At 37.4% G+C, this 144,179-nt stretch overlaps 4 protein-coding genes across 11 annotated transcripts; 2 read left to right on the top strand and 2 right to left on the bottom strand.

The window, feature by feature from the left end:
* The first annotated feature begins 11,963 nt into the window (after positions 1–11,963).
* Positions 11,964–74,783, top strand: rock2a (rho-associated, coiled-coil containing protein kinase 2a). Of its 5 annotated transcripts, none has more exons than XM_034017012.3 (33): positions 11,964–12,941; positions 34,262–34,343; positions 36,104–36,204; positions 37,432–37,569; positions 37,810–38,070; positions 39,258–39,402; positions 40,044–40,182; positions 50,176–50,267; positions 52,182–52,341; positions 53,543–53,606; positions 54,187–54,275; positions 54,976–55,024; positions 55,738–55,873; positions 56,316–56,407; positions 56,870–57,116; positions 57,741–57,847; positions 58,176–58,335; positions 58,739–58,899; positions 59,592–59,776; positions 60,486–60,555; positions 61,255–61,358; positions 61,484–61,670; positions 62,000–62,093; positions 62,222–62,316; positions 63,046–63,240; positions 64,141–64,306; positions 64,614–64,802; positions 67,172–67,331; positions 67,491–67,569; positions 68,050–68,317; positions 69,538–69,751; positions 70,276–70,340; positions 73,361–74,783. In XM_034017012.3, the coding sequence occupies exons 1-32, from the start codon at positions 12,843–12,845 to the stop codon at positions 70,307–70,309; spliced, it is 4,362 nt and encodes a 1,453-aa protein (XP_033872903.1). In that variant the 5' UTR covers positions 11,964–12,842; the 3' UTR covers positions 70,310–70,340; positions 73,361–74,783. The 5 variants fall into 5 exon arrangements, with proteins under 5 accessions (XP_033872903.1, XP_033872901.1, XP_033872902.1 ...); XM_034017010.3 differs by lacking the exon at positions 70,276–70,340 and adding an exon at positions 70,694–70,783; XM_034017011.3 differs by lacking the exon at positions 70,276–70,340 and having other exon boundaries at positions 72,491–74,783.
* Positions 74,784–74,937: 154 nt separating this feature from the next.
* Positions 74,938–83,006, bottom strand: slc66a3 (solute carrier family 66 member 3). Of its 2 annotated transcripts, XM_034017019.3 has the most exons (8): positions 82,666–82,833; positions 81,601–81,626; positions 78,964–79,046; positions 78,085–78,154; positions 77,049–77,106; positions 76,277–76,397; positions 75,912–75,953; positions 74,938–75,554 (listed from the first exon to the last, which is right to left on the bottom strand). In XM_034017019.3, the coding sequence occupies exons 1-8, from the start codon at positions 82,714–82,716 to the stop codon at positions 75,463–75,465; spliced, it is 543 nt and encodes a 180-aa protein (XP_033872910.3). In that variant the 5' UTR covers positions 82,717–82,833; the 3' UTR covers positions 74,938–75,462. The 2 variants fall into 2 exon arrangements, with proteins under 2 accessions (XP_033872910.3, XP_033872908.1); XM_034017017.3 differs by lacking the exons at positions 81,601–81,626; positions 82,666–82,833 and adding an exon at positions 82,855–83,006.
* An 11,707-nt stretch (positions 83,007–94,713) lies between these two features.
* c6h2orf50 (chromosome 6 C2orf50 homolog) lies at positions 94,714–103,252 on the bottom strand. Of its 3 annotated transcripts, none has more exons than XM_059025794.1 (4): positions 103,104–103,252; positions 96,536–96,679; positions 95,362–95,401; positions 94,714–95,151 (listed from the first exon to the last, which is right to left on the bottom strand). In XM_059025794.1, the coding sequence occupies exons 1-4, from the start codon at positions 103,151–103,153 to the stop codon at positions 94,960–94,962; spliced, it is 426 nt and encodes a 141-aa protein (XP_058881777.1). In that variant the 5' UTR covers positions 103,154–103,252; the 3' UTR covers positions 94,714–94,959. The 3 variants fall into 3 exon arrangements, with proteins under 3 accessions (XP_058881777.1, XP_058881776.1, XP_033872836.3); XM_059025793.1 differs by having other exon boundaries at positions 96,536–96,682; XM_034016945.3 differs by lacking the exon at positions 103,104–103,252 and having other exon boundaries at positions 96,536–97,023.
* si:dkey-90m5.4 (leucine-rich alpha-2-glycoprotein) lies at positions 99,000–100,841 on the top strand. Its single transcript, XM_034921540.2, has 2 exons — positions 99,000–99,123; positions 99,501–100,841. Exons 1-2 carry the CDS (start codon positions 99,117–99,119, stop codon positions 100,511–100,513), a joined length of 1,020 nt encoding a protein of 339 aa, XP_034777431.2. The 5' UTR covers positions 99,000–99,116; the 3' UTR covers positions 100,514–100,841.
* Positions 103,253–144,179: the final 40,927 nt, after the last annotated feature.

Here is a 144,179-nt window from a genome sequence, read left to right on the forward strand (position 1 = left end):
GCTCAAGTTACCATTAAAAACTTTTAAGCATCTTTCTATACAGGTTAACCTTCATTACTCCACACACACCCCACCACTAAATAAGCTGGTGACAAAGGTTCACTCAACATAAAGCTTATCTGGGACTATAGAAGCAATGTGGTTCAAAGATTTTGCCAGCTTAAACACACATTCATTGGCACATAGAATAGCATCTCTTAGATTTACACACGGAGGGCATGTAGAAAACCAGGTATAGTTTTGAATTAAAGTTAAAGTTTTAAAGAAGGTAGATTACCTCCTGTTGTTCACTGCCAGATAGTAGAACCTTCAGCAACAAGCACATTTCCTTAATTAATTGACAAGCCAAATAATGTATTACAGAAAGTAATCAGGCACCTTTGTATTCAGTGAACCATGTGAAAAAAAAAAGAATACAGATAGACTAGTCAGACTGTCTTGACCCATTTGCAGCCATAAGCCATTTGCAATTGGCCTGGTCTGCCAGACAAATCAATAACCCCTTTCTTCAACACCTCACGCAAACATCTAAAACACATGTGCTTCGTGCAGATACAGTAACACGTCAAGCATGAAACCCTGAATGTAATTTGTAGTTTGAGTGGTCCATGCAGGTCCATGTGAAGCCATCCTGGAGGCAGTGGAATGCAATTTAAAAGTTTAAAAAAGTGGTCAAAATGTAAAAATAAATTTAAATTAATAGCTAGTTAATGCACCTTTAACAATAATAACCTCTTTTAAATGATTAGGATATTTGTCAATGAGCTTACGGCATGATTTTTGACCATTCTTCAACGCAAAATTGTTCCAGTTCATTCAAATTCCGAGGGCTTCTCTTGTGCACAGCCTTCTTTAACTCATACCAAAGATTCTCAATCAGATTTAGATCGGGACTTTGACCAGGCCAATCCAGAACCTTGATTTTATTCTTCTTTAACCATTCTGAAGTAGATTTTGATGTGTGCTTTGGATCGTTGTTGTGTTGGAAAGTCCAGTTGCGCTTTAATCCAAGTTTTGTAGCAGAGGGTTTCAGATGATTGGCCAATATCTTTTGGTATGCCATGGAATCCATTTTACTACGTATTGGAACTAAATGTCCTGTGCATAAGAACAACAGCCCCATAGAGGGATATTACCACCTCTATACTTGACAGGAGGTATGGCGTTCTTTTCTTTGTACGCCTCATCAGACTTTCTCCAAACATAACAACTGTCAGCGTGACCAAATTGCTCGATTTTTGTTTCACCACTCCACAAAACCTTTGACCAGAACTCACATCTATCATTCAAATGCCATTTTGCAAACGTTAGCGATTGTCCTTGTGACGTTTTCCTAAGAATGGCTTTTTCCTTGGCTGCGACCATTGAGACCTTCACCACAGCGTGTGGGAGCGACAGCGTGGAGAAGTACAGTCCTGGAGAAGTACAGTCCTGGAGAAGTACAGTCCTGGAGAAGTACAGAGCAGTTAGAAGCTGTAAGGAGAAATTACATCTTTAATTGCTTTAATCAGAAAAACACAGTTAAATTCTAATAGCTGGGTGTCTTTTTCTGATAACAAGCTGAAGCTGAGAGCCACTGATTCATTGGCTGGGTTCTGAGACAAGGGGGAGGAGCGGTGCCAACAGCACAACTGATACATACAAAAGCCAGGCAGTCTTGACAGCGTGGAGAAGTACAGAGCAGTTAGAAGCAGTTTACTTTTTCCCATATTGGCTTATTGTTAATGACAGCAATCATTCTATGCCCAACCCTTTTATACTCTGTAAGAATGTTCACCTACAGTACAATCCAGCATTTTTTGACTTTTCTAGAATTAGGTTCTGCATTATCATATTTAAATTTCTAGCACCTTGTAGACAGTACTAGCATAGCAACAAAGGGTATGAATACTTTCTTGTAACTTTCTTGTAACATTCCAAAGGGTTGCTAAACAAAAACCTGCAGATGCACTCCAGAAACGCATAATGAACGAAGCATTCTAAACTGAATTCGTTAAACTAAGCAACAATAGATATTGTATAATGAAAATGAATTGTAAATAGTCACCAAACCTTTTTTTTTTTGCGTGTGTATAACTAAAAGTTTCAGTGTACGCCTAACAACACTGTGCTTACACACTACTATACTAACCAATTCTACTGAACATTGCAAAAATGAGAAATACAGTATGCGTGTATTTTAATTAAAATCACTGGTCTTTAGCATCTACAAAATATACAAAAAAAAAAGCTGAAAATGTACAGGTGAATAAGCGTTAGGTACACCGTACGTTTATTTTATGTGCTAAGAAATTACTTTAATAAAGACCTGCAAAATACAATCATTGCGAATCGGCACGCAAACATTAAAAGTCGACAGTTTTATTTCATTCTTTAGGAGATGAAAAAAAAAACTATACAAACATTATTGTGGTCGTTAGCTTTACTTCTACTAACTGTGTATATCGTTCTGGCACAACAGCCCAGGGGATACTTTGCACTACTTAATACCAAACTGGGATTTAATCGATTGAATGAACGGGCGTGTAAAAACAGCATCTTACCTCGGCATCAGTTGGCTCTATTCTGGTTGCACGGAAATATCCAGTGGTTTAGTACGTATATTACTTAAACTGTCTTTGAGATGCACCACGGTGGTGTTAGCTCTACGCTCTGGTGTACTGAGAGAAGTATCAAGCAGTGTCTTAAACTTTCGAATGCACAGCCACTTCCCCCCCCACCCTGCGCTGTAAGTAGTATCACCCTCATTAATCAAACCTGATGGCAGACCACTGTCATGAAGGTAGGGACTGTTCAATATACAGTAACAACATACATTTGCACTGAATTTGTATCTTTGTAGTAAAAATACAAATCTATATAGAAGGATGATTCTATGATGTACTTCCATTCCTTGAGAATTATTTGCATAGCACTTAACAATCTCACAGTACAGTATTTACTGTACCATAGTAAATGCATAGTAAAGTGTAGTAAAACCCAGTAAAGCATGTTAAAAGACAGAGAAAGTATGGAAGTACATTTAATAGAAAATAATGAAAGAAAACATGTAAATACACACATTTAGTCTACACTAGCCATTAATTAATACTACAAAGCCCAAAATACACAATTTCTTGTAGTTTAACAAATAATCTTTATAAATATAACAAAAGCACTTACGCAATTTCAATTAGTTGTTGAAGACAAAAGTATTGGCACCTTTACGTTAAAAGTATGTAAAAATGTAACAGAACAAATTAAAATAAATTAATTGATTGAACACCATTACAAGGCAACTAAGCTGCATTATAAACTCAATAGCCATAATTTCCAGCATCTGTTCAAAACAAAGGAGTTCGATTCACATTTGAGAAAAGCACAAAAAAAAATTTAAAAATGGCTACAGAACAGTATTAAAGAAATCTGAGCAGGAATCTGAAGAATTCAACAAAATTCTCTGCTCCGATGAATCGAAAATATAACATTTCCCCCAAAATGGACCATGGTATGTTTGGAGAAAAAGGGAAAGCCTTCAATGAAGAAAACCTTGTAGCTACAGTTAAACATGGTGGTGGTTTGATCATGATATGGGGGTGTTTAAATAGTTCAGGGACTGGAGACATTCATGTGATTGAAGATTGAATGAATGCAGCATGCATCAAAACATTCTACACAGTACAATGATACCATCTGCTTGTAGGCTGAACAAATATTGAAATTGTTTAAGTGCTTTTTTTGTATAAAGATTGTTTAACTACCAGAAATTGTGTATGTTTGTCTTTGTCATTAATTAGTGTCTAATGTTCACTAAATGTGGTTTCTTGAATTATCTTATGTTACGTGCAGGGTTCCAATATATTAACAGTTACTAGTAATATCACAAAATACAGTTTATGTGATTTATAATAAGTATTGGTCAGCTGATATCCCTTTGACTGGACTTGTTATTCCTCTTGTCCAGAGATGTATTTCCCACAACAAACAGTACATGCTGTCCAGATCCACTGAGTACACTCTGTACATAGAATGTTGTGTTCTGGGCCTTGTGGTGCCCTCTTCTGGTAATAGTGTTTTAAATGACATCCTGCTGCCCATTATGAACTAAGTAGAAATATCTGATGAGATAAGGAAATGGTGCAAATGAACTGAGCCATATTCCTATACAGTGTAGGAGTAGTTTCCAATCCTGAATTTTTAAATTCGGTGAGATTGAGGACTTACTATGAAAACCCACACACCAGACATAAGGAAAGTTTATTGAATACAGAAATATTAAAGAACAGAAATGTCAAAAGTCAGAAATTAATCTTAAACATGTAGTATGCAGCATTAATTAATAGTATCAAACCTTCAATCTAAATATACTTGTCTACAGATAGCGGGCCCGGTATTCAAAAAGAATAATTTGTGTGCCTAAATGCACCTAAAAATAAGTGTCATCAGTGATAATCATCAGTGATGTGGCTGATGGTTTGCATCTCATTGCATGAGCAGCTTGGTGACATGAGTTTTTATGACATGGGTTTACAACAAACATCTAAGTGCCACACCACAGTGTTGTTTTATGGTAGTTAAGAAGGGCAAAGCTAATATTTCTGATGCCACTCATTATAAGAAACGTACTATGAATTAAATGTGCATTGCATTAAAGTGGGTGTTTAGAAGCTCTTTGTAAGATGTTAGAATGATATTACAATAATGTTCTAATTTTACTTATCGTGAGCACTTGGGTTTGTGGTCCAGATGTAACAGATGTAACTGTATCTAGACATCCAGGGTAATTATTTCATAAATATGTAAATGTCAAACAAACATTACAATTGTCAGCACCTTGGTCTTCAAAATAATATCAAGTTGTATCTATCTAAATTGTTTCATTACACAATTGCAAAAAAATCTTCATCAGAGTACAATCTGCCTAATCTGAGCCGGTTGGGAGCAGTCCTTATAACAGTTCACTGTGGTAATTGTGCAGTTTTCCCATGGTTATACTATGAATTTATTATAGTTTACCATGGTTTGCCATATTTTTAAATATGCTTTACCATACCTCCCTGGGCTTTATAATGCTTTTACTATGCGTTACTACACTTTGCTATGCTTTTATAACAGGAACATTTCAGAAGGGAGATCCTGTTCAGATTAGTCATTTGTTTGGAATACAGACCATAATCTGTACCATGCTAAAAATGCCTGATCTAGGATTTGTTTTGGATAGTTAGATTGAATCATGAATCAGTAATAACCCATCGAGTGCAACACAAACTCATCACAGGATAATGATGTTAAGGTTGGTTTTCTACACCCACTTGCAGCATGCATTTCATTATGATAGCATGGTAGGTGAATTCAGACTAGCGTTGTTAACATTAGTGAGAGTCTACTGTGTTGTACTAATACATACTAATGTATCACACAACATAAGTGTGATTCTGTATTACAGTATACAGTCAGCACTCGGATATCCGTTACCAGGATACACGTCAGTCGCGTTTTACCGCCTTTATATTAAGAATAAAATCAATCCTCATTATATATACTGTATGTAACAAATGAATGCACTTACCTGTCACATGCGATTTCCGACTCCGTCACCAATTTTCTGATCTCTTCAATGTTACAATGTAATTGAAAAAATAGGAGCACGCTAAAAAAACAATGTTCTTGTATTGACGATGTGCTGTAGGCTCAAGTAAATATACAGAATGTCGTAAAAAGTCAAGCACTTACCAGGTATCTGCTGTTAAGCTTATATATGTATTATAACATCATTATAAAAAAAACAATGAAGCGAATTCATGCAGACGCGTTGCGGCCACTGGCTGCACGAAGGCCAGTGGCCGCAACGCGTCTGCATGAATTCGCTTCATTGTTTTTTTATAATAATAAATATATAAGCTTAACAACAGATACCTGGTGAGTGCTTGACTTTTTACGACATTCCAATGTTACAATGTACTTGTTTATCTGTCAAAGCCTGCAGTTTTTTTCCCCCGTTTCGTTTCTCCCATGTCGAATCTGCATGTCAAATTTCACATGATGAAGATGCAGCAAAAACAAAGCGAGACAAGCTATGGTATGGTAATGTAAAAGTTAATCATTAAACAGTTTTAGATACTGTGATGCATTTTTTTTAAAAAAATCTGTTATCTTTAGTTGCTTTTGTGCATTTTCATTTGCAAGTGAACTGTGACATTAGGGCCTGTGAACAGGATGGCTCGGGGTGACGTCAGACCAGAAAGAGACAGACAAGTGATGCGCGCTTTAATAGTAAATAAAAGGTTTAAACAAACAAAACAAAACACTGTACGGAAAAGAAAACGGCACAATGGCCAAAACAACTACTCAAACCGAGACACACAAACAAACAAGTATCGTGCTGGTTTAAAGCCAGCACCAGTAGCAATTGTTAAATTTCTTTAGTTCTTACTGTGAAGCTCTCTCGTTCCACCTCTGAACACCAAACCTTGTTCAACCAAAGCTGCTGTTTTTTATACATGTGACTGATTAGTAGATTAGTAACAGGTTTAGCATGGATTTTAACCCCATCTATGCTGTAAAATGATTAACAATAAAACATAGTGTTTTTACACACTAAACCATACATTTTAAATAATTATAATACAAAAAAATACACACGGGCGGGGTGTACCCCGTCACAGGGTCTTATCGAGCACTATATTCTGCAATTTTGAATACTGACTTTGATACTGTTTTAATTCTGGAAACTGGTGTTTTTTTTTGTTTTTGTTTTTTAAATCTTTTGCTACATTGCATTGTATGAAAGTATGGTTTGCAGTGTTCAGGTGATTAGGTGAAACAGGTGCTCCAACAAGGACAGACACAAAGTTACGGTTCTAAACAGTTGGATTTAAAAGTATGTACTGTATTACAGTCCACGTGTCCACAGTCGTCTCTTTTGGCAAGTGATATTTTCAGAATCATATCGTTCTGAATTAAAATACTTTTTCTATTGAAAATATAGTACTGTACCAACAAAACCAATACAGTACATCTAAATGGAAGCTTATTTTGATATTGTATCTTTTTTGTGTTCCCCGAAGAAACGGACAAGGGATGGAACGGGCCAAAATGAAATAATCAGATATGCATCACACTCATTTAACCGTCACTGAAGTGAAACTGTTATAGGGTCGGATATGTGAGTGCTGACTGTATTAAGATTTACAGTATGAAATATAGGTACACAAAACCCCCCTATGATAATTCATATTCATCCCACAACACACAAGACAAGGCAAACTTTTTAAAGCAAATGTGTGGAGCAATATGGTGTACAGTGAACTGTGGTGCATTTAAGCCTAGAGACTATTGGACTAAGAACATAGTAAATCCTTGACTGCATAACAAAGTGGGGGTAAGTACCATGTGATGACTGCATGAATTGATTGTTGACATGATACATACAGGTATATTCTAAAGCAGGATGATGTTGAGATACCATTATTTATAGAGTATCTTCTACTACCACACTCTGCATTGAGCTTTATAACCAACCTGGGTTATTCTGTTCATTGTTGTGATTTATATAGGTTGTCTATCCTTGGCAAAACTCCAAATTATAATTTGCTAATTACCTCTGGTAGTTCTTATAATCTTAGATCTCAGACTGTTCTAACTTTCTCAGTTCCTAAAGTTTGTATGGAATTTGGAAAATAAGGCATTCTGTTTTCTATCTCCATGGTCTTGGAATAAACTTCAGGAAGAACTGAAACTTACTGTCTTGAGACCTTTAAAGGAGTTCAAACAAAAAATTGACATTCATGTAGCCCAGATGTGTTTTTGTTTTGGCTGGTGCTCCTAAATTGTTTCTTGTAATTTGATTAACTTGTTTGTATTTTTCAAGGTCTCATATGCTGCCTTCCAACAATCATTGGGAAAATATTATATCATACGGCTACTGAGGGTGCTGTCCCAATATTTATTGAAGGGTTGTATATAAGAAATATATTGAATATAAATTTATTGTTTTCAGAACAAAAAATGAGCAAATGACACTGAAGTAAAAGACACACCACAGTGTATGTTTGGGTTACAGAAATTATATATATTTTTTTATTTATTTCTTAGCAGACGCCCTTATCCAGGGCAACTTACAATTGTTACAAGATATCACATTATTTTTACATACAATTAAATTATTGTTATTTTTACATACAATTACCCATTTATACAGTTGGGTTTTTACTGGAGCAATCTAGATAAAGTACCTTGCTCAAAGGTACAGCAGCAGTGTCCCCCACCTGGGATTGAACCCACAACCCTCCGGTCAAGAGTCCAGAGCCCTAACCACTACTACACACTGCTGCCCATAAACTTATTGTTGTCTGCTATGAATATTGTGATGAAAACAAAATCCTGTTGAGATGCTCAAATCTGTACTATACTTTATTTGAATATTTGAGGTCCATCAAATTTCCCAGGGTAAATCTGGTAACCTAGCCTGACATTTTGTGTTAACATTATGCAACCACTGTGCAGGACAGCAGCTGCGGCAGCTCATGACCTGCAAAGCAGGTGCAAGCCATTGAGACTAAATGCTATAGATATCACAGATTGTTTTTCCAGTGTAGACCCTAGCATGCTGCTGTGGTAAAACGGAAGACAGCTCTCTTTTCTCTGTGAACTGGAAAAAATGGTTGGTTAACAACAAATACTAAAAAAAAACACCTTTTTTATTCCCAAATACATTCAAAATGCAGCTTCACTGTGTACATTTAAGTATTTGATTAATAATTAACTAATCATTGATGAAAGAAAAACGTGTGTGAAAATCTACTTTGTTTCCTGGGTCTCTCTTGAAAAACAAGCTGGATGTGTCATCTTAATGAGATTTTCCTGGTGTGTATGTGTATATTTTTTAATTAAATAAAAAATATATATATATTTTAATAAACATTTCATGTTTTCTGTATTACATTACACTACTTATATTATCTGCACCCAATTCATAAACTTCAGTTGCCATTGTTTTTCTGTCACTAAAGTTCTCAGCATTTTTCATTGATAAAGCATACTGGGTTGGATTTTACACTTCCCCTTGTTAAGTTAAGTCCAGTTACTGACCCTAAGCAGCTCTTCACAACCTGTGAAAAGTCTTGGAGTTTTGTTGGATTCCACCCTTAGCTTCCAGCCTCATGTCTCAGCTGTAGTCTGCTTATTGCCATCTGCAGAACATTGCTCAAGTCCATTCGTATCTTGCTGAATCTGATGCTGAAATTTGAATTAATGTTTCATCCCGTTTTGCACTATTGTATGCCCTCCTGGCTGGACTGTCCTGTAAGCCTATCAATCACTTGCAGCATGTACAGAATGCAGCAGCACGTATTCTGACAGGAACAAAAAGATCTGAACACATTACACCAGTTCTTGCCCGGTTACATTGGCTTCCAGTAAAATATAGAGTCATCTTCAAAATATTGTTAATGACATTTAGGGCCGTTTCTGGAAATGGCCCTGCTTACATAAACGACATGTCCCTGGACGCCAGTTGAGACCAGCATGTACTGGACTTCTGGTGTCTACAGTGGTTAAGCGTCGTTCTCTTGGTGGACGAGCCTTCAGTCATTATGCACCCGGATTGTGGAATACTCTCCCTTTCAAAATTCATAGTGTTTATTCATTAATTACATTTCAATCTAAACTTAAAACGCATTTTTACACAAAGGCCTATTTGTAGACTGGGATGTTCTATTGGAGTGTTTTGTGTATAAGACTGTTTACATGTATATTGTTGTGTCTGATTGTTTTTCATATGAAATGTTTTTTTTGTTAAGTACTTATTTGGAATGTTTAAGTTTTAATGTTTTTAGTTTTATATTGTATACTTGTTTTTACTGTGAAGCGCTTTGGGATGCCTTGGCATGAAAGGTGCTATATAAAATAAATGTGATTGATTGATTGAAGTTGTTTGAAAATGCCCCTTCGTGTTTTCTTGTTTGCATCCACAGTCTACAGGGCCTAAGCTACTGAGGAATGGACTCCCAAATCCTCTAGAGATGTTTTATATCTGGCAGTTTTAGATTGATCACTTCTGTCTGCACTTATATTGCTTCAACATAATGATAGGATATACCGTTGAAGTCAAAAGTTTACATACCCTAATGGAAATTTATATTTTCTAGAAAATTCTCCAAAATAAATAATTATAGGAAAAATCTTTTGTAGCAAAAGTTTTGCTTTTGTGGATGAGGAAAAAAAGTTACATGTCTACAATTATTTATTTCAGCAATTTTTTTTTGCAAAACTCAAAAAATGCTAATTCAAAAGTATTCATGCCCTGACAAGGAAAATTAAATTAATATCTAGTTGAGGCACCTTTAGCAATAATAACCTCTTTTAAATGATTAGGATATTTGTCAATGAGCTTTTGGCATGATTCTTTAGTGATTTTTGACCATTCTTCAACACAAAATTGTTCCAATTCCAAGGACTTCTCTTGTGCACAGCCTTCTTCAACTCATACCAAAGATTCTCAAATCGGATTTAGATCGGGACTTTGACTAAGCCATTCCAGAACCTTGATTTTATTATTCTCTAACCATTCTTAAGTAGATTTTTATTGTTGTTGTGTTGGAACATCCAGTTGCGCTTTAAACCAAGTTTTGTAGCAGAGGGTTTCAGATGATTGGCCAATATCTTTTGGTATGCTATGGAATCCATTTTACCATGTATTGGAACTAAATTCCCTGATCCATTGGAGGGAAAACAGCCCCATAGAAGGATATTACCACCTCCATGCTTGAGAGTAGGTATAGTGTTCTTTTCTTTGTACACCTCACCAGACTTTCTCCAAACGTGACCAAATAGTTTGATTTTTGTTTCACCATTCCGCAAAACCTTTGACCAGAACTCGTATCCATCATTCAAATTCTGTTTTGCAAACTTTAAGCGACTGTCCTTGTGACGTTTTCCTATGAGTGGCTTTTTCCTTGGCCTGCGACCATTGAGACCTTCACCATGCAATACTCGACCTGTGGTTGAAATGGAAACCCCAGTCCCACTTGCATCCAGTTCACGTTGAATATTTATGGCAGTCAATCTCAGATTGTTATTAACCTTCCTCACAATTTTTCTACTTGTTCTTGGTGAAAGAACCTTCTTTCTTCCAGACCGAGGGAGCGTTGTGACAGTACCATGAGTCTTGTACTTCTTGATAATAGAAACAATAGTTGAAATTGGGATACTCAAATGCTTGGAAATCTTCTTGTATCCTTTTCCAGTTTTAATACATTATTTTTTGCCAAAGGTTCTGTATTATCATATTAAAATTTCTAGCATCTTGTAGACAATACTATCATAGCATAAAAGGGTATGAATACTTTTGAATTAGCATTTTTTGAGTTTTGCAAATAAAATTGCTGAAATAAATAATTGTAGACATCTGTTTCTTGTAACTTTTTTAGCTCATCCACAAAAGCAAAACTTTTGCTACAAAAGATTTTCCCTAAAATTCTTTGTTTTGCGAGAAATTTTGAGAAATTATACATTTCCATTGGGGTATATACACTTTTGACTACAACTGTATCTTCACAGATATTCTCAATTGCTTTAAAAGCAAAACAATTTTAATACAGTACCAAGTTCCATTACAATTGTATAAGTGGTTCAACAGATATATGCAAAAATGTAAATGTGACACTACAGCACAGATGGACAGACATCTCCAGATAATACCACATGTGGTGATCAACAATACTCAAAAAGCAGACAGGAAACCGCAGGTTATAGATAAAATGCTAGATACAGCATCTGACTCATCTAGCCTATCAGAATAGGTGTACGGTGTTACTGCCAGTTCGGGTCAAAACTTTTCTTTGGTGAGTATTACTACACACACAAGAGTTGTCTTGCAATCCTTATATTAGAATAGAACTTCACGTCACACGCTGTGCAGGCAGGTCCATTTCAAGCACTTTAGTGGACGCACAGGCTAAATATACATAGTGACAGCTGAATCAAAATGCGAGCATGTCCTGTACTGTACTGCTAGTAAATATCCTGCAGCAGCGTCAATAGCTCCGTCACTCAGTAAAGTTTAGTGAATGAGTAAGGCCAATGCTATTCTTCGTGAGCAGAATACCTTCTGTTTAGCAGAGGAGGCTGTTGGACCCATGGAAAGAAGAGGGTTGTGGGTAAAGGAGGTTGTGTTTGTGTGTTGATGTCAGAAGAATGAGAGAGTTGGAGAAAAGTATGGAGGACAAGAGGAGGTAACACATACCAACTGACATCATGTGGAAACAAATTACACTGAAAAGTTGAGAGGAAAAAAAAGAGGACTTTTCCTGCAGAGGAACACCCGTCAGTGTGTGAAGAGATCTGTTTGAATTAAAACGACTGCTTCTCGTGTCCCAGCAGGAATGTGGTTTGGGTTTACATTTCGTTTGGTGAAAAAGAAAGAAGAATGTTTTTTTGATTTTCAGGCTTGAAAAGAAGACATTTGAAATTGACTGGAGAGGCAGTCCGGTCCGCCCAAATTGGGAGAGCGAAGAAAACGCCCTGTTGCTTGCAGAGAGCTAATTAAAACACTTTACGCCGGTGAAACACACTGGACTTTTTAAAAATGCTAGGGGAACTTTTATGTTTGTTAGCGTTAAGGGCTTTCCCATAGACTCGGTGTCGTTTCGCGCTCTGTTTAATTTTTGTTAAGTTTATTTTTCTTTTTTTTTTCCCCACCCTGAGACCAGAGACAGTCTGAAGTCAGTTTCCCAGGGCGGCCTCTCTGAGGCTCGTTTTTTAGGCCCAGAGGCACTGACTGACAACAAAGAAAGAGTTTACAGAGAAAATCCTCCGGATTTTGATAAAGGAAAGGGTTACACTATTTGGACAGACTTGTTAAAATGTCGGCCTCGGCGGAGAAATGTGTAGAAACCCGGCAGAGAAAACTGGAAGTTATGATCAAGGACCCCAGGTCTCCGATCAACTTTGAAAGTTTACTGGTAAGTTTTCACTATTAAGATTAATATTTAAACACTCCCATGTTTTCTTTTCATTTTCTTTTACTTTAGCGCTGCAGCTAATCGTCGCAACATAAACTGAACAGAGTAAGGTTTATAGTTTTCAATTCTTAGCCCTCTGTCTTGCAATAAAAATAGGAATGACACACCTCATTTAGAAATGTACGAACAGGAGTGCTGTGTTTTTTTTTCCTTTTTTAAAAATGAATGTCCCCATTCATGTGACAGAAACAATTGTGCATTGACGTGAGTGCATAGCATTAGGCTGGTTGATGTCGTAAATACAGGGACTGTTTTTTTGTGGCTAAATAAACAAAACCAAAGAAATAACGCAATTGGTACTGTAGCTACATCACCATAAAACATACTTCGTTGTATACAGCGTTTTAAAATCTCATTTTTTATATTTGGAAGGGTATCTTGAAGTTGTCGTTTAAAACTTAACCAAGTTAATAATATTTAATACCAATATTATTTCCTAAATTGTGTTAAATGTTTTGGACGTATGCACAATATAGTAAAATAAATACATTACCGGTATCTGAATAAAGAAAATATTATAAAGTTACGAGTAGCCCCCAAATGAAAATTAAAAAAACATACTGTTTTTGTAGTGTAGTACTTTATATGAATAAAAATACTGCACGCATTTGGCAGTTCCATAAGTATACTGTGTGTGTGTTACAGTGAAAGTGTGAAATCCAGAGATGTAGAATCCCTAGCGATTCTATACAATCACTGGCCAGTTTAGTGAATGTATGAAACTGAACTCTGTTGTACACAATTGTTAGTGATTCTATAAAATCACTAGTGATTGTACACATTCACTGTCACAAGTTAGTGAAAGTGTGAAAAATGTATAAAATCATACAAAATAACAATTAAAACGAAAATAGATTGGTATTAAAAGGAGTTGCTGTAGTATTTTACATTAGCACTCATAATTTAATCTAAATCAATGATATTGTTGTTTTTAAAATGAGTCTTGTAAGCTAGTACAGCCAGAATATAGGCAAAATACAAGAGACTTGTATTATTAAATTATTTATTAATCAAAATGAACAAACATATGGCGAACAACTTAAATGGACGCAAAGAAAAAGCAAACATTATAATAGTTACAAAAATTGAGTATGCAGTTTAAACTATAAATGCATTTAAAATGTTTATCAAATTTATAAACTTAAATAAAAAATACATCTACCCATACGCAACCAGTGATTCTATACAATCACTGATGTCACACTTTCACTGTAACATATGAACTTTGTCTGTGCAATGGTATACGTATCACCGATTGAGAAAGATGACCGTTTAATACCTAAACAAATCTTTGTCTACAGTGACTTACTGTCGACTTTATTGTAATATGACAAAGTAAGGTACATTCCGGTATATCTGGGATGGCTTAGGAAAACAAACCGAACCAGGGGGGATATGCTTCTCCAGTAGTTTTACTTTCACTGGCTGATGTACTGTAGTTCCCCATGGCATTTTCTGTCTGATATTCAAATTGCAACATTGTATTTAAGAGGGTGACTTTAAGTACAGCCTATTATATTAGCTACAGTGTGTAAACACTGGTAAACTTATTGGGAAATACTTACTGTAGCAGAGCACGTCAATAAATATAAATCATTTTACATTTTTTTGTTTTATCATGTTAATCGTACTGGTAATCCACATTAAATTACGAATTTTCATTTGTCTTGAACAGTTCATTAAAAATTACACAATATGCATGAACATCATGACATATTAGACCGGATCTGAAGTTTTACTGTTACCTAAATATTGTCTGTGTGCTTATAGGCCATGGCAAGCAAATTGTGATGGAATGGAAGGGGTAAGAACTGCTGGTCTTGTAATACTGTAAAGGGCAGAGACTCTAAAGGTAGCTATTGGATGTATTAAACTTAACATTTTTCATACTTTGTTTTCTGTTGAATAAAAAGGACTTCATTAATTGTTTGACTGATTGAAGTTTGAATATATAGAAAGCCTATTGAGCCGGGTTTGTGAATACTGTCCTGCCAGCTGGTACAGGTCTTTCCTTTTAGAAGAACTGTAATGGATGCTGACCTAGTTGAGAACGCTGTCACTTTAAAATCAGTTTTATTATACATTAATGTAGTTTACCCAGTTTTGTATTTTATGTCAAGAGGCATCTTAGCAGGCCAATAAAAGAAGACACTTGTAAAGGAAGGAAAAATAGAAAGGAAAAATAGCACTGCTTACACTGTCTTAACTTGGTAAAAATAAGTAAATGTACATTTGTTCTACAATATTTCAGTACTTTTCCCATGTACAAGATGACCCCAGTTAAGCACAACTAGAAAGGGGTTTGCCTAACACAGTACAGTAAATACAGTATCACCAATGTGTGTTCTCAAATGAATATTCTCATACAGTAAATCTATTAATTTATAATGTGTGTTAGACCGATTGGGTTTGATGGCTCCTTGCTCTGTTAACACAATTGTACTAACAGGGTGCTTTATTGCTTCTTGCTCTCTTAACAAAAACAGTTGCCTTATAGATCCCCAACTGCAGTGCTTGATTTGGACCCTGTTGTTGGCAGCCAGCATATGCTACATTAAAATTCCTGTCGAATCACATTCAACTGACAAGTGTTGAACACAAGAGTTAAGGGACTAAACATGGTTTTGAGTCAATTGCCACATTGTGTGTCAGCTTCCTGAACTCTTCATACTGTATCCCGTTGTTTAAGTTAGAAAATGTAGGTGAATAGAGAAATGTCAGCAGAGACGAAACACAGCAGATTGTGCAAGGCATAGGAATGCAAGCGCTCTGGGTCTCCCTCCTGCATCTCTGTCACTTGTTCCATTCGCCACTAAATTTCAATTAAATCTTTCGGCATATTCCAGCCATAGTAATTTGAGAAGATATGCATACAGTACCTCATGGTCATTTGTGTGGACATGAACAAGATATAGGGTGTGTGGGTTTTTTAAGAATGCATTTTATAGAGCACCTACCCCCCCTGTCCAGGTTATAGAGGAACTTGTTAAATACAAGTTTCAAAATCATACAAAATCCAGTTATTGTTAAACAGCTTTTCAATTGATCTTTATAGTTTTGCACATGATGTCCGCTGGATACTGTAGGAATGCAAAATAGCTGCTATGGTAGGTTATGGAGGCAGTAGAAGATGTACATTTGAGGCATACGCCCTCTTAGGGAACATAAAAAAAAAAAAATCCTTTTAAAGTAAGGTTCTTTCACCTAAAAAGACTACTCTGATTTCTAGTCGATTTTGTTAAAAGGGATTGAGCCTGTTCTAGGGGTAAAGTTAAGTGTTTCTGGCCACTTAAATGTGTGCTTTTTAAATTAACTGTCAATGCAGTGCTTACAAGTCATGTAATAGGTTATTCATTACTTTTTAGTTTTATAATAATGTAGTTGTTAAGTTCTTTATTTTACCAAGTGATATTGTGCAGGTTTAGAAACTTGAACTACAGTAGTCTTACATCCAGTCCTATTTAAATAATCAGAAGCCAGGGGTTTAACAGTCAGACTCCTGTTAAATAAACTGTTCATCTGCTTTTGCTGAATGAAATCCTCATTTAGTGAACCTACAGACAGGTGAGGCTTATTCAAGGTGTGATGAGTGCAGTCAGTTCAGAGCTGTTTGAGCAGGGGCCTGATTACATTCCTGGTACCTGGTCATTTCAGTAATATAACTAAACAAAAGGAGTTGTGAAAATCAGGACTGGTTGCAGGGTACAAACCTAGCAACATTGTAAGAAATAATTAACGGGTTGCTTTATCATAATCGGTAGGTTCAGCTTTAATGTCCTTGCCATGTCATTAGAACGTTTCTATGCATCCTCATGACATGCTGTCACAGACCCCATCCAGCCTTGTAGGTAATGTAATGTACAGGCGACAGTACTACAGAGTTCAGACTAATTGCATTCCCTGTTTCACATCAATCTCTGCAAGTGTGACAAGCTGAATGACAATACACCGTCTTTGTTTTGGTTCTTTGAACAAGAAAAAAAACATTGCACCTTTTGCAGATTCCAAGAATACTTCAATCGGTGATGTTGTCTTTTCTCCACCTTTTATTCTAAATGGGCTGGAGTCAGCACCGTGAATCTAAATTGCAATCTATTCCATAAATTACTGCTGGCAAAAGGAAGAAATTGCTGACTACTGGCAATTTAACAGCATTTACTTAGTAGGCATATAATGGAGTCTATGTTTTCTATTTAGATTTATTAAAGTAGCTTTGACTTTTTAATGAATTGCAAAATCAATTGGTACACTACAGGGCACAGTCATGCCATGATTATAGGTATTTGGGGAGTACATCTTTTTCAGTATTCTCAAAAGCTTCTGAAATTAGCACTTAACATCAAGAGTTATCCCACTCTACACATATCTTTTAAAGACTGTATTGATCAACAAACTAATAGTACAGTGTTTGTTTTTATAAATTTGTGCCAGTGAAAGCCTGATTTGTTCCGTCATTGTCTTCCTAACTCATAAATGTTGTGTGTGTTGACCGTTTTAATCAACTACTTCGTCTGAAGATTTATAATGATAATTTTAATGTTAATAGATAAAAAAAAAAAAGTGTTAATTGTGAGCAGACCATATCTGGAAATTGAAGCTTTGAATTCAATGTCAGTTTATGGTTGAAAGTAGGCAGAAAGAAATTCCAATTGGTAATATTATTTTTAACAGTTAGAGGGGCAATTGCAGCAATATCAAGAACTTCTTGTGAAGAAATGTGTCTGAAGATTGAAGTAGCAAGTGATGCTGAGGACTGCGGACTGTGGAGATGCATAGCAGCAGGGTGGGTTGAACGAGGAGCTGCAGGAAGCTCAGAATCTTGTGTCAGCTGTTGCATCAGTCTCTGTTTCTAGGATTCCTATTTTGAGTTGCATCCCATTCCAGGGCATGTCCTGAAGTGGAAGCGTAGCTTACAAAGATAGAAAAAAAGTTTGCTGGAACCTCATGCTAAGAAAGAGGCACTAGTGAACACATTTTATCTAAAGAACTGCAGTGTAGTGTCAGAATCGTTGCCTACTGTACACAGAGGTCATGTATGTCCTTCTGTCACACTTGCATGTATACTGTACATAGAGAAGCGTGTATCCAGAACCCAGGGGTATACTGGTATGTACTGTAATGTTGCAGCTTTACTTGTGCATTCTGTGGGTGTACTGTGCAAATCATGTCTAAATGTCTATCAGAATGTCAGGTTATAAAAAATCAGACACACCTGGCTTTCAGATTACCCTTTTTTTGTTACTCAATAAACTTTAGCATCAGCATACTGTATTTAATGTATTGGATGATGTAACTTGCCTTTTTGTACATTTTGGCTCATCTGCTTTGTCTAGGAGCTCTCTACAGTAGTTTTGTACTTAAGACGTCATTGTGGTCATAAAGGTCTGTTAATCGCAGATAAAATGTCAAGTCCTGGAGTGTGAACATTACATTTTACAGTGCAGAGCTACAGTACAGGAGATGTTTGAAGTATAAACCAAAACTATTTATGATCATTTTATGTTAATCACACTCTGTCTTCCTATAGATCAATGACTAAATTAATTCTTGAGAGCTCCATATGGATAAGACCAGAAATCAGCTGTTTTTCCGTAGTAAAAGGCATGCAGTAAATACAGTATGTCTCCTAATATTGTTTGAATCCAGAGTTGGGTCATTCGGTTTGAAATCTTGCAAGGCAGCATGCAGTTTTTTTGAGTCTCCGACTAGGGTTCCAGGGATATGAGGCTTAATCATTTTAGCCAAAAATACAATTAACTTTTCATGAACAACTTTTGGTCTTTTTAAATTGTTTATTACACTGTGGTACAGTACCTCACTAGAATTGAGCATATACTGTCGTTAGTCCCTTTATGATAAGACAAGTTGTTCTAAAAACACAAAATAAAAAACTAATTCTACTGCTTCAGTTACCGAGAATTTGTTTCCCGTTTCAAGAATTTCACTGTCTCTGTGGAATGTTTGGGAATTGATCATTCCGAAATGCCATGTTTCAGAAAGTCAGTGCTTACATCTGTTCTTTAGAGTTGAATGAAGAACTGACCCTAGCTGAAAACTAGTTTTTATATGACTGCTTTAGGAACCCTTAACCCATGAAGTGCCATTCTCCTCATTTGAGGACAGGCTACTTTGTAATTTTTTGCAGCATTTTTAACTGGCATCTACCTGTTTTTCATTTTATTTTTAACTTTTGTTATGATAATTTACTCTAATTTTGTTAACTGCAAAAACGTTGTCTAAATATATAAAATTACATACACACAGCATGTGTTGTGATTATTTCAAAGAAAATGTATATTGGCATGTAAATGTTCAAAACTGTGTATTGCTAAACCCAGCATGTAGGCCTATTTTGACAAACTGTATGTCATTTACCTGTTAAATTGCAGTACCATTACATCCTTCTAGCCATAATCAATCAATTTAGAGGTTGATCCAATTATATTGAAATACACTGTAAAAGCTGCATCACCGTTGGGTCCTGATGAACATGGATCTTTCTTAATTTGAAATTAAAAGTATACTGTAACTTTCAGTTCTGGACCAGATGTGCACCTTCCAGGGTGAATGTACAGAAGCAAGAGGGTAACATCTTTCAGTTGATTAGTTCAGGGTGATCTAATCAACTGGGTTGAAGTTAATTTACAATATTTAGTGGCATACCATTTGAAAGTGTTAGGAAAGAGCTTTAAAATGAGCACAGCATGTAGCTTAAGTAAAGCAAAGGTTATGAATGCAAGTTTGCATTTGTTGGTCAAAACGATTTGACCTCTCATCAGGGAAGTGAAGGTCACATTGGTCAAAAAAAAACAAAAAACAGTTTGTCAATTTCTGAATGCTGTATCATCAGTAAGTACGCTGACATTTGTTTAATTATCAGTACGTGATGCTTTGGCCATGTGTTGATCTCCCATGGAATGACAAAGCAGTATTAATGCAACTGCTGTAATATGAGAGTAATGAAGTCATGTAAAAAATAAAGCATCCCAGTTAATGCACTCTGCAAGGGCTTGACTTTAAATGCACTTAAGTTGACTGCAGCGTATAATATTCTGATGGAGACCCGTGCAGCCAAGACTAAAACATTTGTTTACATCTTGGATTTAACCTTCAAGAGGTGAAAGATCAAGTGCATTATCAAGGGTTGTCTAAGACCACTCAAGAGTAGTTTAATTTGTACAGCATTTATATTTTAAAAGGCTTTTAAAAAGCAGAATTCTGTATTCTTTAAATTTGGTTTAGGTTCCTATTTTTGGAGGCAGTATTATTGGTATACTTGTAGTAAATATAATTCCAAAAATCGATAATGGGACAAATCACATTTATAGGATGGCGCCATCGTAAAACCAAGTTAGGAAACCCTGAATGAGTTATCTTCTTGCTCCTCATTACTTGCCTAATTCTTAACAGTATCTAAAAAAAATACAGCAACATTTACCATGCACTGTATGCCTTTAGGCTGGTTCTGCAGTATATTTTGGGCTTAAGAGAGTGATCTGTCTAAGTAGAAAGTATATTTATTCAAGGGAGCAAGTAAAGTTGAGTGGAAAGTCAGAAAGAGAGCAACATGTACTCAGTAATATGTCATGCCTATTTTTCTTTTTTAATAATTTGGAATCGCCAATTATTTCAGATTTTCTCCCCAATTTGAAATGCCCAATTATTTTCATTTCAACCTGGCCCGTCTCTGCCACCCCCGTGCTGACTGGGGAGAGATGAAGACGGACACACGCGTCCTCTGAAACGTGCGCCATCCTCAGAGTTGGTCAAAAGTGGAGTACGTCTAGTAACCTCCCAGACATGGATTGGTTTTCATTAAGAAGTCGGTAAATTCAAAATGAAATGCGATGTTGTGGCCAGAGAAGGCACTTTTGTCCATGATTTGTAAACGGTGAACCGGGTGTAAATAACACATTTTGTTGTACCACCTTTTCCAAAGGCTAGAATAACCATTTTGTCCCTTGAGTGGTATTTCCATACATACCTTCAAATGCACAGTTCAAAGCATTCATTTAAGAGTTGCCGATTTATGTTTTGTATTTTCCCATGATCCCCAATTTGGTTATGCCCAGTCGTTGCGTTTTACTGAACTGTAGAATCTCGGGACAGATCCTACCAATTTTAATATTGTATTATGGTTTATTGTAAAGTCTGGTATTTGCTTTGAGTCGAATTCCCCACGGAAATGCTGTATCAATTCTAACATAACACTGACATGGTTGATTCACACAGGAGTAAAAAGACACCGGACGTCTGAGTTTGACATTTTACAGAAGGTCCAAATGTCCTGTAAAAAAATCGCAACACCTCTGCGAATTATCGGGGATAAAAAGAAATGGATGGTCCTCCCTGGGTTAAATTTCACAGATGTCGGAAAAAATTCTAAAATCACCTGTTTATGTGGTGATTTTTAGTCCCGTGTGAATAGGGCTTCAGTCTTCATTTGTCTTCAGATATTCATTGTAAACTGCCAAAATAGTTAAGCTTTATGTTTTTGTTGTAGCCTTTTTAATGCAAATGTGTGAGGCTATGATTATTCAAAAGCTTTAATTGTTAAATTTATATTTTAAATACAAATGCTTGCTGTTAAGAGTTTACTAGATGGGTTCCCAACCTTTTTCAATGTAGAGACCACTTTGGTGTTTGGATTTTTTCCATGGACCACTTGCCATTTTTTCCAAGGACTCCCCACTCCCGTCCACGGTCGTCAGTGGCATAGCTTGTATTCGAAACGGCGATATCCAAGCTATAGGGCGCACTCGGCAGCCAAAAGTAAAGTATTTATATAACTTACCTAACGTGAGATCCCTGGCTTGAATCTTCGCTAGCAGTTCATCAATGCGAGGTGTCTTTGAAGTAAGTCTCAAATTGTGTATCCAAATCAGTAACTTGAGTTGCCAAAACAGCTTTAATGTTGGACAATCCAGTCTCAGAATTACTGAGAAATATTAAAGATAAAGATATCGGCTAAATATGCAAGTTTTGCAAGAAACATTAGGTCTTTAAATTGGCTTGCATGGCTGTAGTTTGTGTTTGACAAGAATTCCTCCAGCTCCAATACCCATTGCAAGATTCGTCCACGAGACAGCCAGCCGGCCCTCGGTGTGCAGCAAGAGTTGGATGGGATCAGCTCCCATCTCCTTGCAAAGTGCAGCAAAAATGCGAGAATTAAGTGGCCTTGCTTTAACAAAGTTTTACAGTTTTCACTGTATCTGTCAGAACACTGTTTTGTTCTGGCTCCAAATGATGAGCTATGCTTCTCAGTGTACAATGCAGTGGGTTGCTCATACTGCTGGGGATACTTGTTTTACCTGCGGAGTTACGCCTTTGTGTACCCCTGCCATCTGTGCATATCCCAATACAATCAGAAAAGTTTAAACAATGTCAAGATATGAAAGTATCGAGAACTTTTAATCATGTCTTCACCCTAGTTTTCCAGCGATTTGCAGAAAAGAAAACCTTCAGTGCTTTCTCCATCCCAATGATACTGCACATAAACCATTAATTGAGCTAAACCAGCAATGTCTGTGGATTCATCAAGTTGAATGGCGAACCTCTGGCCTCAAAGACATTGAACAAGTTGCTCTTCTATATCGAGTGACATGTATTGAATGCGACGACAAACTGTATTGCTTGAAATGGGAACAGTTAGTTTTTTGGGTTTTTTTACTGCTTCAGTCAAACAAACATTCACATATATCCCTTACACATGGCATCACAAGATCCTCTCCACCAACTGTGTTTTTTTTTGTTTTTTGTTTTTTGTTTTTGAATTTGCGATCCTAAGAGAAACCAGGAAAGACGCTTTCAAACCACTATCAAGCAGTGTTGTCATTTTGCGCATTGAAAGATGCTGATGGCAAAGTTCCCATTTTTTTTGTTTGTTTAAAGTACAGTTTTTTTTTTTTTTTTGCATTCCGGATGCTTTGTTGATAAATGGTGTCTCAATTTTGCAGGTTTAAGAGCTTTGTTTGACAAAACCTCCTGACAAATAACGCACTGGGTCTTTGGGTCGTCCTCAGATCCAGTAAATATAAATCCCAGTGCTGAATATTCTAGATTGCATTTACGACACAGTGGGTTTCTTTTCTTCGAAGGTGGCATTGCTTGTTTCACGTTCCATTGCCAGCCCTAGATTATAAATTAATTTATAAACACACCGTAATGAAAGAAAACATAGAGAATGACAAAATGCAGCTATATTTAATAAGACTTGTATGGATTGTGGTTAAAGCCGTTTGTTGTGTTGGTTAGTAAAATGTATATTTTAAATACAAATACAAGCACAATGTGTGATTGTGTAGAAATTCTAGGAGATGTAAAACTTTTGGCCATAGCTATATACTAACAGCATGGCTTATAAGAATGTTCTGAACTCTCTATATGCAACTATTTGAAACCAACTATTAAACTTTATTCTTGGATTTCTCTTTCTGTGAAATGGTTGTTTACTATAGGCTAATTTGGTACGTGATTCATGCTTTGTTAATCTTTATTGGAGTCAGCTGAAGAACCACCATGCACTGTGTGAGGGGTTTATGACCCCATAAACTTTATGTTGGATAATAAAGTTTGTAAAGATGTGTACAGAGTCTGTTTTTTGAGATGTGCTAGGCATTACAGTACATGGGGAGACTGTGTATACCTACTGTATCTTACTGTATGTTGTACTGTAATCTGAATTGGCCATGTGTATAATGCATAAAGGGCTGTTGCATTATACTGTAGGTCTACAAGTCCAGTGACCATACTTCCTAAGGACTCGGTTATTGTTCTCTGGGTACAGTATAGGAGGCTTTTTATGTAGCATAAGATTTTTGCATATTTAGAAAACTGCTTGCCCAATTAAGAATTTGTTATCGATAGTGCTAATTTTGAATTTTTAACCATGGCAAGGGAGAATGTCACTAACATAGAGTACTTTGTGTAAATATTTGCTAACCTGATATGTAAACTGCTAAGGAAACAATTGAAAGATTAAGCTTTAATACACTTCAAAAACTTGGACATGAACATGTGACCTGTTTATTATGAGCATAAACTAGTGCTGGGACGAACACAGGATTGTCATGTTCGGCTATTCGCTCATAACTGAAATATTCATTCGCTTTTTAAAAAGTAATAATAGCCACAGGGTTCTCCCCAGGCCTTTTCAGCCGGGCGGTGCGGGGCGGGGCGGGGCGGGGCGGGGCGCTCTGGCTGAAAAAACCTGATCCGTCCGTCTTGCAGATGCTACTGTCTAGATCAGTTTCGCGTTGCTGAGTGAAAAAAATCTTGGAACCACATAACAGCTGTGTTACGTCTTAACACAACATTTAACCAATCAGAGTTGAAGCGGCAGGTTTTCTGTGTTAAGCACTTGGAGGCTAAAACGTTAAAAATGACTGCTAAAAAAATAGCCAATTATTTTCAAAGCAAAAATAGTGACAATGAATGCAGGTGGTCAAAATAAGCCAGAGATCGGTGCAATCCACCGCGTAATGTATTTGCGCCGGCTACTTCATTAAAAAAATATTACGTTTATTTTCGGGTATTATCAGTCAGTCCGTTTTTTGTCGTATTATTGTACTGTAAGGTGATATGTAGTACATAATAGCTATACATATGCACCAAAAAAACAAACAAAAAAACATTGGAGGTTCATTTATAGAGGCTGTACACCTTTAAGAAGAAAGGCGTAATGGGATCAGCTGCTGTCAGCTGACATGCAAATGCTTAAGTGCAGAGGTGCTGGATTATTACACTGCGGTTTCATGCAACAGTTATGATGGTGACCAAACGTGTGTGAGTACTGTTAAAAAAATAATAATAATCTTTAAAATGAACAGTTGCATTCCAAAAATGTATAATAGCGAAAAACAAAAAGATGTACATTAACAAAAAGCCCTGAAAACTTAACATAAAGAAAACAATTTAAATGAAGCAATAAGCTCAATAATTAAGCTAAAAAGTAAGTGAAAAGTCAACGAAAGACAACACATTATTAGAATTCTTTGTCGTATTATATATTTAAGGTAAGGCAAGTTTATTTTCCGATAAGTGCGCCCGGCTATAATGTTCTGCCGCCCGGCTGTACAGAATTCCTGGGGAGCCTGAGTCATTCAATTGCTCTGAACAGGCAGAGACAGCGTAGCAGCAGGGGGCGTGGCCGTGGCACCTGTGTGTGTGCCTTTATTTTACAGCAAGACCTTACAATATGTAGCACTTCAAAATAGAAACATATCTCAGGAGTGAAGAATAAGTTGGGTAGGACTTACTTTACCCCAGTGAATTAACCACAAAACAAATGATGCCAAATAGCAGCTCAAGTTAGACGTTTTGTTTATTCCCAAAATAAATAGTACATAAAGTTGATAGCACATTTTATTTATGTATTTATTTATTTTCATTCATTCCTTGACATTGCCGTTTCTTCACAGTAAACAGTGGCCATTGACACGTTTTCATAAAGTAATAACATACTTGTGCCTTTTTGTAGCTGAACAAGCAAACGAAAACTGAAATTTGACTTTAAACACTTCAAATAAAACAAACATGGAAATGGTGTTTATAAAGTGAAGGGGGAAAAAACTCACTGTTTTGGTTCACATTTATTACGTTCCACATAACAAAGTTGCAACAAAATATATACAGTATATAAAAATCACTACACAACATTTTCATGAAGTTGGGTACTGTCAGTGAGGCAGAATGAAGTGCTTGCCTTTTTTCTGTCCCATGAGATTCTGGTGCGCTCTAAAGCAGCACAGCGCATTTTTGTTCCAGATGGCTTTCCATAGAGATCGCTATGCGTGTGCACGCACATAATCTGGTTTGTTTACTTTTTGCTGTCTAAAACTTTTAAATAAAGGCTCAAGAGCTGCTGTGTTGATTGTGTTTCTTTTATATCTATATTAATCTCACATATCACACACAGCTCTTTTTCATTTGCCGGTAAATAAGTGCACTGCATTTTTGTAATTTGTAGCGAATACGAACATCTGAATACATGTAAAAAAAATGTGTTTGAATATTCTGATATTTGTCCCAGCACTAGTATAAACCCTACGCAAATGACTGTATTACTGTTAGGCAATAAAAATATGTATATAAACTGTATTTCAGAAGGGTGGTGCGTGCAATTACATTTTTTCTATTTGCAGATTTTCTCACTGTGTTTACATGTTACATATAGTATTCCCTAGTTTTATAAACAGGTTTTGAGCTAAATTTTGAACAGGGGCAGTGTACGCTTTTTGATAAATACATTATTTAATTTACATTTTTATATAGTTTGGAATGTTCACATGCCTTCATTTATAGAGCTGTAACCACCAGAGATGTCATCGTTGTCGCAGCTCATGATATTTTAGTTTTGGTTGCGAAAAAGGATCCTCTAATGTTGGCACACGTTTCCGTTCCAGCGATCGAGAAAGCATAGCACTGAAATGTCAGCAAGCTCCGGTTATTTTTCCTCGTAAGTTTAAAACTTTTGTTTGAATGACAAATGGCACAGAAAGACAGCACAGCACAATTAAATTAATTAAATACAATTCATTGTTAAATGGCAGAAGAGATATGTTTTTATTTGTTACTGTATTCCCCCAGTTTGCAAATACTTCCACAATTAATTCAAACACAATGATATGTCTAAAATCTGTTTCTCATACACTGCACTGTACCGTACAAAAAAGAAAGACCATTTTGAGATGGTGACTACATTTGAATGCATGCTTTTGTAATTGTGTTACAGTAGCAACCATGATATTGATCAGTGACCTAATATGGCTGCCATATTTAGTTCATCTGATTTACTGTAACTTGTTGGGACAGAATACTTTGTTATTGTCTTGATGATGATTTTGTTCACCAAAAGAAACCATATTTTTGTATAAAATGTCTTGCTGTAATTGGCTCAACCGTGACCAATGTGAAGAATGTTAGTCATGTTCTTTATTTAAGAACAGTTATTTTTTAATCTGATGTATTTTCATATTTGCAAGCATTTTTAATGTGGAAAATACTGCATGACCACCTCAGTACGGTATGTTGTTGATTTACTGTTTAACTGCTCTCCTGTTGGTAATCTTGCTGCAGTACAAATGTGACTGCTAGAATGGCTTTGCAGTACAGAAGAAAGCAAAAATGGTATTGGGATCCATTTATTTAAATGCAGCACATACAGTAAATATTTCATTGTCAAGCCATTGTTGCAGGAAGACTGAGTAGATTGAAGTGCATTTTAGATCAAGAATTTCATCGACCCCACCCATAGGAAATCCTGCTCTGTTGTCTAGCCATTGTCAGTTAGTCTGTACTGTAGTGCTGCAGTTCATGGCCTTCACACCAGACTTGTAATCCTATTAAACTTCAGTAAGAATCTTATTGTCCACTTCACAGTACTGTCTCATACACAATTGACAAAGTCTGTACTGTAATTGCTCATACTGTATTCTCGTTTTTGTTCCTTAAAAGGAAGCTGTTCAGTGGATTACAGTCCAGGAGTAGCCTATTATTTTTGCTCCGAGAGTTGCAGCATCACTGTTTTTTCATTGGGAATTATGATTAGAGTATGTTACGGGCATTTTGTGGGGGATTTTAATTATTGTAGTCCTGATTTATCTTTTAATGTTCCATCCAAAAAGTACCTTTTTTTGGAAAGTATACTTTTGAAAGCAGAGAGATACAAAACAATAGACAACATTTTTTTTTATTTTTATCTATCTGTTTATCTAGCTATTTGTCTTACATTTTTTTCAAATCGTGTTCATCAGCTGGCTTCCAAATACTGTGCATACTGTAACATTCTAGTTACTATTAATAACCGCCCTGCATAATAAACTGAAACCAAAGTAATTGCCTTGGCAAAAAACCACACTTTGTTTTCCAAGTGCTTCAAGTATTTTATACCCAAAATGTTGGAAAGCTGACTTCTCAGCGAATAACCGTCTTAAAAATAATTTTGCTGTAGCACCATACCATACAGGTTTCATCTATATAGCGTCCAACATTTGCAAGCATACCGGGGCGCTTTCCAAGATTAAACAGCAAGCCAGAAGAGCACCAAACTACTCGCTAGTAAAGGGACAAATCCAAGAAACAAGTTTGGAACTTAGATTTAAAAATACTAACTCAGAATTCCGGATACAATTTGGAAGTGAGTTCCAAAGTGAAGGTGTTGCTTGATAGCTTATTAACTAAAAATCTTCTAATAAAACAATAATCATATACAAAAATATAAAATGCAAAATTGTTAATCGTGGGAGAAGGAAAGGGATGTCCTCCACATACAGGGGTGTGCAATTCATATCGCCCAACACCCTGGACAACAAGATTTGTGTGAGGGACAACAAGTTTTGCTGTTATACTTTGCCTGTCGGACAAGTAGTTTTTATTTTTCCTGTGTTCATTATGTAGCTAGAAAGACACTCCGGGTATATTTATAGAGAGCCACGCAAGTTTCTGAAAACTTAATTGCGGAAGTCAAGCACCAACACACAAACATTTTTAAAAGCGTTTACGTCCCACTCCTATCACTTCTAATTGACTAGCTTTAGGGAAAGCTGATCTTCTGTTGGTTAAGAAGCCCAGAAATGGCAAGAGAGCCTCAAGCAACGCAAATGCTAATCTTTTAAACTTAAGGTATTTATTTACATTTTTTGTAAATTAGCAAATAAGTGATGCTGTTTTCTTAATGCATGAACCTGACAGTTAAATGCAGCAATCTAGTAAAGCTACGACGACAAAAAAACACCATAATCGCAAAGGTATTAGCAGATTAGAAAAAATTGTGTTGTGTAATTTTATAAAATTATTTTTGAGTCGAGTGTGTACAGTACTTGTTGGATGTTTTAAAAAAAAAAAAAAAAAAAAAGTAAGTTTACTGTTTAGAAGCATTTCAAGACAAACTTTTCCTGGCAAAACCATTTTATGATTTTTCTTTTTCTTTTTTTCTAACCTTGTTTGCTATTTACCATATTTACATTTGTTTTTTTTAAACACTACATTAAAAATGTTTTTTTTTTTTTTTACTAGATTTGAACAGAAGCGATATTAGGTAAAATGTCTAACAGATACAACTGGCAAAATCATAGACGAAGAGAAAAAAATAGCAAATATAGTAAATGATTACTTTTCACAAGTTTTTACAAAGGAGGATACAGACAACTTGCCCCACATGTTGACCTGTTCCTATCCAGTCTTAAATAACTTTAGCATGACAGAGGCTGAAGTGTTAAAGGGACTAGGAGCTCTTAAAATAAATAAATCCCCTGGGCCGGATGAGATCCTCCCAATAGTACTCAAAGAAATGAAAGAAGTTATTTACAAGCCGCTAACCAAGATCATGCAACAGTCTCTTGACATGGAACAGTCTCTTGACATGGGTTGTACCAACAGACTGGAGAATTGCAAACGCAATACCGATCCACAAAAAGGGAGACAAAACCGAACCAGGGAACTACAGACCAATAAGCCTGACTTCTATTATATGGAAACTTATAGAAACTATAATAAGATCCAAAATGGAAAATTACCTATATGGTAACAGTATCCTGGGAGACAGTCAGCATAGTTTTAGGAAAGGGAGATCGTGTCTAACTAACCTGCTTGATTTTTTTTTTGAGGATGCAACATTGACAATGGATAATTGCAAAGCATATGACATGGTTTATTTAGATTTCCAGAAAGCTTTTGACAAAGTCCTGCATAAAAGATTAATTCTCAAACTGAACGCAGTAGGGATTCAAGGAAATGCATGCACATGGATTAGGGAGTGGTTAACATGTAGAAAATAGAAAGTATTGATTGGAGGAGAAACCTAAAAATTGAGCGAGGTAACCAGTGAAGTACCACAGGGATCAGTATTAGGTCCTCTGCTATTCCTAATCTACATTAATGACTTAGATTCTGGTATAGTAAACAAACTTGTTAAATTTGCAGACAACACAAAAATAGGAGGAGTGGCAAACACTGTTGCAGCAGCAAAGGTCATTCAAGATGATCTAGACAGCATTCACAACTGGGCAGACACATTGCAAATGAGACATTTAGTAGAGAAAAGTGTAAGGTACTGCACGCAGGCAATAAAAATGTGCATAATAAATACCATATGGGAGATACTGAAATTTAAGAAGGAATCTATGAAAGACCTAGGAGTTTGTTGACTCAGAAATGTCTTCATCTAGACAATGTGGGGAAGCTATAAAAGCATTGTCAAGCATTGTGGGAGTCTGAAACCAACTCCCCAGTAATGTTGTTGAAGCTGGCACCCAGGGATCCCCCCCCCCCAGTAGTTGGATTCAGCTTAGAGGCAGAACCTATTTTTATATTTGAGTAATTCCCAAGTATTTCTTATTATAGCTGTACTCTTAGTACTTAAATTTACTAGCAAATGTGTTCCAAACTGCACTGAAAGGAACTGCACGGTTAATCACTAATTGATTAATTGTGTTCACAAAAAACAAAATCCTACAAGTTATTTTTTTATTTTTTTTGTGTGTGTGTTTTGTGCGACGTGGAGGGAGCAAATAGATTTTTAAGAAGAACAAGTAGATTTTTCTAGCATTTGTCCCTTGGACAACAGGTTTTTTTTTTTGGTTTTTTTTTCAAAAAATTGCACACCATTGACATACAATACAGTATGTAATCTTAAAGGTTTTAAAATAATTGTATAATGCTCACTTGTAAGGGCCTAAACGGTTGTATTTGTTAATTATATTTATTTAACAGTGATAAAAAGGGTGAAACAGTTTATTTACAAAAATCCAAATTCAGTTAAATAAATATTTCTTGATACTTCTCTGACTTCTAGTAAAACCAACAAATCAGACATTTGAGTTTGGTATTTTACAGATGCATGTTTACAAGTTTGACAAGGACAAGTTTCCCAAGAAGTTCTAACCTATTTGCATTCTTTACCGAAGAAAGTTTCAAAATATTTAGGCCAAACAACTTCTGGCAGCCTCTGATGTCACCTCAAGCCACAAACCAACTAAAACTGGGCAGCGGTGGAAGAACCATTGTCTTTTTCCTTCTTGGGGTATTTTGTAAATGAGTGAGCTGAAGGTGAAGCAACATGCTTAAACCACAAACAAATTTGGTTTCAACAGCCATTCTTCATCCACTAGTACAGAGATAACTTATTCTACAGTACCTTATGAGGAATTATTCTATTCATCTCTTTGTGTTAGTTAACACATCAGTAAGTGGTTTTTAATTTTAGGAATTTTGGACTATTTTGCCCATAAATGTAACCCTTTCTACAATTGCAGGTGTCCATGTTATTGTTTAAGTAGTAGGATCTTGGTACCTAAATATTTGTTGCTCAGATTACCTACCCCCCCACCCCTTTCAATAAGATGTTTTTTTTTTTGTTTGTTTTTTAAACCTGTAAGTGTTCAAACTCCTCCAGAAGGTGCAGAACAAATTCCTAGTTAGGAGAATTTTCACTATTGTCAAAAATTACTATTTGTTTTAAAGATGCTATTTTGAACCCTATGATGGGTGTTGGAACGCTGGCACTTAATAGAGAAAGGAAGTGAACAGTGAAATTGGTACAACAACACATTTCCTGGCTGTAATGAATTATCTGCAATGCTCTAGACAGCATGTGTCATTTCCTGGATTACTGAACTATGACACTGAAGTTTTGTAACTATTCACCACCTACTGTATGTAGCAAGGTTGGTGTTATACAGTAGGAGTGCGGATCTACTGTACTGTAAGGAGTTGGGAGGTGGGGGAATCTTGTGTTTGGAGCACAGTGGCCCCGGGAAATAGCTTTCTCTCAACTATGTGGCTAGTATTTCTACATACTTGCAATAAAACCCGATAAAATGATGACCCCATAAAATGAGAATTTTAGATTTTGGTAATGCGACTGTACAGTACTTTTACGTAAGTAGGCGGTTTTAGATTCCTGACATTCTAACGTTAGAATGGATCACTTTGTGAAAAATAAAACAGGGCTACCTTGCATAAGGAATTTTCCCAAATTACAGAAGTAGAGTGCAGCAGTGTGGAGTAGTGGTTAGGGCTCTGGACTCTTGACCGGAGGGTCGTGGGTTCAATCCCCAGTGGGGGACACTGCTGTTGTACCCTTGAGCAAGGTACTTTACCTAGATTGCTCCAGTAAAAACTCAACTGTATAAATGGGTAATTGTATGTAAAAATAATGTGATATCTGTATAATGTGAAATAATGTATAATGTGATACCTTGTAACAATTGTAAGTCGCCCTGGATAAGGGCGTCTGCTAAGAAATAAATAATAATAATAATAAGCACTGATTTTATTGTGGTCCTTTCTATTTGGAGTTGGTGAATGAAAGGGATCAAATAAGCTGGCATTAAGACACCAGGCTGGCTTGGACTCATTACATTTGTCAAAATTAAAACTATTCTAATTAATTATATATTTAAAAATAATATTTTTTTTTGCAATATCAGAAGTCCCTGTTCCTTGCCCCTAATTTTTCCTTTGCTCTAGAACATGCTCTTGATTAATCTTGAATGTATAGACATGAAGATAATAAAATATTATGTTAAGTAAGGATTTTCTGTTCTTCTGTGTTTGAAAGTTTGGTTGCTTGAGCTGAGATGCAATATTATTAAGGTTCCCTGAATTCCCCTCGATTTATAGGCTGATCTGCTGAGTGAAAAATAAAAATCCTAAACCATTTAAAAGCTCTTCATGAGTTACAGTAAGAGGGGTTGTGAATATCGTTCTCTCTAAGGCTAAAATGCGCAAATTTTTTGCAATAACTGGCAACAGCCTTCGCACTCAGTTTACTAACTTTCACATGTTATCATAAATATGAACCTCAGTCAAGATTCCAAAATCGAAGTAAACATTTTGAGAGCATTCTTGCAAAGCATTAACATAAGAATATTTGCATCTGTCGACTCTTGCAGCCCATTTCCCTCTGTAAAAATGCACATCACATTTGTACAGTGCTCACTATTGGCCGCGTAGATCAGCCTATAATCTCTGAGTCCGCATGAACGTAACCTGCAGGGCAACATCATTGCAGGATTCTAGTGACAATACTAGCGATGCTTCACTTGCTGTTGCTAGCCAAGAATGTTGGAGAAGTTTTGATAAAACATCTGACAACCCTCCTTCCACAAATACCATACGGTCTGATAAGCTAGTAATAAATTATAATGGTTAGCCTGTGTGGGGTTAAGTTACATCATCATAGTTCTATAGCACAGCCTTTTTTCTTATTTAAGTGTGGTATAATAATATATCCAACTATGTAATAATATATCCAACTAAAACAGATTTTAGTTGGATATATTACACTGTTGAGTATACTATTGGGTGGTTTTATTGGATTTGTGTGCTTTTTAGTCAGAACTTAAGGTTAAGTTTCTCAAGGTGGTTGAAGGCAGTGCCAGTGTTTTTATACAATCGTGTGAAGCAATGCTATACAGACCACTAGTTAAGCATGCAGTGTATGTATATATATATATATATATATATATATATATATATATATATATATATATATATGATGCAGTTATGCTAGGATCTCGGACTTCATAAAGGTAAATATATGCTTCATAAAAATTCTAAATTTATTATACATAATCAGAGGATGATTGAGAATCGGAGGCAGAGCCAGAATAAATGTCTTGTATATGTTAAACTGTAATGCAAATTCTAAAATTGTTGAGATACTTGTTTTGGAATATTGTTTCAAAATTGTATAAGGCAATAAAAAAATATATAAATTAAAAAAAAAAAAGAAAATAATTGATGCGAGTCAAAGTTCCTCACTGATAATTTATGCTTTCTCAGTCAAAAAAAAGTTTCTCAATATCTAAAAAGCTCAGAGGAAACGCTGGTTGTGAACCCTTCCACAAGGTGATCTGTGCCCATATTGCAGTCAGTACTGCAAATACACACGTGCAGTAGTTGTAAATTGTGGTCAGAGTGTAATTTACTTTCTGGGAAAAGTCAGGAAATTAAACTTGATTATATGATTTAGGGAATTTGTAATAACCATTTTTGTCTTGGGTACACTGGCACCATCTCCAATTTTAAAACAGCAGTAATATTCCTAGTATTTATGCCACCTGAAATTCTTTAATATGTTCATAATAGATTTCCTAGGAGACATCTCATGGTCACAGTAAACGTTTAGTACAGAACAGTAAAGACCATGCATAAAGTTATTGTGAATGTTGGCCTGTTAGAACATGTTTTCCTGTAAACAGTCTGCTTCTGCTATTTAGCCTAATGTGTCCCTTTTTTCTTTCTTTTTTCTTCTCCAGGATTGCATGAATGCCTTTGTTTTAGATTTGGACTTCCCTGCACTTAGGAAAAACAAAAACATAGAAACATTTATATTGAGATGTAAGTGATTTTTTTTTTTATTTACTTTGTTCATATTGATCTATTTGTTGATATATTAAATAGTTACCATACTTCATTTACGAAAGGGCGCTAAACTTTATGGTGCACGATAATTGCAATTACTGTGCATGTTAATGATTTCCATATTTACTATTGCAATTGTATTCATGATCGCTCGAAATAGTGTGGATATTATGGGGCGCACTAATTTTATTGTGCCACACTGTGGTAATCAGAATGAATATGTGATTTGTATGGTAATGCATGATAATGTATGTAAATGAGGCACCCCGCTCTGAATAATGAGATGAGCTTCATTCACATGGTATTTAGTAAAGGACGTTCATTTTAGTGCGTGCATTAAAGTGATCATGTATTGGAGCGTATGGGAACCAGGCTTTAACCACTGATAGGCACGCTATTTGTCTGTCCAGAAAACCAGTGATGAGCAGTTCAATTATTTTTACTGACTCGATTTGTTTGTTTGATTTCATTCAGTTTAGTGAATCAATTCAACAGATTTGTCCATTTGATTCACTAACGTGAAATAAATACTTCTTGCTGAATTACTTTGGTTATTAATTTGTTTGAACAGAAAAATCTGGAATCAAGGGCTATTTAAGTTAAGATTGTTCACTTGGTGGGCCGCACCGTAAAAAAAATAAATATAATTAAAATATATATATATATATATATATATATACAGACGTGCTCAAATTTGTTGGTACCCCTCCACAAAAAATGAAGAATGCACAATTTTCTCTGAAATAACTTGAAACTGACAAAAGTAATTGGCATCCACCATTGTTTATTCCATATTTAACAGAAATCAGACTTTGCTTTTGATTTTTTATTCAACATAATATTGTAAATAATAAAACAAATGAAAATGGCATGGACAAAAATGATGGGACCGCTAACCTAATATTATGTTGCACAACCTTTAGAGGCAATCACTGCAATCAAACGTTTTCTGTAGCTCTCAATGAGACTTCTGCACCTGTTAACAGGTAGTTTGGCCCACTCTTCCTGAGCAAACTGCTCCAGCTGTCTCAGGTTTGATGGGTGCCTTCTCCAGACTGCAAGTTTCAGCTCTTTCCATAGATGTTCGATAGGATTCAGATCAGGACTCGTAGAAGGCCACTTCAGAATAGTCCAATGTTTTGTTCTTATCCATTCTTGGGTGCTTTTAGCTGTGTGTTTTGGGTCATTATCCTGTTGGAGGACCCATGACCTGCGACTGAGACAGAGCTTTCTGACACTGAGCAGTACGTTTCGCTCCAGAATGCCTTGATAGTCTTGAGATTTCATTGTGCCCTGCACAGATTCAAGGCACCCTGTGCCAGGCGCAGCAAAGCAGCCCCAAAACATAACCGAGCCTCCTCCATGTTTCACTGTAGGTATGGTGTTCTTTTCTTTGAAAGCTCCATTTTTTCGTCTGTGAACATAAAGCTGATGTGACTTGCGAAAAAGCTCCAATTTTGACTCCTCTGTCCAAAGGACATTCTCCCAGAAGGATTGTGGCTTATAAGACTCTCAAGACTTTTCACAGCTTGCGAAGAATGAATTTTTATCCTCCAAAAGACACAAGTTGATGTTGGGAGGTTAATTAGGACCACAACCAGGAGAGTACTGTGCCAGTAATGCCAATAGTTTTCTCAAGGCAATCAAGAAGAATTGTGTGATCAATGGTGTCAAATGCAGCAGTAATATTCTGCATAAGAAACATTTTCTTATATGTGCCATTTCTTTTTTTCTAGATGAAAAATTCATGGGAAAGATCCGGGAGCTTCAAATGAAAGTGGAGGACTATGATGTGGTGAAAGTGATTGGAAGAGGGGCTTTTGGAGAGGTCCAGCTGGTAAGAAATGTTAAACACTGAAGGCAAGGTTTTTTTTTTTTTTTTTGGCTACCTTTATTCTGGATGAACCTCCAGAGTAATACACCCTCCCCTCGTTATATCGCCCCTCGCTATACTGGGGATTTGGATTGCCTATATCGCGGTCCTGGAGTTGGCTCTCCATTTTTAAAGCCTAACTGCGCATGCCTTAGCTGCAATTTACATAGGCAAATTAATTTCGAATTACTATTTGTTTTATTTCGTACTGCACATCACAAACCAAAAAAAAATATATACAAAACAATTAAAGCATTAATATTGTACTTTTGTCATTTACACGCATTGCACAATAACACAAAGCAAATTCAATATCCTACTTGCTGAAGCGTTTTTTATTTTAGCCAACGAGGTGTTCACTTGGGGCAGCAATGCGCTAGCAAAAGTCAGAGGGCAGCGACGTCCGCTCCCTAGCAACAGGCTTCCTATGTTGGGAATGGATTCTTTCAATGCAGCGGTTTTGTGCATTTGAGAAAGAAGAGTAAAACTCATGAAATTAATTAAAATTAATCTGTCAGTAAAGTTTGACCCCCCCCCCCCCCTAACAAAGAGGACAGTATATTATCAATGATCACTTTGTTGCTGCACGTCAAACAAAGTAGTCCCTCAGGACCATCGCATATCACGGTAATGATTTAAAACATAGTTTAGAATAATTAAACAGCAGTGGTGTGGAATATCCCTCGCTAGGTAATATGTTGTGTCGTCGTCGCCGTCATCCGTCCTGTCGCGTCCCCTCCCCCCCTCCAAAAAGAAAAATATTTTAGTGTCTTTCAAAAATACATTTTTTGCAGAACACAAGGGTAAGTGTTATGCTGTTTTGTGACGACTACTGCTGCTTGTTAAATCATTAAAATAGACCTCTGTGTGACTTAGTGATATTTTCTGCCCTGAGTTAGTGGCCTCCTAGGTTCTGCTGTTTTGGTAATGTTTTAAATCCCAGAAATGCTTTTGAAAACATTTGGGCCCGCTAGTAGTCCGTGCAGACCCTTGCATTTTCTAGATTTTAATTTATTAAGGAATTTCTACTATCGGCATGCCTTTGCCACAGGGTCCTTCCTTACTATTTAATACTTACCATGGTGGAGTAAATAATTGTAGTTGCTTCCATATTGTCTTTTACAGTTTTGTGGCACTTTTTTCAGGTGCTAATGTTTAATTTGTTAAAATAGTCCATTCTTTTCATTATAGGTGCGGCATAAAGCATCCCAAAAGGTTTATGCGATGAAGCTCCTTAGTAAATTTGAAATGCTCAAGAGGTCTGATTCAGCTTTTTTCTGGGAGGAAAGAGATATCATGGCTTTTGCCAACAGTCCTTGGGTTGTACAGGTAAGATAATTTTAAACCATTGATACAGTAGGAAAATCATAGATTGATACAACGTCCATGTAGTAAAGCTGTTAGTCTGGACGTCGAACTGAAACGCAGTCAGTAATTGTGCTACAGAACACAATTCGGTGTTATATTGTTCTTTTTTTCCGTTCAGTAACTCTTACAAGGTATTTAAGGTATAGTTGTTTTAAATGTTTTACTGCTTGGCATGATTGTTGTTTTTTCATATTTTACCAGCTATGTTGTGCCTTTCAAGATGACCGGTATCTCTACATGTTAATGGAATACATGCCTGGGGGTGACTTGGTGAATCTCACAAGCACCTATGATGTGCCAGAAAAATGGGCCAAATTCTACACAGCTGAAGTGGTGTTGGCTCTTGATGCTATTCACTCCATGGGCTTTATACACAGAGATGTAAAGCCTGACAACATGCTGCTAGACAAATATGGACACTTAAAGTTGGCAGACTTTGGCACGTGCATGAAGATGGATAAAGTAAGTATGATTCATATTGTTTCAGAAACCCTGTAGCCTTTAGGGTAACATATTTTTAATCTGAATGCAAAAGGATAATCTTGGAGGTTTTCAGTATTGGTGTAGAGAGAACACCGCACAGTAACTATTTTTGTTTTGTAACATCTCTTCTGTCAAATCACTTTTGAAAAATCTTCACATTTGTTGTACTTAAACACTGCCACGCCTCTCTCTGGACTGTGCTCTTGAAAACTAAGGATCTGACATGTTGATGAATTCCAGCACTGTTATTGGTGTCGTTTTTTATTAGATATTTACAAATTAAACACATTATGTATTGTTCATTTAAACAAAACTGAATAATATAAATTAAGACTTGGCATAAACATTCTTTTTTCCTTTATCAGTGCTTTTTTACCCATATAAATACAGAATGTTTTGTTTTACAAAACAGTTTTAAATCTGTTATGAAGTTTGTTCAATATTATATTGAGTTTCTTTTTTATATAATGCTAGTTTGAGATTCATTTTAGATGTAAAATATGGTGAACATGCTATATTATTATTATTATTATTATTATTATTATTATTATTATTATTGTTATTATTATTATTGTTATTATTTTTTAGATTGTTTAAGTTAACAATCAGTTAAAAGGGAACCCCAATTTATTATGTTTAGATCAGACAAAAATTGTTAAAGTTTTCAACGTATTGCAAAAAAAATGATAACCCCTCACTCAAGCCACTCCTTATACCTGTGCCTCATTCCCATCTTGCTTTGAAACAGAAGATCCTAAATGAGCTGTCTTGGGCAATATTAAGCTGAATTTCAGTGTGCTCATAGTTTTGCTAATATTAGGCGAGAATAGAGTTTATGTTATAGCACCACCTTGTGGAAACTACTTTACAGTACCTTCATTCCTTTAACTGGAACTGCAGGTCTTATGATGAGCTATGTTTTTACAATTTTAAATTTTTGCTGAAAAGTTCCTTTTAGTTGAGAACAAATTATTGCATCAATATTACTGAATTACCTTGGTGATAAATTATGTCCATGTGATCTCCTAGTATTTTATGTCTGTTGGATGTGCTGGATTTCTTAGGTCACTATGCAATCTTCAGATCTACCTTTTACGTGTTTTACGCAGTTGGCAAGCACATCTTTGTTATTCCTGCTTTAAGAGAATATATTACTCCTTGTGTAGACCGGGATGGTTAGGTGCGACACCGCGGTGGGGACCCCTGATTACATATCTCCGGAGGTGCTGAAATCCCAAGGAGGGGATGGTTACTACGGCCGGGAGTGTGACTGGTGGTCCGTAGGGGTCTTTATTTTTGAAATGCTGGTTGGTAAGTAGAAGTAAATTGGACTTGCATAACAGTTAAATCAACATTTTTAGTTTCCTTGTTGAGTGAGGAAATATTTCATAAACCTATTTAATGTATTTATTGAGATTACACTCACCATGAGAATGTGGCACATTAATTCGACATTTAGCAAACGCTTTTATCCGAAGTGACTTATAGAGACTAGGGGGTGAACTATGCATCAACAACTGTTGCTGCAGAGTCCCTTCCAATAGGACCTCGGTTATTTGTCTCAATTTTACACGTGCTGCTTAATGTTGTAACTTTTAGCTTGTATTTAACTTCTGATCAGCTGCATTGAAAACCATCTCGACTGAGTCTGCTGAGGTGAACAACGCTGAGGAAACACAATTTGGATGTCATATTTTACATAATCCCTTCTTGGCACAGTTCTCCAAAAGAACCTAATGTAGGGGGTGTGTGTTTTAGGAGCAAATCAGAGTTTTTTTTATATGGCTAGATCATTGTGGGTCTTTCTGATTCTCTGTAAGCAAGTTAGACATGACCCCCCCCCCCCCCCCCCCACTCCTTATTGGAGAATTGGATTTTGTGCACTCAAATATAAATTGAAAGGTTCAAGCCCTACAGTACTTGTGTGTCATTTTTATTTATTTATTTTCTAGGCGACACTCCTTTTTATGCCGATTCTTTGGTGGGAACATACAGTAAAATTATGGATCACAAGAACTCTCTGAACTTTCCAGATGATATTGAAATCTCTAAACATGCCAAAAGCCTCATCTGTGCCTTCTTAACAGATAGGTAAGTCTTTCATAACATTTAATGGTTGTGCACATTAAAGGACAGTGTAGGGTTGTTTTCATAGTTTAATCATCTACTTTTTTAGTGTTTTGAATGTGCATGTACTGCATGTTTTTTTTTTTTATGAGTTTTTATCTTGCATACCCCTACAATTCTAGTTGGGTTTATATCTTTAATACAAAATGGTTAAATATAATGCGAAACAGAGAGACTGTGTGAGCATTATTGTGGGTTGTATCTTACACAGCACTGTTTTGAAACAAACATTTATTTCTTTATTTGTTTATTGTAAAAATGTAAAATGACATGCAGAATACACGCAATTTTTTGGTTACAAAAATTAAAAGATTCAGGGGGAAAAGAAAGTAAATATGATGTCGAATAAAATGATAACATTGTATATCTAGAAGTTTGAAATGGAAAAGGGAGAAGTGCAAACGATAATAGTAAATATGACCCTGAGTGTTTTGTAAAGAAAGTTGGGAGCTTACCTTTAAGGACCATGATCTTGTAAACACGATAAACCACCATGCTTTGCAATACTGATTGTTAACGCATATCATTAGATAGGGGAGGGATTGCATTTCACTGCTGTTTTTTTTTTTTTTTTTGGGGGGGGGGGGGGGGGGGGGGGGGAGGTGTTGACGTCACAGACAGGCATTTAAGTTTTAAATTAGTGGATATACACAGATAATGTACTGAATTTAAACAATTTATGAGGTATGTTTTTTTTGTTTGTTTTTTACTTACCTTGTCTGATGAACTCCACAGAGTGAACTCCCGGTCTCCATTTTGCTTGGGTCAGGAGAACAAACACATCTCTATCCCAGATATCATTACAATATAGTCCTCTTTGGCGCCAAAATAAGGACATAAGAACATAAGAAAGTTTACAAATGAGTGGAGGCCATCTTGCTCATTTGGTTGTTAGTAGCTTATTGATCCCAGAATCTCATCAAGCAGCTTCTTGAAGGATCCCAGGGTGTCAGCTTCAACAACATTACTGGGGAGTTGGTTCCAGACCCTCACAATTCTCTGTGTAAAAAAGTGCCTCCTATTTTCTGTTCTGAATGCCCCTTTATCTAATCTCCATTTGTGACCCCTGGTCCTTGTTTCTTTTTTCAGGTCGAAAAAGTCCCCTGGGTTGACATTGTCAATACCTTTTAGAATTTTGAATGCTTGAATCAGATCACCGCGTAGTCTTCTTTGTTCAAGACTGAACAGATTCAGTTATTTGAGCCTGTCTGCATATGACATGCCTTTTAATCAGTACTGAACACAGTATTCTAGGTGAGGTCTTACTAATGCATTGTAAAGTTTTAACATTACTTCCCTTGATTTAAATTCAACACTTTTCACAATATATGCGAGCATCTTGTTGACCTTTTTTATAGCTTCCCCACATTTGTCTAGATGAAGACATTTCTGAGTCAACATAAACTCCCAGGTCTTTTTCACAGATTCCTTCTTCAATTTCAGTATCTCCCATATGATATTTATAATGCACATTATTATTGCCTGCGTGCAGCGTCTTACACCTTTCTCTATTAAATGTCATTTGCCATGTGTCTGCCCACTTCTGAATGCTGTCTAGATCATTTTGAATGACCTTTGCTGCTGCAACAGTGTTTGACACTCCTATTTTTGTGTCATCTGCAAATTTAACAAGTTTGCTTACTATACTATAATCTAAATCATTAATGTGGTTTAGGAATCGTAGAGGACCTAATACTGATCCCTGTGGTACTCCACTGGTTACCTCACTCCATTTTGAGGTTTCTCCTCTAATCAGTACTTTCTGTTTTCTACATGTTAACCACTCCCTAATCCATGTGCATTTATTTCCTTGAATCCCTACTGCGTTCAGTTTGAGAATTAATCTTTTATGCTGGACTTTGTCAAAAGCTTTCTGGAAATCATATGCTTGGCAATTATCCATTGTCGATGTTGCATCCTCAAAACAATCAAGCGGGTTAGTTAGACACGATCTCCCTTTCGTAAAACCATGCTGACTGTCTCCCAGGATACTGTTACCATATAGCTAATTATCCATTTTGGATCGTATTATAGTTTCCATAAGTTTACATATAATAGAAGTCAGGCTTATTGGTCTGTAGTTACCTGGTTCGGTTTTGTCTCCCTTTTTGTGGATCGGTATTACGTTTGCATTTCTCCAGTCTGTCAGTACAATCCCTGTGTCAAGAGACTGTTGCATGATCTTGGTTAGCGGTTTGTAAATAACTTCTTTCATTTCTTTGAGTACTATTGGGAGGATCTCATCTGGCCCTGGGGATTTGTTTATTTTAAGAGCTCCTTGTCCCTTTAACACTTCTACCTCTGTTATGCTAGAAATAGGTAGAAATAGGTATCCTTCCCCCATAAAACCCCCCTACAATTGAGCATTGTTGTCCAAATTTCTCCTGCGATTGCTTGGGTATGGACTCAGAAATGGCGTTTTGAAAGGAAAAGAAAAAGTAATAGTCATGCTGCTTCCTTTTCGTTGGCTGTCATAGCTAGTGATATATATTTTTTTCTCTCTTTTAAAATAAATGAATAAATAAATCTTCACCAATATATACAAATGCTGATGCTGTTTTGAGGAGCATTTCATCATTTCAATATAAATATCCAGACCCTACAAAGGAGGAGGATTTCCATTGATGCAAGGGACAAAAAAGCCTCCCCTTTCATGAAGCAGACTGGAAGCCCATCGAGGCTATAAGGGAGAGATCTGCATCTGCTAGAGCATGCCTCCAAAGGGTAGATAAATTCTAGAGTGCCAGCAGGACATAAAGACCATCTGGTCAGACCACCTATGCTTGATGCTAGGGGTGTGCCGATTCATCGATTCACACGGTGAACCGTGTTTTTTTTTTTTCTTGATGATACGATTGATACAGTAACCCCTGTATTGATACATTAATTGTCTGCTAACATGAACATGAGCGTCCTTTAATTTGTGTCTACACTGATAATTGGAGAATATTATTTATTATCATGTACTCTAGCAGCCACCCCTACCATTCACTGTGTTTAGGGTGCTTTTGTCAAGTCCGCCGGTAGCGGAGCGAAACGGAAACTGAGCGGAGACGGGTTATTAATGTTGATCTCATCAGGGCGACGGCGAAATTCGACCTGCTCTGGCCTGTTTAAAATCCATTGTGGACTCGCATCATGTTCTAGAAGAGTCATGCTGTGTGTAAAAATGTGTAAGGCTCGAAATTGCAGGGCTCCAGACTGGGAATGCGGCAAAAAAAAAAAAAAATGGAAACCGTATTTTCCGGGTTAGGTGCATTGGTGCCTGTAACACAAAAATGCTGTCTCTCCCTTTTAAAAGCATGTGTCAATATTTATGAATGCACTATGACGTTAGTTTGTAAGGGGAGAAAAAAACACATATCGCGTGTTTTAATAAACTGAAATGCGAGAAGGAAGGTAACAAATATATTAATAACAATTTCATCAAATACAAATGCTTGTAAACCCAGATAGGTGCTGTACTGTATTAACACCAGCAGAATACGGTAACCCCAGTTTCAAGCAACAGTTGTGACGGTGACCAAACGTGTTTTGAGTGTTGTGTAAACATTTAGTATTTAATGTTGCGAACAGCAGAACTAACTCACTGGAATTTAAACTTGTTTTTACTGAAAAATAAACTGTAACATGTAATCCATAAGAGCTGTTCAACAGGAAGGAGAGGTGCAGCATTTAGGAGAGGCTCTTTCGATAGACAGATGTCTTTTAAACATAAGCCACAGCATTCCTGATTTGGGAAACAACTCCCAAAAGGAACAAGGCCGTATAGACCCTCACGTGACCATTTCAAAGGAGGTAAGCCCTCTGCTACTTCCTGACGCTTCTTATCATCCAGTGCCTTCCCCCCCCTTATCTCTGCCAGTAGGCGGGAGGGTTTGTAATTTTTTTTAACAAGATGGCAAAACATAACATCTGATCCATGGATCCTCGGGATCATACAATACGGTTACAAAATACCATCATCAAAACACTGATGGACTCGTCACGGCCAAAAGGAGACTTCCTACAACAGGTCAAATCCACTCTCCTTTCCCGTGCCACAGAACAGGTCCCCTCTTCTCAAAAGCAGGGCCATTACTCAAAATACTTTTAATTCAGAAAAAGAATGGGAAGGTGGCTCCCGAGTGGCGCATCCAGTAAAAGCACTCGCTAGAGTGCAGGATGCACTTTATAGCCTGGACGTCGCCGGACGTCCAGGCTATTTCACAGCCGACCATTGACGGGAGCTCCCAGGGGGCGGCGCTCAATTGGCTGAGCGTCGTCCGGGGGGAGGGAGGGTTAGGTCGGCCAGGGTGTCCTCGGCTCACCATGCACCAGCGACCCCTGTAGTCTGGCCGGGCGCCTGCGGGCTTGCCTGTAAGCTGCCCAGAGCTGCGTTGTCCTCCGACGCTGTAGCTCTGAGGCGGCTGCATGGTGAGTCTTCAGAGTGTAAAGAAGCGGGCGGCTGACGGCACACGCGTCAGAGGACAGCGTGTGTTCATCCTCGCCCCGCAGCGGTGGTAGCGGTGAGCTGAGCCTAATAATAATTGGGCATTTCAAATTGGGGAGAAAATAATAAAAACTAATTGGCAACGACTAAATTATAAAAAAAAAAAAGGAAATTCAGACCTATTCTAGACCTCAAAGGTCTTTTTAGCACTGAGACACTTCAGCCCAGTTTTAAGAGGAGGGGAGAAAGATTTTTACCAACAACACACGGCTGTAAAATACATCAACCACCAAGGGGGCACAAATTATTGGGAGCTTTGCCTCCTAGCCATGAAGATCTGGAATTGGTGCAGAACACAGGACATTACTATCCATGCAAACTATTTACCCGGATGTGAAAACAATATCGCAGTTTCTTCAGCAGGGACATGACCCCCCACGAGTGGCAGATCTACCCAAAGGTAATAGACTGGGTGTTCAATACACTAGGCCACTTTTCTGCTCCCAATGTTATCAGAAGGCAGCCATAGCAACAGACGGTCTGTCCATTTCATGGTCAAGAGACCTAGTGTATGCATACCCACCCCTGCCACTAGTCAATACTCAGGAAGGTAAGAAAAGACAAGGCTCTCATCCTATCCCCAAGGAAACACATTGTTTCGCAATGAAGCTTCAGCCTAATACTTAAACTCATGAGACCACCAATGGTCACCCAAAACCTCACAAATCTAAGGAAGAGGCCAGACTTCATCTGATTTGATTTTTACATCAGGGCAACTATTTATCTATTTTAACTCGCAAACCCAGGGCAAACCAGTTTCTAAACAAACAATTTCAAACTGGATTACTTCTTGCATTTTATTCTGATACAACCTTGATAACAGATCAGCCCCAGGATCCATCAAAGCCCACTCAGTGAGGGGGAGTGGCTACTACTTGGGCAAAACAAAGGTTGGTGCCAGTACAGGATATCTGCATTGCTGTGACCTGGACCTGTACATGCTTTGGTATAGTTAATTCTGTGTGGAGTTCATCAGACGGGGTAAGAAGACGAAGATTACCTGCAATATGGTTTCTTCGTATGATGATGAACTCCAAATGTGAGTATCGTTGGCATAGCGGTGAAAATTAATGCCGTACTTGCAAAAAATCTGACCCAATGGAAGCATATATGTGCTAAACAGAATCAGCACCAGAACTGACCCCTGAGGAACACCTGATACGACTGCGGTTTTTGGCGATGAACATTTTTACATATTGCTCCTGTCTGGTCAAGTAAGATTTAAACCAAAAGAGTGCAGAACCTGTAACACCTATACCCTTTTCCAGTCTACTTGGCAAAATAGTGCTGTTGATGGTATCAAAGGCAGCACTAAGATCTAACAGGACAAGAATGGAAACAAAGCCTGAGTTGGCATTCAGCAGTAGACCATTGACTACCCTGACAAGTGCTGTCTCCATGATGTACATAGATCTAAAACCAGACTGGAAAGGTTCGTAAACATTGTTATTGGCTAAATGACTTTGTAGCTGATAGGCAACAGCTCATTCCAAGATCTTACAGATATGGTAAATGAGAAACAGGCCTATAATTACAGGGCAAGCTAGGATCTAAGTTGTGCTTTTTTAACAAGGGGATAATGACAGCACATTTAAATGCAGAAGGTACCATACCAGAGCAAAGTGAGTCGTTAGTAATGTGAGTTACAGCAGAGCACAAAACTGGAAAACCTAGCTTAAGAATGGATGTAGGAATGGGGTCTAAGCAACCTGTGGTAGTTTTTGTTTTTGAGACAATCTTAGAGACCGTCTTAGGGCCCTTCGATTGTGTCACTGAGCATAAGCTGACATCTGATGTTTTCAATTTTCTTGTTAAAGTACTGAGCCATTTTGTTACTTTCAGCACTAAGTTCTTTTAATTCAGCACTACCAGCTGGATTCAGTAAACGGTGAACAGTAGGAAAAAGACACCTAGGATTACTCTTGCCTTACTCTAAGATTTTCCAAAGAAGGAAAATCTGGCGGAGTTCAAAGCATCTTTATAATCTACCAGATGTTGTTTAAAAGCTGAGAGATACAGTCAGGCCAGTATCTCTTCATCTCCGTTCCAACTTGCATCCTAATGATTTCATAGAACACAGCTGCTTATTGTGCTATGTAGAACTTTGGGGGGAAAAAGTGACACTTCTTGGTTTTATTAGGGCTAAATGGTTTAAAATGTTAGAGATGGTTGAGTTATATATATCAATTAAGGTCTCAGGATTATATAGATCAACCTTTCCCAGATTGTGCAAATTTATCAATGTTAATTGCTTTGAGATTATGGATGTCATAGTACGCTGATGATTTTGGATAGCTAATGGCAATTCCATATCAAAAAGCACAGCCTGGTGGTCAGAAATGTCCCACTCTTGAACCTGCAGGTTTTTTAACTGTTAAACTGGTGGAAATAACAAGATCAAGTATATGGCCCTTATGTGTGGGAACATTAACATGTTGAATAACACAAAAAAAAATCCAATAGGGAGAGAAATTCTACTGAGAAGGGACAGTGCTGTGAGTCAACATGGATATTAAGAACATAAGAACATAAAGTTTACAAACGAGAGGAGGCCATTCAGCCCATCTTGCTTGTTTGGTTGTTAGTAGCTTATTGATCCCAGAATCTCATCAAGCAGCTTCTTGAAGGATCCCAGGGTGTCAGCTTCAACAACATTACTGGGGAGTTGGTTCCAGACCCTCACAATTCTCTGTGTAAAAAAGTGCCTCCTATTTTCTGTTCTGAATGCCCCTTTATCTAATCTCCATTTGTGACCCCTGGTCCTTGTTTCTTTTTTCAGGTCGAAAAAGTCCCCTGGGTTGACATTGTCAATACCTTTTAGAATTTTGAATGCTTGAATCAGATCACCGCGTAGTCTTCTTTGTTCAAGACTGAACAGATTCAGTTATTTGAGCCTGTCTGCATATGACATGCCTTTTAATCAGTACTGAACACAGTATTCTAGGTGAGGTCTTACTAATGCATTGTAAAGTTTTAACATTACTTCCCTTGATTTAAATTCAACACTTCTCACAACATATCCAAGCATCTTGTTGGCCTTTTTTATAGCTGTTGTTCTGAGTCACCATGAACTCCTAGGTCTTTTTCATAGTTCCCTTCTTCAATTTCAGTGTCTCCCATATGATATTTATAATGCACATTTTTATTGCCTGCATGCAATGCCCAAAATTAAAATCCTACTAAAATCCAAAATCAAAGAAGGTAAAAGGAGGGAAACTCATCCAACAAGGAATTTCCCTGCTTCGGTGGGCGATTAGATGAGCACTCCTGCTAATGGCTGAGAAGAAAGTACCGTAAAAGCCAGGCATTCAAATGACATGAAATCAGTAACAGGAAGGGGTTTCAGGGCAACATTGATGGGATCTATAACTGACAACCTTCCACCCCGACCATGTGCACGTGACCTTTCCAGTCGGTAGTACCTGATTTAGTACAGAAACCCAGACCCAGCCGGTAGTACCTGATTTAGTACAGAAACCCAGACCCAGCCGGTAGTACCTGATTTAGTACAGAGTTATCATTTTGCAGGTGCCATGTTTTAGTTAAAAACAAAAAATCAAGATTTAATCTGTCCACATTTTTAATAAAGGTAAAGGTCTTATTGCGGCTGTCCTGCATAGTAATACTTAAAAAATCAATAGAATCAAAAAAAATAAGCCCAATGGGAATTTGATCATTTTAAAATAATTTTTATTATTATTATTATTATTCTAGTAAATGTAACAGATTTTCACAGAACAGTTCTTTTGGGCCACTGTCAGTCACATACCTGAAAACACAAGACAGCTGTACTTGTACAGTCAGCCAACTGCAATTTAGCTGTTATTGATGATGATAATAATAATAATCATGCATGTTTTTCATGTTCTCGAATTCAGTGGTTTATTAAGCCGGACTCTACACTTAACAGGTAAAGCGTGCTGCTTTACCAGCCATTGGTACAGCTACAGCTGAGCAGCGTAGTGCTAGTCAGACTGTGACAAAATAATAAAAGAAAGTCCAAAGCACACTGTTTTGAACCTTTAACTCTGGGTCACAGAACCTTCCCGAACATGGTTACAGCAGACCCAGGGTCATTACAATAATAGCTTGTTGTAAATGTTGTATGCGGGACAATGTGGTGAGATGCAATTGCAGCAGGAGCTGATTTACTAAACTCAGGCGGAGCAGCGCAAATGCAACAATGACTAATGTCTGTACAGACAGTACCGCTTTGTCTTGGCCCGTGTCAGTGTATATGGCATAATTATAATAAAGCCAGACGTAATACATGTGCTAAGTCATTATTCAATTGTCATTTCATACTTGTGACAGTTTTGCTATTATGCTTAAAGAACACGCTTGCTGCAAATCATTTGGCCAATTTATAACTTATGATCTAGCTGCTGGAATATAAAGTGCAACACTGTACTTATGTTTTCGTATTGGGCTGTTCATGGTGAACTGCATATTCCTGAGGAAATGCCATTCGTGAAAGAGCTCCCTGTAGTACAGAGCAAGAACCCTGGAGCCCAAGTGGAGATTGGAGAGAGGGAGGAGATATTTGAGAAGAGCGGAGCTCAGTTAACGTGGGGCGGGAGCACTTCTTCCACGTGTGGAGGTCTTCCTGTTTACATTAACTTTAGATCTCTAGGGATTCATTTAAAACAGATGCTCTTTTTACATATACAAGTTAGCCATTCAGGCACTTAATGTGACAGGAAGGAGTAAGCTACTGTGTTTTTATTTAAAGTAGTGACCGTCCCATACCTGTACTATGTTACTATCAATTTATTAAAAAATAAATAAACACAGCATTTGTAATTATGCTCAATAGAGTATAATCTTGTTCGCTTTTTATTTGATAATTAGGCTGATGTGTGATGTCATGGTTTTAGTGAAGTACACAATAGGGTTATTCATTGTGACTGCTTTGAAAGTTTATTTATTTTTTTGTTACAACATGACCTCTTGGATAACAGTAATTTATATAATTGAGCAAATCTACTGAATGTTCATTTTCTCTGCTACCCCCTAACCTGAGCCCTACAGCACTCGTATGGTGTGGACATTTTTTTTTTTTTTTTAACATTTGCAGCTGATTCCTTGGCTTGCATGCAAGTGCTCCCTCCCCGTCTGAATTTAAATTGAAATATGGTTTGCACCACACGTGGCAGGCTGCAGAGCCCGTCCATTTTGCTACTTGCTGAAAAGGCTGGGTTACTTTGAAAAACACTAGGACGGGGGGGCAGTCCTTCGAGATCCTTTAGTGCTTTTCTTCACAAGCAGATTTTTATTTAAATCTGGGTTTATTTTTAGTTATTAATAATAGTAATAATAATAAACCTCTAGTTAAAAATAACAAACCATTTAAAAACAATCATCTTGCTGTTTAACCAGAGGAAAACATTTTCTGTAACAGATTTTCATTATGAGAGAATGTTTTGTAGATGTGTACCCTAAACTGGACTAATTGCTATGTACAGGGATGTGCGGCTTGGGAGGAACGGAGTGGAAGAGATAAAATGTCACCCTTTCTTCAAGAACGATCAGTGGACGTTTGACACCATACGTGAGAGTAAGTTATTGCATTACTTATTATTTTTATTTAATGTTTTGTAAATGTTTGTATCTTAAGTCATGTGTGAGCTATGTACAGTATGGTGGAAAGAAAACAGTAAAAGTAACAGTAAGATTGTTCATTAATATAGTGTGGTTTTTTTAAGACATATGTTTTGTTTGCTTCTGTTTAGTCCTTACATTTCTTCGATATATATTTGTCTCCATCTGGTGCTGTGTGGGCTATCTGGTGTACATTTTAAAGACCCATGCAGTATATCCTCAAAGCCCTGTTGAAAAGATAAAAGTTAATGTACGCAGTGTAGGACGTGCAGTTTCACTTTAATGGGTACATGTTGTAGATGATCTATAATGACTGGGTTGCTGAGAAAGATTGCTGGGTATAAACATTGTAATCTGTGTTCTGAGCAGTTTGGAACTTGTACCCAGCCCATGCTGAATGTCAAAAATGTGTTGTGTTTTTTTTTTTGGTTTTGTTTTTAAGTGCAAGCTGTATATGTAATGTATGTATTGAGGTGGAACTGTTATAAATGTTCTTATTTATAACATTATTATAAAAAAAATATAAATCATTGTTATACGTGGTTAAACATACTATAGCTTTATTTTCTCACTGCTTGTTAGAACTTAAAGTAGCGGGGGTCTGTTTCAAAGCTCTTCAAAGTGGCCGCTCTAGTGCACTGATGTGTAAGGATTATTGCCCACATTGTCAAACAGGTAACACAGCAATAACAATCCATGATGTGGTACAGAACTGAAAAGCCAGAGCTCTTATGTTTTTAATCCCTGTTCCTGCAGTGATTTAGAGGACAGATCTCAAACACCAGTGCACTAGAGCGGCCATTTTGAAAATTGCTTTAGAAGTGTAAAAAGTTGGTCGGATGTTAACAATGAAAAGAAAGATTACAGGTACATTAATTGAACACATCGGGACGTATAACGCTATATTTTTCGGAACCCTGTTACTTGCTCTCTAAGTGCATTTTGAACATGGTATTCTGCATAAAACGTTCATGACATAGAAACATGTTTAGACCCCAGAAAGAATTGTTGCTTATGAAAACCAGCCTCCAAAGTTAAAATGGCAATATGCATGGGTGGAGCTTCCAAGGTAAATAGTGCTCACCTGACACCACAAGAGCTGGAACTATGTGGCAAATAATAAGCTGTTTAAATCCAGCTCAAATTCTGGTCATGAGGTTAATGGGATTGACATAGCTGAACTCTGTTAAATGGGACAAAAATTGAACATTTATTTCTGTATTGCTCTAGGCCAGGGGTGTCAAACTCAGTTCCTGGAGGGCCGCAGTGTCTTCTGGCTTTCGTTCCCCCCGAGCTCTCAGTTACTTAATTGGTCTAATTATTTGATTAACTGGACACATTTAACACTTCTCTTCAGGCCTCAAAATGTTTCATAGGTAGTGTACCTTGAATCAAATGCATTTTTAAAACCATCAACTAAAAGACCTTGAAAAATATTAACTGTCAAACTCAACAAATAATTAGATCAATTATGTTAATTGAGAGCTTACGTTGGAATGAAAACCAGAAGACCCTGTGGCCCTCGAGGACTGGGGTTTGACACCCCTGCTCTAGGCTGACCTTTCAAGAATATCAATAACATCACTTGGTTTAAATACACTGAAGACCAACATACTGTAGGGACACACTTCAGAGTGTTCTCTAGTGTGCTGGCAATGAGTATGGTGGCAGTCTGTAACCATCCAAACTTTGTTTTTACTAATGTAGCCGGTGAAGTAAATCATACATGTAGTTATATATTTTATTTTTTTTAATTACATACTGCCAGTTTTTAAGTGTAAGAAAAAAAAAAAAAACATTTTTCAAAGATTTGTTCTCGAGGTCACCATTCTCTTGAAGGATTTATGACAAGAGTTTTCTGTGTCCACAGCTGCAGCTCCTGTAGTGGCAGAATTAAGTAGTGACATAGACACAAGTAACTTTGATGAAATTGAAGATGACAAGGGAGATGTTGAAACTTTCCCTGTCCCCAAAGCCTTCGTTGGAAACCAGCTGCCTTTTGTAGGATTTACCTACTTCAGGGATAATCAGTAAGTGCATTTTTAGAACTGGCACCTAAGCATCGTTCATTCTCATTTTTTTTGTTGTTTTGCATGCGAAACAGAAACTTGTACATGTTAAATAAGGCTGCCTGAGCGCTGTTATAAATGGGTAATTGTATGTAAAAATAATGTGATATCTTTTAACAACTGTAAGTTGCCCTGGATAGGAGCGTCGGCCAAGAAATAAATAATAATAATACACCTAGGACTATGCATGTTGATTAGAAGCATTAAGCATTGTTTGCGCATACCCTTTTTTTAAAGGTTTCGGAATGTTTCCAGTAATCTTCAAAGCTGTCAGTAGCGCACTGAGATGTTGTAGAAAAACTTCAATACTCAGACTACAGAGGACTTTTAAAAAATCTGGAACCGAGTACCCTCTGAAAAATACCTGGGTATTTCAAACCAGCATCTGGCAGCATAGCATTAAATTATTCACTTAAAAGGCACCCTCTAGATCTGTTATGTGTTTTACTGCTTTCCTAACCTCTCTAGTAGGCAAATTGGAAACTGTGAGAAGTGCAGAAATGTAAAACCTGAAAGAGGACAATTCCGGCACAACAGGCTGCTAAAGCATTTGGTTGATAACCGGATCTGATTTGTGTACCAGGTACCCTTGCCTATCTGTAATTAAGAAAGAGAACCCCTAATTAACCCCTAATCAATTTGCAAACTTTCAGAACTGAATATTTCATGCATTATATTTCCGCATGGAATAGTTATGCAGAAGGGATCAACATCAATTACTTGCCAAATACATCTTGAATCCTCAAGGTGCAGCATCAATTGCAAAGGTTTGTGTATTACATACATGTTGGGTATTGACATGTAAGTCTTGCAGCCTCAATAAGCAAGCTCTTCTGAACTGCACTGGTGGAATAAACATGCATATATAAAGTGTCATTGTTGTTTGAGTGAGTTAAATAAAGCATTTCATGTTTTGTGTGGTTGTTTCATTTAAAGAAAGAAAACGTTTAAGTAAAGATTAGCAAGATTGAAATTCAGAAAAAAGTTTGAACATGCCTATCAGCCAAGCAGGATTTTGTAAGTGAATAAAAAGTTGGCTGATTTTATTTAAAAAAAAAAAAAAAAAAAAAAGCTTATACAAAAAGGTTAGTGGAGATTTAGATCAGATAGGCATCTGGCACAGTTATTGAGATTTTAAATAAGAGCTGTTTCTTTTCTGCAGGTTGCTAAGTGACTTAAAGCCATCCTCTGTAGAAAATGAGTGCACAACTTCAGATAAAGGAGAGGTGGGTGTCTAGAGATTTATTATAATATAGTTTGTAATTACTTTATTGACATACTGTAGATATGTTTGTATTGCATGTAAACTTTGCCATGCATAATTATTTTGGTTATATACAAATGCATAGAGTAAAATGGGTCAAACTTTATTATGTTTGTGTTTTAGAAATTAACTGTTTGTTTTGTAGTAGGTTTACTTTTTCATATGCAGAAAAGAGGCTGGCTTTGTCATTCCCAGATAGCTTTTATTAGCCATGGTTTATTATAAAGGCAATGCTTTACTGCAACCTTTTAAAATGTGAGAGGACTTCTTTGTAGTCGGACATTCTAGAAGTGGTAGTCTTCTAAGGCTACAATACAGCAGTAGACTGTTTTAGTCAAAGTAACTGTTCATATTTAATATGATTAAGCACTGGTAATTTTTAGTTAGTTTTTTTTTTCAATTTACAGGTCAGTGTAGCGGGAAGTGACCTTTATACTGGTGTTTTCTTTTTTCTTTAAATCTGTTCCTTGTCTACATACTGTATTTTTATGTACATTAATTCTCACAAAATTAAGCTTTACACATCATTCACTGTCTGACAGTCTGCACAGCTGCAGAAGAAGCTGCATCAGATAGAAGAGAAGCTCAACAATGAAATGCAAGCCAAAGATGAGCTGGAGCAGAAATGCAGGTACATGTGTGATGTGTTTGTTTGTTTTAATGCTGTATTATGTGATAAAAAATTGAATCTGCCTTGAAGTGAGAACGCTCTGTTACATTGTGTTACTAATCAATGAAGAAAAGGGCTGTCTCTACTGGAAAAAGCTGCAGAAAAAACATTTCTGTGTTCTGAATTCTTAGAAAATAGTTTCTTACATCAACAATAAAAAAAAAAAAATAAAAAAAATTAAGCTCTGTTTTGTGGTGCTTAAAGGTCCCCTGAAACGAGATTGCCACAGGAAATGTACGTACCAATCGGTTGTCTTTTTATATAAATCCTATCTGAGTTATCGCTTTCTGAACCCACAATCTCAATCAACAGGTTTCTCTTAAAACAGAAGAGTAATGCTAAATAATACTAAGTTAACTCAAAATTGTGTTACAAAATGAACATATTCCTGTCAACAAATACTTTAGACAGCAATCAAGTTAGATTTCTATTGAATTTATATGTATACTGATCTTGTCAGATGTTACAAAGTTCTGAGATCAATCGGCTACTAGGAACCAGACCTGCTTAGATGGGCCAAATGGCGGCCTCCTCGTTTGTAAATGTTCTCATGTTACCGAATCTCGTGTCTAATGGTCTAAACCAAATAATTAAATTGTAATTAAACTGCTCGGAATGAATAGTTGGTGTATTCATCTTTTTTTCTTGATTCCTCTCCTAGAGCTGTTGGTAACCGTCTTGAAAAAACATCTAAAGAGCTGGATGAAGAGGTGATGTTTTTTGTATTCCATCAAACCAATAACAAAATGTATATTATAGATTGCATGTGAATACAGTATGTGGGTTTTATTTATTTTATTTATTTTTTTTTTTTTTTAATAACTTGAATGGTATTATCTTTTAAAAGATATAAACTTTAGTTTAATTTATGAAAAATGTTTGATAATCATTTGAAAATCTAAAAAAGTAGGTAATGCAGGATTTAAATTTTTGGTTTAAGTGGGTCTAGATGTTGTAGAGAATAGGGCTATATCCTATATTTACAATAACCACAAGAAGTTTTAATCTTATCAAGTCCTTTCCTGCAAAATGATCACATTAATAGGTAAATAACCTCTCTAGTCATACCCGACACACCAAGTATGACCAGCCCCAGGGACATTAGAGAGCTTCCAAAGCACGTTTCGGAATCCGTATTGATTTCTATGGTCATGCCTTTGTGTGGCTATCTGAGTAAATGTACCTACAAGGCAGTGATTTGATTGCAGTTGTGGGTTGGGGATGAAGAATGAAGAATCTGGAAAACTAAGTTACCTGCTTTTGTAAATTTCTTTAAGGTTTTATTTGTCATTCATCGTTTGCCATAACCTGGTCTGGAAACTAATTTTACAAGGTCTTATACAGTACAGTAAGAAATAGAAAAATACATTGATAATCTGATTTTCTTGTCCATAGTAGATTCATTTGTGTGTTAACATTCCAGATTAGCTCCAGGAAAAATCTTGAATCAAATCTAAGGCAATTGGAAAGGGAAAAAGCGTTGCTGCAGCACAAGAATGTAGAGTATCAAAGGAAGGCTGAAAACGAGGCAGACAAAAAACGCTGCCTTGAAAATGACGGTATGTGGATTGGCATTTGTTTTTAAATGGTGTGTGTGTGTGTGTGTGTATATATATATATATATATATATATATATATATATATATATATAGATATAGATATATATATAGATATAGATATATATATAGATATATAGATATATTTATATATATGTGTGTGTGTGTGTGTGTGTGTATATATATATATATATATAAGATGATTTCCATTACACAAGAGTAGATGTTAAAACTTCATGCTGATTTGAACTCGGCTCTCGCCAAGATAAGCACCAACTAAGACGATGTAGATATCCTATATATATATATATATATATATATATATATATATATATATATATATATATATATATATATATATATAGTAATGTCAAACATGTTGCAAGTCATTGATTTAAATTGTATTTATAAAAATAAATAAATAATGCATAAAATACTTTTACAGTTAACAGCCTAAAGGATCAACTAGACGATTTGAAGAGGCGGAATCAGAGTTCTCAAATATCGAATGATATGAATGTACAATTACAAAGACAGGTGTGTGTGTGATCACAAAGTGTTTCTTTCAGTGCCACACCATAGACTGATGTAAAGTGGGGAATTAAATACTGATGTGTGTAAAAACCATATTTGATTGCATGTGTTTAACCCAAATTACAATTGATTTAATATCATGCATTTCAAGACCACCATCTTAATCTCGTTTTTACTGCATTTAAAAAAGAAAGGACGGGTATAGAAACCAAATATCTGTTAGCAACCACATCTCTTTCTATGTCTGATTGACCATTCAGAATGAATTTTGGCAGAAGGTGCACATGGTAGCATTTTTTCATTCAACTTGGGCTTTTCAGTTTTCTTAAAGCACTTTTTTTTTTTTTTTTTTTTTTTTTATTTGTTTGTAGTTTTAAGCCCCATGTCAGTTCCAGCACTACTAAAGCCCATGTAGGTCACTGTTCATGTTGCTAATCATTTTATTTTACTCATGTGGCTCATTAGCTGGATGAAGCAAATTCCTTGTTGCGCACAGAGTCTGATACAGCAGCCAGGCTGAGGAAGAACCAGACAGAGATGACAAAACAATTACAACAGCTGGAGTCAAACAATCGGGAACTGCAGGACAAATGCTGCATGTTGGAAAACGCCAAACTCAAACTCGAAAAGGACTTCTTCAGCCTGCAGTCAGCCTTGGAGTCAGAAAAGCGAGATCGAAGCCAAGGCTCGGAGATCATAAGCGATTTACAAGGTATTTGACGCTGCTGCCTTAGTCTGGTCAAGCTTTGTTTTAATAGCATTATTTTTTCAGTAATTAAAATTGTCTCAATACTGTTACTATACAGTTGCAGTTTTGCCTCAGCACTGCTTAAAACAGCGTAACAGACACATCTTATACTAAATTCCAGCCAGTTTTCTGTCTCATTCTGCTGTTTATGCAGTTCTAGAAGGGATTACACCCTGAGTGTTTACCACAAATCTAACCTGACATGTTTCTGGATACAGGATTTAGTAATTTTTGGGGTGTGTTCTGCAATGTTATAGCAGTTCATAGCTATTTCCTGTTAGCAAATGGTTTTACGGTTATGAAGCATAGTCAGTCATTGTTTAATACTGGGCTTAGTTATATTGTTGGCTCCAAAAACTTTGATTGTTCCTGTGCTCTGTTAGCCAAGCCTGCCAGTTATCTACTGATAACAAGAAGCAGTTTTTTTTGTTATGTTTTGTGAGGCAGTAATATTGGACTGAATATAAAAACTAGGTAGCTCTGGCTATATATATATATATATATATATATATATATATATATATATATATATATATATATATATATATAATATGGCAGCTTTATTACCACTTTCTTAATATTTTTTAGGACGAATCTCTGGTCTGGAGGTGGAGCTCAGAAATGTTAAAGGTTCAGTATCCAAAGCTGAAATGGACAAAAGGCAACTTCATGAGAAGCTGACAGACATTCAAAAGGTGAGCTATGATAGATCTTAGAAAAGCATAAGCAAGGCACTTTTTTTTTTCTGAATACTGTGAAGTAGAAGTACAATTATAAATTGGCTTACAAGTATTTAAACCTTCCATTCTGTTACTTCTGGCTAACAATTGGAAACATTCAGCTTTTTCTTTTGTACTCTACTTTATGCAAGTTGGAGGTTAATGTAGATTACTGAGTTGTGTATCAGTGTAAATCACAGTTCTGATGGAACGTGTTTACTGGTTTAAATTGGCGAGTCTGAGTCGTATGTATACCATCATTCTCTCTGTTCTAATCTATTTTATATTCTTGTCCCCCATACAGGAGAAGAATAACATTGAAATAGACATGACTTACCAATTGAAAGTGCTGCAGCAGAGCCTGGAGCAGGAGGAAGCCGAGCATAAAGCTACAAAAGCACGGCTAGCAGACAAAAACAAGATCTATGAATCCATTGAGGGAGCAAAGTCAGAGGCCACGAAAGGTAAGTGAATTGGAGGCTTGAAACAAAAACATATGCTGTTAACATTGCCTTCTCAGAAAAGGTGATATGAAATCTCAATTGTTAATACAAAAAAATAATTGTGACGATGATATGAAAGATAAAAATGTTATTTAAAAAAATAATGGACAACCAATTGTACATAAGGATTTTCATTGAGGTGTTCTGATGAAGAGATAATTATTTGATTCTTGGGGATTTGAGTATACAAAAGTTTACATTAGAGGCACATTATAATGATTTCTCCAGGCACCATTTATATTGTATATATTAGCCTCAAATGTATTGCTGTGGCTTCACTGTGATGTAAAAACCGCAGCCTGATCATGTGCTGGGATTGTTGTTTATAACAATATTCCACTGAAAAGGTTTGTTTTTGCCACAGAGATGGAAAAGAAGCTTCAGGAGGAAAGAACATCAAAAATGAAGGTGGAAAACTTGTTGCTGGAGGTTGAGAAGCAGTGCTCTATGCTAGACTGTGATCTCAAACAGTCACATCAGAAGTTGGAAGAGGTATATAGGCAGAAGGAAAAACTAACAGAAGAGGTATGCCCTGAATCCATAATAACTATTATTTATTTTACTTTCATCCTGGTAGTGTGGCACCCAAATATGGATCCCAAATTATAGTGAAAAAAAGTGTATATTTTTAGATATTCACAACTCTCAGCTATTTAATATGTCAAACACATTTTGCACATTTTTTTTTTTAATAAGAAAACCAGGAGGTCAGTTTATGGACTAAAGCTGTAACAAGTTTTGTATCATTAACCTTGATCAATCTGTGACATTACATACACATGATTATATTTTTGAACCTCTGGTCAGTTGGGGATACTCATAGATTTGATCAACACTGTCACAAATAAATCTGAACATTTTAGTGTTATTAGCAAGCATATAGGTTTGAAATACAGTTTAATACTAGATTACTTGCATTGATCTGCATAGGTCAGCAGTAGACACTGCAGGCAAGTAAATCAGCAGTATAACATATTAGTTTGCTGCATTGTTGAATGCTGCCTCAGTCTCATGCATTTTGAGATTGTTTCTATGTATGGCGTGCCCTGTTCTGCCATGAGGGAAACACATGAGATTCTTTGAGATGCTGGTTTTAATTATTTGGAAAAGGCAGTTAAAATGATTAAAGTATCAGCCTAATAAAAAGCATATAAAAATCTGTGTTCCTTTGGCACATTAAGGCTGTCTGTGTCCTGACCAGAAATGCGTTCTTTCAGGTGAAGAATCTGACGTTGAAAACAGAGCAGGAGACACAGAAGCGCAGTCTGACGCAGAACGACCTGAAGATGCAGAGCCAGCAAGTGAACTTGCTGAAAGTGTCAGAGAAGCAGCTCAAGCAGGAGATCAATCACCTCTTGGAGATCAAATCGACCCTGGAGAAACAGAACAGTGAGCTGCGCAAGTAAGAAAATGAATTGCCTCCCAAGTGCAGTAAAATTTAGATGGCTTTGCACATGTTACATTGCCACGAAAAAAAATCATCATTGATAAAGCAGAAACAATAGTCTTAGTTTAAATTAATACATTTATAACTGTGAAAGGTCAATAGTAATTGTTGTTACAGTACTGTTTAGTTGCAATCAATACATTTTCTACTAGTAATATTTTCATTGGTGAAAATGTGAAAGGCCTTATGTATGTCCATAGCACAGTTTACGGCTATCAAATTTTCACCCGACAGTGCTGATGGATTTTTTTGTTCTGAAAGAACACCACATGACATCTGATTTTATTTTACTAGTTGTGTTTATTTTATGTAGTAAAAGATAAACTAGAAGTTGTAATTTCTTCAGTGACATTGAGAGAATTTTAGTGAAACGTTTATGAAAAGGTTTTACCAAATGTCTTTGTTGTTCTACAATATGTATTCTACCAGTTAAATGTGTTTATTTTATACAAAAAAATTGATGATTCTACGGTAAAACTTTGTGCTGTGCCTTTATCATCAGACATAAAGGACACTGAAAACGTTGTCTCCTAAATGAGTTTGTTAGTTGAATTGTTAGGTTTTCCAAGGTGTGTGTGCGTGTGTGTGCGCGCGTGTGTGGTTATTTATAACGAGCGCTGCAGCTCATCTATTTTTCCTGAGAGGTGTCTGGTTTTGTTTTAAGGGAGCGCCAGGACGCAGATGGGCAGATGAAAGAACTTCAGGATCAGTTTGAAGCTGAGCAGTACTTCTCGGTATACTTTTTAAATTGTTTAATGTACAACAGGCTTTCTTGTGACTGCATGTTAGGTAGCAATGTGAAACACTTTAAGTCCTGCTTTTTGACCTGATGGTTTTAAATGCAGATAGACAGATAAATAGATAGTATATATATTTCTAAAATATTGTATGCTTAAATATACCAATTAAATTATCAACACTGCTGGGCAGCAATTTCTCGTTAACATGGGGTTTAAACCATAAATTCCATTTTCGATGGCACTGCCTTAAACACTAGGCTAAACTACACACATAATAATAAATGCTAACTACCACTATACTCCTACTACCAGTATACACTTCTGCAAACAATTAGGGTTTATTTACATACTCATCGACACACTCGTTGCCAGTACTGCAATAAATGCCAGACCCATATTGGTGTCCTTGGTGATGACCCACCATTTTGAAGTGTGGGTGGCAACAGGTATGAAGGCTATTTGAATATTCTCACTTGACACCTCACTTGATATCTGCTTTTCATTAGCATGAATATAGAAGTGTTTGGGATTATTGAATCTATGACTACACCTCATTGTTTGGAGCAGGATATATTTGTACATGTTTGTACAGAAAAATGATTTATCATAAATCTGTGCTCTACCAGATATACCTATTGTCAAATGTAGTTGGACAGGGTAGCATACATTAACTCTTGATTAATATAATTGCAGACCCTGTATAAGACCCAGGTTCGAGAACTGAAAGAAGACTGTGAAGAAAAGAACAAGCTGTGCAAAGAAATGCAACAGAAGCTCCAGGAGCTGCAAGATGAGAGGTAGCATTCTGTTCATTGCGGGAATTTTATTACTTTGTTCATGTCAGAAAGCAGTTGTACTTCAAGAAAGTTAGATTTTAACCTTTCCAATCCTCGTGTGTGTGTGTGTGTATGCGCTTTTGCAGAGATTCCCTGGCAGCACAGCTGGAGATCACTCTGACCAAGGCAGACTCTGAGCAGCTGGCTCGCTCCATTGCTGAGGAGCAGTACTCTGACCTGGAGAAAGAGAAGATCATGAAAGAGCTGGAGATCAAAGAGATGATGGCCAGGCATAGACAGGAGTTGGCGGAAAAGGACTCTACAATAGGATCGGTCAGTTGGACCCAAATTCTGTGCCTTAAATTACCAAGATTGTATTTTTATATTTGTGTGATTGACCATTACAAAGTAATGACACATAATCAAAACATTAAAAGTGCTTATTTCTATAGTACCTGTCACATTCATTCAATCAATCCTAAAATAACCTGTGTTTGACCAGTTTTCGAATGACTAGCTGAAGATATATACATACGTACAGGTGCCTCCAACAGTTTTTTTCAAATTGAAAGACTTTCTGTCAATACTGTGTTTTTCATTATAATCCCTAAAAAGAATTAGCAACATTTCTGATTTTTAATAAACCTTGTATTTTTTTTCAGCTGGAGGAAGCTAATAGAACATTAACCAGCGATGTGGCAAACCTAGCAAATGAGAAGGAAGAGTTGAACAACAAATTAAAAGAAACTCATGAACGTAAGTAAAATATATTGGGCTTTGTTTTTCTGTCTAATTAAATCAAAAGGCCAGCCCTCTGGAGTCTACAAGCTCTCCTTGTGTAGCCATGAATGTTTTTTGACCTGAATATGTACTGCTTAAAACAGAACTGCAGAAGGTGATAGAAGAAGAACAAGCCATGGCAATGACCAAGTTGCAGTTTGAGAAACAATTGCAGTCTGAAAGAACACTGAAAACACAGGTAAGAATATCAGTTTATCATTATATTTAATCTGAATTCTGAGCAAATTTTGCTGCGTGGGAAGTATTGCATTTTATTCAACATTTAATTATGCAATGCAAAGCTAGACCATATCGTGTTATCGGTTAGCATGCATGACACTTTTTTTTTTTAATATATAATTTAAACCTAACATTTTGCTATAACATTATTAATGACACCTTTAAAATGTGTAGTATTTTCTTTCTTTCTTGGTCCTTGTGAAAAGCACAGTCATAAAAGCCATATTAACAAATTTGCTATCTGAATTATTTGAGAAAGTTCAGACTTATTTAAATTCTCAGTGCAGGCGTATCTGACACGGTTACATTTAGTTTTCATACTGAGAACAGTGTTTTCATTGGTACGTGATGGCATGTAGGAACTTTAAATAGTAGCATTCCAAATGTGGTATTTTCAAGCCGAAATTTGATTTATTTGTTTATTTATATGGGGGGGGGGGGGGGTGGCAGTACTTGGAACTAGTGATTTTCACTAGCTCATTCCTTTAATCTGTGCATTTACCTGTTTTCACGCTATCCTATGTAAGTATGCGGTTAAGATTAAGAGCTATACTTCTCCTTAATGTAATATATCTTATCTTATTTATATATATATATATATACACACACACAGTATATTCTTCATTTTTAATTGCGGGCGTGGTACTGTCGAATTCCAATTGTAAAAACGCTCGGTGTGTGTCGGCAGGCTGTCAACAAGCTGGCGGAGATCATGAACCGCAAGGAAGTGCGGGTGGGAGCGGGCAGCAAGCGAGGGAACGACACCGACGTGCGCAGGAAAGAGAAGGAGAACAGGAAGCTGCAGCTGGAGCTCCGGTCTGAGAAGGAGAAACTAAACAGCACGCTGATCAAGTACCAGAAAGAGATCAATGAGATGCAAGCGGTAAGGTTGTTTTTAATGAGTTTGAGCACGTTTTCGTTGGCCTAACCTTGATGGACACACATGCTAGAAGAGAACAGATTGAAATGTCTTCATCTACCAACCATCTACCACCGTTAACATTTTATGTGGTGTGGAGGGTTGCTTTTAGATGTTCTTTCTTTTGTAATGCACAAGATTATTGAAGAGGACTAATCATATTGGCTTAAGGGTTAAAATTGGGGAGGTATGGTGTGTGGTTTTTATATATATATATATATATATATATATATATATATATATATATATATATATATATATATACACACACAGTACCAGTCAAAAGTTTGAGTACACTTGCTGGAAACTAGTTTTTTTTCATAATTGCAATGTTTTACGTCGTATACATTTCTGTAAATACTTGAAAATGAAAACACATGTTACAATATACAAAACAAAACATAAGGAGTATCAAAGCAATGTTCAAGAAAATTGAAAATTGTCTCTAAATCTTGGATTCCTCAAAATAGCCACCCTTTGCCTTAATAACAGCCTCACAAACACGAGGCATTCGGTTAACAAGTTTCAGCAGGAAATCACCCGACATGTCTTCCCAGCTCTTCTGCGGCAATTCCCAGAGATGTAGGGCACTTGTGGGTAGCTTTGCTTTGTCTCTTCTGTCCAGTTCGTCCCATACAAATTCTATGGGATTGCATGTCGGCATGGTTCCATGTTTTCCAAGCAAAGCACCGTTACATAAGTACATTTTACATCTATACAAATTGTTAGTAACAATGAGAAAAGGGTCCCATTGTTTGTCAAGTTAGCTTAAAGAAGTCATTTAAGCAGTGCTTGTGTGTTATTTAATTTTATATAATAATAAACAGTTTGGTTAATATTACATTTCTATGTTTGTTTTTATAGCTCATAACTGATGAAAGCCAGGTGCGAATTGAGCTGCAGATGGCACTGGACAGCAAAGACAGCGATATTGAGCAGCTCCGCTGTCATCTGGCCTCTCTAAATATTCATAGTTTGGAAACAAGTATTGGCAGTGGACCAGATTTCGACACAGATGATGCATACCCTGGTACTAAATCAGTGGATTTGTTTATTAATGTGATTGTTTATTGTAAACGGTAGCATGTTCCATGAATTCAGAATGCTAATGTAGGGTAGGTGTGTTTTTCAATAATGTCCTCTTGTTAGAAAATACATTTAAAGACCAACATATAAGGCCACTTTGTACACAAAGCCAGTGTCATGTCACTTTTACATTTATTCTTTCTTCTGCTTTTGTCGTTTAATGTATTAATAGAAGTTCTCAGTTGCTTCTATACATTACTTTTCCCCTTTCTTTTCTTTTCTGTTGGTGTTTTCCCTGCTCTGGATTTTAGTTCGTATCACTCATTCCCACACTTCGGAGGCCATGTCTTTCACCTACCAGCATTCATCTACCTCTGTCAGCATTGACACTAAGCCTTCTCGAGCCTGTATGCTTTTGGACTCTGATTCTGACTTAGAGGAAGAGCCTGAACCTCAACCTGAACCTTTCCCTCACAATCCATCAGAACCTGAGAACACAGGTGACCTGCATGGAGAGTCTGCACAGCACACTGTTTCCCTACTGCACTTCTCTTTTCACTGACATGCTTATTCTTCTACCCACTGTGTTTCTGTATGGCTTAAAGTGATTTAACAACAGAAGTGCAGAATAGGATCTGTTTTTGCATGTGGTGTGTTTTTATTTATTTTTTTATTAAAGGCCTCTACTGATATTTTAAACTTTCCCCTTTTTCTGAGCTGCATGTTTTTACTTGTATTTTCCCCAAAGTACAATAGATAGCAAAGTGACAGAATATTTTGCTAAGTTTTTCCCATTTTGGGGTTCCCGAGTGGCTCATCCAGTTAAAGCTGGGAGCGCAGGATGAGTCACACAGCTTGGACGGCACCAGTTCGTGTCTGGGCTGTGCAAAGAGGCCGAAGCGGGCGTCACATTGGTTCTGACGCTCCTGGGGTGGAGGATGGGAAACCGGCAGGGACTCATTCTCCTCATCTCGCAACAGCAAACCCTACTGCCCAGACACCGAGCACATTCAGCGTGCATAAAAAGCAGGGCTGATCTCTGTTCTCTGGGATCGGTAGCCCCCCCACCTCTGCTCTGGATTGCTCGGCATAAAAGCGTTTCTCGTTTTAGGCTTGTGAGATCGGAGGATGCTCACATGCCCTCAGAACGTCTGTGCTGTGTGGGAACTTGCTGCGGTGAGGAGAAAAAACATAACTGGACATTCCAAATTGGGAGAAAATAAATTAAAAAATAAATTTAATTAATTAATTGGTCACTCTAAATTAAAAAAAAAAAAAAAAAAGAATGTTTTTCCAATTGAATTATTTTGCACATCAGCTGTTGGCTAATCTTGTATTGCTTAACACAAACACATACAGTTACCAATTTATCAGTGGTACACACACAAGGATGTAGCCAAGCTAGTCTCAACCTCTTACCAAGATAAATATTCTATTGGATAATGTTAGACTTGGACATATTTAGAACTTAGTGCAGAAAGAAGACAATACGATTCGCAGGTTTAATATTTTAGTGTTTGTTTTTTAAAGTGTAACTATGCATGCTTTTTATTAGCTGAAAGGCTGAAATATATATTTAGAAGCATCTGGATATTGTATATGAAATCTGTTTACAAAACAAATGATCTTTTCACAACTGTTGGCAAACATTGTTCTACACTTCATATATTGAGTTCTGACAGAACAAAGATTCCCGTTATTGCCTTGTTCCCACAACCATGCTGTACACAGTCAGACCAGTTTTGCTTTCGATGGAGTGCATTTTTCTATGTCTGATTTGTGCTTCACTACCATGACTGCTTGGTGTGTGTCCAAGTGTTTTGACTGCACTTAAATTAATCAAATCGTTGATATGCTGGTGACCTCCATTTGTATCGGTTAAGTAAAGCAGAGATAGATGGTGGTTCATTCACAACCAATAAACAGCCATAATCCCATAGAGGTGGAGACAGCGCTGGAGAGAAGGCTTTGGGTCTGGGAGTAACGTATCCTCTAATTTTAAGAGTAAAATGTATTTTCAGGGAGTAAAATGCAACATTACCTTGAAATCATGAATAATCTTGATAAATACTACAATCTAAAGGTAATGGGGTAGGCATTAAAAAAGAGCCTTCCATTTTAACTGCAATGTTACTTTGAACTCCTGTACAACCACGCGTGTGTTCTACAAGGTTCTTTATCAGGTCAGAGCGTTTTTTTTTAGGCATCACACCGACTGCAAATTAATTAATGCTACTTGTATTTTAACATAAAATTCAGCGAACATTTTAAAACTTCAATATAAAGCCCGACATAAATAAAATGAGGAAATGCATTAATAAGTTATAAAACAGTTTGTTTAATATAGGAACCGTTTTGTAGCTGTTGCCTCTGACGATGGTTCCAGTTGGATTTGTAGCTGGACTACGGTGTTTGTGTTTCAACCTGTGAAGCTTCGACTTGTTCCTATTCTTACTGTGATTGGCTGCAAAGACAGCAGGGCTAGCCAGAGACTGGATAATGTGTGTTGGGTTGTTTTTTTGTGTACAGTTTCCTAGTAACTGAAGCCATTGTGTTCTGGGAGACGTAGTTTTTAGTAGAAGTTTTAGGGGGGGCGGGAGGGGGAGACAGACAAGCTGTGCAGCAAAATTGCTATTGTAGTGGGTATTTCAGATTTGTTAATGCTTAAAAATGGCAGGTACGCAGCTTATCTGGATACACTGAGTGGAGGCATACATGTCACACTTCAGATTTTCATATAAACAGAATCAGGAGGGACAGTTATTCAATTGTTAGCCTATTTTCATGATGCTGATCATTTTGTATTTACAGTGGTGTTTGTATGCTACCAATATACATGGTACAGATATTTATTTTTCTTTTTATATAGAATCAAGATTGGAAGGGTGGCTCTCCTTACCATTTAGGAACAATACTAAGAAGTTTGCATGGGAGAAAAAGTATGTTGTCGTGAGTAGCAAGAAAATTCTGTTCTACAACAGCGAGCAAGACAAAGAACTATCCAATCCTTACATGGTTTTAGATATCACGTAAGTGTTCAAACTTCATTATGCTAATTCATTTAATTGAAATGCACATTTTATAGGCATCTTAAAACTTAAGTTGTCAGAATCTGAGTGTGTTGTGTTAACATTTACCCAAAAGAGATAAGCAAAGACATTTTATTTGATCTTGATTCTTTTTTTCAGCAAACTGTTCCATGTCCGACCAGTAACGCAGACGGATGTATACAGAGCAGATGTCAAAGAGATCCCAAGAATTTTCCAGGTAAAACTTGAGCTGTTTACTTGACTTCCTATGTGCAAAGACCCACTATGGGCTTTTTTTGCCTTATTATCGTGGCTTATTCTGTGGCAATACCAAAATTCAGCACTTTACATCGGCTAGGTAAGCCACAGCATGTGTAGATGTACCAGAGATAACTTTGTACCATCACTGATCATTTTTGTTGTTGAATAGGTATTAGGTTTCATAAGTGTGATTGATTATTTTTGTTGAATTTAGGACTTTTTTTTTCTTTTTATGACCTGAATGTATTATTCTGCACTTCTATTGGGTATGACAATGTACTATGACCACTGTACTGTAGTTCACATGCAATTATATGTAAAACTGCTCATGTACATGAATGGAGTTTAAATATAAATATATATATATATATATATATATATATATATATATATATATATATATATATATATATATATATATATATATATATATATATATATACATTTTCTATTTTAGATCCTGTATGCCAATGAGGGAGAGAGCAAAAAAGAACAAGAGTTCCCTGTAGAACCACTGCCTATTGGAGAGAAGTCAAGCTACATTTGCCATAAAGGACATGAATTTATTCCAACACTATATCACTTCCCCACTAACTGTGAGGCTTGCACAAAACCTTTGTGGAACATGTTTAAACCCCCACCTGCCTTGGAGTGCCGTCGCTGTCACATCAAATGTCACAAGGATCATATGGACAAAAAAGAGGAGGTTATTGCTCCTTGTAGGGGTAAGTGAATCTAATGTGACCATTTAGCTGCCAGGTGTTTAATCTCTGTTACAGCTTCCTCATGATGTGTTTGTTTTTCAGCTAAGTTCACCTACAAGAAGTTACTGAAGAAATGGTCACAGAGTTCTGTAATACTGCCTAGCAAACTACTTTGAGCTAAATACAGTGCAGTCCACTTGGCAGGGGGAATCTTTAAAAGGGGCTCGGCGGGTTTGAAGGACATTGTTACTCGCTGAAGGTTAAACGTGGGCTTAATGGACTCATAATGCCTCCATTTGAGCCCATGCATTCAGCTGCTGAAATATTTATCACTCAAAGCGGCTTTCTTGCTTGCTATTACTTCCGCATAGCGGGTGAATGAGATGCAGGCATTTTCCATTGCAAAAGCCTGCTTAATTTTTACAGAAGACAGGACAAATGTTATGCTCCATACCAATCCTGCCTTTTTGCCAAAGACAATCTCTGCCATGTCAATCCATGTCAACCAGTCTGTGGAATTGGAGGCTTTCCATCCACCTCCTTTCCAGTCTGACAGGGAGCGACCGCTCCATACCCTCTCTGCCCTGTGTGGGCACTAGCTTATTATGTTGACAGGACAAGTTGGAGACAGTCTAAACAATTTGTCTGCTATGCGGCTAAATCCGATGGTCAAGCCCTGTCTAAGCAGAGGCTGTCCAAATGGATAACAGACACAGTCAAAACTGCCTTTGAGCTGGCCAACTTTTCCCCTCCAGAGAATCTCACTGCCCATTCCAATTTTTTAATCCTAGCTTCTTGTTACTGGGGTTCTGAATGGTAACGCACAAGGCAGTCTCGGCTTAGCCTTGTAGCATTCTGGTCGTTCTGCAAACTTGCCCCTGGTTCCCTAAAATAGAAATGCAACAATTAACCTTCAAGGTCGCTGCGTCCATGATTGCAGCAGGCTTGAAGGAAAAACGACGCCGAGATCTGTGCGCACAGTCCTTTTGTGCCCTCAGGGGGGAGCCATAACTGCGTCACAGGCTTTAATATATCTTATTCAGGTTTCCAGGTCTTTAGGAGGTAAGTTCCCATTTGGTAATGTTTTCGGTGTATAGCTTGTAACTTGGAAAACGCAATTACTGTTTTCAAGAAACATAAGTAGTTTACTGTTCCTTTAACTAGTTTCCACATCAATTTTCTATACATAAACACAAGTGTTTTCTCATTGCATCTTATACCCATATTTCCTTTTATTTTAGTGAACTACGACATTTCAACAGCAAAAAATCTGCTGTTGCTCGCAAATTCACAAGAAGAGCAGCAGAAGTGGGTAAGTCGGCTGGTAAAAAAGATTCCAAAGAAGCCACCTGTGCCAGATCCTTTCGCCAGATCTTCTCCTAGAGCGTCCATGAAGGTACAACCCAACCAATCCATTCGCCGACCGAGCCGGCAGCTTCCACCAAACAAACCAAGGTAACAGAAAAAAGAGATGTCACTGCTGCTCTAAACTGTAGTAGAGGTTATACATAACATGTGACAAAAATATTAACCTTATGCTTGCTACACATAGTTTTTTTTTTTTAGATAATCGTAAAACATGTTGCGCCACACAAAATATAATACGCATTTTATTGTGTTTTTATTTATTTATTTTTTTTAAGTAAAATTAAAATTATACCAGTTTATGGAACATACTGTCGAACGCTGAATTTATCTCGCTGGCTATTCATTAACCCATCCACTGTTACATCTTGTTTATTACTAATCTTTGCAACATGTTACATTTAGGGCTCCAACATGTATGTACATTGTTTATTGCTAGAACAGTCTTTTCTTTTAGAACAAAGTAGATCAGGCCCAAAGTGCTAAAATATTCTGTTATTATAAGGATTACATATTCTTCATAGGGCACATGTCAAGAAAGACCAGGTCTGAATATCTTTCTGATAAACTAACAATATTCCCATATTTTTCATTTTTATTGCTAACGTTTGTAGCTCTGGCCCCATGCTTCGAATCATCCTCCATTGAATGTATATATATGTTTGTTCCCATATAGACAGTAAGTAATAGGGAGCTCTGGTTGCATTGTCATGGCATGTAATCATTACTAACAACAGCCATCGTGGTCTATTTGCTCTGCACGCTGTATCTTCCTACACTGCCTTCACAGACAAATAACGTGTACTGCATTGGTGCATGTGTAAATGTACTTCAGTCATGTAGCCGTTATTGTCTGAGAAAGCAGCAGTGTAGTGCAGTCTGACAGGATTAGTTTTTTTTCTCTTGAGTTAGAGACAGATGTAAAAGCACATTGCAGTAATTGCATCTATATTGCCCATGGTTCATTAATACTTATACTGGTTTCAAGAAGAATCTCTGTATCAGTCTCTCAGATCAGGCTTCCCTTTACAGATTGCTTGATTTGGCCTTTAAAGACTGGGATTGGTCATTTGATGATGTTGATGATGACGATGTTTTTGATTTCTGAAGAAATAAGAAAGGGTAACATTGGTGCCTTAGAGTGTGTTGATTTAGTTTTTGCAGTGATTTGAGATGATGCATGCTTTCTTTTCTGAATAATAGAAGTTGACACAAAGTTGACATGCTTATATTTTTTTTTGTTTGTTTTTTTCCTCCATGCATATAACTGTCCTGAATAGGTTCAATTAATTTAAATACTACCATTATTATTTAAAGAGCGAGTATCATAATTTAACCTTCATAGTGTTATACGTGCATTATTTTTCAATTATAAACAATTTGACCTGAAAACTTTCATGCTGTCTTTTACCGTTCTCTTGTTTTCTCATTTTGGAAAGACTGGTCACATGTTGGGTTACCTGAGCGAATCCTTTGTTTGTTTTCGGTTTAGGTCCCAGAAAAAAAAAAAAAAAAAATCCAGCCAACAATGTTATTTAAAAATAACACTGGCATGTTTTCAACAGACTGCAGGAATTCAGATTTACCTGTTTACCACAATACAGCAACCCGTCATTCGAATATTGCCATCTTGTCATTGGAGGAGAACAACACAGTCAGGTTAACTTATTTCTAAAATGACTAGTAATGATGCAAGTTCTTAGAATCAGGTTTTACGATAAACATTTGCAAATTAAGTATTAAGAGAAGTGTTTCCAAGACCTGTGGCCCTAACCACAGTTAAGAAAAGGATACATATAGGCAAAATAGAATATAAAAGGTCATGTTTTCATGGTGTCTAAAAATAAAACATGTCTAAGACCGATAGGCCATTGAGTTCATTCATCCCAGATGACACTGCTGCACGTAACACCAGACAAACCGTATCATGGAAACCTGTGCAGCTTCTGTAAAAGTTAGCTCGGAGGAACTCGATTTGAGAATAAGAGGTGCATCTGCTACTACCTAACCAGACAGAATGAAGACGCTAATTCCAAGACAGAAGCCAAAAAATATAAACATACCACCAAGATTAGGGATAGATTTCCAGAAGCCATTCATAATGCCAAAAAAAAGTGATCCGGAAAGACAGGAGACAGCAAGGTCAAATACTTATTACAGGTATTATTATAACTTTTATTAATGTGATACTGCCTCTTTTACTACAAAATATATAAGGCTGTTCCTCTGAACACAGTCGGCACTTTTCTCATAAAACCAGACGTAGTAGACAAATAGTTTTGTTGGATTTTAGTGTTCAGTTTGTAAAATGTAAACATTACAATACGGTAGGATGAATATCAAGGAAAACGCTTTTTCACATGTTGAAGTCTTCATTGACAACGTAAAACATGAAAAGTGTAACAGCTGGTTTCACATATCCCAATTACCACTGATACTGGTTTAAGATTAGGTAGTACAGGATTAATGCTGACCAGGCTCTGTGAAGTCAGCTATATGACTTCATCTGTTTGTTTTTTGCAGGCATTTGGGCTTGCAAATAGGCCTGGTCTTAAACGTTTACAACATTTTTATAGGTTGTTGTTTCTATTAGTTCTGCTAGAATATTTGCATTTAGATTTATCAAAATGTTTCTATACCATAGTAAGTTTATTTAGAGATTTGTGCTTGTCCTTTTTATATGGGGAGTTGGCAAATCTCTCTAAATTTACCACAGTCACCTGCAGATGAAACAACTTCCTCATGTCATTTCCAAGAAGGTCAAGGCTCAAATTGTCACACTGTGCATCAGACATTGATTTCATGTCCTTTTTTTTGTGCTTGCAACAGCCCTCCCAGGCCTGGCCCTCCACGGATTAAAAGGGAAGAATCAAGCATCGGAAATGCTGCTAAAATTTAAATCTGAACAAAGATTATTTTATTTGTTTATTCTATCAGCAAATTGTATTTTAGAAATGTTATTATAATGTTAATTATAATATTTTCTATTTTAAATGTGAAAGTGTGCAATGAATGATGCAACACTGTGGACCTATTCTGGATAGTTTCACAGAAAAGTTTTTTTTTTTTTTTTTTGGTCTGTGCCTGGATTTGTTTGTTTATTTTTCCTTAAGCATGTACTTCGTGCCCTTTGCAAAATATAGACTACAAACTGAACCTGGTGTGTTTAACAATGCGAGATTATTTGCAGGATTGTGTGTGAATGTAAATGCTTGTATGTGTTTTAGATGATGTTTACAAGTGTAGCAGGTTCTACTTCTTAGGAAATGCAATTCTATAGATTCTATCCTAGAGAATAGAAAAAACATTTTTTTTTTGTAGTATGTACGTACAGGATAGTGGCTCTTTCATTTGATATCGTATTTTAATGCAAAATAATAACTTATTTAATCAAGTTCTTTTTTTTTTAGTCATTTTTGTAAGGGATTGTGACTACATTTTGGGTCTGTTGACAGTATCTACAAAATGTTGGAGTGAGGGGGGTAAACACATTTTTTAAAGAATGTAGAACTACAGAAATGATTTAGGTGGGTGTTGGAGCAAGAATGCATATTTGAATTTAGCTAGGACTGGTATGAAAAAAAGGGCCTGCACAGAAGAGTGTTTTCCATCTTTTTTGTTTCTTATTAAATACAATTCTTTAGGTATGTCTGGAAAACAATCTTTAACTGACACCATCTTTTCTTTTTGTCTTCCCAGCTAACTGCCTTTTATTGGGATGCAGTCACTCTTCAAGGTGATGGGTTTCTTCCTAACACAAAAGAGACTGAAAAACATATATGGCGTACCAAAAATGCTACATATTTTTTAGAAAGACTTATCTATGTATCACCATGGTTTACAACACTGCTAAAATGTAGAATACTAATCCTGGGGGTAATAGATAGGGTTCTTGGGAAACTAACCAGGTTACTGGGTCTCTGTCTTATGTGCACACTTCTTCTGCAAAACTCACGGCACTACCTGCTGAATCACACTTATCATACTTGCGTAACTACTGCATCACCCCCAACAGAATGTCATGAAGTTTGCTTTGTTTGGGGTTGCAAAGACTGAACACTACAAAGACATTTTGGAGGATATTTGCTGGATACAAAATGGAATGGATTTTTTAAATATCATACACAGTACATGCTAAGAAGCTGCAAAAAAAACTATTAATAATTTGGATTGTCACCCACTCTATTATAATATTTAAAGAACACATTTATTTATTTTTCTTCACATTTGCAGCTATGCATTTGTATAAAGCCTTTGTGGTTATTAGGTTATATGCTTACAAGATCATATGGATATCATGCTGCATGTGAATGTTTATCAGCTGTGATACTGATAGTTTCAGAATGTTACTTTTACTAGAATATACTTAGTGACAACTGGTTCACTTTCTGTAAAAATATTGCCTTAATTTATAATTGTTTGCCAATTCCTAGAAAGTGAGGTTTACTTCCTGTTAGATAATTGATGTTAAACCAAGTTAGTAGTGCACTATTTGTATGCATAACTATTCAGTGTATTCCTATCTTTGAATATATACCTGAACAAAAAGGATTAGAAATATAATTTGAGCAATGTAAGGAAACTGTACATTTCATATCTAAATTAATATAAACGAGTGACCTTATTACCCAAAGAGTATGTTGAACTCTATTGTGTATTGTTTTCATATCTTCCTCACTAAGTGCTGACATTTTGTATTTATCTTTGGTTTGTGTATTCTAGATGTGTTTTATTATTCCAAAAAAAAAATAAAAAAATAGCGCATCTGTGACTATTATCTCTACTAAAATCTCACAGCACATATATACAATTCACAATCTTTAAAATATTTAACTACAGCATACTGTAGATATATTTTAAAGTTTCTGTAAAGAGTTCTCTTAACACATAGTGATAGCTACAGGGCTTCCGGTAATGTGTTGAGAATTCTCATAGCTGGGAAGAGAAACATTAAAAATGGCCCTGAAATATATATTTATATAAATATTATTTTACATGCCAACTTACAAAAAAAATATAATTTATATGGGCCTGTCCACTTTATTTAAAATGCTACATTGAAAATGCATGTTTTATACAGCTACATTATGTTAAAAAAGTAAATAAAATAATGTAAAATGTATTTGACAAAAAATGTTGTGTTTATTTAATTTGTTATTCCTTCACTGGGAAATTCCTGAACTTTCGAGGGTATTACTGGTTGCAAAGAGGGGTAATTATTTTTCCCTAAGGGTTTCCGTGGAATTGGATATTTCAAATAAATATCAGCGGCAACCTTTTTTTTTGCATGAGATCTGAGATTTATTGAGCTAATGCATGTTATAACCATTTGCGCACACTTTATGATGATAAACCGACATACCTCACTAACTTTGAACACTACTGTTTTAAATACTTAAAAAAAAGTGTGAATAATGGAGACAGATATTGAGACATAAATAAAATAAATCGGCACCCATATTGAGATATTGGACAGTTTCAAGCACTGCTATATTAAAAGCAAAGACTTGTGCACATCAATTCTAAAAAGTGCATTTTTTTAATGCAATATATATATAAAAAAAAATCAAATTACTTTATATGTAGGATACCCAATTATTTGTTATAATAGCATTATCCCAATGTGCAATACAATTATGCAAGTTAACACAAGAAATAACATACAGACAACCCACATGTTCAATGACCTTGCTTCTAAAATAATGTTTAGGTAAACAAGGTGACAAGTACAAATTGGTGTAGAGTAAATGGTTATTAATGCCGTCTTGATCCATGATGAATGACAGTGTACAGGGCTGGATTTACTCCTGCTTCTTTCCTCCTCTCCTGTAGTAAACTATGGTGGCTGTAACCCAGCCATTGAGAAGTAGCATAATGATGAACCTTGCAAGGACTGAAACAAAATCAAAGAAAACAAAATGTTATGGCTGACTGGTATACTTTGAGACTAAAGTTCCTTCTTAGAATCTAATTGACTAACTATTATAGAGCAGGTCGAGCTAACTGAATAATCAAAGAATTGGCAATTAGACAGTTAATTTGATTGTCAACATTGAATTAAGATGCAAGATCTAAAAATAATTATCTGGGGAAGAAAAAAACAATGGACCCATTATTAAAATGGAGACATTTCTAACATCAAATTCCAACTCAAACTTCTTTCTCAGTACTGATGTCGATAACTGCTTTGGGTGATACTGATGTAATGCTTCTTAAGAACATATAACAAGTTGCATATTTCTTTACTTACCCTGAAAGTCCCCTGTTGTCATTAACGTAGTCACAATCCTTGCTGCGGAAGTAACAAATATCAATATGTGGTACAAGGTCTGTACAGTAAGTCATACTTTTGTTTTAACTTTAGACTGGAAATAAACAAGTTAGCCCATCTTGTGTTAACCTCGCTCTTTTTCACTTTACAGTATTTGTATATTTCATCTTTACAAAGCTGATCTTTGTCAGTTTTTTGTATTTAGTGAGTTTAACCAGGATAGGACTTCACTTAATTCCTTACAGGATTTTGGAAAATTGCACTTAAAATAATAATAATAAAAAAAGCTTGTGTACTACATGCATATGTAGCAGTTATTAATAAGAGCACAGGCTCTGACTTACTTAAACTGGTGTATAAAGCCATGCCCCATGTCAGGGCACTAACTTGCCCGGCATCTCTGGTTTCCCACAAACACTGTAGCTGTGCAAATTTACTAGCAGCGCTGATGAAGGTACACAGGCTCTAGAAAACAAAATGGATGCATTCAATTATCTGAAGTGCTAACCGGCACTTTGCTGAATATAAGGACTACATCTTCTCAATACAGGGAGTTGTCAATTATGCTGGGGTCATTTTTTTTTTTCTTTTTTTTGTAAATAATTTAGTCGTTGCCAATTCGTTTTTATTATTTTCTCCCCAATTTGAAATGCCCAATTATTTTTAGGCTCAGCTCACCGCTACCACCCCTGCGCTGACTCGGTAGGGGCGAAGATGAACACACGCTGTCCTCCGAAGCGTGTGCCGTCAGCCGCCCGCTTCTTCACACTGCGAACTCACCGTGCAGCCGCCTCAGAGCTACAGCGTCGGAGGACAACGCAGCTCTGGGCAGCTTGCAGGCGCCCGGCCAGACTACAGGGGTCGAGAACACCCTGGCCGACCTAACCCTCCCTCTCCCCGGGCGACGCTCGGCCAATTGAGCGCTGCCCCCTGGGAGCTCCCGTCCACGGTCGGCTGTGGAATAGCCTGGACTCGAACCGGCGACCGAGTGCTCTTACTGGATGCGCCCCTCGGGAGCCCCGGGGTCGATTTTAATACTTGTTTTATTGTTGGTATATACTGGATTCTATTGATGAAAAAACACTTTAATGCCTTCCAGTAAGCACTCTTACTTACCATAGCCAAATCAATAATCCACTTCTGAACAGTTAGAAGATGCCATCCAGCAACAAATCTTGACATTTTTTTGTAAAGGTTAATACAAATGGTTAAGATTTGACTAGTGTTGTCTGAATAAAACCTACTGTTATGATACATGCTACATAGTATTGAACCAGTATTTATCTCTATACTTTAAAGGTAAACCTTAAATAGTATTATTTTTAATTAACAAATGCCTTGGAGGACTAATTAAAAATGAACATCAGACTACTGTAACTATACTGACTACTGTATAGAAAAGAAGCAGTCACTCACACCAGAGGGCGCATGACACCTGTTCAAAGTGCTTTTATTTTTTATCCTTTTCCATACAGCCTTGATCTGAATTTAATTTATTTAAAAGTATAAAAAGCCTGGTTTAAAATAGAATGACCCAATTCATAGAAATATAAAAAATTCTATTTAGTGCCATTATTATTATTATTTATTTCTTAGCAGATGCCCTTATCCAGGGCGACTTACAATTATTACAAGAGATCACATTATTTTGACGTACAATTACATTATTTTTTACACATTATTTTTACATACAATTACCCATTTATACAGCTGGGTTTTTACTGGAGCAATCTAGGTAAAGTACCTTGCTCAAGGGTACAGCAGCAGTGTCCCTCACCTGGGATTGAACCCACAACCCTCTGGTCAAAAGTCCAGAGCCCTAACCACTACTCCACACTGCTGTGCCATGAGATAATCACCTGACCCCTAATGCAAACACAGGCATTTCATTTTGATTTGGCACTTCCTGATGACACAAACGCAAGCTGTTTCTTTTTGTACAAACAAAGAAAATAGCAGAGCCTTGGCAGTATTACTGGTATATGTGAGTCTGCAAAATAATGGTAAAGGTCTGGGAACAACAGTCATTAAGTTCTTGTTTCAGCGTTATGAATAAACAGCTTTTTGGTGATCACCCTGTTCACTTGAAAAACTATAGTATAGAGTGGGCAAGTTCAGCACTGTCTTCTTCCAAAAATACAGTAAAGGATACAGAACTGCAGCAAGCAGACAGTGGCTCAGATTTCCATTATAGTAGAAAACCAGCAACAGAAGAATCGCATCTGAAAACCAAACAAACAGAACAAATCTAATTCCTCACATAATGCAATATTATACTGAATATTAACAACTGATAAGAAAACTAAATGCCTTATTTATTTATTTAAATTGTGGACCGGTTTATAGCTATAGGAAATGTTCAATTCAGCAATGGTGCCGACTGTAACTGAAGATTGCAGGATTATAGGATGCTATTAAAGAGCGAGTAACTTCAGATTACATTTTCATATATTTTATTACATTCATTCACCTCAATCATTCTTATTGGTTCTAATAGCAATTACTCAAATGCTTTTTTTTGTTTGTTCAAAAGATGATCTTCAGTTCTAGTCCCCTGCCATTATGTAACATTGGCTACATCGGACAAAGTGTTTTTATAAAAGTAAGAGCCAACTTCTAGCTACTTCGGGTCAAGTACTATGGCTAGTTTGAAGTTACGTACTTTTTAATCGTAACAGGATGCAAGGTATATTTTAAAATATGACTTTAAATAAACAGAGTTAAATCAACAAGCGTCACGATAATCACAAACTGTTGATGGAATTAATTATGTATGGGTCAGCACCAAAAGCTTTTTCAGCAAAGTGTGAAGAGTGCAGATTCTGTTGTATGACTGAAACATGAAGAGAAAGAGAAGGCCTACAGCATTGTCAGTGTTTTCACAAATCAGACTGAGAATCATTTACCAGTGCGGCAATTAAGATTCTAGAAAGACATTTTACCAGCATTTGGGAGTGATGGTTCATTATGCACCTCAGTTTGAATTTCTACTTGTCAGTTGTACATATATGCTATAGAGTTGAGAAGTTACCTTGAGCAATAAGGATGGGATACTCCAGGTAAGTTGGCAATGGGTATTCGTAGTAACTCTGGTATGAGAGAAACACAATGAACCTACAACAAAAATACAGTAATAATCAATTGCAAAGATTTGCCTACTGCACAGTACATTGTAAAAAAAAAAAAAAAACTTGATGCATGACACATTAAATTAATTTAAAAAAGACAAAAAGTAAACAATCTTTCAACTCTAGAACACTGATGTCAAGCATGACCTCATTCAGCTTCTTAACTCTCAACATATACAGCTCTGGAAAAAATTAAGAGACCACTGCAAAATTATCAGTTTCTCTGGTTTTACTATTTATAGGTATGTGTTTGGGTAAAATGAACATTTTTGTTTTATTCTATAAACTACTGACAACATTTCTCCCAAATTCCAAATAAAAATATTGTCATTTAGAGCATTTATTTGCAGAAAATGACAACTGGTCAAAATAACACAAAAGATGCAGTGTTGTCAGACCTCAAATAATGCAAAGAAAATAAGTTCATATTCATTTTTAAACAACACAATACTAATGTTTTAACTTAGGAAGAGTTCAGAAATCAATATTTGGTGGAATAACCCTGATTTTCAAGCACAGCTTTCATGCGTCTTGGCATGCTCTCCACCAGTCTTTCACAATGATGTTGGGTGACTTTATGCCACTCCTGGCGCAAAAATTCAAGCAGCTCGGCTTTGTTTGATGGCTTGTGACCATCCATCTTCCTCTTGATCACATTCCAGAGGTTTTCAATGGGGTTCAAGTCTGGAGATTGGGCTGGCCATGACAGGGTCCTCCATCCACACCTTAATTGACCTGGCTGTGTGGCATGGAGCATTGTCCTGCTGGAAAAACCAATCCTCAGAGTTGGGGAACATTGTCAGAGCAGAAGGAAGCAAGTTTTCTTCCAGGACAACCTTGGGGGGTGCTTCAGCAAGGCTGGAATCAGGCAGATTTGTCTTTGTGAAGGACGCATGAATCAAGCCAAGTACAAGGTTGTCCTGGAAGAAAACTTGCTTCCTTCTGCTCTGACAATGTTCCCCAACTCTGAGGATTGGTTTTTCCAGCAGGACAATGCTCCATGCCACACAGCCAGGTCAATCAAGGTGTGGATGGAGGACCACCAGATCAAGACCCTGTCATGGCCAGCCCAATCTCCAGACCTGAACCCCATTGAAAACCTCTGGAATGTGATCAAGAGGAAGATGGATGGTCACAAGCCATCAAACAAAGCCGAGCTGTTTGAATTTTTGCGCCAGGAGTGGCATAAAGTCACCCAACATCAATGTGAAAGACTGGTGGAGAGCATGCCAAGACGCATGAAAGCTGTGCTTGAAAATCAGGGTTATTCCACCAAATATTGATTTCTGAACTCTTCCTAAGTTAAAACATTAGTATTGTGTTGTTTAAAAATGAATATGAACTTATTTTCTTTGCATTATTTGAGGTCTGACAACACTGCATCTTTTGTGTTATTCTGACCAGTTGTCATTTTCTGCAAATAAATGCTCTAAATGACAATATTTTTATTTGGAATTTGGGAGAAATGTTGTCAGTAGTTTATAGAATAAAACAAAAATGTTCATTTTACCCAAACACATACCTATAAATAGTAAAACCAGAGAAACTGATAATTTTGCAGTGGTTTCTTAATTTTTTCCAGAGCTGTATATAGCCTCCTCGTGTTAATAGAAAGTTCATAATACAAACCCTGCTCCATTATTTAAATTACAGTTCTTATACTGACAGGACTTTAGTTAACATTGTGCAGTGCATTTTAGATCTTTTGGTGAAGAAAAATACAGCTTGCTGGATTAAATGTTAAGTGAATTATAAAGGCATCAAGAATAGCAAATGTTATGTCGCGCATGCAGTGGCTAATGGTTAGAGTTTTAAAAGCCATGGTAAAGATGAGTTGTTACCTCCTTCCATTATCATGTATTATCTTACTATACATTTACATGCACACTGTAAACTCCAAAGATTTATTCAGTATTAGACAATATTATCTTTTCTGGGGATGCATTCAATAGATGAATTATTGATATTTTTTTTAAAAAACTCTAAGCTTTAGCTCAGCAGCACTTGAAAACCTAGAATAAAACTAATGAAAAGGTGCAAGAGCTCTTGTAGTGGTTATGGAATTGCCTACCAAAAAATACTGTTCAAATACTGTAGTATGTCTAAAATAGTATCCATAAAGTGAAAGATAAAAAGCAACCATGCGTGTGCTTGTGTAAATATTTACTGAAAAATAATCCTGTTGCAAAAGCAATGGTTTGAAATGCAACTGCTAAAGTCTCAGGCATTTATTGTAAGAAAGCAAATGGTTGCACAGCATTGTAAACATCACTCTGGCATACGATTCACCAAGACTGTGAGAAGAATTACTTATCCAGGACATGCAGTCACAGCATATGGCTTGTTTAATGTATTGCTAAAAATAAAAACAAATTTAAAAAAACACACACATGGGTGCTCCCTTTGAATACAGAGCCAGCCTTAATCAGGAGAACGTTTTGGGGGAAAAAATCATCAGAAGTACATGCATTCCAGCCAGTGTGAGTGATGTAGTAACAGCTTCTCACTCCAAAAACCAACCTACTGTCCGTTTTACATACTTGCAGTCAAAGTTTCTGTTTGCCTGCTTCATTTAAAGAAAAAGAAAATAAAAAAAATCAGCCTTCTGTGATGCTGCATTATTGAACAAAACATACTCACCAGCCATACAACATTTACATTGATCACATATAATTGATTTCAGTGTGATTACAAGTAATTTATCCAAGTGAAGGACAACACAAACTACCAAATCAATAATAATAATGCTAATAATACCAACCCTTTGAACCTGTACTTAACGTCTTGGCACACCACTGTTACAGTACTATCACACTAGTATTGCGAGCAACATTTACAGGGTGTAATGTTGATATTAAAAGCTTCAATGATAATGCTTATTTTTTAATTACTTAAATATTGGGTTTGATTCTAATTTTTAAATAATCTGTGTAAAGGTCCAGCTATTCAGTTGTAGTCGCTGTGCATTACCACAGACATGTGTAGCACAGGCTAGAGCAGCAAAGTCGGTCTAAGCACCATCTACTGTGATAAACGACACTAGTTGTTGGTATACATGTTTATGGTGAAAGAGAATCTGACAACTAATGCAGAGGAGCCGTTCCTGAACTGTGTGTGTGTGTATACAAAGTATGAAAATATAATTTGCAGCAACAGTACACTTTAAGATCAGTATTGCAGACTAAATAAGTGTAAAAAAAATTAAATAAAAAATAAAATGCGTTATTATGGAAACAGTAACTTCGGTAGTCCTTGACTATACCACACGGTGTCAGTACCGTTGTAGTGTTATAAAGTGATACATCGTCACAATGTGGCACACCTTTCCTATTGTCAAACAGAGGTACATTTACTAATAATTATACTTTTTTTGCAAACCATTAATTATACTTTTTTCTTTTTTTGGAAACTTAAACTGGAAATAGACACTCAATTTCTCTAAAAAGAAAAAACAAATCACGACGAACAAGACAAAATGAGAAGTCCATCGCAAAGCTGCAGAAGTAAATCTACAAGACCCAATGTATTGCATATGGCAAACATTTGCAAACTATTTTCTTAATGGCAAAATATGATCAATTCAGTTTAAAAACAGCACAACGTACCAGATTTGAATGGGCACGGCTGTGCTTTCTAAGCGTAAGTCGTTTAGACATGCGCGAGCCTGCAGCGCCTAAACATTCAACAATGCATTTTCACTTAGTTAATTTACTCGCAAACAATTTAAATTTATAACAACTGCGTCTAGTACTAGTATAATCCAGCGCATGGCTTTACAAAATAAAATGTCTTACCCCGTCAATTCTAGCAGTAAACTTTTCAAGCTAATGCCTCTGGATGATTTAGCTGAAATGAGAGCAAATATCTGTGGGAATTTGAGCACCAAGCACACAAATAAGGTGCTAAAATTGGCAAAATGTAACACTTGATCAGCACTCATCGTCATGTCTTTATTGTTAACCTAGGCGTGTAGTATTGAAACTGTATCTGGTGACTGGACGACTTCCCTCGCCCTGCCTATAGCCTGCAGGAGGAGGAGACAGAACATTACGTCATTTTAATTTTTAAACGCCATCTTGTCTGGGGGAAGTAGAGAGTTTGTGAATGTGAGGTATTTTAAATGCTGTTGTTTTTGCAATACTGTGTGATGTTAACTAAAGCGAAGATTATTTTTTAGGGAAACGTTAAACATTTATTTTTTCTTAAGACGATAAGGGATTTTTTTTCTGGGATTCGTAGTTAGTCATTCATTTATAGTCATTTTCATTCATAATAATACGTATTTTAGATAATTAATTGTACTTCTGTCTAAACACATTTTAAAGTAACGTTTTATTTTCTTTGAGAACAGCTGAGAATCGCTCTAAGTAGATTACTGTATTTAGTACAATAACTTAGTGTTAAGTCTTAATTACTGAAGTGGTTTTCTGTCATGTTTTCAAGAATGCATTATAGTTAATAATAATTGTATTTGTATGTGCAGTTGCTGTATCACCGGTCATGCCTGCCACTTGTGTTGCAATTAACTGTTCAGAGGAGAGGAGTAAAGACACGGCAAAGAGGGGGATCACTTTCCATAGGTAACAGACATAAACGTTTTTATTTGGCCATAATGGTAACATTTACAAATTTAAACAGAGATGAGACGTATAAATTCAGTATTTAACATCTAATTCCTGGAATTCACATAAAATATGTAATTGTTACATGGTGTATTAACTTCATCTTGATATACTGTGTGTGTCTGTGTGTATATATATACAGTCACCTCCAAAATTATTGGCACCCTTGATAAAGATGAGCAAAAAAGACTGTATAAAATAAATAATACCAGTACTGAGCTATATTGTAATTTTCCAACATGTGGAGTATATTTGACTTTATTAATGATTCAATGGAATCAACCAAAATTACACATTTCTCAAATTGTAAATTTATTTCCAAAAATAATGAAGTGTCACAATTATTGGCACTCTTGTTTTCAGTACTTTGTGCACCCTCCCCTTGCAAGGATAACGGCACTGAGTCTTTCTCTATAATGTTTAATGAGATTGGAGAACACATTGGGAGGGATCTTAGACCATTCCTCCATACAGAATCTTTCCAGATCCTTGATATCCTTCGGTCTGCACTTATGGACTGCCCTCTTCAATTGAAACCACAGGTTTTCAATGGGGTTCAAGTCCGGAGACTGAGATGGCCATTGCAAAATGTTGATTTTGTGGTCAATTAACCATTTCTTTGTGGATTTTGATGTGTGCTTGGGGTCATTGTCCACTTGCAGCCAAGTTTCAGCCTCCTGGCAGAGGCAACTAGGTTTTTGGCTAAAATGTCCTGGTACTGGGTAGAGTTCATGATGCCGTTGATCTTAACAAGGGCCCCAGGACCAGTGGAAGCAAAACAGCCCCATAACATCAAAGATCCACCACTATATATTACAGTAGGTATGACGTTCTTTTCTGCACGCGCATCCTTCTTTCGACGTCAAACCCACCTTTGGTGTGCGTGGCCAAAGAGCTCTATTTTTGTCTCATCTGACCATAGCACCTGGTTCCAGTCGAAGTGCCAATGCCGTTTAACAAACTCCAGGCGCTTACGTTTGTTGGTTGCTCTGAATAAAGGCTTTTTTCTGGCAACCCTTCCAAATAGTTTATTGGCATGGAGGTGGCGTCTAATTGTAGATTTGGAGACTTGGTAACCCCAAGATGCAACCAAGTTCTGTAATTCTCCAACTGTGGCCCTTGGATTTCCCTTTGCCTCCCGAACCATCTGCCTCACTGTGCATGGGGGCAAGATACACTTGCGTCCTCTACCAGGCAAGTTTACCACTGTTCCAGTGGTTTTGAACTTCTTAATTATTGCCCTAATAGTGGTAAGTGGTATATTTAGTTTTTTAGCTATTGTTTTGTACCCATTGCCTGATTTATGAAGGTCAACAACCATTTGTCTCTTTTCATTTGTGAGTTCTTTGCCTTTCCCCAGTGTGATGGATGACACATGGATTTCATATGCGTGTTACCTCATTTTTATACCACCAGTGAAACAGGAAGCCATGGAAGGCATACAGTTCTTTTTAAGACTGAGATGAACTTAAAGAAGTTGAATGTTAATGCAGATTTAATTTTGTTTGATTTTATTTATAAGAATCTTTAGGGGTGGCAATAATTCTGACACCTATCTTTTTGAGAAATGTTATTACTTAATAAAAAAACTTATTCTCTGAGCAATTGTATTAGAATAAAAGAATATGTGTTTATTTTATACAGCCTTTTTTGCTTATCTTTATCAAGGGTCCTGATAATTTTGGAGGTGACTCTGTGTGTGTGTGTGTGTATGTGTGATATATATAATGTAAAATGTTTTATTCTTAGTTTTCCAAAGGATCCATTGAGAAGAAAACTATGGAGGGCAGCTGTTCGCCGACGGACACCAGACAAAAAACTATGGGAGCCCGGTAAAAACAGCTTTTTATGCAGCAGACATTTCAAACCAGAAACGTTTGACAGGACTGGGCAAACAGTTCGACTGCGAGACCATGCTGTTCCCACAGAATTCAACTTTACAGTTAAACGGGAGGTATTTAGAGATTACTGAAAATATTATTTAATGCTGATACGTACGTGCGCAGAGTACTCTCTTCATTACAAACAAGAGCAAGTCTATTTTTCTAGTCTTATCTCATAGACATGGTGGTCGTCTGAGTAACATTTAGCAGCCATAGCACCCTGAGGAAGTGAGGAGTTTCAGTCCTATCTATTGTTTTTGTATTGTTATTTCAGTCTATGATGCCACTGCAAGTCAATTTTGTACAACGCGTTTTTTATCACAGACTATTTAGTCCTTTCCTGCTGCTGTACTACAGTATTTTGTACTCTTCTCAGGAAAGTATGCAGTTTATCTTTGTAATGTCTTGTGCTGTGGTTAACTGCACCGCAGAGTACAATGAAGAGTCTTGTAAGATGTTTTTATTTATTTATTTATTTTTTAAAACAATATAATATCCAGTTACCATAGCACCAGCACCAGCACCACCCGGCAGCTAGTGGACTAATACCAGAGGGCAACATTCTTGTTGCAGACCCCACCTTTTTGTTGATAAGACTCTTATCTATCAATCTACAGTTGGAGACAAAGCAGGAAATCACCAAGCCTTAAATGACCCTGCTTCTCCATTAGCGGATCACATTTCTTGGGTACACCAGATTTGTCTGTAGAGCTTTTGAAATCCACACCTAAGTTCTTAGTGCAGTATATAATCTGAGGGTGAGCTGCAGATGCAGGTCCTAGGGCTGTAAAACATTAGGCAACTATTACATTTTATAGCAATTAACATAGTTGCTTCAACGGAGTCTGTAACATACAGTGCCCTCCATAAGTATTGGGACAGTGAAGTCAAAATTGCTATTTTTGCGTACACTCAAGCAATATGAAAATACGAGTAACAGAATGTCACCTTTTATTTCTGGTGGCTTCAAGACATACGTGTTTTACCAACTAAGAGTAACAGCACTTTTATATGAGCATAAGTATTGAGACAATTCAACTTAAAGCAAAATATAAGTATAAAAGCTGGTATTTAGTCGCAAATCCCTTGCATGCAATAACAGCAGTGACTCTGCGACCAATTGACATCACCAAACTCTTGGTATCTTTCCTTTGAGATGCTTTGCCAAGCCTTTACTGCAGCCATTTTCAGCTGTTGCTTGTTTTCGGGAGTTTCTGACTTCAGTCTCCTCTTCAGTAAGTGAAATGCATGTTCAATCGGATTTAAACCAGGAGATTGACTTGGCCAGTCTAAAATGTTCCACGTTTTCCCCCTGATGAACTCCTTGGTTGCGTTGGCAGTGTGTTTTGGGTCATTGTCCTGTTGCATTGTGAAGCGCCGCCCAATGAGTTTGGTGGCATTTTCTTGTACATTGGTAGCCAAGATGCTTCTGTACACTTCTGAAGTCATTCTGCTGCTGCCATCATTCATTAGATCATCAATAAAGATGAGTGAGCCTGTTCCAGAGGCAGCCATGCATGCCTATGCCATGACACTACCTCCACCATGCTTCACAGATGGTATGCTTTGGATCATCTGCAGTTCCTTTTTTTCTCCACACTTTTGCCTTCCCATCACTTTGATATAGGTTCATCGTTGTCTCATCTGTCCATAAAACTCTGTTCCAAAACTCTACTGGCTCATCTCTGTACTTTTTAGCAAATTCTAATCTGGCCTTTCTGTTTTTGGTGCTGATCAGAGGTTTGCATCTTGCAGTGCAGCCTTTGTAATTCTGCTGCCGAAGTCTTCTGCGAACAGTAGATTGTGACTCTTTCACCCCAGCATTCTGGAGGTTGTTGGTGATTTCACTGACACTTATTTTAGGGTTGTTTTTCACAGCTCTGGTCATTTTTCTGTCGTCAACTGCTGTTGTTTCCCTTGGCCGACCTGGTCATTGCCAATTGCTGAAGACACCAGTGGTTTCTTTGTTTTTCAGGACATTCCAAACTGTTGATTTGGCTTTGCCCAACTTTTGTGCTATGGTTCTTATTGAGTTACTCTTTTCTTTTAGCATCCAAATCGCAAGTTTTTCTTTCAAGTCTTCATGTTGGATTAAGCCTACTGACACCAAAAGCAAAGGATAGAACTGAGACTACACATTCACAGCTCTTTTATGTGTGAACAATCAATGCAACAGGAAACACCTGATCAATTAGAAACACCTGTGAGCCAAATGTCCCAATACTTACAAATAAACAAATAACTTATGCTCACATAAAATGTGGGGATGGAACTCTGAAAGTGCTATTATTTTTAGTTGGTAAAACATAAATGTGTTGAAACTGCCAGAAATAAAAGGTGACATTCTGTACTTTTGCCTCTTATTCATCTTTTAATCATATTTTCATATTGCTTGAGTGTACAGCAAAAATAGCAATTTTGACTTCACTGTCCCAATACTTATGGAGGGCACTGTATCTTTATTTACCAGGAGCTGTTAGCCCTACCATCCCATTACTAGGTCTTTAAAACTAGGAAATCGTGGATTAATATCCTCATGTTGAGCTGTTGAGGCCTACTTTCATATAAGAAATAGGAAAAAAAAAGTCACTCTGGCAAGCCCAAGACTTATTTTGATCAGACATGAATGTATTAATTTATGCTAACTGTATGACAACTGGCAATGATTTCACCCTTACATATGGGGCTTAGAGAGTCTCTAGGAACTACAGTCCCAGTAATGAACTACAGTGTTGATGTGCTGGAAATACTGACACCCTGCTAAATCTAGGATACTTACCTCTGTTCAAATGCAGATTTCCCCTCTGCAATAAGGCAGCTTTGGAGCAATGGTGGGCTTTGAGAAGGTGAACAACTGATGGGAAACTGAACACCAACTAAAAAACACAGTTTGTGCAGTCAACACTTTACTGCAAAATGTTTTGACCATGCTGGGAAGACGGTTCCGATCAGAGAAAATACAGTTCCATCTGTTTTTGATGTCATGCACAGAGTTACCTGTGTTTACACCTGTGCAAACAGCTCAGTAATAATTCCTTGTTGTTAAATTATGTTATCTGTGTCTTTCAGAAAAATGAACCACATAGAAAAAAGAAAAGACCACTGGATGATTGGCAACAGGAGTCACAAGTATGTTTTACCCTTTCATGTCCTATGAAGAGCCAAGGTTTTTAGTTTTTTTTTTTTTTTTTTAGATTGAGGCTGTTTTGGTTCCCTTCTGAACTACTGTTTGAGCCAGAAATCAGTGGATCCAACAGATGTTTTCTGTTGGAAATTTGAGTCTGAGATCATCCGATGGAGTAAACTGGAATAATGAACTTTGCTAATTGTATTGTACTTATTTACAGGACCATGATTATAGTTTGCCATCAGTGGAGATCCTGGCTCAGAAACACAGAGCTGCAGAACAAGCTGTGGGTGAGAAAGAGTGGCAGATAAAAAACATGAAGGAAGTAGAGAAAGGTCTTAAACTGTGCTGTGTCAATGCCATTGACACTCTGCTGGAGAAGAAGCTGATTTCCATACACCTCAGAGAAAAGCTTCTCTCCTATGGTGACATACCTTTGCATCTCTTTGAAAAGCCGGTGAAGGAATTTTCATTGAATCAAAAATCATTTGTTACAACCCTGCTCCTGTACAACCCAAACGCATACGAGTTCCTGCAGAAAAAAATGAAGCTACCCTTACCAGATCCTGAAATCATCAGAACGTAAGAATTGTTTTATGTCTGTAAGTAGTACTTATGAAATACCGGATAAGCTTTGAGAAATGTGACCACTTTTTGTTGTCAATAGAGATTTGTGCAATCTCTATTAGTTATAAAGTCTGTATATTAAAATGTATTATACCCATTTTTAATAAATGTTTTTGTATAAACTTTTTTTTCAATTACAAGAGGTTTGTCAGCAAGATAAATCACCTGTCACGTCTGTAAATTTCAAATTTAAAAATGTTAATGACCACGACAGATCAACAGTATGTACAGAATAGCAGGAAAAGAAACGTCAGTGAATAGTTTAATACAAATCAAATAAGTGTTATTTAAGGTAAGCAAATGAGGTGTTGGTATTGGTAAAGTATGTTAGAATTATTGATTTACAATGTGTGGAAAAACTTAGATACATGTAAAAGACATAGCCCTGGTGTTTAAAAATTAAATGTTAAATTCTACCATATGTACAGGTAAATTCTGTTAATATTTGTAATACATTTTTTTCTTATATATATACAGTTGGCTCAAGAGTAGTGATGATAGCCCTGGATTCAACAGTTGTGTTATAAATGCTTTAGCACATAATAAGAAGGAAAAGCCAGATGAATATACACATGCCTGCCTGATAATTGATACAATGGCCCTCCAACAACACATTTCCTATAATTCCTGTAAGAAGACCATGACAGGATTTGTTGATCTAGGCAATGGAAGTGAATTGCAAGGAGAACCAGCAAATCAGGTCCTTGTTTTGATGCTTGTTGGTATTAAGGGTCAGTGGAAGGCACCTATTGCATACTTTTTTGCAAACCAGTTGACAACAGAAGTCAAAAAGGCGCTTGTATGGCATGCTCTGGAAGAACTTGTACAACTTGGCTTTGAAGTAGTTGCCATTACAATGGACAGTCATCCGACAAACGTAGGAATGTGCAAGCTGCTTGGCTGTAAGTTCACAGTGAATCAGCAGCTGAAGACATACTTCAAGCTACCAGACAGTGACCATAAATGCTACGTTATTTTTGATGTTTCCCGTGAGCTTAAGCTGAAGCGCAGTGACCTAGAAGCTTATGGGACCATCAAGAGTCAGGAAGGATACGTGAACTGGGATTACATAAAGAACCTGCACAATCTCCAGGGAAATGCTGATTTGCGTACAGAAAATACCCAATCCCAGGAGCACATAAGAGCTTCAGCCGAGAAGATAAAGGTGTCTCTCGTTGCACAACCGTTCAGCAGTTCAGTAGCAGAGCTGTTGAATATGCTGCATGGGCTCCATGTTCCTCAGTTTGAAGATTGCCTTGCTACAGTTTCCTTTATTGAGGTCTGTGATTTCATTTAAAACTATCACATTATTTATATCTTGATAGATAGTAATCTTGGTGTTCATGAGGGATCCCACTGCTCTACATCCATAACCTAATATGATCTTTTAATTCAAGAAGGTACTTGCAATGAAGAGTACAATAGCAGTTATTTCTTTCATAGTAATATCTATTTGTTTTGTCAATTTCAGAGAATGGTTATGTTATCTGATGTTCTGAACAGTCGTTCTACAAGATATACAGGGTACCTGGGTCCTATAACTACTGCCAACCTCAATTACTTCCTAAGCTTTCTGCTGGAAACAAGGGAGTATTTACTCTCATTGAAAGCTGTTAAGACTCAAAATTGCATTCCAAGGTAATGCTGACAACATTTAATACTTGTTGCTTATTTACCAGCAATGTTGATATGTGCATGTTTCAGGTGTTAGAAAAAATGTGCTCTTTTAAATATTTTCATAAACAATTTCTTGGTGTCACTTTTAATTTCAGGAAGATGTGTGTGCTGGGGCTTGTTTTTAGTATAACAAGCTTCAGTGAACTGGTTCCCAAGCTTTTGGACCTGCAGGAGTGTGTCCTTACATACAGATTCAGCCTTGATCACATGGAGCAGTTTTTTAACATCCTTGGAGGATCAGGTAGTTTTCATTTTTTAATTTGTTTTAAGAGTCACGGTTTTAAGGGTTTACTGTATGTGACTAATGCAATGATTCTATAGTGTAGATCTTATGTGTAGTTTTAAAAGAAGTACATGATTAGCAATTTAGATTTTGACCCTTGGTGCAACTTATGGCAATATTATTGCATTGTGTATTATTTACATTACCCACTGTGTCTATTAAAGTCATACTATTGTATTTATATTTTGGTGTATTTATTTAATTACTTTCTAGGTAACTTCAACAATCTAACAGCGCACCAATTTCGCAGTGCATTTCGGAAATTGTTAATACAATGCGGGATTCAAAGTGGACTGCGAGCCAAGGTTGTGGCACAAGACACTGTAGACTTTGTAGGGGCCACTGGGGCCTTTAGAGTTCCACCACTACAGCAGCAACTACCTTCACTGTTTTCAAACACAAGTCTGCTGCTGCCTGACCACAACTACACGTCAGCCAAATTAAGGTCACTTGTGCAGAATTCTGAGATGTACATTGGTGGCTGGGTGGTCAGGAAAGCCTTGGAGTGTATAACATGTGAGGAGTGTCGTTGTGCCCTGGTCACAAAGAACATTCCAGTTGACTTCTGTAGTGCCTACCATCTACTTCAGCTGAAGGACCATGGTGGCCTCCTGATCCCATCTGATGGAGCTGTGAAGACCGTGAAGGCAGCGGAATGTTCATTGAGAGAAGTTGTCAGTGTTCATAGTGGACACCATACTATCTCTGAACTTGAGCTGCAGAACCGGGTTCTTTCAAAGATAGGGAATTGCAATATTTTTGCTCTGGGAGAGCATGTCATTGAAACAGAGTGTGGCATTGACAACCATCATTTTAATCTGATTAGAATGCTTGTTTCCATATACCACACACTAAAACGAGATCATATTGCAAAATTGCTGAGGCACAAGTATGCAGTTCATCGGGTACTCGCACAAACAATTTAATTCAAGGCACTATAATATTTTTTTTTATTATTATTTTTAGTTTGTTATTAGAATGGGAATATTACCTAATAATAATTAACCAAATGCAAATCAATGACATCTTGTAGTTTGTTTAGCTGGTTGATTTCCCAGCTGCTCAAACTGAGGTTTCACAGCTTTGTAAACACGTTTGGTTTATTTCCTATGACGACGTGCAGATGTTAGATGTCATGTGCAGTCTAGGCAAAGCAAACTTTGGGTTTACGGACTGGACCACCATTTAACTTGCACTACTGCTCAATTTTTGCAATCACAATAAAGTCCCTGCTTTACTTCTGTTAAGCTTTGGGTTCACATTAGAGTTGTAGGCACATGTAATTGGTTTTAAAGTTAAAGTAAATAATAAACAGTATTACTGTGAAGCTAACATTTAGTTACTTTAGAAAAGCCCTAGTGTGACAGATGTGCTTATTTAGTTCTATCACAATAACCCTAATAGTCCATGTTAAACTAAAATGTGAATGCCAAAGTTTTTACAGATGTCTTTGTTTTAAGTTTTATATTTATTTTAAACACAGACAAACAGCAGACATACAGTCCATATTATGGAGCTAATACCTTGGCCAGCTACAAATTTACACTTGTATATATATTTTTTAATTGACAATAAATGGAGAAATGGGAATTTGAACCTGTTTCACCTGTTTATATATATATAAAGAAGGGACAAAGCATTCTTTATTTTTTACATACATTTCTGTAACATATGCTGTACCATTTTGAATGTCTTATGGTAATATTAAACATAGGATGCTTCCATGGAACATATCCTTCCTAATGATGAAGCCAGGAATGGGTGAATGTCAGAATATCATTAGAATTTTAAGATATCGTTAAGTATTTCAGTGTGTCTCAGAGCCTGAACTAAGATTTAAATAGCAAACAGCACTGAAGTAATTGGGAATTTAGGGTTCTGCAAGTATGATATTGAATAGAATCCCTTAATCATGAAGTGAAACTGGTGCATTTGGCAACACAGATACATTTTTACATTGGAAGTATCTTGTTTGAACTTGTCATAATCCTGGAGAGGTTGATAACAATATGTTTTGTGCTGCTGTTCTATTCAGTGCTCTGCAGTGGGGTAAATAATGGAATTGTAGAATAGACGTAGTACACAACTTCATTTACTTTTTCTTAAATTGTTGCTCCTGTTTATTTAAAATGCAAAACAGATTTGCTTATGATTGTAAGTCGCCCTGGATAAGGGCGTCTGCTAAGAAATAAATAATAATAATAATAAAAGATATGAAAATGTAATATAAAAAATGCATGTGCACCTGTTTCTAAAGAGACCAACAAACTGGTAACTTTGCAAAGCAGATAGAAAAGGGCTTTGATTTAAAACAACAAATTACTTATTTTCAGGTTTGTTTTTCTATTTAGGAAAAAAAAGGTGAAAACACAGCAATGCTTAGTAAATTTGGCCCAGTGTGTTTTACTGGTTGTCTGCTTAAAGAGAAAACACAAATGACTGGATATTCTGTTTCACCTTATAGGTCTTGCAGAAAACAAGAACAAGTTGCTTCTCTGTCTAATGCATCTAGAGAGCTTGCTCTTTCAAGCCAATCATAAACTGGAAGTCACAAGCTTATTTCTGGGTACAGCGTGTTTCTAACATGAATATAAAGACGCTAGGTTCTCACCATATAAAAACAGAGTCTACCATAAGGCTTTGTGTTGCTTGTAGGAACTCCTGAAAACATGGTATTGGTTTTCGCATTGAAAGTGAGTGCAATTGTTGTGCTTTCAACAACTGGAACAACAGTAGCACAGACATTTCCAATTGCTCTCATCAGGAGATCAATGAAAAAGTGGCATTTGAAATAGATGGCTTCTCTCTTCTCATATTGGTTGCCTATGTTATGATCTGTGTGGTGGGGCTTTTCTGCCACCAGTCATTACCATCATGCTTATTTTTGTCAAAATAGTGTGTCCCTGACATGCTGATTTGGAACCTTGCACTGGCAGACAGTATGGTGCTTCTGGCTGTTCCTTTTCACATTGTGGAGGTGCTGCTACCTGGATGGCCATTTGGGCAGCTCTTATGCAATGCCCACCTGTTCTTAAACCTCTTGAACCATCTTAGCATTTTTGGTCTGCAGGAGAACCAAGCTTGGATGGAAGCTCTGCTGTCTTATCTGGTAAGTTCCAGCCAGCGAAATAGTATATGCCTGCTACATTTTATTTAAATTTCTAAGTATGCTCAGCTTTGTTTTCAACGTCACAGGCTGATTATACTGGTGATTTCCTGCTTTTAGATATTGATGTCTACATTTTTGATGAATTTGGTATCTTGTTCCAAATTTCCTTACATTAGGACTGGGCAGATTCTTTTTTTTATTTGACATTTTGAAAGAATATAACATGAAGCAAAAACACATAATTGATAAAAACTAATATATATATATATATATATATATATATATATATATATATATATATATATATATATATATATATACACACACACACACTCAAGGTGCATTTACACTACAATGAACAAAGCATTGATTTGCAAAATTTCTGCCAGCACAATTTTAGATGGTAAACTGTAAAAGCATTAAATTGGCATTTAAAAATTAAACTAAAACTAGATAATTCCACGAACCGTGGACCACTTATTTGTTACTACACATTCCTGGGTAAAACAAGCATCATCTGATCCAGCTCTTTTCTACTCATTCGACTGGCACCTGCCACGTCGTATTGATGCTAGCAGGGAAGCAAGTCTTGACTAAGTTTCTTTCTCCTGTTGCCTCTCAGAAGGAGACTGTCCTTGTGTATTAGTGTCTGTCCGATGTCTGTGTTCATCCTACTGCCAAAGGTACGGTTCGTTGTATTTGGAACTTTGTCTGAGAACACTGGAACATACTCTGGCAAGGGCTCTTCTGCTTTTGGTCTTCCCTGGAAATACATTTAAAAGTTATAAAGTTGCATTATTGGGCTTTGTTTGTAAAAAAAAAAAAAAAAAGGTGGTTATAATCTAATATATAACGTGTACCACTGACTGATAGCATATGTTTTTATTAAAGGAAACATACCAGCAGTAATAGTATCAAACTATTGTTTACTAGTTTGTAATGCATTTGAGAAGTAGCATTGAAGTGACCTTACCAGTTGATCAAAATCTTTCAGAAAGCTCCAATTCCTTTGCCTGTTGGGAAAAAAAAGAAAACAGCTGTTTTCTCATCATTATTTATTTAAATCATATCCAAGGAAGAACATGTAATGTACTGTATATAAGCAATAACTGACACTGAGGAAATTAATACTGGAATCAGTTATAAAAATAACTGTTTTTTTGTGCAAGTTTTTTTTGTAGTTTTGTATGAAAGATGTCCAGATGGTGGCACTGAACACTATATTTTGTATTATAGTTACAATATAATTACAGTGTATATACAATTCCTCTCTGACAGCAATAGTTGTCTTTTTCATCTTTCTTTGTAGATTATGCTATGTGAGATGAATCTAAACAAGCACAAATAAGAACAGCCGTAAATAAACCAGAAAAACAAAGTAACCTGTGTACTACCAGAATTACAACAGGTAGGCAATCTATATTGTGAACATAAACTTTAAAAAAAGAAACCTGTTAAATATTGTTTACTTTTTCACTCATCTTTTCTTTTAAACTATAAAAACAGACACCCATCGCCTGTTGAGATCTAGAAATTGTCTATTTGGTCCAAACCTCATCATCTTTTATATGACAAGCATTTAAAACTAATAGTCAAATAATATCCAACAGCCCTGGTAAATCAGGTTTTGTTGAGATGGCTTGACAGTTGTCTAAGGAGTTGATGGCATTTGGCATCTCTGAGTTACAAGTCAACGGACACTACACTAGTCAAGGCAGATAAGAAAACTGGTAAGATGTGTCTTAATGTTGTGTGCTAATAAAAATAGAGCTGGAACACCATTGTTGTTATTTGTGTTTATTATAAAATGGCAGCATGGCGCAGATTTTCAGGCATTAAAGAATAGTTCTGTCTTTCAGAACATATACTTTACCATATGAAAAAGTACTATAGCATACAAAATATGGGCCATATCAACTATTATTATTATTATTATTATTATTATTATTATTATTATTATTATTATTATTATTATTACTACTACTACTAAAACACATGACAATACTTTTTTGCATTATAATACCAGATCATTTGAACATCTGTCTACAACCCATTTTTTTTATTTGACTATTTACTTGACTACTTAGACTAAAACCCTAGAAAAGCAAAAACAAAACAAAGAACTACAGAAATGCACAAATACTTACCATTGTTTGTTTCCTTGCCATTCTGCGTGAATAGATTCTTTCCAGATCTGGTCTTGTTTCACAGTATCTCGTTTATCAGAATTCCCGGCTGGAGGAAGGTTCTTTCCAGAAGACTCTGCTGTTCTGCTCTTGTTTTCTGTCTGTCTGCTGGCAGAGGTAGTACAGTTTGACGTTAGATCAACGGCTGATCTTTCTGGTAAACGGTATCCTGCTGAGGTTGTTCGTCTTAAATCTGCTTGCCTGCTCCCCATCTTAAATCAATTTCTCATGTAAAAACAAAGCACGCACGCTCGCAGCGATCCCGGTCAATAATTCTGGTTTTGAGTTACAGGTATTGTAATACCCAACCTAAAGATGTTTGTTAAAGTAACCTAATGCTATTACAGTTCTTAGTTCAGCCTTTTTAACATGGCTATCAGTCGAGCTTTCGAGTTTGCACAACAAACTATTCTAGTACTGATGTGTACACATTTCTTTCCAGCAAGCAGCAAATAAATAAATCCTGCTGGACTTCACACTCTCCGCTTGTTTACGGTCTCCCTTGGAAACGGATTAACCGTAATGAATATTCATTTTTAAAAGAGTCATTAAATGCACAAATCACAGGGAAAGTTCCAAATGAAGACGGCGTTCGTGATATGTTAAAAGGTATTGACACAATTGCTACAGATATTTCAATTTCTAATGTTGAAGCTTGCGTTCAAGATGGCTTTTGTGTTTGTTATCCAAGTGATTATTGGAAAATTGATCGTAGATTTCCTAATCTGTGCTAAAGGACCGAGAATGTTATCGTTCAAACTATAAACTCTGTTCCAAATCAATCTACCGTCAGCGGCAATACAGACAGTAAACACAACAGCAATAGCAAGTAATCTCCGGTTCGACAAAGCAGGCACGCTGTAGTGTTATTATTATTTATTTCTTAGCAGACGCCCCAGGGCAAGTGGTAGAAAGTGGTACATTGTCACAGTGTGGTGTATGTATACCAAAACTTGACCCATGTAATGTTAGAAAGTGGTACGCTGTCCGATTTTGGTGCAGGTGCGATCTGATGTGTTTTCCTATTATTTATTTATTTATTTATTTATTTCTTAGCAGACACCCTTATCCAGGACGACCATGTTACAAAATATCACAATACAAAGTATCACATTACAAAATGTCACATCACAGATAAGAGCAGTTACAATTTATAAAGTACAGTAAAATCAGTATAAAATATGATGCAATTCAAATAAGAGCAAAATAAAGAATTCAGCAAATAATTACATTTAAGAGCAAATTCGACAAAGAGCAGTAAACTTATACAAATATTTGCTTCGAGTAAATTCCATTAAGAGCACAAAAATGGATAAGAACGATTTTAAATGAGCAATTACAAAAAACGTGAATACGGGTACTTATAACAGTTAAATCAAGTACAAGATACAGAAAATATTTATAATTAAGAGCAGTAGTGGAATATGGCAGTGCAAGTACAAGATGATGCAATGGCCTGGATCACCTCCCAGCTATCATGACACCAGCAGTTGTCCCTGTGACTTGTAGTTACCCTTTTCATGGTCCTTGCCAATGCTATGCCTTAAAACTTACTTGTTTAAACTGGCTTTTTTATATTTAATGTTTTGATATATTTCTTATTGTTTATTTTTATTTGGTGTTCTTATGTACAGCGCTTTATAAAATTAAAGTTATTATTATTATTATTATTATTATTATTATTATTATTATTATTATTATTATTATTATTTGGTGCTTGCTACGACTTGCTAAGCTTTGAAGTGGTAAAACTTTGACAGATGCCCATAAACTTTTTAGGTTTCCTCTGGTGAGTTCTAAGCAAAAATATTGTGCTGCAGTTGCTCAAAAGTCATTATATAAAACAGTGGACACAAGTATACAGTGGATATAACGCAATCTATATATATATATATATAAAATCACACATGTTTATTCATCATAATGGATGAGGTATCTTAAGCTAAAATCTCCAATTAAATACAGTACCATAAAACCCATTATATCTGTTGGTTTATCGTGGTTTTCAGAGAACTCGTAATTAGCATATTTTGCATAGTATATGAAAGTGGCATGTGTGCTGTACACTACCATTGGGATCCAGTACAGTTTGCATGAACAAACGTCATGGTTTTACAGCAATCCATAGCTTGCCACTGAGCAGCACATAACTGACTTTTAAAAATTATAATCCAGAACCTAAAAAAAGGAAAGATCACAGCATTTACAATATAATAGAAATTATTCAATGTTGATTTTATATCAGAACGGTAAGGGGAAGGTTTCATTTTTAACATTATGCCAGGCCCCATGATCACAGTGTTTGCAGTGCAAGTACAAAGTGTACAGTTAGAAAACACTTTGGCACCTATTTCAGAACATTCTAATCTGTTTACTTTGATGTGTGTTATGGGAAGTAAAGCTGGCTTATTTGATTTCCTGGCAGTGTTGAAATAGCAGGGGAGGATAACAGGAAACGCTACCCAAGCAATCACATATAAGGGAGAGAGAAAGAGAGTCTCTTCCATATCTGCCACACGTCTAGTTGGAGAAAGAGGGAGACATGGAAGGTAAGAGAAAAAAACTGAATTTTGTTTTCTGCTTTTGCACATTTGTAATACACGTGACACCAGACGTACTATTGTACCATGTAATATTATCTTATAGATCATTAATGTAGACTGTGTAAATCGAGTTACACAGCCACTGTCTTGTGTTTAATATGCTTTTTTTCTAACCCCTCTGGTTAAACCTAACTTCAAGCAGTCTTTGTCGGAATATGTTCAAGACTTTGTCTGTTCAGCAACAAACAAGCTACCATGGGGCCATTATTTGAATGTACTGTTTTTGTCTTATGTTTGTTTTTGTATTCTGATTTCTACACCACGACTGCTTTATCTTCAACGATGAAAGTGCACTGTTCTAATTGGTGCCATGTTGAATGCAGGTACAATGGATCCCTGGAAGATATACCTTGTGATTATAGCCTTGTGCTGCTCCACCGTGCTCTCTTGTCCAGATCACTGCACCTGCGATTCATCTGCCAACAGCTCTGCCGTGGTCTGCAGCTCAGTGTACCTCGGAGGCTTCCCTTCGGGCTTCCCCAATAACACTGTCTCGCTCTCTATTGAATTCACTAACCTGAGCACCATCTCCCTAGAGGATCTGAAGGGGGTACCCACCCTCGAAGCACTCCACCTGTCTGGAAACAAGATCAGAGCTCTGCCTTCAGGCTTTCTCAAAGACCTCCCTCTGCTCCATACGCTCGACCTCACTGACAACCTCCTGCAGGACATGCCTTCCGAAGTCTTCTGTGGCTCATCACTGCAGAACCTGGTACTCAAAGGCAACCGGCTCATGGCCGTCAACCCCTCCTGGTTCCAGTGTCTGAGCAACTTGACCTGGCTGGACCTGTCCGACAACAGGCTGAATTCCGTCCCTCTGGCCGCTCTCCAGCACCTGCCCCATCTGAAGATCCTTGACCTCAGCAACAACAAACTAGAAAAGCTTCCAGAAGGTGCATTGAATGATCTGCCAGAACTGGAGAGACTGCACTTATCTGGCAATAAGCTCAGCGTCTTGGCTCCCAAAACCTTTGACCAGGCAACCAATCTCACCCACCTCTTCCTCCAGGAGAACCTGTTGAAGAAGCTGCCGTACGGTCTCTTCCTGAAGCTGCAGCACTTGGAAGTTTTGGATCTCAATACCAATGGTCTGTCCACAATCCCCCTGGGGCTGTTTGACAAGCTAGAAGGGCTCGGGGGACTCTCCATTCAAGGTCTGGACCTCGCCAGCAACCCCTGGGAGTGCGACTGCAAAATCCTCTACCTTTGGCAGTGGCTAAACAGCAACAAGGAAAAAGTCTTCTTCCTGAAGGATATCCAGTGTGCCACGCCTGAGGGTCTCAAAGGGAAAATGATCGCATCCCTAACAGAGAAGGAGGTAGCGGGGCCCTGCTGAGGTTTTACTTCAGTCTCCCCCAGCATGGAAATCAAGCTTAATTTAGTTACTACATTTCCTTCTTGAACTGAACCAGTCCTATATGTGTTATGCCAGTATTGGTTTCAATCTGCACAAACTGAACAGCGTGTGTGCACTCTTGTACATTTTAGTTTAAATTCCTTTATGGAGTCCTTTATTGAGCTGGCTGTACTCAGAATCTAAACACCTGCTTTTCAATTTGTGACAATTCACCCGTTTAAAAAAAAAAACAACCTTACTTGTTTTACATAAACATACAGATATTTTTATATTGTGTCTCATATAAATGAAGTTGAATTGAACCATGTCTGTGCTCCTGTTTTATTTTTATGTGTGTTTACTAGTACAAGAAATCAGGGTCAGCATAGAGATTAGAATTCTCTCAATTGCTGTTTTTTTTTTTTTTGTTGCTGCTTTTAATGTATTTTTCTAGTATTAGTATAACTTTCACTTCTAGAATTGAAATACAATAGTGATTTACTGAGCAACTACCTTTCAAGACGTCATATCTGTAAGTTTATTAAACAGTAGCAGTGGTACCTGTATATTCATTCTTTAAATTCCTGTTATATCTTCTTTTAGTACTTGTTCTATGCTACAGAAGAACCATAGTTACTTCCCCTTTCCTCCTTCTTTCTTTACTAACTAGCTTAAACATATATAAATACATGTTTAAACAAAAGCTGAGGAATCTGAGCAACATTTAGTTAAAAACTACTATTGGTGGATTTGTAGGTTACTAGCGTAATATGGCCACAAGAGGGTGCTCAATTCACATTCAATGTGGTCAAGTCTTTAACTTACAAAACATTGTAAACACAATTCTTATTTCGCAATAGAAGTAGGATGATGAGGTATTTGCACCTTTCAGAACAGAGATTGCATCATGTGAACAGTCAAGGAAGAAAAATGCTCCACTGAGACCGGAAGGGCCATCTGCTCTTTGTTTCATGCCCAATGCTGTTGTCAGTGGTCCCACTGAAGTGGAACTTCTCCCTGAGGGGATTCAGTCTCCCAGCCTGTTACTGTTTGCAAACCTACAGTAAATTGCTGCTCCCAACACAAATTCAGTACCCAAGGAGCTGTCAGTGCCTTGTAACAGAGGGCAACACCTCACCACATGTGGGGTATGTCTTCAAAGCATGTTCCAGATCTCTTGTTCTTTGTAGTTCAGTTGGATTAAATGAGACCATGGCCTCAGCCTCGACGAGAATCTCCAGGGTGCTGTTCTGTTTGCAGTGTTTGGGTAATTGTGTGTTTTTCATTCACAACTTTCAGATGACAGTCATATGCAGCCACCATTCTCCCCTAACAGTCACTACTGACTCACTTCTGGTCAATATTACTTCTGGGACATCTTATAAAAAACTCAGAGCAGTCTAAATTATCACTCCAGCTAGTAATGTATTATACATATCAATTTCCTTTCAGTCTTGTTTCATGGTCAACCACCTGACAATGTATTCAAGGTCTTATAAACTGCACAACCAATCACATTCCAGGTTATATGGTTCAGCTCTTTTGCATAACACTGCCTCATGAGTGCTACAGTATACTTTTTTTCTTATTAGAAAGAAAAAAAACCTTCATCCAACAATCCAGCTTTAAAAAAAAAACAGCATTATTGTATGGGCAATAAGAAATATTATCGTGAGCAATACCCAGCAATATAAGGAGTGTCTGCTAAAAATATATATATACATATTTGTGAGACAAAATTACCTCTACATATTTGTAATTTGGATTATATTCAGCAACAGTTTTCTGGAAATGGTGCTAACAATTACAAGTTATCTTTTAATTGTGAAAAGACAAAGGCCATTCTTAGTGTCAAAAAAAACTAAATAAATAGAATTTGAAGAAACGTCAATAAAAAATGGAAGCTACTAGTAAGAGACAGTGCCATCTAGTACACTGGTTTCCTTTCCAAATCTTTCTGATACAGTAATTTATTCTGTACAGTATACAATCAGGGTAATGCAGATCGCAAAGCAACTAATATGAAGGTGATCAGGGTTACGCAGAAACAAGGTAAAAGAAGGGCCGAGGTCCTCATCACCCGGTGTTTCTTATGCCTTTGTCTGTCTTAGGCTCTTGATTTCAAGCCAAACAAAAGAGGAGTAAATATTGACCAGCAAGGTGTCGTCTAGTAAACAACAGCGAAACAGTTATTAATGTGTTACATTAATGTGTCACAACCATTTTAAATATAAGTTTATATACAAATTACACAAATTACTGGACAGGTGGTCTAAAACTGCTGTTGCAATGCTTTCTGTCTTTCAGTGCAGAAGTGGCTTATGTAACCCATTTCACTGCCCTCATATATGTTGTAATCATAAATTAGTTAATCTACATTACTCTAATCTTTGCAAGACAAATACCGTAATTAAATGAATACATATACAGTATTAAACCGTGGTTTTAGTGAGTGTGCATGCCTTTTCTGGTTTTATACAACCTTTCTAAAGTCTCAGTTAAATAAAACCACTTCAAGACTTAAAATGAAAACTGAAAAAAAATTCAGAAACCGCGACAATATATATTGTATTTAAAAAAAAAAACGTACCCATTTAATTCCTTGCCTCCCAAGTTGAAATAGGAATATGATACAGCCATGGTGAATTACAAGAAACCACACTCTTTACTGTGGGAAAAAGGATTCACAATGTTCAGCTTTACAAAGTTCAACTTGTTTACATTGGGAGCTGTAAGCAAAAGCTGACCTCCATAGCAACCACAGTCCTTGTTTGCCACTGAAGTAAAACTAATCCACAAGATGGACATATTACATAAAGATGGTTACTTTAGGAGGTAAATAGCAGACATGTAATATTAACTAAAGGGGTACTGCTTAGGGTACTTGAGAAGCCAACAGAAAACAGCCAGTTTGGGACTTATTTTATGCTAGCTATAGGCCAATAAAAAAAAACACAGCCCCACTTTCTGACCAGCAAAAGTTTCTTATTCTATTGTGACATTCAAACTTCCTGGTAAACCTGTATGAGCACATTACCTAATATACCCCAGGGACAGACACAACGTGAAACTCATGTTAAATATATGATACGCTTTTTATTGAAAACAAATGTATACTAACCGACGACTCAATATAGAATATGACTGAACAACATGTGGTTTGTGTGTGAACGGAGTCACATTGCAGCAATACCTGAGCAGACACGGGCATTGTCAAATGGGTTAAATGATGCTGAAAGTATAATCCTTCATTTGAAAAGAGTAGGACGCTGCTTTAGTGCAATCTCCTTGTTTGCTTTGGGTTGGTGTAAAAAACAAAACCTTCAAAACGAATCAGCGTTTCTGTAATGTGTTCCAAATAGATTTCATATATTTTATTTTGGAATAAGAATATGTTTGCACATGAAATGTCAATTTTTTTACTCGATTACATTTTTATAGTTTTAGGTTTAGTACTGTATTACAGAAAGATTCCTTTAACACAGTAAAATACAGTGTTTCCCATATTCATAGCCTTTATTTATTCCATTGCTATTGCCCTTATTAACCTTGAATTTGATAATTATTTAGACATAGGGCTTGCAATGTCTTGTTTTTTTGGCTCCTTGGCTGAGTCTGTCTCCAGTCCAATTAAGCACTCCTGGATCAAGCTGGTAAATTAGCATTCAGTTACTGAGTAGCAGAAACAGATCTTGGAATCAGATCTTGAAAACAGATGAAACAGTGCCAAACATTTTATGAATGACTACTTGCTACTCTTAACCCACAAATGTGTTTGTTGGCTGATGAATAACTGACCATGCTGTAGGAAATATTATGGGACATGCTTAGAATGTTCATTAATATGCTCCTCGTGAAAAGGTATTTACTGTCATTTCAGAACAGTCAGTGTCAACTGCTTGTATACCTTTGATACAATGTTAATTCAGTAGCATTTGACTTGCCATGCCCGAGTGATGGACTCAGCGATTGATTAGTTTAGGCTAGAGTGTGAATAAAGATGTTGACTGTACCTGTTATTTAATTGTGTATAGATCCGATTGAAATAAAGAGTTTTAAGCACTCAACAGCCTCGTCAGAATCTTTATTGACATCACCTAAAATGCAACAACGTCATGACAACGTGTAAGCATTTTGTTTTCTTGCCACTGTGCACTGCTGACAAACTTGAAGGTTAAGGGAAGCATATATGACCTCTACCCTTTGTGGATGCAGGAATTGTACCAACAATACACTAAAAGATGGATTCAGTCTCTTACCCTGCTCCACAGTGACATTCAGTCTTCAAATCCTGAGACACGGAATATTCACCTATGAGTTCTAAAGGGATTACTGAATGTTCGCCCACATTTTAGCCTTTTTGTTAAAGGGCAAGTAGCTTTGTATTTCTCTGATCTTTTTTATGAGTCATCTGAGTTCTGTCTAATATAGATTTTGAATCATTTGTGTCTGTTTCAGAATTCTTATGAGCCTGACGAATCTTTAGTTGTCTGCTCCTTTTGAGTAGTTCATAATTCGTAAGGTATCACTTGGGGCCCCATTTCCCACTATGCTGTTAAGGCATGACTTTTATTTGATTTCTGTAATTGCGCATGTTTTGTATTATCCTTTTACTCTAAAATCTATTTTTTTCATGTTGCATAACCTTTAAACTAGTATATTTACCCCAGAATTAAGACATCATTGTGGGTTTGGGTGAACAATTCAAATATACTTCATTTTATGGTGCATGCATGCTCTTGTGGTTAAAAGGTTATACCATTTTCCAGTAGAATAGGTTTTCCATTTCTTTGAAGGAATTTCACCGACATTATTTGGTTGCTTTAATTCACTAAAAGCCAACTATTGAAAGTGATCCAAAAGAAAAGACGTTAGTATTATAATAATAATAATAATTTCTTTCTTAGCAGACGCCCTTATCCAGGGCGACTTACAAGATATCACATTATTTTTACATACAATTACCCATTTATACAGTTGGGTTTTTACTGGAGCAATCTAGGTAAAGTACCTTGCTCAAGGGTACAGCAGCAGTGTCCCCACCGGGGATTGAACCCATGACCCTCCGGTCAAGAGTCCAGAGCCCTAACCACTACTCCACACTGCTGCCCGTATTCAGCAGATGTTGTTGGTGGGATTCATTAAGAAAGCATATATTACTCGAGTTTAATTAGATTAAGTAGATTTTTATTTTGTATTTAAAAACAAAAAAAAAAATAATAAAATGTGTCATTATAAAATGTGCGTTGTTGACTATGCACCCCAAACCCTGTGAAACACAAGAAGACTGCTAAGAAATAAGAAATAAAGACTGGGTTTGCAAATGTCTTCTGATGCAGTATCACATTTTTAATGCTATTTTCACAAGGTAAAACTGTCAATTGTTTTTAAACAATAAAAAGTAAAACACACCCCTTTTGGAAGGAACATATATTTTGTAAATATATTGACATACAATATATTGTCATTTGAGTCTTAAGGTTTTCAATATTCTTGAATGTTTATTTGTTGGGGGCTTTTTTTTGCATTTGTATAACTGCTAAATACTTTAAAAGTATTCACATGTCAAAAAAATCTAATACTAGAGAATGATTTATATATTGTACAATATAATGAAAATACATTGGCATATATTCTATAATACATTTTATAATAATCAATATATTACATTATATTTCTCAATTTGATTCTGTAGGCAAAACTTTGGTTCCCCACTCAAGCCTTCATCAAATAAATGATAAAGACCAAGTAAACAGACTACCACATATATATATATATATATATATATATATATATATATATATATATATATATATATATATATACACACACATTAATGTCCCAGGTTATTATTATTTGTTTATTTAGCAGACGCCTTTATCCAAGGCGACTTACAGAGACTAGGGTGTGTGAACTATGCATCAGCTGCAGAGTCACTTACAATTATGTCTCACCCGAAAGACAGAGCACAAGGAGGTTAAGTGACTTGCTCAGGGTCACACAATGAGTCAGTGGGATTTGAACCGGGGACCTCCTGGTCACAAGCCCTTTTCTTTAACCACTGGACCACACAGCCTCAGGTTAAAAAAGAATTGCGGCAATGGTTCCAATAAGAGCAATACAAATAAGGCTGACTGCCAGCTTTAACGCTTACAGCAGTTGTGTTTGTCACCACCAGGAGAGAAAGGCAACAAATGCAACGGTCAGAAGCAGGGATGCTAGTTTTCAGCAATAAAAAAAATGAAATTCTCTGATTAAAAAAAAAAGAAGAAGAAGAAAAATCTGCGTTATTCTGCGAGTAAAATAAAAGGCTAAAAATGAGTTTTCCCTGCCACGTTATAAGACACACAAACAGTGCTATTGGGTAACAGTTAACACAGGAAGTATTTATTGTTGTTCTTGTTGTGTCTCTTTATGTTGTATTTTAGTTTATAACTTTAATTATTCTTGAACTGTAATCTTGTATTACAGTGTAACGTGTGTAAGTCAATTTGGATAAATGTGTCTGGTGCTAAATAAATAGATAAATAAAATAAAAATGGTTACACTTTAATACTATTCTAAACAAGTTACAAGCCTACCAGCACCATTATTCAATAAAACAAACAAATTTCCTTTTTTTTATTTCAAATTTTACAAATAGTTCCCTGTATATATATATATATATATATATTTGAAACAAACATGCCCCATCTGCTGGTAAAGTTTAACTTTCTTATCATGTGAACTGAATGTAAAGTACCCACTCATTTGTTATGGTTTGGGTTTGGGATTATGCACACCATTGTGACTGCTATGTTAACCTTTATCATGAAACTGGCATGGTATGTTAAATAGATTGGTCCAGAGTGAAACGTTTCTCAGCACTATAGATGCTGATTCCTTCCTGGCTGTGGTGCATCTGAATAGTGTGTAAGTTGATTGGTTTTGCTGCCATCATAAATCACAAAGGACCAAAAGCAAAAAGCATTTACATTACTTGTACTTGACTGAGCTGCCCTATATAGTTCTTGCATGCTCTGTAAGCAAGGTTATTGTACATAATACATAGAGAGAATAGATACAGTACTGCCTTTAATCTAAAACCAAGACGTGTCCCTTGGTTAGAGGACATATTGTACATTAGCATTCTGCTACCGTTTAGCCCAACTCATTTTATAATTTATAGTACACATAAATAAGAGGGACAATGAGGAAGGGTACTTATGAAAATGAAAGCAGGGTGACGTTACCTAAAAGAGTGGAATGAACAGATTGTGACTGGTGGAAAGACTATTTGTATGAGTGAAGCTTCCTTGCTTTGAGCCAGAGACATGTATCAATGGTTATATGGATGTTTAAAGGGTTGACAATAGGACTTGGTAACTATTACAGACAGACCTGATACAAAGTGCTTTGCTGTCTTTGAATGGGGCTGGGGGTTTATGCTATATTATCATAAAGAAATATACTAAAGAAATGAGTGCAGTGTCCCCGTTATTTATTATTTATTTGTTTACATTATTAAGGTTACCTTAAAAACCCATATTGAAAAAATGAAATCTATCGTACATATGTTCCCTGTAAAATACTCAGTACTGTAAGTGCCGAATAACAAAAACACCATTTGGAAAAAAAAGCAGGAACCTGTATTACTTTCTGTATTCCTTCCTGAGAAATAACAGGCTTGACCATGTCTTTTTAAACCCTACTCATGCACGTGGTATCAGGGGTTTGCCTGTTTGTCTCACAGAGTGATGTTCAAGGGGGAGTATGTATCCCTACAGATACAATTAACTTTGGAGATTGTAAACAAAAAATAATTATTGATTAGGTGTATTACCATTACATAGGTATAGGAGAATCTGAAATAAAAAAAAATGCACAAAGTGTTCAAAAGTACACAAATGGCGACTTTACTGAAGATTATAACAATAGCTGACACACTCTAAAGCCCCTTTCACACTGGCATGCTCTAATGGGGTCAGAACCTACCCAGGTCGTATTGACGCAAGTGCACAACCCGCGTATCAATGCCCCGGAAGCAGCTTGTTACGGACGCTTCCATCGAAGCTTCTCTGGATTGAACCGTTGGCCCAAATGTTGATTAGAGCAAATGTTTCTTCATCCCTGCTGCAATCTGGCTCATGGTGTGTCTCAAGCAACAAAAATATGGCTAAACAGAATAAACAGAAATGTTCCTTGCAGAAGTGAAAACTTCACGTAGGCGTGGCTGTTTGTTATTTAGTCCGTCGTCATGCATTTTGTCTCGCTCAACCCTGGTCAAAGCATGTTAACACACATTCTGAGGAGGGTCGCTGGGACCCAGGTTAACGCGGGTACGACCCTGGTACGTGTTTTCACACTACGCAGGATTGTGACCCGGGTAGTCAGACCGGACCCTGGTAAAAGTGCCAGTGTGTAAGGGGCATTAGAAAATCAAGACCAATGGAAAGGGAAAAAACAAGAAAAATAAGATTGGGCAAACAATTGCAGACAAAGTAAATGTTGTTTCAACTGTTTCACAGGAGATCATATTTAAAAAAAAAAACAACAATATGATTTTGAAATATGGAGCTAAAGATTTCACACTGTAGGTGGACTTGCATAATTATTCACAACTGCTCCTCCAGAAATAAGGAACAACACCTGCGATTAAAATAAAACAAGCAAGTGTTTAGTTTTTCTGTAACTCCTGTTTTAAACTTGCAAGACCATTGTTTTCTCAAGGCAGACTTTGGGGGTGGGGGAATTGCCTGTAACTGCCCTTGCTAATCTCTTTTGAACATCTGGACCATAATACTTTTGCATTGTTTTACTTAAATGTAGCATTGCTTCTCCCACAACGACGTAATGCCCTGTTACACGTCTGTGAATGTATTTTTTCAATGTCTCCACGCAGCAGTGTGTCGATGTTGTTCTGAAGTGTGTGTTTCAATTAATCTTGCGATCACTGCTGTGCAAGTATTTTCCATAATGGTTTGAAGTTTAAGTGACTTGATGGAAATCGTTTTATCATACCACGCTATATTAATCCTCCTGGTGTTTTATCTCAAGGGTGATTTACTGACTGGTTTATAAACATGCCTCAGTACAGTAAACACATGGTAGTAGAAACAGGTCCTTCACAGAGCACAGTTACGTTTTAGGGCAGCATTGTTAAGGTCTGTCACTGTTTAGATCAGGGGCTCCCAATTTTACGTCAGCCCCCACCCAAAGAATGGAAATGTTGTTCTACTTGTTGCATGTGTTGGAAATGAAGACAATAGATGTTCAAAAGAGCTCACATTAAGGTAGCTACATTAGAAATACTGAAAACGTATCGTCCGTCCGCAACTAAGATACAGTGGGGCTAGAATACACTTGCATTTTGTTGTTTGTTTAAGCTCGTCTAATTGTGAGCTGTTATTGGTGTGGGCATTCCTTTGTGTGTTTGCAGAATCTAAGTTAATGGAACTTAGTTTTTCATCGGCTGTGGCCTCTGATGGATTGGGATAATAGGCTTTACCTTTCAGAAGCTAATTTAATGAAGGTTAGCAGGGACACTTGCATTGGCACTAATTTAATCTATAGGCTAATACTCATATAAATAGGTTATGCAAATAAGCTTTCTACGTTATGAGCTCCTTATGACTGATCCTATTACCATAAATATGTGGTAATAAATTATGCATTTAGAGACAGTTCAGATGTGTTTATCTATTAGGGAAAAAGCAAACAATCACATCGGAAATGAAACGCCCGGCTGTAATAAATCAAGGGGTTTAAACAGTAAAGTGCATCAGGCATATGTTTATGGTAACTGTTTCTGTCATAAAAATGATTTTAGAATATCACAGTGGGAGAGACGTGAATATGAAAAAAATAAGTTAAAACAGCAGGGAGCAATTCAAAAGCAATTCTTTTGGGGTTTTTTTTGTCTTTTTTTTGCTTTTGCATCTGTTTATAGCAATTCTGGCTGTATTTTTTAAATTGAAATTTCATTTCTAAACGAACAGGTACAAGTTAGATACATACTGGACCCAGTGGACCATATATAACAACGCATTAAGCTTGCACCATTTTTTTGTAAAAGGAAAAAAATCTGACAGAACTAGCAAGAAGCAACTACAATGCATGTAGGGGCCTCTTAAAATAACCTCCTGAATTTTTTTTTTTTTTCTTTTTACTTTAACACTAGTTAAATGCTTTGTGAATATGACTCATTGTACTGTTTATTAGATAACTATGTCTCACTAAAATGTACTCTAATGACATACTGTATGACAGTGGCAGGGTTCAAGAACAAAATATTCTCTTCTCTTCTGCAGCAGAGCCAGTGACCTCCACCGCATGGACCTGATCAAGTGAGTCACACATCATTCAGGTAGTGGTTCACTCTTGGATCAAAGCTTTTTTGCTTTCTTCCTCATGTCTCTGCATAATTCTTTTCCACCACAATGTTATATACCTTAAATCTGCTCAACCGAAAACCAGGACCTGGTCTGATTAAAACAATGTGTGGTTCACAGAGCTTGTGGCTGACCACACTTGAAACATGGGTCATCTTCCAGTCATAGTGTCACGGATTGTTTTATACAGTCCCGAGCTTTCAGCTTTGGACAGGTATTTGTTGACTAATACCAAATATTAGTAATGCAGATCCCGACTTTTTCACAGTGCTGCATAGGCCCCAAGTTTCATCAACTGAAATGCATGTCCAGACTATTTGCTGCAGATGAGCAGGACTAATCACTCTTCCTCAAGAACATTTTGACTAAATTATTAAAATTACATTTCGAATCAATAAAAGAAAAAGAAAACAACATTGGTTCATTTAAAATTATATAATTAAGCCCATCAATGAATGGCGTGTACATACAATCATATGTTGATAATGACAAACTTCAGTTACATCACCCAGACAGTGATCTTACCTGTACACTTTATGTTGCAGGTTGTACAATGACTGTCACTGGTCTGCATGCTTTAATGTAATTTGCAGGGTCACTTGGGTGGTCTGTGCTGGCATATGAATGACTGAATAATCCAGGGCTGTATTTGATAGCAATTACAGTATATTGCCCTTTATTATTGTGCTCAGGCTATTAACCATATAACAAGCTTATGCTAATAGGCTTTCATCTTTACTGGGAGTCCAGTATTCACGAACCCTTTTACCATAAAGATGTGTTAATAAATTGAACATTTAGAGGCAGGTAATAAAAGTGGAGAATCTGTTGAGGACAGAACAAACCATCACAGCTGCAAAATGAATAACCATGGCTGTCTGGGAGCAGTATCGTCATGGAGCAGCTGCTCAAAAAGCTTATGGCAACTGTGTTTTTCTCACAGTAGGAAAAACACGTATATACCAGGCGAAAAATAAAAAGAGCAGGATGCTATGCAAAATTAGGCTGCTCTACATTTGTTCAAGACAGATATGCTTTATTTATTTATGTATTTTTATGTTTTTAAGAGGAAGCTTATTTAATTCATGTCCATGTCTGTCTATCCTCATTGCATCCCTTCCACTTGGCACATCCAAGACAAGTACCCTTGGTTGTTAGGTTATGATTTTTATAATTTATTGTGTATCATTTGGCATCTTGTAGATGCTGTTGCAGAACAAACAGGTAATTAGGTAATTAGACAAACATGTTAAAGTCACAATCAAATGTACTCCTATGGCATTTATCGATGTCAGGGGTCATAGGGCACATGCAGCTGCTACTGCCTGTAACTTCCACCTTATTGACCTTATCAAATGAGCTATGACATATTATAGGAGTTGTTTTCACTCCAGAATCGGAGTACCTCTGCACAAAGCAGTTGATAAATCTTTCTCTTCTGGAACAGGGCTGTAAAGAATTGACTATCAGCTCAAGCATAACCCTGGACTTGTCTGATGAAAACAATGATGGTCTCTTGTTCCTGGTTAACAGATTATGTGACTGGCCCCACTGAAACATGGGTCATTTGACCTTTCAGACATAGTTAACATGACACCATACCATAGCATACCATACTATATCATGCCATGCCATGCCATGCCATGCTATGCCAATTTCATTTATATAGCATCCTTCATGTGCAAGCATCCCGAGGCGCTTTTCAAAAATGTTTAAAAAAAAAAAAAAAAAATATCACACCAAAAGAGCTCCAACTGCTCGCTAGTGAAAGGCTAAATCAAAGAGATATGTTTTGAGCGTAGGTTTAAAAATACTGACGGACAGCATGAAGCAGTTCAAACTAAAAGCCTTTGAACCAAATGTTTTGAATCGAGTTCTCGGAATGTCAGTCTGTGTATCACACAGTGGGAAGTTAGTGCTTGAAAGCTTAATGTACACGTGAATGATAGCACAGAGTAGTTTTTTTTGTGTGTTTGTGCCATTGCATATTGTGGTTGACAGCTAATTAATTTGCTAAAAGCATGGCTCCTAGGGTGGCTGTGTAGGCTGCTGAGTATGACCTGTGTCATGCTGACACCAGCCTTTCCCTGAAATACAGTTCAATTATAGCTACTGCCTGACCAGGAATGGTGTTGTGATATACTGCTGTTTACTAATTAAAAGCAACATTCAATGAGTAATCAATAGCCACATAAAATGCTGCCTCTGGCTATATAATGCATAGTGAAACACAGCCATGAACTAAATATATTTTCTTGCTTTAGCGTTATGCAATCAAACATTGTGTGGTTAGTAATGCGATAAAGATGGTGCTCAAATCATCCTCTTGGCTGACCATGAATGTGTATGTTTGTTGAATGACAAGCCTTTGAATGATGCACTGGATATTCTCTTACCTTGAAAAGTTTGTTTTGGAAATCAAACACTTAAAACCCTAAAATACAGTTGCACAGAGTTGTCCAGCGGATGGGTCTCCATCCATATATGGCTCCCAGAATTCCACAATATGGCTCTTTGGTTGTTTTTGGTAGAAGCAAGTACACATCTTTGCTATTTTCAGTCAGCTATTTAGTTTTGCTAAACTAAACTTATTTTATATTGCATTTTAAATAAGTTTGTGATACTTGAGATTGCTATGAAGTACCTAGACCAAGGAACAATTTCAATTTGATTTTGCTGTGCTATTTATTCTCTCAGTTACAGCCTGTTGCAGTGCCAAATGAATATGCAAGTATAATGGAATCCTGCTGGCACACTGGAGTTCTTCCAGCCTGGAATATCAAAACTGCTTCAACACAACCTGTTTGGGGAAAGAAGCGCTCCCTTTCAAGTAGGATGCTAGTAGATCTGGGAAGTCCCCTCGGTGTTAGGAAATATACCACTGTATAAGTAATGGGAGGTGAGGCTTGCATGATTTCTACAATGTTAATAGAAACCAGCAACTTAATTCAGTTTAAAACCTTTTTATTTCCTCCTTGAAAGCATTTCGGCGCTCCTGCTTCAAGGCTTTGTGAAATTAACACTACATGTACTGTACATTATGAGTGAGTCATGGGCTTGCTTCAATGAATTGTATTATAAATTAATTATTGGGTACATAAATAACTTTAATTGTAATCCTCAGTTAAAAGGTCATGAAATTGGGCATTTTTGCAAGCTTCGGTCACTCTGTTGAGCTACACAGCTTTTCTTTAGCATACACACACAACACCAACACTTAGAAACAGAGGAAACAGCTCAGTCCACTGGAGTTCTTAATAATTATTTTTTTTTTAACGTAGGTCTTTTCATTTTCTTTGAAAGGCACGGAAATAATTTGAATCATTGTTTCGTCCTAATTGGATGGGATTATTTTCAGCTTGTATTACTTCTGAACATCTTCCAGGTTTTTGGATATTCACAGAAAAGAGAACAAGAAAATCCTGCAATTAAACATCCAAAAGGAAATCATCTCTCTAGGCAATTATGGTGAAGCTTCAGAATTAAAAAGGGTGGTATTTTAACTGCAAATGTGTCTTCCCCTGCAGTTTCTGAGCTCAGCTGTGGATGTGGAACTGTAGGTGGAAAGAGGTTTGATTAGGATAACACCAATCTTCTGTAGCATTTGTTATTTTACAAAGTACTGTACATAAAATAACTTGTAATGACCTGTCTTGCACAGAAAAAGGAACAACATCAAAAAATGTTACAAATAAAGTTCGTCAATGGCAGTCCCAGATTGTTCGCCCAGTTTGAGGAAATCTCAGCTCCTTGATTAGCTCTGTAAATACATAAATACATGCAGGGGGGTTGTAAATACATAAATACATGCAAGTGCAGCTTGTCTATGATGACAGTGATATCACAGAGCACTGCACACAACATGAGGGGTTCAGGGGAAGAGATGTTAGTAAAATCAAAGCTCCAATTAAGATTGCATTGTACTGCATTGTTCTAGCAAAATTCAGAACCATATTACTATTATTATTATTAATAGTTTATTTAGCAGACGCCTTTATCCAAGGCGACTTACAGAGACTAGAGTGTGTGAACTATGCATTAGCTGCAGAGTCACTTACAATTACGTCTCACCCGAAAGACGGAGCACAAGGAGGTGAAGTGACTTCCTCAGGTTCACACAATGAGTCAGTGGCTGAGGTTGGATTTGAACCGGGGACCTCCTGGTTACAAGCCCTTTTCGTTAACCACTGGACCACACAGCCTCCAAGATATTGATTCCCATTACCAAGATATTGATTCCCATTTTGATATTGATTCCCATTTTGATTAATATCAATATTCATAAATCCATGCAGTAAATGTTGATTGACAGCTCCAAGGCCTTGTCTTGAACAATATTTCCCTTTTGGATCAGTACATTTTCATATTGACTAAAATAATTAGAACAAAACTCAAGCTGTTTCAATGGTGAGGGAGGCCCTTATTCAATCACTGAAAGATCAATAATGTGAAATGGAAATGTTGTTCAATGCCACTAGCCATGATTAACATTTTTATTTAGAAAGAATATCAATATCAAATAAGTACAGGAAGAATATCAAACCAATAACGGACAGGGTGTGTGTTTCCTGCCAGTCTGGCTGCTGACCTTAACTCTCACCTCAATTCCAGGTGTTAATATCTCATTTATTTTAAAGATTGATCTCTCTGGTCCATGTCGCATTAGATATGCAGTTACACACATGGAAATCTGTATCATTTGATATAGAGTATGCTGCTTTTGCACATTTGCACAAACTATTAGTCTCAAAATATCTCATATTCTATTAGGAGGTCATGGTAGCACATTTTATCTAGACATTCCGATGACATTACTAGAAAAAGCATTTAAAATATCTTTTTATTTGGTTAATTGTGTTATGTTTTTGGAGAAGTGGGCTTGTCTTAAAGCTAAGAAGTGCTGCAAAAACACATCCAACTCAGGATTTTAAGATAGCTACTTCTGTCTTAACCCAAGCTGTTTCCTGCTAATTTTATAACATTAGGATTTTTTTTTTTTTCTCTTCATGGAGAACTGCATTTGTAAATGGTATTCTGGTGATTGGTTTCCAGGTTACCAGTATTATGTTAAATGCATGGTATATGGTTGCCTAGTTACCAACCCCCAAATAAATGTCTCGGCTGTTTAAATGCATTAAAGTTTGAAATGTAACTAAATGCTGTCTCTGCTTCAGAACGTGACCGGACTCTGTTTGAGAGATTGATTAAGGATTTTAAACGGAATTAATTTTATAATCTCTTCTGCTTGCATTCAGTTAGCAGAATGTCATTAACACAAAATAATACAGCTGACAGTCCATTGTAATTTAATTTGTCAGTCATTTCATATAATGGAATTTAATTAGTGCTTTAACTATAAGTACAAAATGTGGTTGCACAAATAAACAGGAGGACATATACAGTATAATTAACAGCCTCCCAACTTGATATAATTGATTAGGGAGATCAGATGCAGGATATATTTAGGTTTCTAATAAGCGCTATACCATGGAGCAAATGTTTTTTGGCACTTATCTTTGAACATCATGACATAGAACCTAATTACTAGTATTAGCCTGACATTGTAGTTAAATAAAAAAAAAAAAGTGAGGAAAATAATGATTCTATAACGGGTTTCATTTAAATGTTATTTCAATAGAATAAGAAATTGTGACAGTGGACGGTGGGGGTGGATGCTGTTACATTTTCCCCAAAACTTTGCATAGGTTATCTCTTTTTTATTTCCAGCTGTCTTCTGTATAACTTGTGCAATGTTCGTGTGTTTGTTATAGGAGGAACATGTTCATTATTTCATGAATACATTCATTTTGGCATTTCCCCATTTATATAAAAGGAAATTACACATAAAATAAAATTGTTTTTTTTTGTTGTCTTATTTGATTTAATTCTTTTTAATGTCTTCTGTATTACTTGTGGTATTTTTCAAGGGATAAACTTTGTTTTTTTAATGTATTATGGCAGGTCAGGGGCCCTGCACAGGTAATGTTGTAAATATAGTGTGCTTTTCTCAATAAAGTTATGTCTATTTTAATTAAAGTTTGGCAGGGATGGGATTATAATCCCAGCCCTGCAGAAATAAGTGTGGAAAGTGGCCATTCCCTAATTGGTTGACTGATTTCTTATTTGTGAATGGCTACCTGTATAAAAGAGGCTTTTTTTCAGATATCAAACTGTAGACAACCACCTTAATGTAACAACTGGGGAAATATACAAGCACAGAGCATGGATTAACCCAGAGTGTTTCACTCAATACAACAGTTAGTCAGTTTAATACTAATACTTTATTAAACAGCAAAATCAGCAAGCAATCCAAAAAAAGGCATTTTATACACATCGGGGATGACAGTGCGCAGACTTCTTTCCTTCCTCTGGTCCGACACAAGAACTCTAGCAAGTCCTTCTTCAACAATTCAGTTTGTAACTTTTCCAGTATAGATTGATATCCTTTTGATCCTTCTAATAAACATACTAAATTATTTCTCCATTACAGCTTTGGTATCCTCTTGGACCTTCTAATACTCCCAATTCATACCCTGCTAATAAGATATATAACTACAAGAGATTACAAGACACACCGACAACCTCCATATATCATACCCTGATAAGGAGTCCTTATCAGTCACTTTCCACAAGATTGTATTTACATTGAATCCAAGAAAATACACAGACAAAGCATATACAATTGAAAAATATTACAAAAACAACATGTTATGTTCTAACAGAACTCTATGCTCATCATTTCATTAGTGATTTATTTTCAATGCAATGGGTTGGATGGAAAATATTCTACAAAGATGAGAATGCCTATAGCCTGTTACTGTGTGATTTATATGTATGTACACAGGAGATCTGGCTGAGGGGACTCAAAGATGATACAGAAAAGTAGTCCACTAAAATATTTATCACAGCTATTTAAATAGGATAACACACTTAATGTTTGACATAATGCTATTTTTATAGCATAGGATCCTAGAATGAATTGTAGACATTACTTTAACAAAAAATAAAAAAATAAATACATATTAAGAACATAAGAGAATAATACTTGTGTGGTTCCTAGTATTTGACTGATACTAAAATGCTGCCCGGTCACACAAACCAGGCTCAAACAGTCAGAGCATGGCTGTTGCAGACAGAATGATTTAGGAAGTAAACATTTACACCTGTATAATCTACTGGAGTTTCCAGCCCTCAGTTAGCGTTATGATCTTCCTTGTTTCACCATTTCAAGTTCTTACTTTAGAAAGCACGTGTTTTATCGTTTTAAACCGCTACATTAACTTGCAATTGATGGAAATTGTTGCCCGGTCAATGTAATATAGTTTGTGTCTGCAGCTGGAGCAAGGCGACAATGGTCAGGGGTTTGAAGATTCATCAAGGGAGAATGAAATGCTTGAGAGAGAAGGGACAAGGGCCTCACATTGATCAGTACTTCTTACGAAGTCAGTGAAGTCAATTGAATGAAATCCAGCAACAGGAAGCAAACCACAGTTCGCAGGATATCAGCACCCCTGTCATAGACGTGAGGAGGACTTGCATGGACACAGTTAGTGATGAACCTAATGATCCTTGTGAACCCGGTCAGACAAACCAGCATAAGAGAGAAAAGAACCTCAAAGGGCACAAGCCTGGAGTTAAATAGCCAAGAGCTTGTGAGAAAACTACATGGGATACAGTAAACACAGATCTCTGCTTTGCGTTGGAAAGGTTAAGTGGAACAGTTGAAAAGAAGCTGGATACATTTGGGGACATCATCTACGCATATGGAAGCGAGAGGTTTGGAGTTGAAAAAAGGAAGGAAAAAGTACAAACTATTCCTGGAAAGTCTAGACAGTAGCAGAAGATTGAATGCTTAGTTAGAGAAAGGAGACAGCTGAGAAAGCAATGGAGAAGAGCAGAACAAAGTCAGAAGGAGGGACTCAATCTCTTACAAAGGGTCATAAAAAATAAGCTTGCAACATTGCGCAGAGCTTGAGCACCTACGGAAACGCTACTAAAAGAAGGAGCGTGCGAGAGCTAACTTTTATAAAGACCCATTCAAATTTGTAAATAAGTTATTCACCAGTGAGAAGAATGGTACAGTAAAAGCATCTAAGTTTGAGCTGGAGAGATATTTGGAGGAAACACATACAGATTCAAAAAGGCAGGAGCCTATGTCAATTTCTTTAGACAGTGCTTCAGGAGTTCTACGAATCCTGTGGAAATTGATGAAAGTGGCATGGGAAAAACAGGTTGTACCAAGAGCATGGCGCCGAGCAGGTGGAGTCTTTATACCTAAAGAAAAAGATTCTACAAGCATCAGTCAGTTTCGCCCTATTTCCCTATTAATCATAGAAGGCAAGATTTTCTTCAGCATTATTGCTCAGAGATTGTCAACTTACCTATTAAATAACTGCTTCATTGACACTTCAATACAAAAAGCAGACATTCCGGGTTTCCCAGGATGCTTAGAACACATCAGTGTGATCTGGCAACAAATTGAATCAGCTGAAAAGGAGAGGAAGGAGCTCCATGTGACATTCCTGGATTTGGCTAATGCATATGGTTCAGTGCACATGAACTTCTTTGGGCAGCATTTGATTTTTTCAGTGTACCGATGACAATAACAAATTTAGTGAAAGCCTACTTTGGAGATTTGCAATTTACTTTTTCAACTTCAGAATTCAGCACTACATGGCAATGCCTAGAAGTTGGATGTACAATTTCTCCACTGGCTTTTACCATGGCAATGGAAGAAATCATTAGGGCATCAAAATGGGTAGTGGGAGGAGAGCACTTGGCTTCTGGAATGTGACTACCACCAATTCGAGCATACATGGATGACATGTCAACCATGACTACAACAGTAGCCTGCACTAGTCGGTTATTGGGCAAATTAACCAATAACATTGAATGGGCACGAATGCAATTCAAGCCCACTAAATCAAGGAGCATCTCTATAATTAAAGGTAAAGTAGTAGATAAAATGTTGAACATTAACGGTGAGGCAATACCAACAGTGTCTGAGAAGCCAGTGAAAAGTCTTGGGAGATGGTACGATGGGGATCTAAAGGAAACAGTTAGTGTGAGAGAAGTTAGACAACAAGCAGTGGAAGGGTTGAAGAAAATAGACAGCAGCGCTTTACCAGGCAAACTAAAACTTTGGTGCTTTCAGTTTGGCCTACTGCCAAGGTTGCTGTGGCCACTGATTGTGTACGAGGTTTCTTTGACAACAGTAGAGAAGCTGGAAGCTTTAATCAGTTTGTAAATCAGGAAATGGTTGGGAGTTTCACGCTGCCTCAGCAGAGTGGGACTTTATGGTAAAGGAATACTGCAGCTACCAGTCTCCACTCTAACCGAGGAGTTTAAGTGCGCCAAGGTCCGACTGGAAATGACATTAGTAGAGTCACGCGACAAATGCGTAAGGGAGGCAGCACCTGTGTTGAAAACTGGAAGGAAGTGGGCGGGAAAAGAAAGCTGCAGAAGATGCAAAGGCTGCCCTTCGAATTGGTGATATCATGGGGCAAGTTCAGCATGGAAGAGGGGATCTTGGTCTCAGTTCAGCTTCTCCTACATGGCACAAGGCAGCCCCAGCTCAGCAGAGGAAGCTGGTAGTCAACGAGGTGAAAAAGCAGGAGAGGATGAGGTGCATAAAGGCCGTTTCCCAAAGATGGTTTCTGAAAGACGTCGGATTCAGTGGCCAAGAGTCGCGTTGCACAGTGAAGAATTTATCTGAAGCAGCAGAGAGGAGCAGCAACTGGCTGTGGCTGAGACGGAAAGATTCTGGCTGGGGATCTCAAGCACACTAGAAAGATAGAAACACTGATGTACGGGTAAATAAGCTGGGCTGAGTTGAGTGGGGGATAGAGGGGGGTTATGCTGGGATGCGAGAATCACCGTTGAGCCCTCTTGAGGTGTCATGGGCTAGTCGAAACACCGAGGGTGGAAGGTGCCCACTTGAAGACCCCAGAGATGTACCCTACTTAGCTCAATCCAGACGGTTGTCATGCTGATGCGCTGGGGAGGCCGCACTGTGGTTGATCCCCGTAGCCAGCATCACAGCCGTTGTGTGTGCTGATGCGCTAGGGAGGCAATAAGCTGATCCCTGGAGCCAGCATTACACTTCAGCCATCAACACCAGACAGAAGTTTATCTACATCATCATATGGAAGGAAACGAAAATAGATGGAGACACAGATGGATCACATTAGTTTACTGTAAAGCTACGTCTTAGTTGGTGCTTATCTTGGCGAGAGCCGAGTTCAAATCAGCATGAAGTTTTAACATCTACTCTCGTGTAATGGAAATCATAAAGCGTGACCAACTAATCAAAATATTGTATACATCCTTGGTTTGGGGCAGGTGTTATTGATGTACGTTAGCTACTTGAAAAGCAAAATAAAAACACCGACAATTACTGCAATATGTCTCTAGGCATTTTCTGCATAATGTAAAGTCATGATTTCAATTAAGAACAGCAGAATCGGCACCTGATAAAGTTTTGCTTTACTTGAATGAGTTGTAATGAGCTTGAAAAATGACCAGTAGGGATGTGTAACTGATTACATGCCAAACAGTACTGGGGAGCGGATTTAACTTAAATCAAGTAATTTTTCCTAGATTTAACCAAAAAATGATTTTTTTTTTTCTAGATTTAGCTTATTACATAAATGTTAAAAAAAACAAACAGTCACAAGTTTTGAAATGTATACTTTCAGATATAATTTATAAATATTGAAAACATGTATCACAAATTCAACATTTAAAGTCAATATGCCTATGAAATCTGGAACAAAAATGCTTCAGTCTTTAACCCTTTGCAGTCCATTTATTAAGTGCGCGTCAGGTCCAATTTATTTTCACACGTGCAGTTAATTTTAGACGAGCTGTTTAATTTTTTTTTTTTTCCACAGTCAAACGGGTTTAAAAGGCCCTGCATATCAACAAAACACTCACTAGGCATCTCCAGCCCCGCCCCACCTTTTCATTCGCTATAGCTTTCACATATGCTAATAAATAAATAATAATAATAATAATAATAATAGTCGTACATACCAATCAATCATCTCCTGGTCACTCGTTTTATCACCAAACGCCTCAAGAATGCGATCCAAGTCTTATTACTATCCAAGTTTTATTACTATAACATCTGAAAAAAGCTCTGCAAATGATATTCTCTGAGCGCTGATGCAGTCACAGCCAGCTTGTTTCCTTATGGCCGCTGTTATCTGATGCCAGGGGCAAGTATGACTATTCATGAGATACGCCCTTTTTTTTCGGCTTGTCTCGGCTCCTGTCGCTCCCACTCGGCCATTGAATGGTTTTCTCGGCTTTTTCCAGAGAAAAAACGACTAGAAACCCGTTTTTTGCATCTTTTTGATGATGTCGGACAGGGTCCGACATTGGACAGGATAGGAATAATTGCAATGTCGGACCAGGTCCGATTATAGGATCGCAAAGGGTTAAAGCTTTTTTTTTTTACATGCGGCGAGTCCACATTTTGCTGAGACGTTAAATCTGGGAACGTAACAATCTGTGAAAAAATACATGAAACTTAAATCTTTATTTTACACTGGGCATTTACATTTAGCTAACAGTTCACAGGGCGTGAGCTGGGGGTGTAAGGATAGGGCAGAAGAAGCAGAAAGGAACGGGCCCGGACTTGGAAATTAGGATAGACAATGGTCGTTGACTGAGGGCGATGATGCCAACACATCCCAGGGGCAAAGGACCCAGCAACCGAAAACAGGATAGAAAAGTGGTCACTGACTGAGGGCGATGATGCCAACACATCCCAGGGGCAAAGGACCCAGCAACCGAAAACAGGATAGAAAAGTGGTCACTGACTGAGGGCGATGATGCCAACACATCCCAGGGGCAAAGGACCCAGCAACCGAAAACAGGATAGAAAAGTGGTCACTGACTGAGGGCGACGATGACGACACATCCCAGGGGCAAAGGACCCAGCAACCGAAAACAGGATAGAAAAGTGGTCACTGACTGAGGGCGATGATGCCAACACATCCCAGGGGCAAAGGACCCAGCAACCGAAAACAGGATAGAAAAGTGGTCACTGACTGAGGGCGATGATGCCAACACATCCCAGGGGCAAAGGACCCAGCAACCGAAAACAGGATAGAAAAGTGGTCACTGACTGAGGGCGACGATGACGACACATCCCAGGGGCAAAGGACCCAGAAACCGAAAACAGGATAGAAAAGTGGTCACTGACTGAGGGCGACGATGACGACACATCCCAGGGGCAAAGGACCCAGCAACCAAAAACAGGATAGAAAAGTGGTCACTGACTGAGGGCGACGATGACGACACATCCCAGGGGCAAAGGACCCAGCAACCAAAAACAGGATAGAAAAGTGGTCACTGACTGAGGGCGACGATGACGACACATCCCAGGGGCAAAGGACCCAGCAACCAAAAACAGGATAGAAAAGTGGTCACTGACTGAGGGCGATGATGCCAACACATCCCAGGGGCAAAGGACCCAGCAACCGAAAACAGGATAGAAAAGTGGTCACTGACTGAGGGCGATGATGCCGACACATCCCAGGGGCAAAGGACCCAGCAACCGAAAACAGGATAGAAAAGTGGTCACTGACTGAGGGCGACGATGACGACACATCCCGGGGGCAAAGGACCCAGCAACCGAAAACAGGATAGAAAAGTGGTCACTGACTGAGGGCGACGATGACGACACATCCCAGGGGCAAAGGACCCAGCAACCGAAAACAGGATAGAAAAGTGGTCACTGACTGAGGGTGACGATGACGACACATCCCAGGGGCAAAGGACCCAGCAACCGAAAACAGGATAGAAAAGTGGTCACTGACTGAGGGCGACGATGACGACACATCCCAGGGGCAAAGGACCCAGCAACCAAAAACAGGATAGAAAAGTGGTCACTGACTGAGGGCGACGATGACGACACATCCCAGGGGCAAAGGACCCAGCAACCGAAAACAGGATAGAAAAGTGGTCACTGACTGAGGGCGATGATGCCAACACATCCCAGGGGCAAAGGACCCAGCAACCGAAAACAGGATAGAAAAGTGGTCACTGACTGAGGGCGATGATGCCAACACATCCCAGGGGCAAAGGACCCAGCAACCGAAAACAGGATAGAAAAGTGGTCACTGACTGAGGGCGACGATGACGACACATCCCAGGGGCAAAGGACCCAGAAACCGAAAACAGGATAGAAAAGTGGTCACTGACTGAGGGCGACGATGACGACACATCCCAGGGGCAAAGGACCCAGCAACCAAAAACAGGATAGAAAAGTGGTCACTGACTGAGGGCGATGATGCCAACACATCCCAGGGGCAAAGGACCCAGCAACCGAAAACAGGATAGAAAAGTGGTCACTGACTGAGGGCGACGATGACGACACATCACATCCCTGTTGAGGAATAGGTTGAATCTGATTCTGGGCGCATAAGGTTGAAAACACTGACCAGGCTGTAGAATAGGAAGCTCTTGAAGAAGGGGTGAGGGCTGCAGACATATAATGCTGAGCAGATTGAAGGAGGTTACTGAGACTAGGATTCAGTCAAATAGCAGCTGGTGAAGCTGGGGATTCTGGAAGGGGGTTGATGAAGCAGACGGGACCAGCTGACGGAACTTGGATACCGAAAGTAGAGGCAGAAGGAGAGCTGGAACTGAGGGCTGAGGTGGCAGCTGGAGCAGAACGAATATATAAATCGACTGCTGGGGAAGCTCAGTGCCCTTTGCACCCCATATTCTGGACACAAGGGTAGAGAGATGAGATGCCGACCATCCTATGTGTTAGTTAATACAGGATCCAGTCGTTCTCCTAATAGTGGAAATCCTAACTCATAATCAAGACAGATTTCCAGTCTCTAACCATGTATTAATTTTTATAGTATTTGAGAAGATGAGTAGACATCTTAGATGGGAATTAGCGTTAGCCCGACTGCGTAAATGGTTGCCACGATCCGAGTATTGGAGGACAGCTGGAGCGTTGGAAGCTCTGGAGGAGGGTTTCTTGCTTCTGAAACATATTTTTACATGAGAATCCAGGTTTTTGCAGTTGAGGCGCAATATGAATGTTCTGCCCTGGGAATAATGCAAATTGCGAAATTGAAGTGGCTGAGGGGAGATAACGGGTTGCATTTAGAGATTGATTTTGATACTTTTGATAGTTGTTAATGAGCTGACAAATGCATTTCAGGATTGTCGAGTGGGAGGCTGGCTTCAGATTTGACAGTGTCCCGGGTGATTCCGAGGAATTCTAATTGGGCCGATGGTTTATCTTGAGAGAGGGACGTTTACTAAAGAAAACAGGGATCGCAGATTGAAGATTGCTTGAGCGGGGGAGGGGGGATGAATGGGCATGATTTAAAAGCGTCTAATATCCGCTTTTGAGAGCCAGGCGGCGTGGTCTGCTGCTTTGATGGATTTAATAGCGTCGGAAGCTGTAATGTAATGAAGGGAAAATTGATCGTGGGAAATTAGGGCGTTTCTTTCCAAGATCTTGCTCTTTCCAAGATTACTGGCAGTCGTGAGGTAAAAGTGTGCTGTATTAAACCTGTGTGGTTTTTGTTTATCGTTTGGTGGGGAAACGGCCTAGCTGTCCCACTTGTAGTCAGGGTGTTCCTGTGTGTTTAGTTAGTACTCCTTTGAGGAGTTAGGCTTTTGTTTGTTTTGTTTGGGGTTTATGAATAAATATACAGGCCCTGTCCTGTTTAAATAACCTCTGTGGTCCAGTAAATGTTTCTTTTACAATCAAGAAGGTCCCGAATTGTAGCAAGGCACCCCTACTTTGTTACAATATATATATGTTCAGCTAATGCTTTGACACAGTCAACTTTATAGGGGATTTGCAAATACTTTTGTTTTTAAACTGGAAAAATATGTTTGTATAGTTTTACACTTTACATTATATGACTGCTTCCTTTAGCATTGCAGTAATTGCTCTTTCCAAGATTACATGTATTTAATTTTAAAATATTCTTCACTCAGGTACAGTAATATGACAAGATTGAGTTATAACCCCATGAGGATCTGCTTTGCTTGCCAGTGGGTCTTTGTGATTTCCTGTGCATTTTGTGCAGTTCACAAATATAAATGAAATGTGGCCTGATTACTCAGCAATTCTTAAGTCATAAGAAGCCAGACCTTCAACCAGGAATATGTTAAAGGGTTAAAGAGTAAGATTCAAATTATATATATATATATATATATATATATATATATATATATATATATATATATATATATATATATGTATATATACACACACACATTTCCAATCCACAGTTTTTTATATTATAAATATAGAGAGCTGACAGGGAGTAGGTGAGGCTGTCAGAGTTGAAAGTGTTGTTCAGTGCCTGCACTAAGGATCTCCAGAGAATCTCAAAATCCAGGAAAAAGCAGAGAAAAACTAAAACACCTCAAAATTGGTGCTACCGGACCTACAGCCACTCAGAATGATTGTAAACATCATACAATTATACTTGAGGCTTCTCTTTAAGGTGCAAGTGAGCCGACTGGGATTCCTAATTAAAATGTAAAGAAACATAGTGGGCTCAATTCTCAACGCTATGTACTCCAAACCCACATAAATGAAAAATAACAATTCTAAAATAAATAAGACACAACCTGAGACTGTATACAAGCCCTGCATTGAATGTTTGAGTTGTTTTTTCTCTGAATAAATGACAATTTGGAGAAAAGGCCTTGCGAATTCAGCCCAATGTGTTAATTGACCCTATTCACAATGTTTTTACTGTAGGTGTTTAAAGAATGTTTTTTTCAAAGTCTTTTTTCATTCATGGTAAACGTGATTTAAATAACTTACGCGAGTTCAAACTTTGTAAACAGGGCCAAATGTTTCCCAATAGAATGCCTGTTGTGCAAGAACAGAGCCTTCTGACTGAGAAATTTGAATTAAAATCAAATCTATTGGCCCACCATCTCTTATCCTATTTAATTTACTCACATGTTTATATGTTTATTCATAAGACTATTTTTTCAGACTGTTCAAATTCAAATGTTATTAAACTTTGGCTATAGATCCGCTTACTGTAGAAGCAACATCTGTTTTACTGAACTGGGCTTCCTTCATCCCTCACTTATACGGGCAGCCCTCAACACCATATCCTGCATTTTCATTTGCCTTGGAGGTCAGCTATTCAAGTAATTACCAGCCTCAGGTTCTGAGAACTGACAAGACCACTCCACAGTGAGTTAAGCCACATTGCCTAATTATAACATGAAAATCTACAATAAATCTAGGGATTGCCAAAATGGCATACCAAGAGCTGTGATAGTGCCAAGGTATTTGAAAAGGCCTGTGGGGGGGTGTGGGGGGGAGGGGTGGGGGGTATTTATGCTATCTACAGTTCCACAGTATGGGTTTATTAAAACAATGGGTTTACCCAGTGCTTGTTTAAAATAATTCCTGGCCAGCTACACATGTACTCTTGAGGAAACCGGGACTGTTTAACCCAGAACCCACTTGTGTCTGCTTTCATTTCCTGTTCCAATAGCACAACAGCTGTTCATTCCTTTTCAGGAGAGGCAACTCTATACTGTAGGTGATTTTGGTAGTGTACATTTTATCGATTTGACTACAGGGTGCATAAAGTTTACAAGTAGATAACAGTCTCCCATCAGCGACGGAATCAAGGTTTTAATGACGTAGATGATTGCCTCCAACAACAATAAGTATCCCCTAGTTATACTGTCGCTGTTTTGTGACTGTGCTGTGAATGAACCGCATTGGTGATTTATGCTTTATGAACATACACTGCATCTTGTTTTCAAAGGATAACACAGGATAACAGAATTTGTAATGAAAGTGAATGGCAAAGGGATTCCTGTTGCTCTATTACGTAAGGGTAACAATTATAATTATGATACAGGAATATATAGGTTTATATGTAAGCAATAAAACCCGACACAGAGGCCGTTACCTAGCATTATAGACCATTTGGGTAATGGGGCCTGAGATGAAGTCCAGGGCCCTAATACATCCAAACAGTCCATAATGATGTTGAGGGTCTTTTGCTTTAATACTTCAATGTTACTGCACAATTAATTAGCATTTTTACTTATTTGAACTGTAGTTATTTCGTTTTTTTTTTTTTTTGATGTATCCTTCCACATAAGCACTCCAAAATGAACATTCTACAAAATATAGTCCTCTTTTCTACATTCTGTAAATGACCTTGTAGAAATGATGTGTTATGTGTTTCTATAGTTGCTCCCACACAGAGATAATTTGACATGTACTGCACAAAAGGAACTCTTTTTTTTTTTTTTTTTTGACGAGCTAACAGAATGTTTGAAGAAAGTACAGGTATGTCTAAGCTTATGTGAGTCTATCCTCAAAGAGTTTCACTCTGTCTGTAATTTATTCTAATGCTGAATGGCAAAAACATCCATGTTACTGTTATAGAAATGAGAAAGAAATTACTTGAGTGTGTTTAAAAGACTTTACAGAGCTGTTTTACTTTTGTAAAATTATCCTTTCAGAAAAAAAGCATTAAATACTAAAACACTTTGGTAATAGATTCATGTTACCAAAAATAAAGTGTTGCCTTTAATCAACATTTCTGATGCATCCAACCCTGGACACACTAATGCATTTTGCATAAGGGTCACATTAAACTGTCACAAATATGGCTAAACTGACATTGCTTTAATAATCGGGCCGCAGGTGCCTGCAGTCCTAAACAGACAGACTAATGATGTTTCTTATCTGACACCTAGGGGCTTGGATGACAAGAGTTCTGAAGTTTCTCTATACACGTTGACAGCAATATGGGGAATAGTCATTGAACACCTGTTGTTAAAATTGCTGCTTATTTCTGCAAGGGATATCAATTTTAGCTGTCACACTGCAATTCAGAAGAGACTCAGCCGACATTATAAAAGAGAATAAGAAAGAATATCCTGAAACTACAAGAACGCACAGCATTGTAATATTAAACACCTGCATTTTTCATGTTCTGTTGTTCTTCACAGCCCCAATTCTGCCTACATGCTGTTTTCTTTCTTCTACTGGCCACCTTTCGTATTATTGGAAGCCTCATCAGTGCCAAATTTAGGTTTGAGCAGACTGATTTAAAATTGCTTTTATGGTAGTCCCAGAGGCGGATGGAGATATTGCAGTAGTTCTTGAGCTTTGTGACTAATCTGACTCCACCTCAGCTGCTCCATATAGATATCTGTAATACCCTTCACACACATAAACACTGCGATCCCGACCCAGTCATGTCCGGCACTTCACCATACACCCACATGCTCACAATGTGCTGATGTGCTTCCATGCTGTCTGGAATATTCCTGGAATGTTCATACTGCAGCCCAGCTTGGAAACCAGACTGTTGTCAACAAGTTGGCAGCCCTCTGGCTAGAGGAGGAGAGGGCTATTTTAAAGCCGTGGATTATTAAAGAGATAGGTTGCTGTAACAACTGTGGGAGTTTCAATGTCCAAATAGCCTACTATTCAGGATACTGTTATTGAGATACTATACTGTATTCTAAATATAAAAGCAGAATTTGATACAATTCTATTGGCGATACTGTACGAGTAGGTAATCAAACCATGATTACCATGTAACACTACTATCAAGTATGATTGGCTAATATTGAACATGTTGCAGCTGTGTTGCCAGCAAAATAGAGAATTGTTTCCAAACTGGGCAACATGTTGCAGGCTTGTTGACAGCATGTTGCCCACCATGATCACACAAGGCAACAGTCTCCCTCTTGCTATCAACAAAAGTTGCTTGTGAGACTGTGGAAGGGCAGAAGCCCTGCATGTAAATAGCGTGTTTTGTGTAAATAATGTTTGATTACTTTGAATTTAAGTTTGGCAGGAATGGAGTTAATTCCATCCCTAACAGACTCACATGTGGAATGCGGCTGGGGCTTGATTGACAAATTAATGGTAAAGTAAGCCACAGCCACATGGTATATAGGAGGCAAATCCTTTGCTTGGGAGAGAGGGTTCAGGGAAGGCGAATGCCCAGCCTGAACAGAGGCAGAAAGTTAAGTAAAATACACTGCGATAGCCGAAGCTTGGGTGTTTGATTTGTACTTTGATTAAACCATTTTATTGTTCCCATGCTTTGTTTTGTTTCTTCTGTTTCTGAGTCTCCTTCTTGAAGGTAACTAGCCTTGGCTGATAATAATAATAATAATAATAATAATAATAATAATAATAATAATAATAATAATAATATGGATGACTGGCATGAACAGCAAAGGCGGTTGGAAGCTGAAGGGGCTCCGATTTGCGAAGCTTGTGCAGAGTTTGGGCACCATAGAGAACAGGGAGGTTTGGGTATGCAGACGGCTGACCCAAGCCCTGTGGGACGGCAAATTGGAAGACAGCCTCGGCTGCCTTGAGGACCAAGATTGGTGCCTTGCTTGTGGGGAGTTCGGGCACATGGTGGTATGCTCACTCCAAGATCAAGAGGAAGGGCTGCCGTCTTGAGTGCCAGAGAAAGAGGAGCTGCTGTCCCGACAGCAGGAGAGGGAGGAGCCACTGCAGTCTTCAGTATCAGAGGGGGAGGAGCCGCTGCAGTCTTCAGTATCAGAGGGGGAGGAGCTGCTGCCATCTCCAGAGCCAGAGGGGGAGGAGTCACTGCTGCCTCCAGAGCCAGAGGGGGAGGAGCCACTGCTATCTCTAGAGCCAGAGGGGGAGTGAATCAACAAGTCCGACTTCCTGTTTCTGCCCACCTTCAAGTCAGCACGTCTATGGGGAAGTGTAGAAGTGTACTACCAACCTTACACGGCACCCTTTCTGATTCGGAGGGAGATTCACAGCATTGATTTTTTCTCTCTTTATCACACACATGCAATCCTTAATGGTTGTCTATTAAAGAGAACTACATGTAAAATTACAGCAATGTGTGAAGGGTTTCAAACCATCTTGAATTCTGCTGAGAAGCAATTGTGTTGATACCGAATATACAAGAGACAGAGACAAACTGACAAAAGTGACGTTCCTTTAGAAATTTGGAGAGAAGAAAAAAACTTTGAGGACCCAAAGTTTAAAAAAACGAATGATTTATTATTACAGGACTCCTGAGTATTTATATTACATATATCAAGGCATATGTGTAGGATTGACTGTGTTTTCCTTCTGATACACTGTACTGTAAGGTCCCAAAAAAGTAAATACACAGGGTATTTACAGAGCCTGAATTCTCTGAGAATGTGAAAGGATGGCTTGAGTGGTGCGTGTGGGTAGTGCTGTCTGACCAGGAAATGAAACCAAAAACAGTAGAACGTACGGGGCTAAACTGAACGCAGTAGCGCTCAGCTTTTTATTAAACAAAAAATAAACAAACAGTTTAAACAAAACACAATAATAAACAAAAGGTCACACCGGCCAAAGTAAAATAATACACACTATAAAGATGTTATACAACAAATACCTTGTTCGCTGGTTGGTAGAATTCGCTCTTACTTTCCTTAACTCTCTCCGCCGCTGTGAGCCCGGAGTGGGTCTTTTATACTGTGGCTGGAGCCTTAATTAACTATTAAACAATTACCTTATTAAAGCTCCAGCCACATTCCCATGAGCTACTCAGGATGAGGATTCAACCCCATCCTCAGCAGCTACATTTTGAGACCGGCTTTTTCGCTGGTCTAAAACAATAAATAACAATGACGGAGGGCTTTCGTCCGTCCGCACACAAACACATAATATCATAATACTAATAATAATACAAATAATAACAATAATCATACATATGTAAAATATACACAAGGGGTGGGCACTCCACCACAGAGAACAATAGAGCAATAACAAAATAACTAAAAACATTTGCTTGTTCTATATAAAAAAGCACCTCTTCTTTAAAATGCATTTGGTATTTTGGTGAGGAATGAAATTTGACTACTAACATTATGCGAGAAAAAATGTATGCAAAAGCTAAAATGGCAATACAAAAAAATGCTAATATCTCATGATGCAAGAAAAATACAGTACTGTAATGTTCAGGTACCTCGCAACCAATACATTGGACTGTTTTGGAACTCTGACGCAGGTCCACATGGAATTGTTGTTTCCTGACAGATTTAAATTCATACATTTCACAATATGATCCCTTGCTTTATCTATATATGCAGGTATTGATATAAGCCAAACATATTGCTGCAACTGATTCTATCCAACAATCATTGGATTTTGTATGGTAATTATCCTGGGAAAGGTTTAGCCTTCAGGGATTTTATGACATTTTATAGCTGATAGGATGATGTTTTCGAAGATTTGTATGTGAGTCAAATAAAGAGTAGCCTCCATCATTTCCAGTGATCTGGTCACCAGTTACAGTATGTGCCTGCTTACATTTTGACCTTACGATGCTGAGCCCTTGGTCTTGACATACTATGTATGCTGCTGGTGCCTTCAGTGGGGTCTTTAAAGCACCTTTCTAAATTACATTACTTCATCTCAGTGCTTTCTGGGAAGCAAAATCCATAAAACAATAAATAACCCCCCTTTTCAAAGCTCTTTTCAAAATGGCCACTCTAGGGCACTGGGGTTTGTGATCACTACAGGAAAACAAAAAAAAAACACATAAGTTCTCTGGCTTTTCTGTTCCGTACCACATCATGGATCGTTATTGCTGTGTTACCTGTTTGACAATGTGGGCAATAATCCTTACACTATCAGTGCACTAGACCGGCCATTTTGAAAAGAGCTTTGAAACAGATTATAAAGTTGTAAGTGTAAAACAGGATGTTAACAATGAAAAGAACAATGACAGGTACGTTATTTAAACAGTTGTTGCAACATGTGAGGACGTGTAACGCTATATTTTTCGGAACCCCAGTACTGTCTTTTGTAATCCTTTAGGTTTTTGACATAACAAACAGATAGGATAGTGTTTAACAATCCTCTTAGTTTAAACGTCAAAAATATAATTACAAGTTGATTATCAGGTTCTTATCTTCTAGGTATTATTATTATTTATTTATTTATTTCTTAGCCGACGCCCTTATCCAGGGCGACTTACAATCGTAAGCAAAAACATTTCAAGCGTTACAATACAAGTAATACAATAAGAGCAAGAAATACAATAACTTTTGTTCAAGTAAAGTACAAGTTTGACAAACCACAATTCAATAATACAGCAGGTAATAGTGATAGTTACATCAGGATGTGAGTAAATACAAAGTACTACAGGTTAAAAACTTGGCAGATTACAGTATTCTGAAGTACAGGATTAAATGCAGTAAAATAGGGGCTGATAAGAGCAAAATAAAGCACATTTACATGAAGGGTGATAGTGTCCCAGGATACAAACAGAGGAGTTCTACAGGTGCTCTTTGAAGAGGTGAGTCTTAAGGAGGCGCCGGAATGTGGTCAGGGACTGGGCAGTCCTGACATCTGTAGGAAGGTCATTCCACCACTGCGGAGCAAGGGTGGAGAAGGAGCGGGCTTTGGAGGCAGGGGAGCGTAGCGGTGGTAGAGCTAGTCTTCTAGTGCAGGCGGAGCGGAGAGGTCGAGTGGGGGTGTAGGGAGAGATGAGGGTCTGGAGGTAGCTGGGTGCAGACTGGTCAAGGCATCTGTAGGCTAGTACAAGAGTCTTGAACTGGATGCGAGCGGTGATCGGGAGCCAGTGGAGTGAGCGGAGTAGTGGAGTAGCGTGGGCGAAGCGAGGCAGAGAGAACACCAGGCGGGCAGCAGAGTTCTGGATGAGCTGGAGTGGACGGGTGGCGGACGCAGGGAGGCCAGCCAGGAGGGAGTTGCAGTAGTCTAGGCGGGAGAGTACCAGGGCCTGGACCAGGAGCTGGGTAGCATAGTTGGTGAGGAAGGGTCGGATTCTTCGGATGTTGCTCAGGAAGAATCGGCAAGTGCGTGCCAGAGTGGAGATGTGCTGGGAATAAGAGAGGCAGGGGTCCAGGGTGACTCCAATGTTCTTAGCTGAGGAAGAGGGAGAGAGTGTGGTAGATTCCAGAGGAACAGAGATGGAGAGATCAGAGGAGGGGGAGGAGGAGGGAAAGAAAAGGAGGTCAGATTTAGAGAGGTTGAGTTTGAGGTGATGCGAGTGCATCCAGGAGGAAATAGCAGACAGACAGGTAGAGATACGGGAGGAGATGGTGGAGTCAGAGGTGGGGAAGGAGAGGAAAATCTGAGCATCATCAGCATAGAAATGGTATGAGAAACCATAGGATGCGATGAGGGGGCCCAGGGAGCGGGTGTAGAGAGAGAACAGGAGAGGACCCAAGACTGACCCTTGGGGGACTCCAGTTAAGAGAGGGTGAGGTGTGGAGGTTGCTCCACGCCAGGTTACCTGGTAAGTGCGGTTGGAGAGGTAGGAGGAGAACCAGGCCAGAGCAGTGCCAGAGATCCCCAGGTCAGCAAGAGATGATAGTAGAATAGAGTGATCAACAGTGTCAAAGGCAGCAGAGAGGTCGAGGAGAATTAGGACAGAGGAGAGAGAGGCAGCTCGGGCACATTTAAGTGAGTTGGTGACAGACAGGAGGGCGGTTTCAGTAGAGTGAGCAGAGCGGAAGCCAGATTGGAGAGGGTCAAGCAGAGAGTGGTTGGACAGGAAAGCAGAGAGCTGGCGGTGTACAGTCCGCTCGAGGGTTTTGGAGAGGAAGGGTAGGAGGGAGACAGGACGGTAGCTCTGGAGGGAGGTGGGGTCGAGGGTAGGTTTTTTGAGGAGGGGAGTGATAGAGGCTTTTTTGAAGGCAGAGGGGAAGATGCCAGAAAGTAGAGAGGTGTTGAGGAGGGAGGAGATGAAGGGGAGTAGAGCAGGAGCAGCAGCTTGAAAGAGGTGAGTGGGGAGGGGGTCCAAGGCACACGTGGTGGGTTTGTGACCCTGGAGCAGGGAGGAGAGGTCAGAGTCTGAGAGGGGTGGAGAAGGAGGGCGAGTTAGTAGGGGTTGCAGTGGGTGTAGGAGTTGGAGCGGGAGGGGGTGCGGGGGAGGGAGAGGTGTTAAAGAGTTTGCGGATATCTGAAATTTTAGAAGAGAAGAAGGAGGCAAAGTCATCAGGGGAGATAGAGGAGGGAGGAGGAGGGGGGGAGGGTTTAGGAGGGAGGAGAAGGTAGAGAATAGTTTACGTGGGTTGTTAGTGGAGGCTTGGATTACAGATTGGAAATAAGCACATTTAGCAGAGGAGAGAGTAGAGGAGAAGGAGGAGAGGAGAGTGCGGTAAAGGTCTAGGGCAGCAGGGAGTTTGGTTCTCTTCCATTTCTTTTCAGCAGATCGCAGTGTGATTCTTGCCGAGCGGAGCGCAGAGGAGAGCCAGGGCATTCAAAGTTGTTAATAAGAGACAAAAGGTGACAAATATAGTGTGAAATATACCTTGATGTCCTGCTAGGGGAAATATCATTATTCATATAATAGAAAACAGTAATACTTCAAAGTCAGTGCTTAGATTTCCTGAGAAGAATAGCTCTAAATCAATATCCATCAAAATGAAGCATCCAGGATTCCTAAATAGATACATTTGATTGCTTAATATCTAGAGATAGTTCCCAATGGCACTAACCCTGCAAATAAAGCCTAACAGAGTTCCTTGTCCCCAAGAGAAAATCAATAAAATCTCAATTACAACAGATAATAAACCAGAGGTTGTTTTGTGGTTTGGATTCAGATCCAGTAAACTAATACCACTGCACATCTAAATCACAACTAATATGTGTGATTATGTGTGCATCAGTTTCAGGGACCTGGAAATGGATAAAATGTAGTGCTCAGGAAAGGTGGGTGAAAATGGCACTGACTAACTACAATTAGGCATAGATGATGCCAACATAGAGCTTCCCCTCACAGCAAGTCAGAGTAGAAAGGCAACAAAACACAAAACATTCATATTAATTGCAGAGCTTGGTACAAAATATCAGTCCTGGCACTGCAGTTTAAATATGTTCAGCAAATACTGCATATTACAACAGTAATGTAAATGCAAAATGCTTGAGTTGATGGTTGTGTGTTATATTCCCCAATGCACCTAAAGGGCCCTTTATCATAGATAGTTTAATATTCTTTTTTGATAAATAACTGTTTCTATTAGTGTTAAAGCATTTTAAACGTGGCTTGTAGCTGGTTTGTGGCCTGCAAGTATAAATGGTGGTGAGTGAAGGTTATAAGTTTAAGGCAGTATATTTGGTATATCTGGTGTATATCGGTATATCTTGGTTACACTGTGTTGCAAATAGAGGAAATCTTCCATGCATGAATTTTGAAAGGAATCATTGGTTTCATATTTTTTATTTAAAACATTATCTCTGTTCAGATTTAAATAATCAGTCATCCCTTAGTTTTCAGTTGGCATGTTGTTTTTTTTTCTATTTTGATAAGATTAAATTGTGCTGAATAAAGGGCAAAACAGAAAAAAGTATAAACATTATAGTTTCTCTTTTTATATCTGATGTGTAGTGCATACTAATTGGTAAATGGTGCTTGAAATAAGTATTTCCATGCTTTTGTTGTGATGCTGAAGAACAAGAAAATACAAGCTCTTTCTGGAGCAGTCACTGGGGATTAGTCTGCCATTTTAAATATTTCACTGATTTCCAAATTAATTGCCTCATTTCTCTTTCTCCCCACCTGCACCTAAATTCCTTTGAAAGCGTATTTGCAAATGCTGTTGTGTGCTATGTTTCTAAAGCATGCTGTTGTTTCAAAATGCACTGTGCTAATGAAAACCCCAGGTATATTCTTGTCACATCACAGTGTTAATGGTGCAGTCAGCCTGAGATGTAGGTGTTCCACCAGATAGCTGTTAGTTTAGAGCCCTCTGGCTGAGCTGACATTTATTGAGCAGAAAAAAAAGAACCTTTTCTGTCCTCTCTTGACAAGGTATCACTGATTTGAATTGTCTGAGCTGTTCTTTTCTCCTGTAACAAAAGAATCCTCTAAGAGACTGGTGATTGGCTGAAGGGCATTTCAAGACTCATCTTTGCATGTGTTGGTCAGCTGCTGTATAGAAGTGACAAGAGACACATCAAAACTGTAGTCTGTGGGAGACACTGCTGATGCTGTGCCCCATAAAACACTGAATCCAGCATTCACAAAGAACCAGCTGGGTGGACATCTTAATATTGGAAGACCCGAAAGGAAGAAATACCCCTACAGCTTATATGTGGTTGTTTTGTTTCAAATGATAAGACATTATCATTTCCTGTTTATATTTTTTTTTATCAGAAACTTGTCTGTCTATTACAAACAGTCTGCCAATGAAGATGCTGCTCAGATTAAATATATATTCGCTGTAGACTACAACTTCTGTCTTGTGAATGGTCTTTAAATCTTTAATGTCAATACTATGGAAGTGACATTTGACGAGGCCTTATACAAGTTTTAGGAACTGAATTCCAGAGGCTGACTGTCAGTAGCATTTCTCAACAGGGAATCGAAGGCATAAATCTCTCATGGTGTCAGGAAATTGGTTGTGAGTTCAACACCTTGTTGCATTTCCTTCTTGATCTGCACATCAGCTTCTTGTCAATTTAACACCTTCCTACAGTAATATGGGTTCAGCTTTTCATGTTTTAATTATTACTTAAGAGTCACATTGCACAATTAAAAATGGCTCTATTTTTATCATACTTTAAGACTAGCTTCTAACCTTACTTGGTCTATGAAGTGGTACTCATTGCAATGGGGGTGATTGCAATGAACCACACGTTGACTGTATTGCTCTGATGGCCATGAGATTGTCTTCCAGCTTAGTATCCGAATATTTGCAATTATAGTATATTTAAATTAACAACCGAACACAACCCCCAGTTCTGACAGTAACATGACCCAAGGCAGGAAAAGCCTATCCTATCCATAAAAGCAAATTAAACCATGAAGCAAGCTCTGGGGTCACCAGGGGCATCCTTTAGGCTGATTATTTGTCCTTGGAGGATTGAATTATGTCATGAGAGATAAGATACTGATTAATAGACTTGTCCCAGGTTTTTTTTTTTTTTTTAGCTAATTCAACTGAGAAGTGCAGAAGTCTACCTATGTAGAGGAATAATGCACTCATATTCAACCATAGATTGATTTGTATGTGGTTTCAGGAACATCTGTGTGTGTAGTGTCTCTATCTCATGCAGTTATGCTGCTGCCACTCGCTATGCAAAATTATTTCTATTGTAAAGCTTTCAGTAGGATGAAAAAGTTAATTACCGTGACATATGTCAACAGTATGTACAGAATAATATAGATTAAGAAAAAACAATGAAGTGTTTATTCACAATTTGATAAGCGATTCTTCAAATACATGCAAAATATAAGAATGACAGACAGATGAATGGACTAACTGTTAACAGACACTTACATCTATCCCCTTAACTTGATACTCTCAATAACTTCAGCTAAATAATGTTATAGCGTTAAGGACAGCGAACATCTGTGTATGGCAGATTATCAGGACAGATTTATCCCAGAATTATGCGCTATGTTGTATGCATAGCACAACATCTATAAGGCTAACATGTACTGAGCATTTGACAAATCCTAATATTAACAGTGTTTGGTTGATTTCTCATAGGTGATTTATAATATTAGAAAGTTTGTCTTCTTCCTTGCTGAGATTAATAGGAATAGTTAACTGGGGCCAATATTATACTAACACACTAGATTTGAAAGACAGCTTGTAGTAGTTGTTTTTAATACATTCAAGACATCAGATTAACATTCAGCTCTCTGGGGGTGAAGTTTTTAACAAAATGGAGCTGATGGACAATCATCATACTTGTGAAAAATGATGAATTTGTAAAACAGTAATTTCAATCAGTTGACACTTCCTTCACAGACAATCACAGCATGCTAATATGTCACAGAAAAGGTAATGGCTAAGTGCTTCCAAATCTATTCTAACATTTTAAAGGTCACACTAAAATGAAGTCATTTTTTAACTTATCTTCAGTTTGTACCTTACTCACGTAACCATAGCAGTGCATAGCCATCATGGTTGCTCATTATTTACGTTGAAGGAGTTTTAAGGAGAAATAACTGCAAGTTATAAGGCTTTGACCTTGATCTTGCAGATAATGGTTCAGGATAACTTCATATTCTCTTTTTTTATTATTATTAACTGCATCAACATAAGATGTAAATATCTTAAAGCATTTTGTCCGGAAACCAAAAAGCCACATGACCACAATATCGCAGCCATTAAAAAGTGAAGGGGAGTTTCCATAACATTAAAAATATAAAAGTCAGCATCTGAAAAATCTCACCTTTTGTGTTTAGTCTGAATATTGTACTAAATACAAAGAGCCATTTTAAAAAATGTATTACCATACTGGTATGATAGATGCAAGGGCTGCAATGTATATTAACACTCTCAAGTCTTACCAGTACATCCAATATAATACAATGCATTTCAATACATTCTTTAGATGAGTTCAAGAGCTGATATTTTTCTCTGTGTAGCTTCTATTCATATTACTTCGATGTCATGCAGGATTTATGACTTGACCTTAGAATTATTAGTCCACAAGAAAGATTTACAATGCAATGAGGAATTGGGTATAATTTTAAATGTCTTGGTGACTGCTGGAATTTCGTATGTGTTAATCTTAAAAATATCAGTTTAATTTGACATATATGTGCTTCAAGCCTTGTCAGTTGGTGGTAACCATGTAACGACAGACATGTATGTTTTGTTTCATACGCGGTACATGTTTATTAAACACAATGATTGCATGGTAAAATACATGGAGCCTATATAGGCTTCCTGTGAAGACCAGAGTTTGGTCATTCAGATGATAATGTCATTCTAGGGCAGCAGTGTGGAGTAGTGGTTAGGGCTGTGGACTCTTGACTGGAGGGTTGTGGGTTCAATCCCCGGTCGGGGATACTGCTGTTGTACCCTTGAGCAAGGTACTTTACCTAGATTGCTCCAGTAAAAACCCAACTGTATAAATGGGTAATTGTATGTAAAAATAATGTGATATCTGTATACTGTGAAATAATGTATAATGTGATATGTTGTAACAATTGTAAGTTGCCCTGGATAAGGGCGTCTGCTAAGAAATAAATAATAATAATTCTTTGAATAGGCTAGGATTTATGACATGGTAAACCTGAAGGCTTGCACAAACATGTTTCTTCATTATCTCATCATTGATCAGAAAGATTAGGGTAGGTCTTTAATCCACCAAGCAATTTCCAAATTGTCATTGAATGTATTTAGGTTTTTTAGTATTTATAAATTTAGCACTATTGAGTGTTTAATACTTGTGGATAAAACTCAGATCTCAGGTCACTGCAATCACTGCAGTCATTTCTTTCAGGGCACAGTGGTGGTAAGTAAGCTGTGACAGGAAGCAACAATAAAGGGTCTGATGCTGTACTCAAATCAATTCCAGAGAGTGCTTTTGTAAAAGCCTTAGTCTGCAAGAGACAGAAAAAGCCAACAGAGGTCAGAGCACACATTGTTAATATTTCCAGAAGGGTTATTCCTCTACTGGGACTGTCAATTTCTCCCAAGCTCAGAATGATAATAATCAAAGAGAGAATCCAGCATCACTTGTACAGTGCTCTTCCAAGGTCACATTGGCAGGGATATGCCATAGAACTACAAGAACAGCTGTTTGACATGCCTTTCTGAAACGTCCAGCACTCTTAAAATAGAGATGGTGCAGAGAAATGAGAGCTGAATGGATAGTACTTTGTGTGAGAAGCTGGGGTTTGCAAGGATAAGACTGGAAGGCTATTTGACTCATGGCGGTGCATAAGGTTGCATTGGCTTTGAGATAACGAAACCTCAAAGATTTTGAAACTAGCTGTTTAGTTTTGAAGCACCACAATAACTATTCAATCAAATGCTTATGAAAGGTGACCAGGGTTAGGGTTAGGGTTCAAATAACCCCCAGGGTTTATTGCTATCTTTCACTCTTCATTTTACTGTGAATTTACAGGTCAGCTTGCATTCAATTCTGAAGAATCATAAAATATGTGAATGTAAAAGATCACTCTCTTTGCCGTGGTAATTTTGATCCATTTAGTGTACTTTCCTTTATGTGTTTTTACCTTGGCTGGCTGTCTATGTATTACAGATCTATATTACAGAGCCTCAACGTGTTTCCAGAAGAAATTGTCCCTTTGTTCTGGCATTTTAATAATCAATATTTATTTTTGTCATTAAAAATCTTATCTTGTTTAATGATATCCTTCACCCAAGTGTGAATGGGCTGAAAATATATAATGTACTGTAGGCTTTATTGTGGTCTGACATGATGTACAGAGAACAGTGAAAACAAAGGGAAATTATCACTTAAAAGTTATGAAGTACATACAGAAAAAAAATACTGGAATTGGATTGATAGAAAAAAGAAGTATTATTTATGATGGATTCTTCTCCTTCAGCAGTGGTAATAAATACAGACGTGCTCAAATTTGTTGGTACCCTTACAGCTCATTGAAATAATGCTTCATTCCTCCGGAAAAGTGATGAAATTAAAAGCTATTTTATCATGTATACTTGCATGCCTTTGGTATGTCATAGAATAAAGCAAAGAAGCTGTGAAAAGAGATTAATTATTGCTTATTCTACAAAGATATTCTAAAATGGCCTGGACACATTTGTTGGTACCCCTTAGAAAAGATAATAAATAATTGGATTATAGTGATATTTCAAACTAATTAGTTTCTTTAATTAGTATCACACGTCTCCAATCTTTTAATCAGTCATTCAGCCTATTTAAATGGAGAAAAGTAGTCACTGTGCTGTTTGGTATCATTGTGTGCACCACACTGAACATGGACCAGAGAAAGCAAAGGAGAGAGTTGTCTGAGGAGATCAGAAAGAAAATAATAGACAAGCATGGTAAAGGTAAAGGCTACAAGACCACCTCCAAGCAGCTTGATGTTCCTGTGACAACAGTTGCAAATATTATTAAGAAGTTTAAGGTCCATGGAACTGTAGCCAACCTCCCTGGGCATGGCCGCAAGAGGAAAATCGACCCCAGATTGAACAGAAGGATAGTGCGAATGGTAGAAAAAGAACCAAGGATAACTGCCAAAGAGATACAAGCTGAACTCCAAGATGAAGGTACGTCAGTTTCTGATCGCATCATCCGTCGCTTTTTGAGTGAAAGTGGGCTCCATGGAAGAAGACCCAGGAGGACTCCACTTTTGACAGAAAAACATAAAAAAGCCAGACTGGAATTTGCTAAAATGCATATTGACAAGCCACAATCCTTCTGGGAGAATGTCCTTTGGACAGATGAGTCAAAACTGGAGCTTTTTGGCAAGTCACATCAGCTCTATGTTCACAGACGAAAAAATGAAGCTTTCAAAGAAAAGAACACCATACCTACAGTGAAACATGGAGGAGGCTCGGTTATGTTTTGGGGCTGCTTTGCTGCGCCTGGCACAGGGTGCCTTGAATCTGTGCAGGGCACAATGAAATCTCAAGACTATCAAGGCATTCTGGAGCGAAACATACTGCCCAGTGTCAGAAAGCTCTGTCTCAGTCGCAGGTCATGGGTCCTCCAACAGGATAATGACCCAAAACACACAGCTAAAAGCACCCATGGATAAGAACAAAACATTGGACTATTCTGAAGTGGCCTTCTATGAGTCCTGATCTGAATCCTATCGAACATCTATGGAAAGAGCTGAAACTTGCAGTCTGGAGAAGGAACCCATCAAACCTGAGACAGCTGGAGCAGTTTGCTCAGGAAGAGTGGGCCAAACTACCTGTTAACAGGTGCAGAAGTCTCATTGAGAGCTACAGAAAACGTTTGATTGCAGTGATTGCCTCTAAAGGTTGTGCAACAAAATATTAGGTTAGCGGTCCCATCATTTTTGTCCATGCCATTTTCATTTGTTTTATTATTTACAATATTATGTTGAATAAAAAATCAAAAGCAAAGTCTGATTTCTGTTAAATATGGAATAAACAATGGTGGATGCCAATTACTTTTGTCAGTTTCAAGTTATTTCAGAGAAAATTGTGCATTCTTCGTTTTTTGTGGAGGGGTACCAACAAATTTGAGCACGTCTGTATATATTTTTAAATAGTTATTCAAATATACAACCATCATCACCATAAAGTTATTTTAATACAAATAAATAAAACGCTTGACAGGGATATTAAATTATAATAAAATCAATACTTGGTAGTACTGACACACTGTATGCAAGGTCCAAATTTGGTCCCTGTTCCTTCTGGTTAGACTAATAAATATAAAATGAAAACGTTACGATAAAATCCAAATAGTGGCCCTTCAACACATCCCAAACCTCAGTGAATAACGAAAGAAAATGAGAGCTACACTTTGTGCATCTATTGACATGTTTTATGTATAAATAGAAAAATTTTAAAATGAATTGTCATGATTGTTTTCATTAGTATCATTATTCTTAAAATCTCTTGGACAATGAATGCCTTACTGTGACAGGGTACCCCCTGACCCTGCGTTTATTTATATTATGATTTAAATGTACTGTTTTGTGTTTATTTAAAACACAGTTTTATTGTTATTATTGTTTTACAGCCTGGATGGGGTTAAAATGCCCCATCCAGATAAAATCATGAGAATGCATGGTCAACAACGAGTGCTTATTGACAAACTCGTGTGAGAAACCCTGTGCCGAATGTGGTTGAGGGATAAACTAGGCCATTGACAGCCAGTTAATCCCTCGGCCACAATACAGAAACGTGCATCTTTCACTGAAGGTGGTGTTCAGAGTGGAGAACGAGAGACGCGAGTCGTGAGGTAAAGAAAGTAAGAATAAAAACCATTTTTACGCGTGCTGACTATAAACCAGCACATTGCTTGTTTTTGCATCTGTGTGTTTGTTTTTCGCCATTTTGTTTTGCAGAATTGTGTTTTGTTTTGTTTCTTTAAATCTTTTATTTATAATTAAAACTCGCGAACCAGAAGATTCAACCCCGGTACTGTGTCCAGTTTCTTCTTCCTGGTCTGACATCACCACAAGCTATCCTGCTACACTTAGTGACATACACTGCAGCAGAATGGCTCTCCTTGAAATCAGCACTGAATGGGTTGACCATTAGAATCTACTACCTGAAATTCTGTTTATTTTCTGTAATTTAAAGGTAATTTTGGACAGAAACCATTCATATTGAAATAAAGGTTAATGAAGACATGTGTGGCAATAGAGAACATAAACGTATAGCTCTATTTTTCCATTTGTTATTTTTATATCTATATTTTATAAGACATTCTACTGGAGAATTCAATAAGATTCAATAGCTCACAGGTATTGCTGATGCTGCTATTATCACATCAATGCATTCTCCATCTGGTCTTAACTTTTTAACATATTAACAAGCTGGCTATTTCATTAACATCTGTAACATGCTTCACCAAACCTGCTTTA

The sequence above is a fragment of the Acipenser ruthenus genome, chromosome 6 (assembly GCF_902713425.1).
Source record: "Acipenser ruthenus chromosome 6, fAciRut3.2 maternal haplotype, whole genome shotgun sequence".
NCBI classification, from domain to species: domain Eukaryota; kingdom Metazoa; phylum Chordata; class Actinopteri; order Acipenseriformes; family Acipenseridae; genus Acipenser; species Acipenser ruthenus.

Excerpts from the sequence above, each read along its gene's own strand:
- slc66a3 (XM_034017017.3), bottom strand. The coding sequence starts at position 83,006 with ATGACGATGAGTGCTGATCAAGTGTTACATTTTGCCAATTTTAGCACC. Across the intron at positions 79,047-82,854 it reads TTACTGCTAGAATTGACGGG|GTTCATTGTGTTTCTCTCAT; the intron begins GTAAGACATTTT and ends TTTTTGTTGTAG. Across the intron at positions 75,954-76,276 it reads GGCTTTATACACCAGTTTAA|CAAGGATTGTGACTACGTTA; the intron begins GTAAGTCAGAGC and ends TTACTTCCGCAG.
- c6h2orf50 (XM_034016945.3), bottom strand. The coding sequence starts at position 96,786 with ATGGGGAGCAGGCAAGCAGATTTAAGACGAACAACCTCAGCAGGATAC. Across the intron at positions 95,402-96,535 it reads TGGCAAGGAAACAAACAATG|GCAAAGGAATTGGAGCTTTC; the intron begins GTAAGTATTTGT and ends TTTTCCCAACAG. Across the intron at positions 95,152-95,361 it reads TGAAAGATTTTGATCAACTG|GGAAGACCAAAAGCAGAAGA; the intron begins GTAAGGTCACTT and ends ATGTATTTCCAG.
- rock2a (XM_034017010.3), top strand. The coding sequence starts at position 12,843 with ATGTCGGCCTCGGCGGAGAAATGTGTAGAAACCCGGCAGAGAAAACTG. Across the intron at positions 12,942-34,261 it reads TCAACTTTGAAAGTTTACTG|GATTGCATGAATGCCTTTGT; the intron begins GTAAGTTTTCAC and ends TTTCTTCTCCAG. Across the intron at positions 61,671-61,999 it reads AGGACTCTACAATAGGATCG|CTGGAGGAAGCTAATAGAAC; the intron begins GTCAGTTGGACC and ends ATTTTTTTTCAG.